The 138,962-nt window shown below is 41.2% G+C and overlaps 4 protein-coding genes, 1 long non-coding RNA gene and 1 other non-coding gene across 12 annotated transcripts in view; 4 read left to right on the top strand and 2 right to left on the bottom strand.

The window, feature by feature from the left end:
* Positions 1-894: 894 nt before the first annotated feature.
* On the bottom strand, positions 895-36,446 carry slc38a4 (solute carrier family 38 member 4). Of its 4 annotated transcripts, none has more exons than XM_035147866.2 (16): positions 36,292-36,446; positions 21,207-21,442; positions 20,077-20,173; positions 19,298-19,413; positions 17,684-17,757; positions 16,485-16,577; positions 16,155-16,236; positions 15,949-16,031; positions 15,207-15,265; positions 14,492-14,752; positions 13,487-13,566; positions 12,788-12,888; positions 12,053-12,177; positions 5,967-6,111; positions 5,124-5,221; positions 895-4,984 (listed from the first exon to the last, which is right to left on the bottom strand). In XM_035147866.2, the coding sequence occupies exons 2-16, from the start codon at positions 21,329-21,331 to the stop codon at positions 4,880-4,882; spliced, it is 1,644 nt and encodes a 547-aa protein (XP_035003757.1). In that variant the 5' UTR covers positions 21,332-21,442; positions 36,292-36,446; the 3' UTR covers positions 895-4,879. The 4 variants fall into 4 exon arrangements, with proteins under 4 accessions (XP_035003757.1, XP_035003760.1, XP_035003759.1 ...); XM_035147869.2 differs by having other exon boundaries at positions 36,296-36,429; XM_035147868.2 differs by lacking the exon at positions 36,292-36,446 and adding an exon at positions 24,835-25,155.
* A 1,997-nt stretch (positions 36,447-38,443) lies between these two features.
* Positions 38,444-63,061, top strand: LOC118101846. Its single transcript, XR_004694593.2, has 5 exons — positions 38,444-38,528; positions 39,562-39,644; positions 40,360-40,419; positions 41,347-41,390; positions 61,541-63,061. It is a non-coding gene; the product is annotated as an uncharacterized LOC118101846 (long non-coding RNA).
* Positions 63,062-63,256: 195 nt separating this feature from the next.
* Positions 63,257-68,744, top strand: LOC118101291 (amphoterin-induced protein 2-like). 2 transcript variants are annotated; one of them, XM_035146907.2, is made up of 2 exons: positions 63,257-64,026; positions 65,371-68,744. In XM_035146907.2, the coding sequence occupies exon 2, from the start codon at positions 65,467-65,469 to the stop codon at positions 66,979-66,981; it is 1,515 nt and encodes a 504-aa protein (XP_035002798.1). In that variant the 5' UTR covers positions 63,257-64,026; positions 65,371-65,466; the 3' UTR covers positions 66,982-68,744. The 2 variants fall into 2 exon arrangements, with proteins under 2 accessions (XP_035002798.1, XP_035002797.1); XM_035146906.2 differs by having other exon boundaries at positions 63,257-63,974.
* Positions 68,745-82,334: 13,590 nt separating this feature from the next.
* On the bottom strand, positions 82,335-126,625 carry LOC118101652 (anoctamin-4). 2 transcript variants are annotated; one of them, XM_047338583.1, is made up of 29 exons: positions 126,185-126,625; positions 123,576-123,650; positions 115,865-116,089; positions 106,623-106,823; positions 105,381-105,529; positions 105,078-105,227; positions 103,312-103,412; positions 102,454-102,498; positions 102,239-102,370; positions 101,906-102,012; positions 101,241-101,296; positions 100,525-100,646; positions 100,013-100,147; positions 99,359-99,455; positions 98,946-99,006; positions 93,423-93,505; positions 92,597-92,737; positions 91,569-91,733; positions 91,341-91,377; positions 89,761-89,872; positions 88,806-88,863; positions 87,099-87,196; positions 86,772-86,914; positions 85,997-86,149; positions 85,755-85,902; positions 85,554-85,673; positions 84,433-84,538; positions 83,276-83,480; positions 82,335-82,970 (listed from the first exon to the last, which is right to left on the bottom strand). In XM_047338583.1, the coding sequence occupies exons 1-28, from the start codon at positions 126,411-126,413 to the stop codon at positions 83,289-83,291; spliced, it is 3,441 nt and encodes a 1,146-aa protein (XP_047194539.1). In that variant the 5' UTR covers positions 126,414-126,625; the 3' UTR covers positions 82,335-82,970; positions 83,276-83,288. The 2 variants fall into 2 exon arrangements, with proteins under 2 accessions (XP_047194539.1, XP_035003467.2); XM_035147576.2 differs by lacking the exons at positions 115,865-116,089; positions 123,576-123,650; positions 126,185-126,625 and adding an exon at positions 113,513-114,024.
* On the top strand, positions 115,325-127,279 carry LOC118101984. Of its 2 annotated transcripts, none has more exons than XR_007032342.1 (4): positions 115,325-115,418; positions 115,882-116,128; positions 124,468-124,547; positions 126,074-127,279. It is a non-coding gene; the product is annotated as an uncharacterized LOC118101984 (transcript). The 2 variants fall into 2 exon arrangements; XR_007032343.1 differs by lacking the exon at positions 126,074-127,279 and adding an exon at positions 125,216-126,051.
* A 2,712-nt stretch (positions 127,280-129,991) lies between these two features.
* The window catches only part of LOC124851046 (eukaryotic translation initiation factor 4 gamma 3-like), a 35,571-nt gene continuing 26,600 nt past the window's right edge, over positions 129,992-138,962 (top strand). The window contains 10 exon segments of the mRNA XM_047338667.1: positions 129,992-130,087; positions 130,180-130,356; positions 131,678-131,789; positions 131,969-132,129; positions 132,770-132,868; positions 134,205-134,381; positions 134,824-134,935; positions 135,309-136,064; positions 137,012-137,782; positions 138,091-138,179. Of these exon segments, the coding sequence (XP_047194623.1) occupies positions 129,992-130,087; positions 130,180-130,356; positions 131,678-131,789; positions 131,969-132,129; positions 132,770-132,868; positions 134,205-134,381; positions 134,824-134,935; positions 135,309-136,064; positions 137,012-137,782; positions 138,091-138,179 (2,550 nt within the window).

Here is a 138,962-nt window from a genome sequence, read left to right on the forward strand (position 1 = left end):
CTGGTTTAGTTTCTGCTCTGTTAAATGATTATTATATTTTTGTAAGTGTTCTCTGGGCTATCAAAAGGTTTTCGGTGCGGGAAGAGGTTGGACATTTTATTTTATAAATCAAATTCAATGCAGATGAAAAAGCCACATGTAGGATCTACTTACACACACTCTCCCACAGCTTATCGCGTCCAGGTTGATTTTTGACCTGAAGATACCGTATGTTTTTGGAAAGTGTTGCGATGGTTACCGAATTCTTTTTTTACCCACCCCTCGTTTTTTTAATAGTCTGGGAACATTGCAAGCTGGCGTTACATGTCAGCACTGGATGCTAGCTGGACAAGAACAGGAGGATCTATTTGATTTGTAGAGGCCTAATATCATCTGAACGTTATGCCAGATGGTTTTGGTAGATGCTGGTCTAGACTGGTTATGTAAGCTCTGGTGTGACCAAAAGGGAAAATATTTTGAAAACACACATTCAAAATGGTCTTTAATACATTTAATATGTAGTACCAGTTGTGGCCAATAAGGGCGAGACCTCTGCTCCACTTCTCATGGGATTAATAAAAGACATTTCCGCATTTTATTCTACGACATAAAATGCATCAATTGCTAACAAGTGGCTAAGTGAGACATGAAAATCACTAGTCCGCCTTCACAGAATGTATTTATACTCATGCGCTTCTAAACAATTTTGACACTGAACCGTTGTATTTAGGCTACAAAAATCATAAAGGTGGTAAACATGTCACACTTGCAGAACTCCTATACTGTTGTTGTAAGTTGTACATGCACTCTATTTTGTTTGTATATCTTTAGTGAAATTTGAGTGCATTTCATGGCTGCATTTCTACTCTTGGTTAGTTTAAATGGACTTGAAAGTAAAAAAACAAGGAAGAAATATTTTTCATTTCACATTTTTTTATTGGTCATCAATAATGAAACAGCATCACTGATAAAAAACGAACACCCCCCTTGTTTGGGTAAAATTACACATCTGAATGTTCGGGCCTGATCCACAGGAAGCAGACACACAACAGCAGAAACAATGAGCCAGTGCTTGTCCACGGCTGAGGGTCCATAGAAAAATAAGGCAGGTGGTTCTGTACAACTCGTCTCGAAACGCTGTCAACATTAGCTGGGAACTTGTCTAACATTTACAAATCCACATGACAACTTCTCTTCTCGGCCCAGCTCAATATACAACAGCATTGTACGTATTGGCTCAATCATGCAAAAGAGGTGAAGAGACTTTAATCTATCCAAAAGTAAGATGAAAGAATTCATCAAGACTGAATACCTGAGATACTAAAGGGGGTAGAGGTGTAGTGCCGGGAGCATTCTGCTGAAAACATGCTGCCTCTCTTTCTTTGCAAGAGTTCCAGCCTTTTGAAAAGATGAAACCCAAACTTGAGGAAGACACACATCTCCAACACAGACTGCCGGCGAGCAGAATAAGCCACTGACAGCAGGAGGTGAATGAAGTCGCAGGCAAACATTCGTCAAATTAAATCAGAACGAGTACACTGGGCTTTCAAACTGAGTACAATCCATTGTTGAACATTCATAGCAGATACTGAAAGCGGACTTTATGATTCCGTGAAATGATTCAGTTCCGGTAACATCACAAAATATGATGTTATAAATAACACCTCACCAAGAGTGGATGTTTTTAACAGTAGTGATAAAGATTGTAAGCCACAGTAATGTAAGAACTACGACTGAGTTTCAGAGCTGGCAAAAAGAAGGTTCTTGTTAGTTCTGTTATTCCGCCCTATGATATACAGCTACACGTTAGCATCGGTGTATGACTACATATGAGCGTGCATGCTATTACGTGTCATTTGATAAATAACAGAAAAACCTTAAACTCTTCAAAATGTTGTATACAGTAAGAACCTTCCTGACGTGTGGGCAAAACATCAACACTTGTTGCTTGTGGCTTAGCTTCAAACACATTGGTGCTTAGCAGGGGCCAGTAAGCGACAGAAACTTGTTGCCATGTTTCCGAGATTTCTGAGAAAACCAAGATATTAACTGTTATGAAGCCGGCGGTTGATTGATCGATTCATCCTTATATGACAAGTTAACCTTTAAACATAACAATGGATATATTGAGAGACCAAAATTTTCTACAAATATACAAGCTTCAAAAAAGGGGGGAAAAAACTACAGTTATACAGCAAGAAAAACATCTAATACAAGTTATATATATTTATATATATACTAAAAAAAACACTGGATTGCAGAAGACTTGTAAGGCAGAATCCCCCAACAACCTACTCACAATGAGTGTAAGTGTACCATAAAATAAAGATTATTTACAGAGCATATACAATTGTCCAAAAAGACCATGTTTGTAATCCAAAAACATGCACGTAATACACTATTTCATTTGAAATATCTATTTGTTTCATGTACATAGATCCGCAAAGGATCTATAAATGTTGTCCACTTTGGCTGGATGTGTTCATGACACATAACGGCACAGGAGGAAAAGTGAAATGAACAAATCTGGGCTGTTGATGTCGCTGTCATTGATTCTACCAAAGGCCCCAGTTAAAGAAATGGATAAATAAAAAGAGAATTATCCTTTAATCTGATTAAAAGTTTTGATAAAATATGTCAGTTAATCTAAAAAATGTGTGCAACGGCAGAGTGAATACTGAAATAATGCAACTACCTGATTTTCATTCCAATGAGCTTAATGACTGAGCGTCCTTCTTGTGAACAAGACAGACAAAGTGACCTGTGTGCTCTGCTTCAAGTGCTCAAAAACATGTCTCACTTTACTGGAACAGTAACACTAACAAAAACCTTTTCCCTGATAAAGGGCAACACGACCAGTTAGAGACACAAATTTCATAATTTGTGTCCGACGTTAGAAAATAAGCATAGTTTTGAGCTTGGTTTACTGTCTTGCATACATTGGTCACATCCTCTGCATGAACAGTAGGTATCAGTACTGTAGCTAGCGCCTCCGTTACAACAAGTGTCTTGAAGTGTGTGATATCGTTGACCAAGTCACGACTCCTAGGAAGAAAACTTGGACATTGTGCGGGGGATAGAAAACTTTTTCAACTTGTTGACAAGATGTAGATAAGAAAATTTAAGTCACTCTCATGTCTGTATGTGAAATTTGGAGACAGTGAGCTAAACCTAGCATAAAGGGTGAAAGCGCGGGGAAAGCAGTCAGCCTGGATTGGTTAATCCACCAAGCATCACCTCTAGAGCTTAGACATTGAAAGATGAAATTTGAATCTAATTTGTATGAAAACCGAAATGTTAAAATTGTGGTTTTATTGGTAGTTAGACTGATATTTTCCCACACTACCGATTTCTTATGCTAAGCTAATTGCTTTGTTCGATATTTCGATTACAGAAGTGAGAGTGCTCAGTCTTCTCTTCTGACTTTGGTAAAGAAGAAAAACAAATAACTGCATTTTCCTAAATATTAAAATATTTTTAGCTTAATAGGCACATAATGACGTTACAAAAGAAAGTAAGGCCTTACATTATATTATTGAATGACATTTGTGACTAGCATGTGACTAGTATGGTATGACACAAGTTGAAATATTTCGCTTTCGCTGACAGTCTTGGCATCTTGAATTGACATGTGATTTTAAAATTAGCCTTCCAGTTTGGCTCTGCTGGTTGATTTGAATTCATTTTTTAAATCCCCAATTGTACTTATCTAAACTGCAAACTTTAAAATTGATTTTATACATATATATACTTGTACAGCACTGTCAAGTGCCTCATAAATTATTCCAGTGGGTGTGTATGTGAGTTCAAAAGGCTAATTCAACTTCATAAAACGTGAAAGGCAAAGAGCCGTATGAGGTCAAGTAAGATATTATGTACAACACTATTTTATTTCCAGTAGATAACCTAACTTATGTACATTCATACTTAGCGTGTTCAGATGTGACAGTAATAGCGACAGCCTCCTCGCGCTTTGTGTGGGCAGCCGGGATGACAACAGCTGGCGAGGAAGCTGTGGAGACGGGAAACTCTAGTGTGAGCCCGATCAACTAAAGCTGTATGTGCATGTAGACTTTGGCAAAGCTTCTGATTGTTAGCAAATTAAACCAAGATTTGCAGAATAAAAGTTCTACATGACTGAATGAAGTCACAGATTAACCGTTGCTTTGAGATTTTTTTTTTTGCATGAATAACAGCTGTAGTGTTTCAATATGTTTACATATGTGCATATGCGTGCGCAAATTGTGTGTTAGCTCTACACACGAAGTGAAGTGTAATGCTAGCGCTAAGTGCTCCTTGTTTCATGGAGGACAACACACTTCACCTTCAGGTGCACAGAGCACTGAGGGACTCGCATTGTCTTTCCAGCCATGCAAATTGCAGTTCACAGATCTGTAGGTGATTGCTACACAATGTGTGTTTGTTCTGTCTCTTCATAGCTGGAAGTAATGATGATGATGATGATGATGATGATGGTCATGATGATGAAGATGATGATTTCAGGCTTACTTAAAGATTATACCAGAGTCTGTTCCTCCCTCTCTGAGTTTTGATTCTCTTGATCGTGTCACATCCAGAACTTTACAGCAACAAAGAAAAAAAAACCTACAAGACAAAAAACAATAAACCGAGCTAAAAAAAAAAAACGTCACTCCAGTGATATTCTCTGGAGCAAAAACTGAAGATGTCTTAACCCAGTGCAGCAAATCTTTGTCTTTATGTTGAGGTTCTAAGATTGATGTTAAAGATCTGATGAATGGGAACCTCTCAAGAACCCCATCCCCAGATGTGGGAGCAGCTGAGGCTGTGGGAGAACTTGATTTGGGTTGTGGTGGTGGTGGTGGTGGTGCTGCTCGGGGCATTGCTGCACACGTGGATCTGAGGAGGGAGGAAGAGGGGCTTAGTGACCGCTGTTGGAGCCTGGGGGGTTGTGGATCCAGTCGAGGACGATGAGTGTCAAGCTGCCAATCATGAAGATGATTCCCACGATCAGGAAGACGGTCGCCTGAAGAGAGAGAGACAGGAGAGGAGGCAGAGGAGGGATTAAATGTGTGATGATGCACAGCAGGGGTCTGCAGTGAGAAAAGTGATACAGTGAGAAAGCTGCTTGGTGTGTGTGAGTGTGTGTGTTCCTGCACACTTACCCCGATCTTCTGCGGGGAGCGGAATGGCACTGATTTTACCAGGCGGATGTAAAAGGCAGCAGGTAGGATAAAGATGAGCATAGTCGCTGCAGAAGAACCTGTAACAAAAAGGTTTCAACCAATCAGATGACAGCATTTGAAACCATTTGAACATAAAATATTTATCTTGTTTCCTACACTTTCAACAGGGTAACGAATTACTGCTTGGATAGAGTGTGAGGTTGTATGTTAACTTTCAACCACAGAGTAGACCTGATAGTGATGAACCATCACCTGATTCAAGTGAAAACCTGCGCTGTGACCAGATTTGCAGTATTTCCCACGGTGTAGTGGTTTGGCTTATGTAAATAATATATCACAAATAACTGGATCAAATCTAAACATTGTAGCAAAGACATGAACCTTGCTTCAGACTTTCAGGCGTGAAAAAGGCCTTGAGAAAATTCAGCACTTAGATATTTTGTATTATCCATTTCAGTTTTCGCCTGCTGAGTTGCAGTTTCACAGACAGGCTGCAACTGAACTATTTGACTGGCCACCTCCCTAAATGTATTAGCACTTTCTGTCTTTGTGTGTGTTGTCGTCCAGATTGTGAGTGTGTGGGTCCAGTGGTCATAAACAGCTCACGCAACTGCACAGCTGACACAAGCCGGCACTTTAAGCTTCTGTATTTCCATTACTCAACAAAAGGACCCCTGAACTGAAGGTGCTAATCACATCCTGACTGCCTCGCTCCCAGTTTTATTAACTCATGTTTACACAGGTTTTTTTACATGTTTCGCATTTATATGCCCTGTAAGCCAAATCAGCAACACTATGAGTTCTGTGTTTGCCAGGACTCACCGATGAAGCCGAAGATGTCTCTGATGGTCGGGACGAAGATCACCAGCACGTTGTTGAAGGCCAGAATTGCGGCGGCGATTAGCATGTGCCGCATCCAGCTGAACTCTCGGCCGCTGAATAACAATGTGGTGATGGAGGAGCGGATCTGGGAAGAAACACAAAGTAATGGACATTACAGTCTTGGTCAAGTCGTATATTAAATTCACAAAAATAACTTTTGACAACTCTTGACCACAAAATTTGGTTAAATTCTACGAACTAATTCCACAAATGTCTGTATGTGGAATGAATATCTTATCAACCCACCATATCATTTTGACGATTTCATTATTTTTATTTCAACATATCTGACTGATACAGGCATGCACGGGAGCTGATCTCTGTCATGACAACAACATTCATTGAATCACTTCCTGATTGGTAATCAGTTGTTTTGTTGCTGTCAGGCTTTAAAGTAGGATGCATTGCAGAGGTTTTATTTTGAAAAGTTGTGACTGAAGACTGTGTGTCGATTACTACAGATAAACCAGGTGGGGGGAACACAAAGATTTCTAACTTCACTTTGCACCATAATCTGTTTATAAAAGGCTCTGTACACAATGTCCAGCACACTGTTTGAGGAGCACTCACTAAGGACAAGCAACAATCAAGTAGCTCCAGAGCACTCACAGCCAGCTCCTAATAGACATGAACGGGGACTAGTAAGTGCATAGAAGAGTTACATTCAGAGCCAGCACTGAGTCCAACTGACTTCACAGTATCATGAAACACGTGGCAGTGTTTTCTGTACACACTGTCTGTCTCTGTTGAAGAAACAAATCATTACCAGCGACAACAACAGTCTAGTCTGCGTGTCTGCCGGCCTGTGCCTGAGACTGATTCCCACACTTGGCCACTGAGTGAAGTGTGTCAAGTGCTGCAAGGCTAGAGAGTGTGTGTGTGTGTGCGTGTGCGTGTGCGTGTGCGTGTGTGTGTTTGACTGCCTGTGTGTATGTGAAAGAACCAGTAGATCCCAGCTAAGACGGCTGGTGCTGCTGAGCCACAGACTGCCTGCTCAAGCCTCAAGTGGGTGAAAGGTTGTGGGTATCAGGTGAAACCCGAGGCACCGAGAGCTGCCTGGCCACATGGGGTAGGGTTAGAAGGGGGCGGAGCTTGAGGCACCCATTCAAAAAGGCAGGGGATTATCTCCCGCAGAGCAATGGAACCATGGGATTGCATCAGCCGGTAGTGAGAGGAGGAAGGACTTGCTGGCAGGGGGGAGGTGTGTCTTTCTTCTATTGTCACTTGCACCGTCCTTTTTTTCCTCCCCTCTGCCAGCCTGTCTGCCATCTTCTCTTTTACTTACTACGTTAAGACAGATGAGGGTCACCAGTCACCATGGCGATACATTTAATTAGAGCTGTGGCAGACACTTTAAACAATCTTTTATACAAGAGTCAGAGGAGGTAACCTCTTTATTTAGTTCACCTGAAAAGGACAGGGCATGTGCAATGTTTCCCTTCTTGAGAGCCACTGCTGGTAGACCACCACATTCCTTCTTTGTATCTGACTTGACTACAAGATTTACATCCAGTTAGGGTGGTGCACAGCGGAGAAAGAAAAAAAAAATCACATTAACTGGATTTTCTGCGCTGTCCGAGTGGCCTCCATCACGATTGTTGGGAGGCACCGGGGTGACGCCTGGCCTTTAATATCAGCCGCCAAAAACTTGGGGGATAATAATAATTTTAGTGCTTCCCTCCTGAAACTATACAACCACACCGACCCCCCCCCCCACCCACAGCAGATGCATAATTAGGGCCGAAAACTGGAGCCTGGACGCGGTATTTCTCTTCAAGGCTCCAAACTATTCAACACTTGGCTGTTACCTAGCGCAAAGGCTTTGGAGTTCACTGTGTGATATTTGCACACTTCTTATACACGCACACACAAGCAGAGTATGTGGACAGACTAGTTTTAGGCAGGCCAATCTGGGATTTACGCAATGTGAGTTACAGTCCTGCAAAACAGAAACACACAGACGAATTCAAACCTCGTGCACTTGAGCCCAGTTACTGCAAACTATCGTCGTGTTTTCTTTAAGTCGAGGTGTTGTGCACACATGAAAGTGCAACTATATCTAACATTTGTGCAGAGGTGGCAGCCACACATTTGAATTTGCGCGGCTGCTGACTGCACAGCGTTTACAGTCTATGGTGTGAACTGAGGCTTCGTGCAGCACAGGAAGTCCCATTTCAAGTAAAACGAGATAAACCCAGAGAGCATACCACACTGCAAAGGCCCAACAGTCTCCTTAAACTATCAAGCTGCACCAAATTTCAGAGAGTCATAGATATCAGTTCCCTGAATGTGCATGGTTTTTCTTTCATCAAAATCAATGCATTTCTTACTGGGGAAAATGGTGAAAATGTTGAAAAACGCATTGTTAAAGATTGAAAACGTATTCCTGATCCAGATTCCCACCAAAATCGAATGGGTCTGTCCTCGATTCATACGGCATCCTTCCACCAAGTTTTGTGGAAATATGTTAAAGTGTGTTTTGTGTAATCTTGTTACACAAACAAACAAAAGCCTGTTTTCCACTGGTCAAAAAACTCCACCAACACCCATTATGTATGCAGTGGGAATGGATTTCATCAGCATTCGCTCCAGTGTCAAATGACTGTGCAGTGGACACAGGTATTATTGGGCAGTGATGGAAACATGAATGCAGTAATTTGGAAAGACAAAGAGGCAGGAGAGCGCTACAGTTGTCTGTGTGTTCGTCACATTGAACATGATCAGCAGGTGAAAAACATGCAAATTCCTGAACAATGGGAAAGGAATTAACACACTGATTTAATGTAAAAGAGCTAAAATATGCAAACCAACCAACAAATAAATGGACAGGGGTTAAAACAAAACCTCCCTGGTGGAGGTTAATACTTGCTAAGCTTCTCTTTGTTTGGTTAAATGGGTGTTAAGTTTTTACCTTGCCTAATTTACCAAAACAGAAACTCTGTTACGAGCCGTACGAGACGAGCAGCGTAGGTAGCACCACAAAACCTAAACTGGGGATTAAGACTGAAATCTGACTACATGACGGTAGCATGTAGAGGTTACGTTGGAGCCGTTATAATCAGCTCCTTTGCAGCCCCTTCTCCCATGGTTACAATCTCCAGCCCGAGCATGAGAACTGGGGGTTTGACTGCACATAAAGCCCTTTCATTATGTACTGGATCCAGCCAAAGCCCTCTGTTAGCATCTATCCTTCACGTGACTGCACGCACACACACACACACACACACACACAACCCCTACACACACTCATGTACACTTCCACACCTAAAAACGTATCTCCCTCCAAACGCACACTACACCCACACACAGTCTCTTTTGTAGCACTTCCCACCCGGAGCCAAGGACTGCCACAGACAAAGCTATAATGTTAATCTCTGGCTGAAGGTCGGCGGCATTTTCCCGCGAAATGAAGGTCGGGGAGGATTCAAGGCAAGATTCTTAAATGTCAAATGGAAACTTGGCAGAACGACGGTGGGACTAAGTATTTCTTTTCATCCGATGCCTCACATGTGTCCAAGTTCGTCAATCTTTCAAGAAAGGCCGGTTGCGATGGTCGGTTGAATGAAACATTCCCGGCTCTGCACCGAAAATCCTACACTGATCAAATCAAATTCCCCCGGACAGCACCAGCTAATTCCGCCATTTCAATCAAACTGCCGTCTCTCAGGATCCCGATCTTATCACTAAACCTGACTGATGTAAAACAGGATATGACTCACACCATCCCGTGGGTGTCCATGCAGGTAAATACAGGTCACAACCAGTTTCTAACACAACATGCATTAGCTTGACATATTTCAAAACTGAATAAAGGACCAAGAGCACAAAGGTTTGTGCTGCATTTGGATTTGAACCCCAAACTCTCCCTTGCTCTTTTCACTAAGCTGCGCTTCACTACAGCTTTTTTTTTGCTGCATCACATTTCAGGCTCGTGTTCAATCCTTTTTATCTCCTTCGTTATCAAAGTCCTCCTCCCTCTCTCTCTCTCTCTCTAACTTTCACTCCACTTACCCTCCTCTATTTCTATTATTATTAAAATGTGTTTAATGTGAGTATCATTCAAAATCAACGGGCTGCAGATAGAGTCAGTTTAAGGGTTACATATCGATTGGAGAAAAAAATGCAGGTTTGTGCCAGACAACAAAGAAGGAAAATATACACAAACACTCACACACACACACACACACATACACACACACACACACACACACGTGAATATACCGCACAGTAACTGCATGTTTGCAGTTAACCCGACCACACATGATCACAAATCACAAGGATGTCCGAGTTTGTCCTCTGGTTTTCCATAATCTGCATCATGTGAAAAAAAAACACCAGCGTCTACTGACCGATTTGGGCTTTTGGCAACCTGCTATAAGTGTGGCAGCCACCAGACTGAAATAAAATTAAAATGGAGTTGCACACCTTATCAAAAATCCTAATATATTCATGTATTCTCTCATGGCCCAGATCAGCCAATCATGAGATTCCTTCTCTCTATCTTTGATAGATCCTGATGCACATTTCTAAACATAATCTATGACTAACACAACCCGTTTAGAGGACTGTGTCCCCTGGCAGAGGTTTGTGTGTCTGTCTCCCCCTCCCTCTGTGGCAGGCTCTGCCCCTCTGTCTCCCTGAAGGTGGCAGTCAGGGTGAGGGTTTTTCCACTGTCCTCTCCGAGGCTGTAAACTTCCACTGCAGAGAGAGGGGGATCCTCTCTCACATTCCCTGCGCCAGAAAAAAAACAGCAGCGTCTGCTAAAGGATGGGGTCTCTCTCTCTCTCTCTCTCTCTCTCTCTCTCTCTCTCTCTCTCTCTCTCTCTCTCTCTCTCTCTCTCGCTTTATGTTTGAGGATGCATGAGGATGCAGGCATAAGCTGAATTGCTAATATGTGGTGATGATGTGTGCATATATGAGTCAGTGGATATATATAAATACAGATAAGGCAGTAAAATGTGTGTGTGTGTGTGTTTGTGTGTGCGCCATATCTATCGGTGTTACCATGGTGTCCAGACATTGCTGCATCATTGTCTGTCAGCATTGTCCTGTAACTAAATACCAAGACACTGCTTCTCTCTGGTGGCAGCCTACTGTAACTACAACCACTTCACACACAGCTCAAGAATTAGCAGCTGCTCGCGGTTACACATTAAACCAAGTTCGTGTGAGAGTGTGAGATGGTGTGTGCGTGTGTGTGTGGGGGGGGGCACCAGCCATTTTTGTTCCCCTGGTGTCAGATAAGGGCCATGCTAAAATTAGCCCTTGTCCATATAAGGTGTGGGAAGTGAGAAGAGTGTGTGAACGAATGTCAGTGAGAAGATTAGTTTTGGTGAATGGACACTACACACACACAGTCTAACAAAGATTTTGGCTCCATCTTGAGAGAAAACGGGGAAACAGACACAGAAAGTAAGACTGGTGTCACCGTTCAGACCTAAAGGAGTGTGTGTTGGTGTGTGTGTGTGTGTAATTAAGAGGCGCGGCCGTTTACACCCTCAGCCTGCGTGCTTTAGGATTTGAGATGACGACGAAAGGAAAGGGACAAAGTACACAGCGTGTTCTCTTTCACCAAAGCGCCAGGAAAAAAAAAAAAAAATCAGCTGCATCGAGAAAGTGACACTAAAAAGAGCTGACTCTGCAGCGAACACAAAACCCAGTCTGTGTGCAGAACGACACGCAGGGGCCGCAGTGTTCCAACGAATGAATGGACACGGTTTTACAAGCAGCTGGTTGGCGGTGTGTGAAAGGCAGCGGCCAGATAATCTAAATTACAAGGGCGGTGTGTGTTTGTGTTGACTTGAGGAACGTGTTTGCGCGCTCTGACGTAAATCCAATTATATCCGTGCTTAAATAAGATTCCATTTAATGATGCTGTAGAAAATAGACAACAGCGCCTGAATGAACATCAGCGTAAAAGATATTTAGGAAACAACTACGTGTGTCCCCTCCTTACACATGGAGGAGAGAGGGAAAAACACTGGATTCAACAGAGACAAGACTGTGTTTTTGTGTGATGTACTTACAGGGAAGAGCACGATGGGCACAGTCAGGGTGACGGCGGTGAGAACGGCCAAGCGCACCAGCAGCAACATGGTGTCGAACTTGTAAACCTTGGTGAAGGTGTGGAGCAACTCTGCCTCCACGTTCCCTGTGATGGAGGAGCAACAAAAAAAAAAACGATGAAAACGTCACTGAGGCCGACAAAGGAGAACAGACCAGGTGAAAAACTCACTAAGTACATTAACTATTGTATTGTACTCGAGTACTCAGTATTGTACTGGGTTTCTATACATGGATTCTGGGGAAAAAGCCAGTTGCACTATTAGAGCACATACTCCCTTAAATTTCAATATGGCTGCACCACATTACACACATTTACAAACAGATTTTTTAAATCAAGATTCAATAATTATTCCCTGGGAAATCAGTGAGAATGTACAAATAAAACACTCCCTGAAGCTAAATAGGTTTTTCCCTGACTCATACCGCATCCTTCAACCCAATTACTTCCTCCTTGGTGGAGGTAATCAACAAAAAACTGTTTCGTTGTGGTCCCTTGTTACGTGTCACATGTTTTTTTCAGTTCCACCAGTGAGATAATCTCCAATTTAGTTTTCAGGAGGTTTCAATTACTGAACTGTTTTAGGCTCAAATAAGATTTCCCTTCTCCTCTCACATTAATCATCTCTCCACTGCTCAGACTTTCATCTTTTGACCCTCAGGAGGGGGCTAATTAAACGATAGGCTTCGCTTCTTACCGTAGAATGTGAGGTAGCCAAACAGCGCCGATAACATGTACATGACGAGCATGGCCAAGATGGACAGGTTGGAAACGTTCTGCATCTTCTTCCGGCTGCGACTGAAGAAACAACACGTACACACAAATATTCACTTTAAGAACAGTTAGGGTCACACGCAAGTTACAGCATTTGGATAAATGAATGCAGATTGAGGTATTTCTTCTGAAACGAATGAATTTGAATGTTCCCCTCCCATCAGCCCTGGCTTTCTAAACTTGTAGCAGAACCTACAGTGGCCTTCAGGTGACATAAAAACCTAAAACCGCCTCTCTAGACCCAGTGGCCGTAAGTTCGGTTCCAACCTCCCCTTAGATCTGTCCTGTCAAATAAAAGCTTCAAGCCTAAAGAATCTTTATTATTATATAGTATTATACATCATATAGTAATGAAAACATTGTCTGCCAATATATCCCCTTAATACTGCACACTGATACTTTAATAGGCTTGGTTATGAGATTACGAAGTGAAACGTTGATTAAGAGTGAAGGGGGAACCAGCACATTGACTCTGGGAATAAACCCTGCTGCTGACCTTTTAACTGTAACTCTTCTGTAATTTGAGTAATACTACAAACTACTACGTACTGCAGCAGACCGTCTTGATAGTGAGATTTGATCTGACAGAGTTGGTCTCAGGAGCAGACATCGGTGCACTTACTCTTTCAGCTCACTGTAGATGGGCAGGACCTCAGGGTGGCACACGAAGGCGAAGGCCAGGATTGGCACGGTGTACGCCGTCTGAGGGAAACCAGGGGAACAGACGCACAAAATTCACTCACACAGAGTCACTGTGCAATTAATCGACATAAAACTCTACTAAGCCATGTAATTATGTAACGCCCGAAAAATCATTTTATTAAATTGATGTAATGTTATTCTAAAATAAAGAGACAGAAAAGCCTTTCACACTGGAGCTGAAAATGAAACGTGTTGGGACATCTTGGTCTACCATCACCCACAGGTTCAGCTCCACCACTGCTGGTTTGTTGGTTTTAGGACTGTCGTACATGTCCCAACAGACTCTGCTCTTTACTCACACTTGATTTATTTATGATTTATGGACTAGGGCGATAAAATCCTGTCTGACCTGATGTGAGATCTTCAAATATGTTAACAAATGAGGCTGAATTCAGTGTCTCAGTGTCTGCAGGTGTTACACAGTGTCGCCTTAGATGCTTCACTTTTTTCATTCACTTCGGAACCTTCAGCTAAAACTTTTCCACTTCGACCGTGTCCGGGTGTTAACACAAAGCCGCGTGTCAAATTGTTATCGCGATTCGCGACACACAAAAGCCAAAACACACCCTAAAAAACCCCACCTTCACCAAACGTGTCTTTGCACATACTCTGTATATTCTGCTCCTGTTGTGAAGTCATTCCTCTGTATAAGCCTTGTATTGTCTTGTACAAACAAAAAGAGTAAATTAATTCACATGGATGAATATTGTTTTTACAATCTTGTGAACCAATGTATGCGACACATCTCCACGAAACCCACTAGGTGATCTGCACTTTCAGGTGTTGCGCCCTTTCAACCTTCACCTGTCTGCCTTGAAACCAGGTTACGTTTACACATAATGCTGAACTTTACGAGCTTGACACACGTTTGCACACAACTGAGAGCCAATCGACTGTTCTTAAACCCCCACCAACCGCAGCGTACCTGCGAGTTGAACACAAAGTACTTGGGCGTGCACATCTCCTCGTCGTCAGGGTGGGGCTCAACGTGGACTCCGCTGGAGTGGTGGGCGTCGTGGCTGCCCAGGACCGCCGGCGACACGTCGGCTCGAGAGAAATCCATTTGAACCGAGCGGTTCGGCAGCGAGAACAGCCCCGACGCGTCCGAGGCGTTCATGCTGAGGTTGGCCGATTGCTGGTAGAAGAAAGGAAGAGGGCAGGGCAGCTGGGTCTTCTTGTAGATCATCTGGGAAATAACAACATAAAGTTATGTTCAGGACATGAAGATAACAATAAATGACATAAGGGAGCAACAAATTAGGAAATCTCACAACCAAACTCCCTGCTTGAATGACAGTTTAGCAGTTATCCAATCCTAACATTTAGCAATTTCTCTTTTTATTTTTTTGTTTCCTATATATCTGGTGTATGAGAGTGAACTGAAACAATATGCTGTGGGTTGTACCACTATGACAACAAGCTGAAAGAAGCTAATATACTCCATAGAGGTGATAACTGGGTGATAATTCCCTGGGGATTTTGTCATAGCGTCACTACAGTGCAAGAGGCAGTAACACCAAGCTAATATTGAACTAGTATTACTGATAACTGAGTTGGCTGGTGTAGCGGCTGGTGTGATTCCATCATTAAACGTATCTCTATGGTTCATAATGCAATGGTGTTATAGAGGCTGAACTTACCACGCACAGGAAGAAGACCATGCAGGTGAGCGAAAACCCACTGGTGTAGCCCAGGTATCCTAAAGAGGAGAACAAAACTCAGTAAGGACAACTGCAGCAGATGCATACGTGATGCTATATTTTTACAGTTCGAACTCTCCACCTCCGCTGCTCTGTTCTATCTCTGTAGCTGTCAAATCAGCCGTCTATTTTAGAATGGGGGGTCACGTCCCATTCTGGGTTGTCACCCGTATCCAAAAGTTAACCAGCAGACATCAGATATGACCCAAAATCGAATGCTTGTGAGCCGACTTTATTAAAGTTAAACCAGATCAGCCATACAGCCTCCATGCTATTCACTTGTATGTCCAGTCGTCTTGATGATCATATTATCTTATTGTTGGGGCCCAGCCTGTTGAAGCTCTCGGAGCGGAGACCGACCTGAGGATTCCGTTCATAAATTACATGGGAGCGACGGCGCTGACTCCAGGGTTACCGGCCGTGTTACGTTTCTGTAACTCCTATTTGTCACCGAGCTGACTCAGGGACTCGACTAGTGTTACTCGTGGCTCTGTGGAGCTGATCACAGACAGCTGCAAGGGCACGGACACACTGAGATGTTTGGCTTCACTTGGCAGGAAGTGAACCGTAGATATAAGATATACTCCCAGAGCAGGGAGTGAAATAACTGAACAATATACAGTTTGATGGTGATACCGTGTATAAATAGACGTACACACACACACATTAATTAAGTCCTTACCCAGATTTTTCAGGAGAGACAAAGGCAGAATGATTCCGATGGACACAAACACCACCAGGTAGTTTCCATTCATGTACCATTCACTGAAAATATGGCACACAGGTTAAAATCTGAGGAAATGGCAAATGTACAGTAGTGTAAGTTGAACACACACACACACACACACACACACACACACACACACACGCGCGCGCACACACACTTACCCAGATATTTCTTCTAAGCCCAAGAAGGCTCGGATCACCTCAGGCAGCTCATACTTCACGATAAAGAGGTAGCTGGACATGGCTGCAGGGGGACGACAAGGGAAATATCTCTGAGATTAGAAACACTGTGCTTTTCTACATACATTCAGACACGTACACTTTTGATAACTATTACAATTTCTTCTTCTAAAAATCTTGAATATAAATGGGTGACAACGGAAAGGAGAACCCAACGTAAAGCTTCTTAGTAAGGTGTTGTTTATGAATTCAGAATATAACTTGTATTTGTCTTTCATCTGTATTTACAGGACCAGTGATTTACTGATTTACCTCCAATGTTCTGCATGGTTATCGATATAAATGCTGCTATTTTGCCGGGCCAACCGAATGCTCTCTCCCCGAGCTTTTCATAGATGAGAGATCCTGTCCGAACAAACAAGATGATGGAGAATTAGACATGGCAAACAACCGAGGCTTCACAGCACAAGCTAAGACAAGGAATGAATCGTTAAAATGAAGGAGTTTAAAGAAAAGAAATTAACATTTCAGGTTTCTCTGCCTTTCTTATGATACCCCAAAAGATGCGTGTGAAATTAAACCAAAGGTTCAGTGTGTAAGATTTAGGTGAAGGGGATCTATTGGCAGAAATTGGGCCCTTTATATTAAAAAACGTAATATTTATATTGGGTGTGGGTCCTCTCTATGGAGGCCGGCATGTTTTTTACAAACACAAGTGAAGGCTACCACAGGTCCTCCTTCATGATTCAAAGGGGAGAGTGAGGGGTATTCAGCTGCAAAATGCAACTTCACCACTAGATGTCACTCAATTCTACACACTAAACCATTAAAGCCTTTATATGTGGACTCTTCTGAGCACCCACTTTTACATAACCTTTTATTCCTGATATATGTCTGAAGAAACTACTTCAATTGGTAACACACAATTTTTCTCACATCAAAATGGTCAATCGTGCAAGTATAACTTCTTAACTTTAATTTAAACAAACAGTATTTTTTCACTTGTTTTTAACAGTTTTCTATTTTCAGTGTATCTCTAATTTCTTCCATATTTCTCATATCAATAACCTGGTGGATGAACCTGTAAACGGTGCTGGAGCAGTGGTTCCCATCCTTTTGTTTCATGAGCGACTCTTTATTATGAAGAAACATCTTCCTCTGACCCCTTTATGGTTGAATGTCTTTGAATTGTGAGAAATTCAGCCAACAGGGCATTTTCCCTTCTTAGATGTATACATGTGAACACTATTTAGAGTTAGACGAGCTAAAAGTGGTGCCTGGTGTTTCACAAACAAGAAGCTCAGACTCGAGAAAGGGATGAAAAATAAACATGATGTTGTGCAGCCGAGTTTAGAGGTGTTGTACTGGTTTCACCTCTCATCCCAGAGGCTTCTTCAGCTCTACTTTTTCTACTTCTCTACTCAGGCGGACCACTTGTGCGGGTCCTGACCTTCAGGTCGGGAACCACAGTTTTAAATTCTACAGCTGAGCGAGAACGGTGAAATACCGACCTCCTTCTTTTGCCGTCATGAGGAGCAGGTGAACAGAATACAAGGAGAGGATGGCCACGGCGAAGAGGAGGAGTCTGCAAAGAGAAGGAAATTGAAGGTCGGTGCAAGACAGTGACACGACAAAGAGTTCTGTGTATGGGCTTCAACTTTTGTATCTTCGATCTAAGTAACGAAAGGTGAATAAGAGCAGAGGAAGGACAGGAGAGAAGGTTTAAGTCTATAAAACTGATTTATTTGCTTTGGTTTAGTCCTGGCAGGTGGGCGCTGTTTTCGTTTTTGTCCTCCTTGAACAGGTCAAACATCAAAGTAGCTGCGACATACTGCAGCTGCTCAGATGTGTTTGTTGTTTCGTTGTTCGGGTGATGTGCGGGGCAGGTCTCAGGTGACGCCGTGTGGCTTCAACATAACTTTAACATGGTTCTAGCATGACCCGCGCAGTGTAATGTCAATGCTACGTCAATAAGTCCATCTGCTGCATTCTTCAGAGGGCGTCCTGTATGTCAGCTTTACTTTAATGGCCTTCACCAGGTGGTTTTTAGAAACAGGACGGGGTAGTTTTTGGTGCGGGTGGCGTTTTAGCAGAGATGCTATCTTAACTGGCAGAAGATGACGCGAGTAAATTATTATTCCCTTCCTGCTATCAGCGGCGACACCGATATTTCCAATCTCCAATCAGACTGGGTTTCAGAGAGGAGACACCCTCCATGTTTTAGCTGTAATATTCCATGTAACGCCCACCGTGAGGCGACCACGCAGCAGGGGCATGGATAGCCAAGAGAGTGGGTAGGATTTATGGGTGTAGGGTGACAGCGGGTGTCAGATGTTGGATGTCACCCATGAATGCTGATAATGCAGATGCACGGGACAGACTGAGATGAGGATAAAAGATGGCAGAGTGGCAGAGGGTCACAGGGTACAGGAGTTTGTCTTCCAGGTCAGAATGTGACTATCAAAACCTAATCAAACCTAACAATGATTATTTCTGAATTGCGATCTACACAAAATATTATAATTTTAACAAGGTTGAAATTATTTTTGCTGCTATCACGTGCAACGAATTGTTCTTCCTCCAAGTTGAAATGTGGAAAAAAAATACTTGCTGCTAACAGATTTGTTTTTGTGGCCCCGAGCATTTAAACAACAGTAAAATATAGTTTTACCTAATTTAATATTATTAATCAATTATTTATTCTAATAAGTAACTACTCTAGGTTAACTACTATAGGTAATGTTAGCAAAAATATATATATATTCTAAATATTATTTGTTATAATTTGCAGATTAATCAATAGCTTCTAACATTTAAATGTGTCCACCATTTTTTGTATATATGACATTGACAACTCCATAAGTCACGTGTCAACATTTTCACAGACTTTGCGAAGTGTTGACTTAAGGGGCCACGTGCCAACGCAGTGCTTTAACCTGTGTGGGAACCGGTCTTTTCCGATTTTTTGAACACCACAGAAATGCTTCATTATTGTATCAGCATTTCCTCTTCAATTTAATCAAATAATAGTTTTTCTTACTGCCCATGTGACCCGTCGCACCATTTCTTGTACACACCCTTCCAAGCACGCTGTGTGTTTACTTATCTGCGGCTGCACAACTTACATAAAGAGAATGATGCCAGTGTTTGCCATGGCGAAGGACAGGCCCAGGATGCCGCTGCCCATGATGGCGTTGCTCAGGTTGAAGACGGACATCCCGAAGGAGGTGTGGCCAGGATGCTGCTCAGACACAAAAGAAAGAGAGAAGGGAAATCTTAATGAGGGAAAACAGGGGAACAGAGCTAAAAAAAACACATCAAGTCGGTCTTTGAAATGAAATAACTCTCTCTTACATATTTAAAACATAACTCAGAAGTGCAGTTGACAACAAGAATAAGGAGCGTGTGCAGAAAACCACACAAGACTTAAAAACTATGAGCACCTAAGAGATGCAATTCAACGCAAAATACACCCTTGTGTTCTATTACAATGTTATTTACCAATAATTTAGCACATTTCCTGTAGTTTTTCAGATTTACTGACTGATCCTTTTCTCCCTCACTACTAATTCAGCTCGCAGCGGCCAACATTTACCAGAACAGATAGAGCATAAAGCCGGCTTTAGATCCTGACACCAAAATCTGTCACACTCAGATTATTTACTCAAACGGAGCTGCGGCTGCTTGAATTACATGAACATGACATCACATTGCAGAGATTAGACCATTCTTCCATGTGTAAAAGAAACATACAATATATACCCAAATGGAATATGACTACAATGATAAATGTTTTTTTCAAGAGGCGCAGAAACAGTGTCAGGACTACTGTCAGTAGTCCTTCTAAAAGCAAATCATCCTTAAAGTAATTGTATTCGACTCGATGGTAGGAAACACAACTTACATATTCTTCATGGTATTCTTCATACTTCTTCTTCTTCATCAGCCCATTCGACAGGAACTTCTGGCTTTCTGCATCGTCATTGTCATCCATAAACTGACTGCAAGGACCAAGAAAAAACCATTACCAGTTTATACGAACTTTCTATGTTACAATATGTGACAAAAAACGAAAATATCCCAGCAGTTCTCTCACCATGAACTGTAATCTTTGTGTTGTTCTTGAGAAACATTGTAACAGATTATGATTGGCTGTCACCTGTCTGTGCTGGTTATTCAAGGTCAGCTGGGTGTGGTAGACCTTTAATTAATTTAGAACGTGGGGGAAACATTCCAGCTTACCACTTCAAACAGTTCAAAACTGCTGCCAGCTTCGTTTTGTACAAGCTTTAATAACTTAACTAATGACTGAGATTCTGACCTGAAGTAAACTAATTGATTAATTCATTTAAAAGCGCAATTTACAGCCACAAAAAAAACAGCAGGTTACGAGAGCCCCTTTTCCACTGGTCAAAAAACCCAATAACACCCACTGACATCTGGCTTTTGTCTGCAATGGGAATGGATTCAATCAAATGACTCTGCAGTAAACACAAGTTTTAAATCGGCTCCGAACCCTCTGTGCAGCGATGGAAAAGTTACACCCCGGGGGAACGCGCTACATTGGCAGCACAGCGAGGTGAGAGAACACCTCGGTTTTCAGTACGTTTGTGACATCGAACATGACGCACAAGAGGAAGAAAACACAGGCCGGCTCCTGTAATAGCAATTGAAAATGAGTCACTTGCCCTTTTCATCGGATTGACTTGCGTTTAACTGCTTATTTAGGTGTGAAAGAGGCGTAGTTTAGGGAAGGAGCTCAGAGAACGTGTTAATATAGTAATCTGATTACAGTTAAACCCAGGTCAGTAATTAAATTTGATGTTCAGACTTGTTGAAAAATAAACTGGATTGATTGAGTTTCCCATTAACACCAAACACAGAGATGATGTTTGTAGTTTATACAGTAAGACATGTTCAGAAGGCCTAAATGAACATGTCACTACTGGAGCTGCAGTGTCAAATAAAGCCATTTTCCAGTGTCAGCTCACTTGGAAGAAGGGAAACAGAAACCTTGACATCGTGGCTGCTCACCTGTCGATGGTGGCCTTCTCCGAGTCAATGGGCTCTGTGTAGCGGTCGTCCAGGCTGTCGGTGCTGTCGTCATCAGCCTCCGTGGAGACTTTCCTTAGCTCCATACGATCCACGACTCCTGGCATAGTGGCGCAGAGCGAGATGAGGGGGTGGAGAAATGTTCCGTTTTCAAGATCTCAGGGCTTCACAAGGGTGTGATATAGGTTTCTTCCTCAATCTCTGCTAGACTTTTATACCTATAAGGAAAAAAATAAAGAGAAGGAGGTGTCAGTGATTAAAATGTTTTTGAAGATTTCTGATTTTTGTTTAGGCAAAAAATCCACGAATTCTGGAGATATCACCACAGGAACAACAATTTGTGACTGATTACAGGCCTGCACGCAGGACTATTGTCTGCCTCAATAAAGAACTTGGGCCCCCCTACCATGCAAACCACCATCTCATTTCCTGGAAGTGAGAGGCTGTTTGTTATGTTACCTTGAGGAGGAAAGCTGCGGTATGATGCAACCATGTACAGCTTTAACAACACAGATCCCTTTAGATTCATTGCTATATCCATTAAAAAACTGCTTGATTAGAAGTATCTTGTGTTTATAATGTCAGATAAAATACATTAAAGAAAAAATACAAAGTCGTGTCTCACTGTATATCCTAACTTTAAGGAAGAAATGACAAGCCATTGCTGACGTACATGGAGATTGCTTGCTGGTGTTAAGTCAACAAACCCTGAAACCAGGTTAAAGATACAATGGGTACATGAGGCCACCATCAACAGACCGTCTTGTTCATGTATTAACCAGTTTACTCAGTATCACCCATGACCATTGAAGAAAGAGCAAACAACGTAGCCTTCATTATTACGCTACGTGAGGAATAGAACAGAGACTAGTGAGTGAATGAAGCCTGTGAGATCATGAATGCTACTGAAAGCTACATTATTTATGGTAACTCACACAAAGAGCTCAATAAAAGGGGGTTACTCACCAAACGACTGGGATTGGCAACACAACAAACAACTAACCGTGGCGACCAAAACAGAATTGCCACACGACATGTGTTACTTACGAAGAAGAACACGTGAGAAATGGGTTTCTTTGAATTCTCTTTTGTTTTTGCCGCAATAATAAGTTGGTGTCAGCTCTGCGGCACAATTTTATGGTTACGTGCAAACTCAAAGTTACAATTCCATGCTTTAGCCAACACCTAACCTGCTTTCGGACATGCATTGAACTCAGGATAATCTCCTGACATTCTCCGGAGGAGCTGCATATGAGAACAAATATATCCAAGTGAGAGGCTCCATACTTTCTCTGGCCAGTCCCCTTGGTAAGAACTCTGGATATTGTCTGAATGAGCCCGTGTGAGAACACAGCAGGAGATCGTCCACACGATTCACTGCAAGCAAATTGTGCAAATATTCTCCTTAGTTCATGTTTGAAAACAGCTTTAAGCCGTTTCCAGACATGACCTGTGGGTAAAATCCAGAGAATTGGCTGCAGAGTTTACCTGCGGTTTGCCTTTCACACATGCACAACACAGCGGGAGGTTCCCTGCACAAGACGCGTTCGCAACCACAACAAATCCTTTTTCAGATTTGTTTTTTTCATTTTTGCATCGCTTTTGGTTGGAAATAATACTGTGTTGAGAATGAACCACAACATTGGACTGAAAGACGCTAAAAATAAAAGTTACGCTTAAAAATCGTATGCTATTTCATAACAGTATATTTTGACAGGTAAGCAGCATGTTGATGTAGTAGGTAGTCATGCAATTAAATATATATTTTCTTATATCTATCATTTTGCAAACTCTTATGTATGTAAAAACAGCCAGTTAGTACTTCATACTGCTTTCACGTTTTGAGACTTAAGGTCACGATTGCACAAAGTCTCCCATAAAGGTCCAATTGCAAAATGTTTCCAAAAAGTTCCACACAGAGGCAGAGTCATTACACAAACAAGTAAAAAAGGTCCTTTCTTTCAGGAGTATTGAAAAGTACATGCATAGGTGGAGATGAATAAAGTACAAGTGCGTGTAAGTACTGTATTTGAGTAAATGCACATGGGGTCAGTACTTTAAAAATCATCTGTAACAAAGTACCTTTTGATTTTCTGTTAAGTCACTGAAAGGAAGTTGATGGGCAGCAGGATCTTTGCGTCACAAAGCATTACCCAAGCGTTTACAGCACACAGGCCACTATGCCTCCACAGAAAACTTTCCATCTTGTAAAGGACATGCTATGCAAATTACGTCATTGGTGTTCAGACTCTCCAGCATGACCCCACCTGGCTGAAACTGTTTTGACCTACGGGATTCTTCCAAATCATGCTTTTGTCCCCGCTGCGATCTTGCTCTTCGGAAGTATGCCGCTTTAAAACAGCCCATATCTGGGAGCCAACAGAGATTAAGCGGCTACATTACCGTTAACAACCGCATCACACAAGCCAGTACACCCAATCTCTCAGTGTCGCTCTCTGTTGTGTGGCGAGAGAGAAAGGGGGAACGTTTCACACTTCTTATTGCCAAAAAGGATTAACCTGTCCGACTGGGTTAACTTTGTATTTCACTATTTAATGCCACTGTTGTTACAGGTACAGCATTAAAGAATCACTTGTTTGGCCATGCGACACACTGGGGCCGTCTCTGGTGTAGTATCAGCCTCGCATAGCTGGACTGACTGCAGCCCCCCACCTCCCATTAACATAACATGTGTGAAATACATCTCGAGGAGTGACCACTTGTTGCTGGAATTTGCTGCCCTGCTTGCGCTTTCATTCGAACTGCCCAAACAGAGAAGAAACACGTTTGCACTTGGCCACACAGATGTGAAAAACAAGCGCTGATGCCATTCGCATTCTGGATAAAAAGCCTGACATGATACTAAAACAGCTGGAATCAATGGTGACAGACAGACGAGAGGAAAGATGCACGTGCTGTCTGCACAGAAACACAAACAGCAATATTGTTTTATAGCTTTTGCATGATTACTTTTCTTCATTCGTCTCACGGGAAAACTTTTAAGTTATACGGGTCAAATGTCTTGTCACTGGTTTTAAAGACGCTAACATCCGTGCAAATGCTCACATGGTGAAATTAGAAAACAAAGAAATGCAAGAAAAACCAGTAGTCAAACTTCCTGCTGATACCAGTCTCACCTAATAACATAAACCTTAAAGGGCAGCAAGCGTTGAAACAGAAAACCTCACATCCTAAAGACACCGACTCTTAAAACCTTTGCACATACTTTCAAAATAAAATAATTCTTTGCGACACATTTAGGAAGAAATAAGTGTCCACAGATGATTTAAAAACCTCAAGTCTCCACTGTGAAAACACTGCAACGATCTCACGTATCCTCCACCCAAACAAACTCTTGCATCAGCCACTAGCTCTGAGGAGGTGGCTATTGCCTCTGCAGGGTCGAGGGATACCACAGAAATCAAGAAAAAAGGGTGAAGAAAAAGAAACGTTTTTTTGCTCCAACATGCAGAAGAAACAGTTTGCAGAAGAAACTCCTTGACAACAAGTCTTGTACCATGGTGCTCGGTAAATCTATCTGATTTGTTTATATAGCCTTATTTTCATGCATAGTACAGACCAAGACTTTCAAGCAAAAATACTCACTCACTGAAAGTTTCCTTAATGAGGTTCTGAGAGTTCCTTTTCTTGTTTTTCGATAAGAAATGTGTTTTTTAAGAAGAAAGATAGACAACAGTGGATGGGTGAGGAGCAGCAGCTCTTTTGTAACTCAGGTGAAAATACAGGCTTTTAAAACGGAGGAGGGAGGGCCTCTGTCGACCAATGAGGACACACACTGTTCACACAGGCCCCGCCTTTGAGCACGGCCGTAACCCCCACAATACACACATGCACATAAACATGTCTGCCTCCTCAGAGAAAAACAAGAGGGCCACAGCAGGGGCCCCAACGAGAGATAGAGAGATAGATTTATAGATAGATAGATGGATAGATAGATAGATAGATAGATAGATAGATAGATAGATAGATAGATAGATAGATAGATAGATAGATAGATAGATAGATAGATAGATTTATAGATAGATAGATAGATAGATAGATAGATAGATAGATAGATAGATAGATAGATAGATGGAACATTGCGAGAACATCAGCCGCCATCAGACTGAAGATACTGCGGCCCACCAACGCTGTTAAATACCCACTGTCGCTTCAACCTTAAATCACATGACATATCACATGACCATGACCGTCAGTACAGTTTTATACTGGCCCACACCTTGTGTGAACTGACGACGACGACGATCGACGCTCAAAGCGACTGATGCTGTCGTCACTGCACCGCCTCTTGTGAGCACAGCGAGACAAACTGTTTGCACATGCAGCTGCACACACGCACACACACACACACACACACACACACACACACACACGCACACATGCAGTTATCCAGCTGCACTGTGGGCGATCATCGGTGGATTTTGGGGGTAGGCTGTGTTGTCGACCGGCCAATCAGGGAATCAGGAGACATCGTTGTCGGCATGTCACTGTGCCCAAGGCCATGTTTGTGTCAGGGATGGTTTTTTTATCTCTTGTCCACTTTGTTGGACAGTGTAGTTCAAATGAAGGAACAAACACACACACACACACACACACACACGTGGGGAACAAACTGCAAGATTTTCTTCGAATTAGCTGATTAAAGATTTTGTAGAGTAAGCAGTTAAAACAAAAAGTAGCACTTTTGTCACAAGGGTTCTCACTTTCACTCGCAGCTGATAACGATAATTATCATGATAAATGTCACATTTAAAGACAGATTTTTTTCTCTTGAGTGAAGGTTGTGGTTTTAAACTCTTCCTGGACAGAGAATGACAAACACTTAACTGAGGTAGATCAATTATGTGTTATACCTTCCCCATAAATACATATATTTCTATTGATTAAAACTATACTGCGATAATTATTGATATTGTTTTAGTGCCCAGCCCTATGTGACAATATTTAAGATATGGTTAGAGGTGATATTTAAATGTGAAAGATTTCTACAGAATAGCAACATGATCTTTAAAAGGCAGAACAATTAAGTTTTCAGTTTAGGAAGCTGGAAAGTTGAAATAAGCTCAGAAGTGTGTTAATTCCATGTAATTGACTCTAACAGAGAGACTTTGTAACTTTTACATCCACAATTATAAGCTAAAACCTACTGTAACATTGGCACGAATGGAGAGGAGTGAAAACACCAAGTGATGTCTATCTCTCAGTAACGTCTATTTACTCTGGGTTACACAAAATAGACAAAGACCAGAAAAAGATAAGGACGGACTGTACTGAACTGAGCGAGGGCTTCAACTTTTCATTTTCAGAGAAGAGTGTGACGTTTCATTTTCTTTAAGGCGAGGAAAAGTTAACACCTAAGCTATAACTCAAGATCAAGATCTAACTGCTGTGCGCCTAAGCCAATCAGTTAAGTGGTCATTATCTGCTTCTGTTCCTGTGTTAAAGTGTTAAATATTGTCCAGAAAAGTGTTTTTGCAGAGCGTTATGATGTCACAGTGACCTTGACCTTTAACATAAACTTATCAGTTCTCCCAAGTGAATAATAGTGGCAAATTTGTCGAAATTCCCTTGAGGCATTCCTCACATATCTCATTCAGTAGAATAGGGGACAACCCGAAAAACACGATGCTTCCAGCCACGGCTGTTGCCGGTGTGGAGGAGTAGGTTGCTCAGACTGACTTACAGCCCATCCCCCCAAAGGAGAAATGGAGCTTTTCTTTGGATTTCTTCAAACAAGCATCAGAATCTAAGGAAAATAAGTAAAAGTAAGCCCCAAATTATTTTATAAAACCTTCAGTACAAAGAACAACACAGCAACATGGAAGCTAGATCCCTAACAAAAAGTGAACTCCTCAACATGATCCACTATAGCTGCCGGGATATTCCTTAAAAGGCCCCTTGGAGTGTTTATGTTGGGGGCCTCACGCAGCCCATCACCTATGACTAGAAAGCAATCCAGGAACCAATCCTGTGACATACCAAACAGGGATGGCGTTAGCTTGGGGGTCACAAACTTCAGAGAGCAGCAGCAGCCAACTATAGAAGTGACTGAGCTCGAGAAAATCTCATACACAAACACATGAAAACACAAAGGGTCCACTGGTTTAACCCGTTAAGACCAGCGTGCGATATGCAAGGAGCACGACTGTTGCATAAGGTCTTATGTCATTGTGTGACAAAATAACCCTGATGATATCTATGCTGCGTTCTACACTGGTAGTCGTCGGTACTGTTTTGTTTTCTTCCGGGTGGTGGATCATGTGATAGGAGCTTGACGAATCAGCGAAGGCTACGTCCTGACCGAAAAATCTGCACTCGTTTGAGAGTGTCTATGGCATCGTTTCCAATTATCTCTGTTTCTGCCCGTCCAGACCACAACACAGCCCTGGAGTTTTGTAAAACTTTTAAAAGAGGCAAAACCTTGTCTTTCGGGGGGGGAAGGGAATCGGTATCAGGAAGGGAAAAATGGTACTAGAACAACTTAAGTTTTTTTAAATCTGTCTCTTTGGATTGTCCCTTTAAATTCACCTTAACTGCTTTATTGTCCCTCAGCATCTTCCCACTGAGAATACTAATCCAGAATACCAAGAGGTAATGTAAACACTGATTGCTTAATTGTCTATGTTTCATATAGACAATATTTAGGGAAAATTTAGACTGTTGAGTCCTGTGTATGAGGTATCATCCAAGTTAATGTTAGAATCAATGGTCTTGCTTCAACAAAAGACCTCACTTATTTACTGTTATACCTGTTTGGAACAAGCTGTTCCAACTTGCAGAAGTTTCGAAGGACTCTGACTCTTTTCCTCTAACTGTGCCCTCCTCCCTCTGCCACGTGCACAAACCCAACCTCCCCGTATTTTGGTAAAACTTTGCCATCTCACTGACAGTGTCCACCTACTGCAGGAGCTCGCCAAGACATTTTGACCGTTTCTATGTGACGAGGAGGTTTTGACACAGGCTTGTAAAGGGATTGCTCAAATGAGAATTGAGGTATTTCACTCGTTCACTTCACAGCTGCTGATCTTTGAAGTCGCTGGTTTCCCGGCAGAATTTTGACCTCTGCATGTATTTGATTAAACTCCAGAGCATAACACCTCATAAAAACAAATTTTTGTAGCGTGCCGGAGAATAATACACAGTGTAGACATCTGTAAACAAGAGGCCCTGGGGATGTTGCCGTCATGGATTAATGGGTCATTAACCTCCAGATTTGACCATAACATGTCTAACACGACACTATAACGTGTGCCCCTGATTGGATGAATCATTTCAGCAAACACAGACAAACACACAGACACACAGTATCCGAACCCATGCTAATGTGTACGTTTGTTGCGCAGCCCCAACAGCATACTCAGTGATCATTGCGACTCTATAAATAAAGCCTATACCTCCTTATGCCATGTGACTGCCTGCAAATACCACAGACTGCTGGTAAATCACTGGCCAGATGACGTCCAACATCTGACTAAATATCAAATGAAACACAAATTTCCCTCAGATGAGCTAACAGGGCTTTTATGTGGTGAAAGCTTAATACATGTATGTCTTTATTTGAATAATATTAAAGACACATGTAGTCAACTAATGATTTGGCCTCTTTAAGAAATTCAAAGGTCAAAGCGAGATATTTCTGTCCCCTGCGTCTACAACTATCACCTCTATGTACCCTTTTTCAAGTAGGTGACTGCTGTATAATACATGATGTAACACTGAGGTCATTATTATTACTGGAAACGTGTCAAAAAAAGGTCTAACGCTTATTTGTCCTCCATTAGAGGCCCAGCTCAGACCGGGTATAAACATCAATCCAAAGCGTGTTGGATCTAGGACCATGCACAATTCCTCATTAAGGAGCCAGTTCCTTGTTTACTGTTAGCTCTGTAGCTTTAAACAAATCCACACATCATTGAATATATTGTAAAAATGGTTCCTTGTTCAAGCACATCGTGTGCTTTGAAAAAGAAAATAACAGAAGTGTTGTATTGTTAGTGAGTAGTTCTGACAGTACAGGGGCACTTCAGGGGCCATCAGAGTCCATCTAGGGCCAAAGCCCCCGTGGCCCTGCTGGTCCTCATCTGATCACGAAGGCCACATATGATGAAACGCCGACTCAGCTGACCTCTGACCTGCCACAGTTAGTAAACCAAGTTTTTTTAATGCTTTTCAGTGTTTCACATACACTGAATCACTTGTGGCCACCACCACATTATTAACACTGTTATTATTTCATTATAAAGCTGCCAGCAGCACAATGTTTCTCACATCGAGACACACACAGGCACGCACAAACTTAAACACATTGACCCAATCTGTAAACACTGGGTACAAAAAAACGTCTTTTAGTCACAAACAGAAATGACGAATGTTTTATTTGCATATAGAGCCGGGAAGTGAGATCTCAACACAACTGATCACTGACAACACATATGGGGACACATTCTAATGCCAGATGTGAACTACTTGTGATCACATCTCTCGAGACATGTGTTAATATGAGGTCTGAACATTCTAGTTGTCTCCAAATCTATCATGGAAGAAGATTTAGACTCATGAACTTTGAAGGGTGAGTTATGTGGCTGTGAGGATCCACACTGTTACTACATCTGCCCACATCCTCCCATGGATCGCTCAGATGTTACGCACCAACTAATGCGTGAACATGTCAGCATATACACACGCCCAGGGTAGTATAAACCGAATTGCGTGTGGTCCATTGTGGGTCGTATCTGGACCTTTAGATTTATTCATTGCATTTGGTCTGACTATAATTGAATCGAATAGTTAAACATTTTGGGAAATAAGCTAATTTGATGTTCAGCTTCTTATAGCTGCTAAAAATGACTCTATAGCAAACAGCCACTTAGCTGAACAGTGTGCTAATCCTCCCTGTAGCTATATACAGTACAGTATAAAAACGAAGCACGAAAGATTACAATGCTCGCAGTGTGTGAGTGTGATAAGGCCGATGTAAGTGGTTCAACCCAACAAATCACAGCTAGTTGAGCGTGTCATGTAGGGCAGATTTACAGATGCTGGATACAGTCAGAGTAGTCTACTGTGTTGTCTCATAAAAATAAAACAACCACAACATACGGAGTTGTGTGCGACTGACATCTGCGTTGAACTGAGTTCACGCCTTCCACCCATTGTCTGAAAGAGCTTCCACGTAGGAGGAATTCATCTATCTTCCGTATGTGGCATGTTGAAACGACTCCCTGCCCCCTTCGTCCGCCTGTCACACTGCGGTCATACATTCTACATGTTGGAGACAGATGGACAGTCAGGGCAGGCTACGTCTCATTATCAACCCTTGGCTCCAAGAAAAGAGTACTCTAAACTTGATATCTAAAAACACCAGATTTGATTTTGAGAAAAGACTACCCTATCTTAAAAACAAAGATGAAAACGACCATGATAAATAGATACCAACGCTTGAACACTCGGTTATACTCTGGTCTGAGTATTGAGTTACGTCTGATTCACCAGGTGATCACTTGGCCCCGACCCCCGCACAGGTGGTGTGTGTGGAAGTGTTTCAGACAGGATCATGATTTATCACCAGACAGGTACAGGAGGCGTGTGTCGGACCAGCACCTGACCGTGCGCTCACTTTACACACATTCATGCCTTTCACTTGCCCTTCCATGGCTTTCATGGTTTACAACCGGTGCTTAACTGTAAAGAATCTGTCCTCCTCTGTGGTTGTGCGTTACCAATGTTTTACCACTGCTTTTACTGCACTTTGTGTTCTTTTTATCCTACACTCAGGCTGAGGGCTCTTTCCTTGACCTGATAGAGCGCTACCTGGTACTGTGGTGATTTCAGCAAGATACCAATATCTTATGTGTGAGAAACATAGAAGGAGCTCAACACTCCAGCACATGCCTTCTGGCTGAGCACAGACAGCTACAATTTATGGTTATATGATATATGAGCAGAAGTAACGTTCCCATGAGAAACCGCTGTGCTGGACCTGCAAGAGTTTTTTCTTGTCTCTCACATATCTGTCGTCTGACCTCTTGAAATACGCTAGTGCAAACACGGAATTTCCAGAGAAAGTGCCATCTGTCTGTTCTAAGCATTTGCTCACTATCGTAGTTGGCGCCTCCATATCAAGGGCCATGCATCAACTGAAACAGCAGAGCAGGCTGGTTTAAGTACAATAAAAAAAAGGAAGCTAAGTGCAGGCTAACAACACTAATCTTTGTTTCTCACCACTGACTGAAACTACAGTGTGTGGAAAACTGCAACGAATGTTTGCACACGGCAAAGTCTTTGTGGAATACTCAGAAACCCGGCAGAAAATCGTCTGAATTTCGAATCAATGGACACTGACAGCTCAAAGAGCGGCTGGAAAACTACGACTGACCTCGAACAAATTACACTGCCGCCAGACTGCCAAAAACAAAAAAACAAAAATGCTGACTTGTGTCGTGTCATTAAAGGTCAGTTGACCATTGGCAAACATCAGATTGACCTCTTGTGCATCAACCTGGTGCGTCACAACTTTGTTTGTGATCCACCTTTGCAAACACTCGGTCTGTTCATGTTAGCAGTTGATATCGATCTTCTAGCTGATGTGCAAATCGTGACGCTGGCATCTTGCTTTGCCACAATGTGCAACAAGCTAAAGACCTTGAGAAGGACTCTAAACAGTCTACTAGTCCGAAGAGGATTTTTTTCCTGTCGTTCCAAAAGCACTGATTTAGATAACCTCAGTTTCTGGTTGACGACGACAGAGCTAAGAGACTAAGAAAGTTAAGTGTGTGGTATTTTCCACCATTTTTCCATTACAAAAACACCCTCTAAGTGTAATTTGAGAGCGCATGAGGGCAAACATGTGTCTGAACATCTGAACTCCTTAGGTCACCTGTACAAAGATGCCATTGGCCTCCACACATTGGGAACAGACGGCTCATTCAGCAGGACACCACATCTCCAGAATAATCTGCTTATTTTCTTGTTTCTCCGGTTTGCGACATGCTGAGCCCTGACAAACCCAAACAGACCATGACAAACAGTCTGTACAGAAAATTGCACATTTTCGAGTTCATTAGTGAAGCACAAAAAGGCTAACACACCGTTTATTTTTAAGATATCAGATGACTGTCAGTAAGCCCTGTCCCCCCCAGTTCTTTTTTTAAAAATACAATGTAATGAAAGCATATATAGTTTTGAGCCTAAAGAGTTACAGAAAACTCAAACTTTGTCTCAGCAATTCATGTGCCAGGAAAAGGTGTCTTTTAACGTTGTGTAAGAGTAATTGTATAATTTACGTCAACTTGATTGTATAACATGGGTCAGACAAGGCACCTTTTCATTCTCTTTGTGGGTTCCTTGGCAGACCTCTTCCCTGGGTATGAGACTTTTCTGCTGCATCAGTAACCATGAACCTGCTGTACTCTGATTATTCAGAGGCCGGCTGTGGGACATCTGGGCTCTGGTTAGGTCTGACATGCCAACAGGTTGGAAGAGTGAAAACTACGAGACTGTAATGACAACCTCCCCCTCCCTGATCACTTGCTAGGATATCATTTCTGATTTTGCATTTTCTATTATTGGCACTGATCCACTCGTATTTCTGGTTCCGAATTTTGAGAAAATGTAATAAAAGCAAAGACGAGCTATATTTTTAGCTAATTTAGCTGTATCTCTGTAAAAAGCTGTAAAAGTAATTTGTTGGTCTTCTCATGCAAACGTTTCATGTTTCCTGTAATAAACATTTTAAGGTCAACTGGAAACACTAGCATTAGCTGTTTCTGGAGCAATGGGTCTATCCTATCCACATGGGGCATTAAAAATGCTATTTAAAGAAAAACTATCTACAATTTACCGTGAACTACAGGATAACTGTGAACGCTAAAACAAAGCATAACAGAAGCACAATGGTGAGTATACAGGCTCAATATTGGCAGGTACAGTTGTAATATCAAATGAAACACGAGGCCTTTTATTTGTAAGAGAAAGGACTTATATCTATAGACAGCACCAGTCAGTTATCCTTATGCTATAGGTTTTGTGTTTCTTCAAACCTAACACAATCATCTTGCCGCTACACTCAGGATAATACCAGGGGTGGAGCTTGTTCTTGTGGAATATTTGCACACAGGGTAAAGAGCAATAAAACAGCCAATTCACAGCAAATAAAAGAAACTTCATAAAAGACTTATATATGACTTAAACTAATAAAAAAGATTTATCATAATTTCCGCAAGCATTAAAGCCACAGAAAATTAGTTTGCTTATATTTAACCGATCCAACAACAACTATTCACTGAAAGAACAAAGCAAGCCTGTCTTACTGCACCACCCAAATCAAACCAAAACCATTTCCAGTATCTAGGTTGCTAGTTTCGGAGGTTGTTGTTGTGGTTGACAGTAGCAAAAAGGATTGTCAAAATGGTAACATGCAGATAGTGGAAGGCGAGGAGAATGTAAGTGAAATTCGTAGCTAGTAGAACTCTTTTACCCACAATCTGCATCCGGTGAGTTAGTCTAAACATATGCTACGGTTTTGTAAACGGAGTAGCTGTCCCCCTCTGCCACCAGTCTTTAGGCTAAGCTACCGGGCTGAAGAACAAAAAAAAAATATATATTTATCAAGCAGACCAGATAATAGCAATGGTGTTATTTTATGTAACTCTTGGCAAGAAAGCAAATTTCAAAAGTTGCTGCAGAAAGTGATTTATGTTAGGAAGATTTCAACTATTGAGTGATCAAGATGAATCAAACTGGCACTTCCAGTGATGTGGCGTCTTGCACATTGTAGGTTTCTGAGTTACAGATGAACTGAATTGTAATCCTGCAGGTAAAAATTAGACAGCTCTTTGCATTGTGCACCATGTTCACAGGTTTTCATTGAATGTGTTGACCGTGTTTTGGAAAAGTGCCAGATGATTCTCCGCTTTGTGGCAATACCTCGCTGTGTCTTTGTGTCGGTGATAACCACTCCTTTTGAAACTGACTCGGCGTCGGAGGTTTGAGGCTCATGTGCTCATTCATGGTACAAGTTACATCAGCCGGCTCCAGCAGTGCTGCAACCCCCCAAGTCGCAGCGTCGGGGCGTGACCTACATGTGTCATCCAGGATCCACGACCAAGCGTCACCCGGCTGACAGGTGTTCAAACCTGCACTTTTATTTCTACCCTCAACCAGCAGCACCTATAGTTCCTGAGGAGTTACTGTGATGGGTTTTGAACAAAATGTTCCAGTGTGCAACATTGATTTTAGGCCTTCTCCTCAGCCTGTGTAGACAGCTGTGTCATGTCATCTGTGGCAGTGGTGGGCTTGTACTATCTTTTACACTTTTTAAGCAGCAGGTCGGTGCCAAGCAGGACGATAGGTTTTCTCACATTTGTGCTGTGTCTTATTTCCCGTTTTTCATTCCAATTCAAACCAATTTCTTTGCAGTCTTTACTAAAACCGTAGAAGCACAGGGTATGAACCTGAAATCTTAAAAATCCCCACATCGCCCAAAAAACACTACCAGTTGCATATTATAACAACTGGAAACACTTAAAAATCCATCTGTCAAAGAGACAAGTGGGGCCCCATTAGGGGAAGAAATGACTAGATCACTTCTTCCTGTTATGTAAGTAAGGTGCACAGAGAACAGACTGGGTGTGAGAGTGAACGTGCACAATCACTGTGTGGCAACCATGTATTTTTAGCATTGAGAGGGGACAGAAACTGGACTCAGTGCTTAAACATACCTCAGCTAAAATGTTCTCGATGGGCTGAGTCTGGTCTTTGTTCCCAGTTGCCACTCTGAGGTCGTGGTGCGTCGCTGCAGATGCTTATGGCTTAAAATGCACGGACATAACATATTGGCTACAGGAGAGAAAGTGAGAATGATCACATGTCTGAAAAGGTCCCCAGAGATGGCACATCAAGGGGGAAAAAAACCTCGAGAGCTGAATGAAATTGTCAACTGCATCAGATTGCACTTACAGAATAAAAGAGAGGAAGGCCTAAATCAAACATCAGTAAATGTCAATTATTTACAAAAATGGAAAACTATATAGGATTATCTATGGTGATCCTTTGCAGTTTGCAGGGATCGGAGAATCACAACCGAGCCGTGTGGGCTTGGCTGCCAAGTTTTTGGAGATCAAATCGAGTTAAAATTAACTCTGCAATTTTGTACAATATTTTCCAGATAAGCATGACAACAGTCTGAGCCTGCGATCGCAGTCATAACATATGTATTAGTCCTCAGTGAGCCCTGCAGGCCACACTCAGCATGCTACTGTTACATAATGCCATGATCCATATTTTTTACTTTGTTCATAGCCCCTGTTTATTACACATTATTAACCCCTTCAATAATAACCATTCCAACTTATATCCATAAGATGCGAGCTTCTGGTTTGGCAGTGGAGGCTGTAAGTTACAAACTGGGAACAATAATAGTCTCCATTGTGTTTTTGTCCCGAAGTAAACGCGAAAAAAAGAAAGGGGGAGCACAGCAAACAGGCAAATTCGCAACAGCTTCTATGCAAAATGTAGCTTCAAGACCACAGGATGAACTGGTGCGTGCAGTGGCTGAAGTTTAAAAGTCTATGAAACCAAGAGTAAAAAGCGAATTCTGTTGTTGGTGTAAGAAAAAGAAAACAAAGGTTCGCGCTTCCAGTGACGCCCTGCAGGAAGCTCCACACACACACACACACACACACACACACGCACACAAACCAACACAAACTCACACACACACAGCTACTGTTGCTCTTTAACTTAAATGCACGCGTTTGATTCATAACACGGATACAAGTATACAGAACAAAACTACGAAAAGTCAGTAAAACCCATGCACCAATAATCCCTCTTTTATTTGTATACCCTCTGGCTGCAGCCGCTCCTTAGAAATAATCAGAATTAAAATGCGCGCTCCCGAGTCCCATCAAGCATGGTGGCCAAATTAACCAGCGAGCCACATGCAGGGGGGGAGGGGGATTTAAATGATAAGAGTAATAATAATAAGTGGTTGCTACTACTGCAAACAAAAGTAAAGGCTGGATGTGTAAATGTTGGGGGGTCTTACCTACTGCTCCGGCGGACAGACAGCTGCGTGCAGCCTGGAGGAGGAGGAGGAGGCGGACTGGTGGAAACGGGAGTTGGAGACCCTTCCCATTTAACAAGCGAGGAGTCCGAGTGGAATTTTCCATCTGCCATGTGATGATGGCAACTCTCGGGGCGTCGTGTTACACCGCTCTGCTGGGGGGCTCCTTCACTCCTCTCTCCAGATCCCTCCCCCCCTCCTGTCTCCTTTCTTTCCAGGTGAAAAGACCCGAGCCTCACTTATCCCCTCACTTGAGCCCACATCTCACACGGCTCCATTGTTATCTCCAGATATGACAATCAACGTGCATATTTATACTGGCTATATTTGTACTGGCTCAAGTGTGGAGCTTGCGCAAGGGTTTAGTGAGATTAAATGAAAGGTTTGTGTAATGAGTGTGGTGCGTTTACTGACGGGACACGCTTTGTTTACATCTGGTGGGAAAGCAGCGCCGCACACTCCCCATTCACTGATGATATTAAAGGGAAAGTGTCTTTTATATGTATGGTGGGTATAAGTGCTCAATATAACAGTTGATATCAAAAAATATGTTGCGTTCAATAGAAGGCTCGACAATCCCCCAGATGTTCTCATGGTAGAAATATAAAAGAAAAAGGAAGTGGTAGTTCTTATAGTAGAAATGGCCTGATAATAAAACCTAAAATATTTATTTCTCTAAAAAACAGGTAAAGAAAGTAAAAAAACCCAAATAGACACAGGTTTAAGCATGACTTCCCCTGGTGGAGGTAATTATAAAATAGATTAAAAAAACTATTTTAACAGTTGTATTATTTTACCCCAGAAAAATGGAAGCTACATCTGCATTTTCACCATAATTCAATATATTTGTCCCAAGCCCAGGCCTCATCCCTTCAACAAGTTGGGTGGAAATTTGTTAAATAGTTTTCTAAGAATTCTGCCAACAAATAAAACCAACAAACAAACAGACGAGTAAACACTCGGGTGAAAACACAACATCCATGGCAGAGGTCATTATAATTATATTTTAAAAAACAATTTAGCAGTTAAATATTATTACAACATAAAGAGGAGGCTACATGTTTACAATACAGTCATTACAGAGAGCCACTGTCGGATATGATTATGTCAATAAATGAACGTAGGTGACATTCGATCTCTCTCTCTCTCTCTCTCTCTCTGAATGAGGGAACACAAAGATCCTGTAACTGCTTCCTGTTCACTTTTCCAACCACTCATCACTCATCAGTTGATTTTTATTATAATAGATGACCATTATCACAAGCAAACTCAATGTAGAAAGACAGGGCAGCTGCTCGTGGAGGCAACCATCACGCCTGGTGCCAGGTATGAGTGATGTCATGGCGGTGCAGGAACAAAGGACTCTCAGGGAGATGTCCCGCTGCTCCCAATAGGGTCTGTCCACCACTGCCAGAGAAAAATATTCAACTGCATTGATTGTATTTTTATATTACCCAGAAACCGTGTGATGAGTTAAAAAGCTGCCATTTTCAAAGATGAATAAACTACTTTATAGTGTATTAAGTGGCAGAATTTGACTGGTTTATTAAGGAGCTACAATCAGTGGATCAAAAGAGAAGTTTTGCAAGTGTTTAAATAATCAAAGAGATATTCAAGTCGTGTTGTAGAAAAATATTTTTTTAGTGCAGCTTCTATGATTTAAAGATGGCTGCTTTGCTGTTGGTCAGACAGATGCACCCTCGCCTACGTTTTTTTTTACATTTTATTGATTCATTTATCAGCTAAATTAAAAGTAAATGACACATTGATAATAAAATAATCATTACTTGAAGTGAAAGATAACAGGCCCAGTAATTTTCCTATATGGTAATATAATACTAATATGGGGAATTTGTTTTTTACTATATTTATTTCTGTAAACTGTACTAAGACTTGGTGATGATTGCTTTAGAAACTGGCAATTATCACCACAATAACTAAAAACTAAATCCAAATTGGGTCTCTTCTAATTGTCTCTTTTACCCATCAATCAAACATGTGGGTGGTTCTTTCTTTGTCTGTTCAGTCGTCACTCCAGGGCTGCGTTTCCGTACACATGAAAGGCTATTGGTCGAGTCGGATTGATTGATGCGTCACTCAGCCAATCACAGCCGAACCCAGCTATTTGACCAGCCCACCAGGTCCGGATAAAGTAAACAGCTGCAGTTCGTTAAAGACACGTGAACACTCACCTGCTGACATGTCACTGCAGCCACACGGTATGAAACTGTCATTTAACATGTTAGTTAACATGTTAGTTATGTAGAAACATGTTTTATCACTTTGTCTTGTTGTGTGACATGTTAGCTCACATTTAGCTAGTGAACATAAAGTGAAATGAGCTAGTTAGCGAGTTAGCTAGCTTCCTCATCAACACAAGCCAATGTTAGCTGACATAAGCTACACAGCATTACCAGAGCTACATAACAGGCTTAAGTCTTATTAGGTGACCTCTTACGATTTATGATTATAATGTCCCTTTTCTCTTTTCCAATATTTGCTTGATAGATAGCAGCGTTACTCCATTTTAACTGGTTATCCTGCTAACTGGTTTATGTATTTGTTTGTTTGGTGTTTATGTATTTGTTTGCAGAAACAGATTTGACATGAAGTTTGCGGCCCTCAAAACTTGCTTCAAAATGACAGAAGCCTTCAAACATTATTGTTTGTTCCATCGTGCCATAAACTTTCATTTTACAAATAATGAACTTAAAGCAAGAATCAAATAACTGAAGCAATAACATAGGATTTGACATCTTCTTGATAAAAGAAAATTATATTATTATATAAAACAGGCCACCCTTTACGGTGAGTTAACCTGTGTGTATCCCCTGCTGTTCATTAAGCATATCTACCACAAGGGGTTACATCTGCTCCATAGTCTAAGGTTGTCTTTGAGTCGAGCCACTGTTACCTCTGTCGCTACGGGGGGCAATCATCAAATGCCTGTTGAGATTGAGTCTCTGCCTACACAATTAATTTAACAGGAAATACATAATCAGCTATAGACATGGGAGTATATATTCTCCTTCATGATTCATGATATTCAAGACATCCATCCACACAACTTGCCTTATGCCTTCCACATGTGTGTCATGTTGACCACACACCTTTCAGACAAATCATTTGTTGATTACAGGTCGTCATGGTATTGTCTGAAAATCACACCACTTGCACTACAATAACTACTGAAAAACAAATTATAAACTGAACTGTTTCCCTGATGAGCGTTTGGGCTTTCTTCATTCACAGAATACTGAGCCTCTGCTCGTCAACTGGAACGTCCACCACCACTTCCTATCATATCATGAATGCCAATTTTAACAATAAATGAGGTGAGGATGTGTGGAAGCTGAACATATCCAGTAAAAGCATCTTTGCTTACTTTACACACAATAACTCCAGGTCATGGTATATCCAAGTGCTAAAAACAGGTCAACTGAGGTTACCTGAGAGGCTGGACCCACCGTGCTGTTGGTTTCGTTGGGAGTCATTGTGGGTCGTTGACCCCCTGTGAGTCACGTGTCTTAAGGTGTGAATTGTAGTGAAACTTCCTGGGGATGGAAGTCAAGACTGTATTGTATGTGGCTGATAGTAGGATGATAGGATACTCCTCCTCTCTTCAGAGCTTATGCATCTAGTTTGACAAAGATGGCTTCCTTCACTCCTCTTTCAAACCATCTGTCTTCCCCGGCCAAAATGCGGAGGTAACCTCAACGACTCCTAACGACCCTGCAAGTTAAATACCTGCGACTCCCATCAGTCAGTTAGAACTGAAGAAGCCTCTTGGATGAGAGGTGAAACGTCTTCAATAAACTCAACCAAGTCCATTTGACCTGTGTTTAGCACTTGGATAACTCTACATGAGGTTCCACCTTGTTGATGTGGATGAGTGATGTTTCCACATGACAAGTTACACGGCACCTGAGTTTTTCTATACAATTTCTCATAAATTTTATAAGAGTGTAATGCGTTATTGCTATGTTGTTGTTCATTTACATAATTTTAAGCTGTATTTTTTGGGGGTAAAGTTTCGTTCTGCTTGTTTAGGAATGGAAATGGCTGCAGGCATCAACCTCAATCAGGGAGGATGAAGATAACCTTACACAGGTGAGCAGCATCAGAACTTTTAAAAACCTAATTGTATTTTTATAGTCTGAGAAAAGTCTGAGCCCTCAGACAAGTCTGTAGTTGTCAATACAATGAATGGTAAGTGAATGCTGATGACTGTAGTATCTTGGAATGAAGGGTGTGGTGCTGCCGTGTACATTGTGAACTCAATACTCAGTTATTTGCATATGGTGGTGAAGAAACGATAGAGATGCATGGCATGCATTATTATCTGGCATGTTATGGATTGAGTCTGGAACTTGTTTGATGCTCATGTCCCACCTTAACAACCCTCACACAATGGCTGCCTTGCCCTTGAAAACTCTGTTTGCAATACAGCGATTAATGGAGCAATTCTTCATTTTGTGCCTTACAAAAATAAAACTTCACTGTATGTCAAGCATCAAAATAATATACAGTTTTCTAATAGACTGAGACCCCTGTTTGGATCAAACCGTATACTGTATCTTTGAGTAACACAAGTAGAAACTTGAATATAAAACACAAAGAAAGATAGTTTTATATCCATACACCTTTAAACCAGCAGTTGAAACTTATTTTGCAACAATTGCAGGCTTTCTCCAGGCTTAAATATTTCATATGTAAAGAGTCAGCTTTGTCTTTATTTTTTCAGCATTTAAAAAAAGTCTATTGTTGTTTTTATCTGACAACAGAAAACACAATAATCTTTTTTTCTTCCAGACTGACATACGGTGAGTTAATACATGCCTAATAGATTCTTACTTTTTATCTCACACTCTGTGCTCCCTCCTCCCTCTGTGTCCAGGGTGGAAAGATGAAGCTTTTCACGTCTCTCAATGCCAGCAGACATTAGCCTGAGATGGAAATAATTACCTTTAGGACATGAAATTTAATGGTACTCAATGCAATGTTTAATTGCCATATATTCACCCATTATTTATGCAGGTCATGGGGAGAAGAAGCCCATCCCATCATGCACTGGGTGAGAGGTAAGGCACAGGTCAACAATCAGTCACAGGCACATTCACACCTTCTTCTGTTCACCATTCACTTCACTAAATCGACATGTTTTTTACTGTGGGACTTTTTCTTTTATTTGGTCCCAGTGTTTCTCTAATAATTAGAGTCTCGGGTGGTTGGGCCAGCTCAAAAATACTAAGTTATTTTATTATGAGTAAACATTTTTCTGGATCATTATAAAACTGGTTGGACAAATTAGACCGTGGCAGGCAGCCACAGTCTGGGTAATTGATGGGAAACACTAGTGGTCCCATGAAAGCTATTCCAGTCCCTTCAGTTTCCTAATTAATCTCACAAGGTCCCACTTAACCACCACCAGTGTCTGAAAATAACTGCTCTACCTTCATGTGGATTTTATTACTTAGTTGAAAAGACATTGTATAGAAAATCGGTTAACAGTTTGCTAAGCCCGCCCCTGTCTGTGACCGCTGCTACGCCTGTTGAAGCTTTTAGTTTTTGCTTGAAGATGTAGGTGTGTATGCTAGTAGTGGCTAATGTAGCCTCCTGCCTCCCTCAGTGGTAAAGAGCAGGCTGCAGAGTTCTTGTAAGATCACTTCTTTCTAACTCCACACTCAAAGATTTCTAACTTGTAGGCGTCAGCCCGAGCCGATTCTAACTCAAGTGAAATAACTTGAAATAACAAAATTTAACAACAAAACAGAAAACGGAAAAGGAAGGTACCCGTTGTTGATTGGACACAGTGTCTGTTGTTTTAATAGGAAGAGAATGCTTATTTCACATATTTAGATCTTAGCAGCACCTTTACTAGTAGAACCTAAATATTGTATTATGCAGTTTTGACGTTGTTTTGTTACCCTGTGTTAGAAGAATGGTATTATTTGTGTGTGTGTGCGCATGCAAAATATGTTAAAAATGCCTTAACAGATTTCCAACAAACTTGGTGAGAATATTACCTGGGAGTGTATCTCCAGATTATTGACCTTTGTGGGTGATTGTTCAAAGGTCAACAAGAATATGGTCATAAAATCAAATATTCCATGATATTTACTCAAATAGTAGCCAATCCAAATCTCTGAAAATGATTCCCAAGCATATATATATAGTGACGACATGAAGAAGTTTCAATGAAGGCAGAAATGATGACATGCATTGTTAAATAATGGATTTACATATATAGTTGTAAGCCTAAAGCTAATATTGATAAAAAATAATGAATGATCTTATTGTAGGAATAATGTCAACATTATTCCTATAAGATTAGTTACATGATCTACAGCTTGTTTAGAATAACCAATCATCTGTCATCTCATGGTATAAAAGACATCATGATGATGTCATTATGAAATGGCATTATTACAAACCAAAATGCTCATGTAGCACATTACAGGGTTGCTGTCTCTGCAGCAGCTCATGCTTTGATACTTGGTGACATGAGTTGAATCATGTTCTGAATCACAGCACAGATACTGAGTAAAGCATCTCACATGAGTCTCCTTCAGCTGACAGTCATTAAACACTCCAACGGCGACAGTAATCAGGTTTAGTTTCAATCCACAGGTACAGTAATTAGGTCTTGAGACCATTCAAGGTCATGAGAAGGTGTATCAATAATCAATAATACTGACGGGTCATCTTTTCCTACCAATTATGTTTTATGTAATGACATCAGCTGACCATGTGGCATTGTTTTCTTTTGATGTCATCAGAGGTTCAGTATGTTCAGTTCTTGTCAAGCAACAAATAAATATTGCAGACTATTATTACACGACAGCTGCTTACGCAGGAGGCAAGTCTGAGTCGGTCAGAGCATTTGTAGACTGAGATACTGAACATCTCGTCCCAACTGTGGCAAACCTGGTTCACAAAACCGGGCTGACCTATTTAACGGAAATAGAAAGTGCATTTCACTTGTGGGGTTGAAAAGAGGTGAGAGTATTTAAGTTGTGTTTGACACTGTGGTATTACACAATATGTTGCTCAGTGTCATTGCTTTTAGGATGAGCTATGGCTAAGGGGGGAAATGCTGATACTCCGCAAATAAATTGGGTAGAAAAGCTGAAGTGAATGTATTGGAAAATTCCACTGATCAATGTCTTATTACTGTTTTGACTATTTTCTGTGCACTTAGCTGATACAACATCAATGTCTTCCACCTGCTGTTGATCTATATTTGTGCAAATGTGTGCTGGATTTGATTCCTCTTTCTATAACAGTGCCAGACAGCAGACGGTTTGTGTCTGCTTTCTGTTCTGTATCCCATTCATCACATTGTATAAAAACCCTCCTTTTTAATTCTCTTGTGGTTGCACTTTGAGCCATGTTGCTGACTGTGTAAACCTCTGCGGAGCTAATAATCAAAACTCTAAAGACAACTCCGGTCTGAGAAACTCATTATTTCAAATCTCATGATAAATTTCCACGACATGAATAAGTTGAATTTTAAGTTTGAGTGTAAATTATATGATGATGACGTACTTTGGCATTTGTTTAGATGTTTAGAAATGAGATAAATGTAATACTTACGCTATGGAATCCTCTACTAATCAATGTTTTTATATTAATACACAAAATGATTGCTCAATGTGAGAGATGTTGCTCCCTGATGATGTTTACGATGGAGAGTTCTGTGCAGGTTGACTTTGACGTGTACAGCAAAATCAAACATTTAGACATTGGGGTTTAAGATTAAAAGAATATGAGACTACAACATTACCGCTCCCGTTTTTAGATGAGCAACAGTAAAGAATTGAAGGGTTTAGGTGTTAATACATTTTCATATTTGGTTTCATAACCCTTGCTTGCAATAACTGCATCACACCTCTGACCCACTGACGTCATCTTTCATCCATCCAAGTGCTGCTCTATAGGTTTTATGTCCAGTCACTCACACGGCCGAGTCCAGTGCCTTTAACCTTCCCTCCTGATGAAGTCCTGTTTGGTGTTGGCGGTGGGTTTTGGTTGATTGTTTTGCTGCATGGTGAAGTTTGGATTTATTTCTTGGTAAACTTGCAGACAAAAAATTCCTGTAGACTTCTGAATTAATTCTACTGCTGCCGGTAAATCATCAATGAAGATTACTGAGAACATTCCAGAAGTGGCCATGAAGGCCCCAACCACAACACCACCTCCTGCCTGCTTCACAGATGAGTTTGTATCCGCTGGATCACGAGCAGATCTTTTCTTTCCATAAAACTTTGTTCCAGAGTTTTTATGGCTCATGTCTGTAGTTCTTTTTGGAAATTCCACCCTGGCCCTCAGATTCTTTCTGCTGATGAGAGGTTTGCATGTTGTGGTCTGGCCTCTACATTTGTGCTCTTTAAACAGTGGATTGTGATACTTTCCCCTCTGCCCTGTGGAGGTTGGTGGTGATGTTACTGGCAGTTGTTCTGGGGTTTTTCTTCACAGTCTTCACATTGTTTCTGTCATCAACAGCTGCTGTTGTCATTGACCGACCTGTTCGATGTGTGTTGCTCAGTGCACCAGTCGGTTCTTTCTTTTTCAGCACACTCCAAATGGTTTTATTTTTTATTAAAAATAAGTCTATAGTTACATATACAGTATTTGTACTTATATTTATTGGTGTATTACAAAATTATCTGTAGAATTTTACTAATGATCAAAAGAAAGTAGTACGGATTGCGAAATATTATCAATTTTAACAAAAATTATACAGTTTGCCTTTGCACTAAAATAACCTGATGACCTAAAGGAAGTATATGACTGACCTCACGTGCATGACTGTGCATTTCTTTAAGAATCCTTGACTCTCGGAACTTTTAACCACTTGCAATAAAGATAGTGGTATCCGTCAACTCACATTAGCTCTTTACTGAAATTACATTTGACCAACGGGATAAGAGAAGCAATGGATTCCAGCCATGTGACTGTTTAATGCCTCTAGATTTGATGATCACAGTTATGGATTTGAATTGATCCTTAGTTTCATATCCGATGGTAAAGGTGAGTCACCGTCAAAGAGGAGATGAGCATGTTTTAAATTCGGCAGTTCTCAGGTGTGGGTCTTGAAAATACCTGACTGCACAAGAGTATCCCCAAAGCACATGGATCCAGAAGAGTCCACAGTCTGCTATATGCTGAGGATCCGGTTAGTTAAGCAGTAGGCCACTGAAACTGAATGTTGGGAATCTTATCCGTGTTTTTGTAGAGACGATTTTGATGCAACTTGGTAGAAAGATGGGACATGGCAAGATGTAGACATCAAGACACATTTTTTTTCACTTTCTTTAATCTTGCGAGATGATTTTTTCGTTTACATTTTCACTGCTTTTCCAGGGAATAATTCATGGATCTTTATGGCTAAATAATTTTTTGGAGTGAGATTGAATTTAAAGGGACTGTTGGGCCTTGGTGGAGGTATACTGAGTGCCATTTATTTGTGCACAATATCTATTAGGGCTGAACATGGGTCATAGTTGCGGACAATGCAATGCTGGACAGTGTGTATTTGCAGCAGTTGTGCCACACTTCTCTGTAACCTAACCTGGATGTGTCCTTGTGGGCCGATGGACTGTCTGTGCTGCGTTCTGGGACTCACAGGTCACCAACAACCAAGTTAGTTAATGTGCGTTCACATTCTAGAGTAATGCAAATGTAGCCTGCAGCAGTGAGTATAAGTGTATATAGTGTAATCAACCCCCATCTGCCTTTTCTTTCTTTAATCCCTGTAAATTTGAACAGCGGCGTGCAACTGAACCCTCAGCAGCCACCCTGTCCACTCTGTTCAAACACTGTTGAACTCAACAGTTTGAACTTGAGCATAATACTGACAAACAGACATTACATAAACCTCAGACTGGAACATACCTGTGACTCCCATTGAGCAAACCAGTCAAACAAAAGCGCTCGTTATGCAACTGGCACAGAAATGCCAAAAAACTACTAGTGTCAAAATGATGACTGGACCAACTAAACTGTACTGCATTTGAACTGTGACAAACGGGGACCAAGAGTGAAATGTAAAAGTTGCAAAGGCATTCAAACCTCTAACTCTGGCAGCGTCCTACTAATTCTCTGAGAGGAGAACATGGTGTTATCGCCCACTGTTTCCTGGATAGTATCCACATCTGTGTTTATCGCAGTTGGATGGACAAAGGCACAGAGAGGAAAATGCTCGGACCCGGTGAGCGTGTTTTTGTGAACTCCAACATCTGTCTGCCTGATTTCGTATTAAAGAAGTTCTCATCTGTAAGAGGCAAAGACCACAGACCCCGACAAAGACCCCTCACCTCGAAGAAATGGATGTTTGTCCAGATGTTATTTTGACCATGAGAGCAATAACAGTCTAAGAATAGTCTCAAGTCCCTAACACACTAATAAATGCAGGAATTTACCTCAAGACAAAATTAAGTTTAATCATTTCAATAACAAAAGCTCTAGGCACTTTATTTGTCACAAGTGGATCCAGTGAGTAGCTCCATGTGAGGCTTTGCTGTACATAAATAAAATACTTAACTCACTGTGCAGTTTACACTCTACATGTTGGCCTGTGTACTTTTGGTTAGTGAATAGTGACAGAGTGGATATTTCCTCATAATGCAGAGTTGCAAAAAATGGTAAACTGCCTTTTTAGTCATGGCAGGAGTGTCTGTGACAATGTTGGTCTATGTTTGTTTAAGACTTAAACAATTACACACTTTTTGGGTGGATCGTGCTGAAATCTTATACAGATATTCATATTTCCCAGAGGATGATATCTTAATATCTTTGGTAATTCCCTAACTTTTCCTCTTGGGCCACCATCTGGTCCAATTTTGTATGTGTCCAGTACTTTAGTTTATGACCAAATTAGTGCAAAAGTAATTGCATTCCCATCAGCCACAGCTGTATGTTATGTTAAGTATCAGAAATTCTTGCTGAAACTTGCTGTAATTTATATATTTGAATGTGCCAGCCTGTAGCATGCATTCTTTCACAAACATGATTGACATCTTTAAAACATCCTTGAAGTTTTTTTTCTGTCTTTAGTGATTTAAGTATTGAGAAGCGGGTTGTGCAACACCGTGCAGCAGATTTTATGAGGGAATTTAAGGAAGAAAATGGAGATGGAAAGCTTTGGTATATCCCTCCATGTAGGTCAGATGGTCAGGCAATTTAATCTAACGTCTATGTTGTTCCAGTAACTTTGCTTTGAAATACACAGTCATCAATTTAATTTACAAAGAAGATGAAGTTTTTACTTTTTTCTTTTGTGCTTGATCCAAAAAAATGACTCATCATTCTTGCGTTGCAAAAACTAAAGCGGGGCCAGCTCATGGGGCCAAGTTCTTTTACCTACTGGGACTGCGCTGTAGAATAGAGGGGAAGAAAGGGAGATGTTTGAAAATTGGAAACAATGATGGAGTTTCCTGTATTCACTTAGTGACTCATATCAGTCACGACTCAACTACCAACAATCAATGCAAGCCTCGCTAACACACACTGTCTGTAACCGTTCCACCTCTTCATCAGTGCAGGGAAAGAAATCCCTGCTCTCGACTTTACTATCGCTGTTCCTTGTTCATAGTATTTTCTCAATAATTTCTCTGATAAAAAAAAATAAATCAATACGCTTCCTGTCAGTGGCATGCACATACCAAGTACATGTGAATGGTCATGTGATAAACGTAACAGGTGTGTCAGTATGAATCGAGATTACTTCTGATACAAAGCCGAAACGCTCTCCTGGATGAAGTTTACTAAAATTAAATTTTGTCGATGCAGTTTCAACCATATTGTCAAGATTCTCGGGTTTGGGTTTTCTTTGTTGCCAAAGCAGCAGGCACTCCTCTTTGACTTGACCCGAAATATCAAAAATAATAAAATAACTGTTGCTGTCGCACATGAGCATGCACGTGCTGCACGACATGAAAGTGAAATTGTAGCTTCGTTATCAGTAATTATCATTTACGTCCCTCAGAGTGCAGAAATGTCATTACCCTTTAACATTGTGAAAACCAAGGCGAAGAAACTGACAGGTTCCTTCTTATCTCTAAGAAGTTTTCCTCTAGTTGAAATGTGTTTGCAAACACTAGACACAGATCTCATATCTAAAAGACCTTGTATAATGTGATTTTATGCGCTTTCCAACTACTTTATTTTTGATTTATTAACTCGGGCTGAAGTAATTTCACCTATTAGACACATTTTTTGTGATCTTTACTGCTTTATCTTAAAAAAGTACAACCTTGGAGGAAGTCAAACATTATCTTGTGACGTATATCATTAAAAAAAAATCCATTCATTTGTACACATTTGTTCAGTTCTGCATCAATGTTCTTCTCAAAAGTGTCCAGTCAGTGTGCGTGGCGTTCTCCTTTGTGAATCCTCTGAGCCCTCCTGTGTGCCCCTCATGCCAGGGCCACAACACAATACCGCAAGGCCTCAACATAATTTCCCAATTCTTCCGCTTCTCTGCTCCAGTTATTAATTTCTGAGGCTTGTTGTATAAGGTATTATGCAATGTGTTTTGCTGGCCCCTATTTGTCTGCACCCTGCTCTCTAATGGGTCTGGGGGCAGGTTTTCCGTGGCTGAGACTGCTGTTGACATTCACATGCGCATGAAAGGAGCCCCCCCTGCTCCTCTCCTGCTGTTGGGGTCCGTCTGCGACAAACCCAAACAAGCCAACGGTCGGCTGGGTTGGAGGGACCACTGCGACTATGCACACGTGTCCCTAAAGTTTTGGAGAAAACAGGGGACACGTGCAGTTTGTCAGTTACTGCACAGCTTGAACATCCTGTTTCTCAATATTATCTGCTTTGTTGTTGCGTGCATTACAAAAGGCAGAGAAAGTAATGATTCTCATGCCATCTGGTTAAACATATTTCAAATCTGGATTTGCATTGTTTGTCTGTTTTGTCTTTGAAAGATTACCTTCGTGAAACAGATCACAGCCATCTTCACAGTGTTACAGTAATCCAAGAGGAAAATTGAAACACCAAAGTTTTTATATGTTTTTATTGCTTTGATTGATTTCTAGAAACATTTAACAGAAGATGCCACAGGTATTGTAAACCTAAATTAATTGTGCTGTGACTGTATTAACAAGCAATAGCCCATTTACAAAATAAAGTTACACAGTTTTATTTTTTGACACTACTCAATATTCTCCTTTTTTACTCTGTTTTGGTCTCAACAACAACTTGATTTGCTCTTTAGCCCAATTTTGAACAGTCTCCACTAGCTAACATGATTCTGTAACTAATCTGCTGCTGTTTGCATAGTATATAGTATATATTTGCTTCACTTAAAAAACTTCCTCATTTACTCTTTGTGTTTGCTTTGGTTTGCTCTCCAACAACACCTGGGGGAAGTATCAGGTTGTTTAGCAGATAAATGCTCCTCTGTGTTCACCAGCTAGTTGCTAACTATCTGTCTGTTGTTGGAGCTGGAAGAGTCATTTGTGCTGCTGTCCTCCCTCCACACTCCTGCTGACCTGCGATGACTCTACACTTTAAAAATAAACACCAACGCTGATCGCAAGATATCAGGACCTGAACAGTCCTGAGGTTTACCTTCGCTCCAGAGTTTATGACATAAAAGCTCATGTAAATCATATCTATCTCATCCAGCTTACTGAGCTGGTTACATGTATTCTGTGCCAAATGTTTAATATTTATTCAAGGGCAATTTTTGTTAACAGAGACAAAGTCCATATTGTCTATTGTTTTGGTTGTGTGTGCTTTATTTTATTTATGGTTTCTTTATTCAGGCAATTTGAATATTTTAAATTTTAATTCAAATCTCAGACTGAATATTCTTTATAATTATGTTAGTTGCTCTTTGAAAGGGTGTACTTGCATGATTATGCTATAATATTATCATAATACTAGTGGTTTCACAATGATGAAAATAATGTCATTTATCACAATCATTTCTGGGACAAAATATTGTCCAACAAGATTTGTTATTGTGATAGTCCTACCTTAATATTTTTAGAAATGCGCAGAGTTAGAGGTTTTCTTTCACAATTTACAGCTTTATTCCTCTGAAAATGTCTTTCATATCTGAGCAATATTGGCATTCTACATGAAATATCCTTAAATTAATCAATATTGAATGAAATTGGAGATCGCATCAAATCTAGACTTTCTGAATAGGAATCAAATCGATTTTGGAAATCAGTGGCGATAGATAGATTAATACTTTATTAATCCTGAGGGAAAGGGATACCCAGTCCTTAAGAAATATTGGTGTATCATTGCGATGCCAAAAGGCACAGGGAAAAAATGTCGGTGAACCTAAATTATGTGCTGATGCACTTAAATGAAAACGTTAGATTCACCGGTACAACCAATGTAAACATTTAGTCTGGAGCTCTGTAATGTTATTACAGGCCCATCTGAATCAGTTGCAAGCTCCTGACTTGCTCATTGTTAGTTATATTGTGTCAAACCATGATGTGTATGCCGCTACATGTAGGTTTTATTGAAAATAAACATTAACCGAAGCACTTGAATTGAGCCACACTGTTGAGAGAGGCCCAGTTTGTGTTTTTAGTTGTTAGCCTAGTTACACATGTCACTGCATCTTTTCCTAAACCTCTTTTTGGGTTTGCTTTAAGGAAATTAACTTAATCTGCTGTTCCCAACCTGTGATAAATATGGCGATACCCATTATACCCCCTTCCTTTTGAGGTCAGGGCAGCTGGGGGACAACCTGAGAGGTAATCAGTGTCATGTAGCTAAAATCCCAGTGGCCGTCCATCTCACTGTCCATACAAGTTTAACCTACTGAAAATCTAAACTGCAAAATCTGTAACTTAACTCTGATCATTTCTAACCTGATACTGTTTTTTCCAATCTCAAATAGCTAATAATAACCATAATACTTTAGCACCTGCATTAACACAACCATTAGAGTACACCATCCTCAATATAACCATTCATATTTAAAAATACTATATTGCAATCCAAGTCTCGGACACAGACCCAACAAGCACACCCAAAAATAACCAGTAGCCATCTTCGTCCCCATGTGACTGACAAAGTTAGCCTATAGCTGTTTATGGTCACATGATTAGTCACCAACCATGTATATACCTGCGGTGTCTCCCCCTCTCCTGGAGTCAGAACCAACATCTTCCTCAAAGACACATAAGCAGTGTGGGTGTTTTTCTTTCATTAATGAGAGGATCTGGCAGCATAAATTCTTGCAGTATCAGTTCAGTGATTCAACGCTGCGTCTGTGTTGAAAATGACACATGTTTGGGAAGGAGACAAAGAAATGCGTCAAATCCTTTGTGTGAGAAAGTATTCAAGGCCACTCTGGCTCCAGATATGCTGTCACAATGCAGCCATTTCCTGTCCATCAAACTTGGTATGGAGAGACACTGCTGCTGAATGGAAAGGAATGTTGGTGTGAATTTGTTGTTTGTTATGCTTTAAAGATATTGTTTGAGTGTTAGGGTTTTGGGTAATGCTATGCACTTGCTTGAATGAGAAGATTATTACCATGCTTGTGTGTTAGCTTAGCGTAATGACTAGAAACAGTTGTAAACACCTAGCCTGGATCTGTTACAGTCACAAACTATATCTACTAGTGCCTCTAGATGCCCCCTACTTACCATGCTATATCTTTTTTATAATCTATACAACAAAATGTACAAATGACAATAACAGTTTTCTGACACCTTAAAAGAACAAACTGTTCTCTTTTTTAACATTCACACAAAATATAACATGTTAATCAGTGAACTTTATCGTTGCTGGTGGATTTTGTTACTTTTGGACAGAACGAGCTAGTTGTGTACCACAGTTGTTATGCGATGCCAAGCTAATCAGCTGCTGGCCCACTTCATATTGGTTGGTAAGTTGTTTCTGAAACTCTCTTCACGTCCCAATAGCCAGCAATAATTGTCTGGGAAAAATGCCGGCTCTCACAGGACTGTCAAAACACGACCAATCATTTAATTTGGTCTGAGTGAAACTATTGGTCATGTTTTTTTTTACAGTGCCTGGCATACCTGTCTGTCACTAACTAACATGCCTGCCTGCATGTGAACCGGAGAGACACACAGCACTGAAGCCGAGAACATAGTGAGAAGTAAGCGGGCGAGTCACGGAAAACTCTGCTTCTGTTGTCAGGCAGGGCACGCTCATGTGTTCTGGGAGTGTAGCTTTGACGAGAGGGCCAATGGGAGAGGGGGTGGGAAGTATCGGTTGCATTTTATTCAAAATCTACCCGGCCCTTGCTAGCTTTTACCAACCCAAACTTTAACTCTCGGCAAGAAAGTGAAATATTTCCCAAGTGCTGAACTAATCTTTCAAAGTCTCTGAAAACTTGATTTAAAAGTTAAAAACTCGAAAAATCCACTCATCTGGATTGTGTGGGTGTGGTCTGACCAGAATTCTTTGACAGTTCCACCCACCCTGCAACACTTCTACCTTTTCACAGAAGGTTGTGTGTTAGCATGTATTTCTCATCAGTTATAAATAAAATGTGATTGGGGAAAAAAACATTTCTCAAAGCACTTGAATTGTCTCTGTCACTTGTCTCTTTGCTGTAATATTTCCGTGTCCTTCCTCTCTTGTCACTACTCATGATGAGAATGTCCCCTGTGAGATTGTTTGGACAAACAGGGATCGGTCTGATGGAACGTCATGCGCCAGTTGTTTCCACAAATTGAGTTGCTCTAATTCTACACACAGGGCTGCGGCTCAGGAGGATGAGATGCAACCACACAGGCGAGCGTGTGGGTGGTGTGCCAAGCTCTGTACTTTTCCATCAGGCAGCTGAACAAATGGACAGGGCCTTCGGAAGTTTCTAAGCGCCGTGCCTTATCAAGGGTAATCTGTTTCCCCCCCTCCTCCTTCTCCTTGGGCTTTTGTCTGTGTGGTCAAGGGGGGGTTGAGGGGACCACGTGAAGTCCCTCAGTGAGAATGTTATTGTTTGCGGAGCTGCAGATGACACGCTTCTTAAAGAGTAAGGGAGGATCTGCTGGGTGTGAGGCCAACGCTTTGTCTGCCACATGCCCGCCACCCGCATGGGGCCCACCACTTTCCTGTTGCCATTATATTTTTGGATTCGACCCTTTGACATTAAAAACTGACAACAAGCGAAGGCAATCCTATTGACTGAATGGAATCGATAGGGGAAAAACCTGCAGTTCATAAAGAAACAATTTTGCAGAAAAACATCTAAAGTAAAATCTGTTAAAACAATTGAAAAAGTTTAACTTTGAATTTCTCTCAAGGACAGAAGCTCGCGTTATCAACCTGGAATGTGAATTCGCTAACCTCCAGTATGCTACTCCTTTCCCTCTTGACTGCTGGGTAAAGGCTAAAAGAGGGAAGTGTGTGTGCGTCTCTCAAGGGGGGGTTGTCCATAGGCTCACATTGTGATGATGGCATGATGTATGACATGGATCAACCATTTCACCTCCCACAGTTGTCACTGCGAGCACACGTGTGTCAACATGGTTGAGAAGGAAAATGACCCCTGAAAAACAGGCTTAAAACCCACACCTATGTATACAGAACATACAGCTACAACAACACAAAACGAGTGTAGCTACACTGAGTGAACATGGGAAGACCGATCACACATCAAGTTTTATTAAAAAAAAAAGATCTCCTCTCAGAATATTTGAAAGTAATTCAGTACACTTGTCAAACACCAGTCAAACTCTTCACTTCAATCACTTCCAGGCACAAGTGAAGTGCATGTGCTGTCACTACTGAATTACACACAAATGCATTTACTCTCTGAAGTGTTTGACTCTGACTACTGCAGTACTATTTCCTGTCAGGATATAAGATTATATCAAGCCCAGGTTTGATCTTGCTGCTGTTCTCAGAGCGATCACAGTATTTCTCTTGACTGCTGCTGCTACCTAGGACGCTTCTATTTAATTGCTGTAACACATTTTTTAAAACTCAAATGAATATATCTACTTCTGCAACACAAGTGATTTCCCTCTGATGTTTTAAATTTGTTCATGTAACAGTTATGTCTTTTAATAAACATTCCGGTTCAGGCAGGTTTGAAAGGTTTTTACTTTAAAGTAGTGAGCCAATCTCGTAAATATTCTATGTCTATGAGCCAGACAGTTATTACTCATATATGCTGATCAAACAGATAATACATGTAGATAATAGATGCTGATGTTGAGGTTAAAAAAGGTACTCAGTGCAAGGACACACGGAAAAAAAGTTTCAAACTGTTGCACAATACCAGGCAGGGTGAGCAAACATGCAGGAACACTGTGCATGTTGAAGGATTTCTCAGTATTCAAGTTTAAACAGATTTCATACATTTACTGCCACTTGAAAGCACGTTCTTTATCACGTGGCCTTGCAATAACATTAGTACACTTAATCATACTTTTTGTTTTACATTTCATCTAATGTATTAGTTTCTCCACCTTTAACAGTTATTTCACTGGTTTGTGCTAAATAATTTTGCCAAAATTGGTTAAACTAAAACTGGTTTAAAGTTTTTTACTGCTTTGTTACGTAGAATGATCACAGTGTTGAAAATGGGCCAAAAAACAAATAAAAGAACTAAAGCTTTACTCGTTTTTTATTTTAATTTGATCTTCACTGCTCAGTTATCTGAGTCAGTTGAGAATGATTGGTATCAGGCTAGCTTTAATTTCCCCCTGTTGCAAATCTTTATGCTTTATGCTAATCAGCTATCAGATGTAGCTTCATATTTATTCGTCAGACACGAGGATGGTTTTAATCTTCTAAATGAACTCTCATTAGAAAAGGAAATGAGTGGGATTTGCTAAATGTATAAATGTTTCTGTAATTTCCTAATAATTTAACAAGGCAATAATTTGATTTGGGAATTGAGGAAGTTCAGATACTCTTCTTGGAATTAAAAAGTAAACTGCTGGTTAAATTTGTATATTAAGAGAAACCACACATGAGGATATGTTTATGCAGCATGAATACACAGTAAAATGAGCTGTGACTGAGCAGTAATACCTCATGTGTCCACCTGAGAGCGCCGTTTCTCCACTATAGGAATCGTGGTGAGAGTGGTGTAGATACTGATGGCTTAACTTGCCCCACGAGATGTGTCTAGAGAGGTTCAAATTCTTTTGGGAAAAACGGAAGCAAATGTAATTGAAAATTTGATTAGTAATGAGTAAATTAATCCTTATGATCGGATATTTTTTAAAGGCTTTTCTTGTTGGTGCATAAATACAGTTTGGTACTTTAAATGGTTTCCCTCAAATTAAAGGACAGGAGGCTTTGTTTTTTTTGGGATACGCAGAAATAATCTGCTCAAAAGCACTTTAAACCTTTTCCAATCCTACTGAATAAAGCCAAAATAAACTCACATAGGAAACAAAGTCATTGTCAGCTCCTGAATTTATTTATTTTTTGTCGTTGAGGGAAAAGAACTGATTTAAATTAGACACGAGGCTTGAGTAAGAAAATTATTATTCTTAATTGGAGCTGGACTGGAGGACCCGTGCTGTGCAGTATTCCCTGGGAAATGTTACCCAGATCCGATACAGAGAAGCTGCCAAACAGACACAGCAGTAGCCAGAAGAGACTTTTATCCAAAGACATGAGCAGCACTAATGGAGGAAATATTTTTTCATCTGTAGTCATTAAGTTCTTACAAGTGCTTTCCCCACTTCATTAACCTAAAAGATCGGAGGAATATTTAGTCTCCCTGCAGTACCCTGGTGATAAGGAAATGTTATATAGCCCTCTGTAGATGAGAAAGAAAGCTGAATAGATACAATGGGAAATTTAAGACATGTGGAACGTGTGCTACCGTCTAATCCAAAGGTTTAATTTATTTACAAGGTGCTGTTTCTGTACCGTCTACGTATCAGAGATCATCTGTCAGTCACAGTGTAGGCAGTGCAGTCAGGTGCTTCTCTTTTAGTGTTCTATCGAATTTAAGTTTGTAGGTGACACTCATTGTCCAGTGAGCCGAATTAATTGAAATTCTTTTCTTTTGTCTGCTCAGTCATAGTGTCAGTGCTCATTATAATCTTCCCCCTTGCCTTGTTTAGGGGAGCCTTTTTAAAGAAAAGAGCTACAGACATTCATATTCCAATACACTACTTGAAGATAATTCAGAAGGGCTATATATGTTTCCTATTGCTACATAGCCAGTGTTACGTGAGATACATGTAAGCAATGAACTTCAGTCCCCTAAGCTGTGAATACTCTTTGGGTTTTTATAGTAAAAACTGTTGGTAAATTCCGTCTCGCAAGATATGAGAAAATCAACTGCGATGGAAAGCCAAAGCTGACGACGTAGAGGATAGTCACACATATGCAAATGCAGGGAATTGATTATTGCCAGACTCTGTGAATTACGTACTTACATTGCTTGCTGAATGTGTTCAGTGCTGCATCTGACGCACACAGAAATAGGTTGTGTGGTCCTTAATCGTAGTGGTTGTTATCGAAACACATTCCATTTACTTGCATTCGTTGTCGGTCTCCCAGCTCGCTGCCAGCCAGGCAGCCTCTCTGTTGTGGGGCAATTACAAAAAATGTCAAGTCTCACATCGCAAAGTACTGGTTGGTTCGACACAGGTAATATCCGGGTGTCCTCCACCTTGGCTCACTATTTAAAAAAAAAACACAGTTATGGCTGTGACATTGCCAGTCAAAGTTCACAGTTCAAGTCCTAAGTTGAAGTCCTGCTGCAGATTTGCTTTGCCACAAGGAGGAGGAGGAAATATCGAACAGGCAGGTACATATATGTTGTTGCCAAAGCTTGAGGAGCCTGGCCTCCATGTTCTTTATGTTGCGGCAACATAAAGTCAACAATGAGGCACTGTGTTGCCATGTCCTGGTTTCACTGCTTTGCTGCAGATAGAGAGAAAAAAGCCCTGAGTTTGGGACACATGACAATATCTCAATTGTGCCTGAAGACAGATGTCAGAAAGTCATCTGACTGAACCCAACAGCCGGTCAGGAGCATCTGATTGCTCCTGGCTTCCCCCTGTACACTGCATTACAAATGAAGCATTACAAAGCTGAAATTAAGGTCAAAAACAGGCTCAAAACTTTCAGTGAATGCCAACTTTACTAATCAAGAGCTGTCTTCAGCAGTGGAAAGCAAGACCCATGTTTACTCTTGTTTTGCTCTACAAAATTTAGCATTCGAACCAAACCTGGCCGGCAAAACTTGTTACTTTCCGATGACTTTTGCCTCACTGTAGCATCCGCTTTACCCTGAAGATGTAGAGCTGTCTTGTAAATGCAATGATAGCTTAAGCTCTTGGTGAGTGACCATCACCATGCAGGAAATCACATTTAGCAGAGAGAAAACCTAACTATACTCACACTTTTAGGTTCTTTAAAGACCTGAAAGACTTAGACCACATAAATGACAGAAAAAAAAAGCAAAATTGCAGTGTGAAGTAGTGCCAGTAGTGTTCAATGATGCATTGCACACTTGCCAATAGTGATGGTAATTCCTGCTTTGGATAATTTCCTGTTGCACAATGCAATTATCTAGGCTGTCCACTGTCAACATTAGTTGTTGATATTCATGTCCAGACCTCTTTGTCTTTGTCTCTTCTGTCAACACAGGCTCATATAGTAAATAACCCGGATGGGCATTGGATTGCATTTTTAACACATTGGTTTTAGGTTGCGCTCAAATGATGCATCTCCTTTAACCCAAAAAGGGCGAAAGGTCACATGCTTGTGTTTACCTTGCATCTGTAGAGTTTGTAGTTAACGATTCTTAGTGTTTTGATGAGTTTACTTAATAACATTATTGCCTAAAATACCTCAGTACTGCAGTCATTTTGTTATTACTTATTATTCACAGTAGCAGTCGGTGGCTTGGACACTCAAACATGAAAAAAACATTTTTAATGTCACAAGGGTCCTGCAAGGTGCTACATGCATTATTTAAACCCACACATCTCACACACACTCACAGGTGGTAGGCAGCTTTGAACTGGACAGAAATGTGTGCAGGTTGTCACTTCACTGTTTAGTGCAAAACAGAACTGTTTGAACTCAGACATAACATAAAGGCAATAGGCAGCTGTGAAAGAGTCCAAATATGCAAGGGGTACTACTGCAGGCATCGTGGTCTATACTGCGTTTGCGCTTAAGTGGTATGATAATATAGTTGTTAAAAATAGGCAATAGATGATGTGTGATTGCTTTTAAACATGAGATGATAGCAAATTTATTCTGGTGAATACATGGGCCACATATATTTCATCTCGCTCAATATATACCCGGTTCCTCGGGCCAACTCCAGCCTACATGCAGCGTGACTGTCAGATGCTACTTCCACATCAGGACCAATTCTGACGCACCCACAGAGAATCTTCTCGGCTGTCAGCCAACCCTGGAAGGTAAACGTCGGTATCAGCCCAGATGTGGAAATGTATGGGCCAGATGCCGTCAGAAGACCCAGCAGTCTGTTTCATTTAGCTATCCCTGGAGCAGCCTGTTCAATCTATAGGATATACTCATTTTTTATAACAATATATTTACAAACTTCCAAACATTTTCCCAGTTTCTACTGTATCTATTTATCCTTGGTTGTTTCTAATAGTCACATTTACTAGTCTCTCAGCCGCTTGCATCATATTGACATTTAGTATTTGCATCCCTTTCGTAATGTTGGAGGCTTTCTGCACAGCAAGTGTTTCTGTGATTCTGCTGACCTAAATTTGTTAGTCTCCATTACATCCTGGTTAAGCGATCAGACTGGCAATATCATATTTGTTAGCTAACAATGTATTAGACTGTCTTTCCATATTTTACGACTGAACAATGCCTGTCTGAGTCACTGAGAATCACCAGCATCTCCGAACAAAACAAATGCTTTGTCTGCAACAACTCCAGCCTCCCTTTGTGTTCTCATAACGGCGTTGCACAGCCCAGTAAAACTGGTTCCTAAATGAATAACTAAAACCACAACTGGATTCAGTTACCTTGAGTACATAAGCCAACTAGAAATTACAACATTTGTCCAATAAATTCGTAATCTGTAATGGCAAGTAACAAATATTATCATGTCGACGTCAGTTGGTCACTTGAAAACGTGTGTCTAACCTTATGTACCCATCAAGTCATATGCATTAAGAGAAGCCAGGTCTGAGTCAAGTTTGAGCCCTTTAGCAGAGTGACTCCAGTCTTACTCCGAATAAGTTGTTTTCTGCAAATGAATGTTTAAAATTTACCATGCAGACTTTGGTTGCTCAATCTTTTAATTACAAAAAAACAACTAACAAAGATGCATACTGCACACTGGAAAACAAAATGGCTCACTCTCCCTTCACACATGTGGACTTGTCAACCCTTACAGTAATTATCTGTACTCAATCAAGTATGGCCGCTCCTTCCATTAAAACCACTCTTGCGGGGCCTAAGCCCCGTGCGGTTTGAAGGGTTATCATTAACAGCAGCACACGGCAGCATTTTATAAAACGTAGGGACTGTTTTGAAGGGCAGTGATTCTTTAATACACTTCATGTCTGAGTTTTACATTAATTGCTCCTTTTAAGGCTTAGCAACAACTGTGCACAGTTTGCATCATTCCATATAAGCTCTCAAAGGGAAATGTTTGTAATTGGCACATGATGATCAGCTTAATGGTTTAATACTAGCATCCTCCAAGTGTTTGTATTCAGAAGGTGGATGGAGGATTTTCCTGTTCATCAGTGGGCTCATTCATTCTAATTTTTTTTAAAAGCATAGTTCAGTTTTAGATACTCAAAGTTCAATTACTTCAAATGGACACAGTTCATACTTGATAGTTCTGTCCCAGTGGAGAAACATTAGTGCCAAAATTACATTTTGATGATGCACCTTTTTAGTTTGTAACCTGACCTCTGTAACTTTATCATTTTTATGCTATAAATGTCTGTGTTTGTGTGTGGATCTATTTACTTGTGTGAGGACACTAGACAAAAAACATGAAAACCTTGGAATCTTTAATTGCTAAATACTGATGTTAAAATGTCTTTAAGAAAGACGTACAGTATTTAATTTTAAAATTCTATACCTTAAAAATAAGTAGTTTGACATGTATATTGACACACATTTATTAAGATGAGGAGCAAGACGAGGAGTTGATTCTGCTCTAATCTTATTGTAAATATGAAGCTACATCTGCAGGAGCCCACAACCTAATGTTAGAATAAAGACTGGGAGCAGCTAGCCTAGATCTTGAGTAGCTACAGGAGACTACATCCATCTACCAACAGCTCTAAAAATAACCATCAAGCACGTTACAGCTTGTTTGACACAAAGTGTGAAAATGACAAGTTTTATAATGGGTCATGTGCCAATTTCTTGGGCAGACACAGTAACTCCTTGTAGTCTCCACTAATTCTTTTTTTTATTCCAGCTGAAGATGTACTGCACTGTTTCAGTTACTTTTGGACAGAGCAAAGTAAACAGTTTCCTAATGCTTCTGCCTAAATATCTGTACCGTCATGCTAAATGGAGCAACATGAGAGTATGGTAGCAATCGTCACTGTCCTTTGAAAATAAAGCAAATAGCCATATTTAAGTGGCAAATTGGAAAGGGCTTGTCTTGACAGTAATACAATATCTGTTTTGGAAATGGAGAAACTACATCATAAGAATAGTAAATTCATTGGTTCTTTTTATGCCTGCCTTTATCTTTCAAAACATCTAATGTTGTAAACCTCCTGTCTACAGTTCAGGATGTTTTTATGTGTTCTAATTGTGATGATAGGATGGTCCTCCTCATCATTATGTAAGGAAATGAGTGGTTTGGGCCAGTGGAATGACAGTGGAAGGAATAAAAGCTGATCGTAGCAAAGTGAATGACTGAATGGACTGAGAATATCCTTTCTTTCTGTATGTGGATCATTACGGCTCTCATATTCTTATATCAAAGAACAAACAGTTATCTGAAATTGTGAAGAAATGATAAATATGTTAGTCCAACCAATCATGTGTATCAACAACCTGACCTTGTGATTGCGGAGCGAAGACGGACAGTCTGGTGAAAATTCCCCAGAGGCCATCCCCTTTGACGGTCGGCGCCATGGAAACAAACAGCGATTTGCCTGTCACGCTGTCCCGGGTGGAAAGCTCATAATTACAAGAACATTGTGATGAGACAGAAATCGGGATTATAAAACAACAGGCCTCATCCTCACTTCTCTTTCAGCTAATAGATTTGACTCATTTTCAGAAATGAGAATTTAATAGATTTTCTTTTTTCTGTCAGGTGTTGAATCGACAGGACTGAACAAAAGAGTTAAAGGGGAAGAAAAGCACTGCAGAGGGATCTCCAAGCACACAGCTTACAACCTTGACAAACTGATTAGGTGGAAGAATACTTTGATGTGGCATGAAAGACACCATCTGCTTGTTGTACTGTCACACATTCGCAGTGGTAAACAGCTTCTGGTGCACAGACAGAAAGCGTTTAAGAAAATAAAGTTTTCAATGTCACTGCTAATGGAGAACAATTTAGACCAAATGTGGCAACATAAAGTCAACAAATAAGACAGAAGACAAAATGTTGTATTCAAACACTACTCGGATAATTGCGATTATGCAGGCTAAACCCTTTGCACAATTTAATGCCATGTGAAATATTCTGCCTCAACAAGCACATTAAACTGCTGCTCTGCTTTTACAGTTTAAAAGGGGTACTTTTTTAAAGAGCTGCATCAATGCTTGTTTACCTTCCACAAGTCAATGTTTTTTTCCGGTAAATTCTTTAGACTGGTATAGATACTCAAAAAACAGGACAGTGCAACCCAGCAATGACGAAGCTGTGGCTCGGTTAGAAAAAAAATCCAAAAGACATCTTCAAGGTCACAGATGCTTAATTACAATGATGCTATCTCTAATGAACCAAATCGTCCTTGGCAAGCCACCATTAACAGCCGAGTGCCGGGGTCGTGGACATGGTTGGCAATCTCTGCGGGGGTTATGAGCCGCTTGCAAGAACAACATCTCAATCTTTTATGTGAACACAGACTGCACTGCACACATAGAAGCAGTTGGTTTCTGTCAGTGAGAAGAGGTCTTTAGGCGTTAATCAATACCACTGGAACACCATGGCAGATCTCTTAGTTCTACAGTAATATTACCTGAATTTAAGTCAGTCATTTAATGGAAGGGGTTTCTTTGTACAGACATGGCGATTCTGACCACTCCACTAAAGTTATTGTAATATTTGCTCTCCTTTTTTATCTCTGATTTCGGGTTCCACCAACTCTTGAGGGAAATATGTGGCTCTTTACCTGCAAAATGCTCCACTATGTTTACCAGCCAATCGCTGAATTCATTTGCCATTTGGTGCTGCGTGGGCAGCAGTGGCTTTAAAGCTTCTTTTTTTATTTTTTGTATGCCTGATGCTGCTGCAGTCAGGGTTAATGAGAGTAGTGGAGGTGAATCAAAACAGGAACGTTGTGGCTCATAAAGCCAAAACAATGAGCAGAGAGACACTAAAATGCTCCATATAACTCAGGTGAACTGCAGAGTGATAATACTCGGTGGGTGTTTCATTACTGGCAACCCCCTTTCACATGCCATGTTCGTATTCGAGCCATTGTTTTATTATTATTATATTATATTAATAATTAAGGTATTAAGGTATTATTTATTATGATCAGTGCAGCTTTATTCTGCTACCAGGCCATTTTTTTCCTGTCTTTTCAGGTGCAGCTTAAAAACTAAAAAACATTCACATAAATGTTTAATATGTATTCAGGGCATGTAATAGAATTTCAATGAGAAGACTAATAAAAGATGGTTCACCCCAAAATAAAATTTCACTCATTATCTACTCACCACTATGCCGATGGAGGGGTGGGGGACGTGTTTGAAACACTTTTTGAGTTTCAGGGTGTTGCAGCCAAATCCAATACAATTCAAGTCGAATTTTAATGTCGGGGCTTACGGACACTGGGATGACACCACAGGCGCAGTATTGAGCCATGTTATGTTTGAAGAAGTGTTCACCAGTTACTTCAATTGTATTGGATTTGGCTGCAACCCTGTTTACCCCTAAAAGTCCAAAGGTGTCTTGTGGACTCAGACACTTCACCCAACCCTCCATCGGCATAGTGATCAATAGATAATGGGTGAATTTTCATTTTTGGGTGAACTATCCCTTGAATACGACCATCTGACACTCAGGTGTGAGGTGTATAAGGTGTATACCTTAAACTTAAAGTCATAATTTTTCATTCAAAGAAGAATTTGAGCCTGGTGGTTAACTTGGCTCTGACTCATTTGACCCTGACTTAAAGAATCCAGCTGTGGAAGAATCATTTGAGTCTTGTGGCGCTGATGCTTCCTCCTCCTCCTCCTCCTCCTCTTCTTCCTCCTCCACCTCCCTCTCCTCCTCCGGGCAGCATCCCCTCTCTCACTATTTGCGTGTTGGCTGCTGATCAGGTCCGTATTTACTCTCAGGACGACCCCTCCCGCAGCGACACGCAACCCGACCTGCAGGTGAGCAGTTCAGCCGCGGCTTCCCTGTTTCCCCCACCCCCCCTCCCGCACACTCTCGGCGGATTATCTGCATCGGTGGAAGCGACCAAATGAGCGAAGTTGCGTTTGGGATTTTTGGGATTCACCAGCGGGACGTGGCTCCGCGTCTGGACGTGGAGACGATGCTGTGAAGAGGCAGCGGTGTGGGCGCGGAGGTGAGCTGTCGGCTGGGTCCATTGTTTGCTCTGTTTGGGTTCCACAGAAGTGGTGAGCCGCTGCCTGTTATCTCCCACTGAGCCCAGTCATGTGCAGGAAGACAACAGGAAAGGACAGAGTTTATTTCTAATAATAATGATAACAGTAATTATAGTGTTATTGAATAGTTTTCACCCACAACCAGTTTTCATTATACTCGTTTTGATTCACTTTCACTTTCATTTCTTACATTATTTTATTATGTTCTGTTAACTTCACGAGGTATGAAACAAGTCCTCAGTATTAATTCATCAGTTTAACCGTGTTTGATTAATTGTCTTAGTTCCAGATGGTCAGGAAATATTCTGAATAATTTGATCAGAGCCAAACGTGACCTCATTGAAAGTCTCTAGTCAAACATTCTACATTCAGTTTCCAATGGCATAAAAACAATAAAAAGGGTGCATTACAGTTAGCCTATTCCTTGATTGATCCACATTTATTTTCTGTTGATATATAACCAATCAATTGGTTAAATGTTGCAGCCTCTAAACAATGTTCCACAGTTATGCTCCGTGCTTGTCTACAGTTAATCTGCATGATTACTTATCACTTATTAAATCATCATTATGTTCACAGCTTTGCAGTGAAAACAGCTGCTTGTGGACAATTTGAAAATTTGAGGCATGTAACTTATAATTACTATGTTATAATTTTACAAACATTTCAGCATAGTACATATTTTGCATAATATAGCCTAATTGATCTGAATTATTAGCCTTTTATATTGAGCGGCATAATGATCTGCCAAAATTGATACTGAAGAGGGGAAGTGTCCAACAGATATTAAATATTAGAGGAATACCTTGTAAAGGGGGAAAAAGGAATGAAAAGAATAGTTTAAAAAAAACGTCTTGGCTAAAGCAAGCAGCAGACTGTAATGTGTTGGTGGGAAATAGGAGAGGAGTATGGATTACCAACATGTATGGATTAAGTTACACTTGTTCTAGCAGTTTCTAACAGTTGTCAGGTGCAGATGATGCCAGCAGCGATCACTGATGGATTTAAATGTGGATCATTATTTATTTTTAGAGTTGCATTCATATAATGCCTTTCCCTGTGTTACATTTTCACTCATATGCTGGGACTATGTGTTCCTACTGTTTATTTACATTTGATTTATAATTTTGTCTTACTATAATAATATACACTGATCATCCATATCATTAAAAACTGGTTTTAACAGTGTGGCTGACTCATTTACCTATTTGAAATGTTCCTATGATTGAGGCATATTGTAGATTCTGTTAAATAGACAGTATGGTGATATATACCATTATAATAAGTTGTGAAAGAATAAAACATAAGAAGTTTAATTTCCATGTTCTCTGTATCTCCTTTGTTTTCTCTCCTCAGTTGATAAAAGCTGTCAATTATCAGATGCCTTTAAACCTGACATGTGTACACCCAGTGAGACAGTGACCTGAGGTCCCACCCTGAGGGAAGACCAGGATGCGCCCTATTGCGTCACAGCCTTTCGCCCAGACCAATGTTGGAGGCCGCCATTGCAACCCTCCTGCTGCAGCCTTGCTGCTCCTCCTGTGTCTTGGCTTCCCTCCCTCTGTGGCTGTGTGCCCACTCGATTGCATTTGTGCCAGTGATATAATTTCCTGCAGCGGCCGCAATCTGTCCACAACGCCCTTTGATCTACCAAGTTATGCCACACGGTTGGACCTGAGCCACAATGTTATCACTACCCTGCCAACAGATTGGATTCCCCAACAATTTGCAAGACTTGCTACACTGGTTCTCAGCCGAAACGCCATAAGCCAAATTGAGGTAAATGCTTTCAATGTCACGCCACATCTCCTGCACCTGGACCTCTCATCCAACCAAATAACAGTGCTGAACTTCTCCCTCTTCACTGGGTTGAAGGAACTGAAAGAGCTCCTGCTGTATGACAACCAGATCGTCCTGATCAACCCAGGGGCTTTCAGCGATCTTCACAGCCTGCAGAGGCTCTACCTCTCAGGGAACAGACTGAAGACTTTTCCCTTTGGGCTGTATTGGGAACCTGGAGGGCCCCGTAACCTGACCTTTCTTGATCTGTCCTACAACAGGCTCTCTCAGGTGCCTGTCCAGAGTCTGCTGTCTCTCACCCAACAAGGTAGCATTTATTTGCAGGAAAACCCTTTGGTCTGTGACTGTGCTTTACTCGCCTTACTTGAGTACTGGATGTGGAAACAGTACCATCCCCTGATGGACTTCAGAGATGGATACCCATGCATGGATGTTTCTGGACCTGGGCCTATTTGTAGCCAGCAGGGAGTGTCAAATACACCACTTGAGTCACAGACTAACCAAGAAGAGCCTGGTAAATGGCTGAGAGTGCCATGTCCAGGGTTGGCATCTTCAGCCCAGGAGGGCCTTGTGGTCTTCTGGGTTACCCCAAGGACTGTATTGAATTCATCAACAAATGATCCAAGTGCCCATTTAATAGTTCTCCCCAATGGCACCCTTGAAATCCAAGGAGCACTCATAGAGGATTCTGGCACATATGGGTGTGTGGTAGCCCGCCAGCGCCACTATGACCCCTACGAGTCTGTTGAGGTAACTGTTGTGATCGGAAACTTGAGCACTGCCTCTGCGAGTGGCTTGACACATCGCAGTGGCACAGAGCATTTCAACACTGCGTTCACCACCCTTGCTTCCTGTGTGGTCAGCATCATATTGGTGCTGCTTTACCTCTACCTCACCCCCTGTAGGTGCAGAGACAGCCGGGGTGGATCGAGAGGGTGCGGCGGGCGAGCCATCATTCTCTGTTCAGACCCCAGAGAGGCAGAGTCAGGAGAGCGGCGGTCAAATGGAAAGAGGGTGGCTTTCTTAGAGCCTCAAGCAGAGGACTCTGATATTGGCGGGTCCAAAACACCAGCAATGAACTTGGGTCATGTAACTACTGAAGGAATTCTCAAGAATGGAAGTAGGACTGTCCCACTGTCCCCCATAGATCCTGCTCAAATAGCATAGCAAGAAAATTACATTTTCCACACATGCATTCCTATAGTCTGAACCCAAATGCTTTTTTTTCAAAGTCTTGGTTCAGTACAAGGTGAAAACATCCATTTGATGTAAACTAGAGTACTGTGATTCTTGTGAAGTACTTTTCCACTGTAGGGTTTGGGTTGTTGTTCTGAAGCAGACTGTACAGTCCTTGTGTATGGGCAGAATATCAATCCTGTCTCAACTGAGCTGTAAGTGGGCTGTTTTTCATTCAGTTCATATGGAAATTGTGCAGCTACCAAGAGGAAATTATCACTGCAAAGATCAGAAAGATCATTATAATGTGGGAGGATTTTTAAATTGGGCAGAGAGGAATATTCACACCTGATTTGATAAACTGCAAGAGGCATTGATGGCTCTTATAAGGTATGTGCATTGTGAATGTTGCTGTCACAGAGACCTTTGTTATTTTCAATCCGTTGGTTTCCTTCTGTGGAGCATATCATTTCAACATGGCAGCCGTATATATGTGAAATTATCTGAGCTTTGTCAGGCCAAAATTTACCTGCTAATATAACAATGTGAAAGTCAAATTTTTACACAAGTGTTTTGACAGTGACACTTTTTGTGATCGTACCTTTTACAGTATTACATTGGATTGGTGAAAGTCATGAAGATGTCATTGAATTATAGACTTTCAACTTAAATTCAAGGGATTTAACAAAAATATAGCATTAATTGCTCAGGAATTAGAGCCATGTTTATACATAGTCTTTCCGTATGCACAGTCTCACAAGTAACCAGTTTAAGGACAAGTTGTATTCTTATTGAATTCAAGCTGAAAGTCTACCCTTCATTCACATCTTTATGGATTGGTTTTAAATGCAATTGGAAATGCACTGTCCCAGTACAATACTCAAAAACACAGTAGTTGCTCATTGCACTGCTATTTGGTGGTTAGAAAGTAAGAACACAGACAGATAAACAGATTTGTTTTTAGTTTGACAAAATGCATTCAATGAACTGAATTCTCTTTAAAGTCTGGTTAACTCAAATGACAAACCCATTTCCTCGTTTTTTTTTTAAAACTAAAAATGGGTCATTTGAAAAGGGGTCATTTGGAAAACTGGGACACATGTTGCTCATGCTGTTGTGAGACCTCATAAAGTCCCAGTCCACTCCATGACATTAGGGTAGAGACAAATTAAATCTGCATGGCTAGATAACCACTTGAATTACAGTTTTTTTTCTCATAATATTTGTGGACTGTCACATTTAGTCTAATGAATAAGCATGGATCTTTTGCTTGACAAATGCCAGAATGAAGTATGAAGTACCAAATATATCAAAAAGTAATGCTTCTAATAATGTCTGTAAATATAAAGACAGCATCCTGCATGCTTGTCAACCTGTTCCCTTTTCTTGCTGTTAAAATTGGACTTCCCCCCTCAACCTCCACCTTGTGGAGTTGGGGCTCAGCCGTGAAGCCCCAGTCAGCCCAGATCAGTGACACAGAAATCAGAGGGAGGTATGCCAGCTCGCCCCAAGCCCTTCGTGACCTACATTCCTTTGTCCTCCTTGTCAGATTGTATAGGTGTGTGGAATCATTTCCAACGTGCCAAGAGTCTTGTTATAGTTTCCTTGGCTGTACATGTACACACTGTCAACTTTATATATTTGTTGTTCTGTTAGACACAGGATGCATTTTAAGTAGAAGCAGTGAAAGTATCACTTTGTCAAGACTACAATGACTGATATTTGTAGGGATGAAATAAACAGTTTCAATTTTGCAGCCTGCGTGTGTTCTTTTATCCCTACAAGCGAATATACCAGTGTTCAACTTGTTTAGTTCTTATCTTCAGCATTTTTGGCGTCTCTCTCTCTGGTCCGACCTTTTTTGGAATTACTCTGATGTGGAATGAAACGAGGCTTTTTCGGGTGAAAGATGAAAAGTAGTGTTACATCAGTAGGATTTAAGTATGACAAATAACCTCTTAGTGAGTCAACAAATCGCATTTTCAAAAATCCTCTTACAAGCCTTTCCAGTGTGCGTGGGGGAAAAAAAAAGGCAAAACCCCAACCTTTTTTTTTCCCTTGCACACTTGTTGGCCAATAGCTTTTCCAAGTGGAAAGACTATGTTGTGATGTCAAGGACACAAGGAGTGTTTCACGACTGCCTCATGCATTCATGGGCGAGAGGAAAATTTCAGGTGTTGAATGGAGGCTTCAGGTAGTGATGAATCCCATTGGGACTAATTTAAGAATCCCAACACTGTTCACCATGACAAGGTGCTTTCAAAGGTCAGCATTGTGACATTTGGAGAGAGTGCTGAGAGAGTGTGAACAAGTTTGCACTTTATTAAATTATATAATTCTAAAGAATTAACATTTGTATCTGCAGAAAATAGCAGCTCTCATGTTTGTCGTTGTATTTTGAGTATTAGAGGTTCAAGTAACTCTCTTAATTTCATTTGTAGCCTTGTCTTAATTTCTTGCCTTTCTTTCTTTAAAGAGGATTAGTCTATACAGCTTAATCATGAGAATCAAAGGATGTATTTTTTTTAGCTTGACCTCTACTAGGGTTCTTTTGGTAATTTCTGACTCCCTTTTTTAATCTAGTGCATGTTCGCTTGTCCTGTGGTAATGCCGGTTGCAGCTTTCGTTCTAAAACTGTAAAAGTGACCTTGAGCCGTGGCAAGTAAAGTCTGGCTGCGTGACTCTACAGTGGTGCAGATTCAGGGCTTCAAGAGCTGTTCACCTGTTTATTTTAAGTTTGGTGAAGCTTGACTCAGTACTTCAAACCCAAACTGGAGAATCAGTGGATTTTAGCGTTGGTGAGAATGCGCCAGATGATGTGAATGCGCTGTTCTTTACAATGTCACTTAATTTGACAAGTCCCAGCCACTGCTGCTGGTTGCCTATTTATTGTTTATTCAAACTTTGTTGATCTTAATATTTAACATATCGCTAGTCCAAATCACACCAGATTTCGACACTGCACTTCAATGGGCCAGTAACAATACACATGCCAAATGAAAAGGAGATTATAGGAATGGTTCTTGACCTATGGCTTCCGCAGACAGACAGAAAAAGATTTCTAGAAATAGTAGATAGGTCTGTCTTTTGTGAGTCCTCATATTCAGTACAATATGCAAATTCTGGAATACTCCTTTAAGAGTCTATGGACACTTTTAAACACTTAGTTTGGGCCCCTTTTGCATCAGAGACCTTGTACCCATTGGATTTGGCGTGAACACAAACATTTTTGGACTAAGGCCTCCACTTGCTATCCTTGGTTCAAGGCAAGAATGGAAAAAATTGAAAATCCTGCTGAGTTGCATCATGGGAAAAGTAGGATGTAGTTTTTTTTATCGTGAGATAAAATATACACTATAGTGCAGTTTTGTGCAGCTAGATTGCTGCATTATATACATGAACATCTTTTCATGTAGACAACTCTCTATCTGCCTGCCACCCAACAATGGTAGCATTTGCAGTGGCATGTAAAATTGTCAGAACACTGGCTAACTTGCCTCTTTCCAGCCTTGTGCACAATGCCAGAGGTAAGACTTGGCTCTTCATGATATTTCTACTTGGTGTTTGTACTTTTTGATGCAGAAAGTATAACACTGGCTTTGTGGACCTGTGTTATCAGGTGCAAATGTGCATATACTGTATTTATGAACGCGTATCACTGGTACACACTTTCTTTTTGGATTGATTTATGGCACAATAATGCACATGAGTTACAGTTAGTTAATGTACAGTTAGATTTGATGCATCATCTTCACATTGTTACAGGTCTTGTAATTTAGCAGAAGTTGCATTGACAGTAGTACTGGGAGCAGCTGAATTTGAATTAGTAGCAACAGTGGTAGTAACAGAGCAGCAGGATATAATTTCAGACAATATGAATATAAGGGTTGCGAAGGTCCTGCTGCTAGATTCACAGTTGGATTCATAGATCGTAGACTGTATCTAAAAATGTTGGACATGACTGTTTACCAAGAGGGAACGCAAAGCGCCTTGATCACCTTCTGGTGGCTGGCTACAATATAGGTCATAAATCCCAACTCCTCCATGTTAGCAAATGGGCCAGACTAAATCCTTTAATGCTATGAAAACCGGGTTTAAACATAATGATTGACAACTGAGATTGATTCAAGTAGATGTATCAGCTGGACCATGTTGCCATGGTTACATCCCCCCCCCCCATCGATGCTGCGCAGACTCTGGCTCCAAATGTGCAAGATGGCAGTGTTTGTATCCGGGATATTTTGGCTTCATTTCTGGATATTGGCAGGAATTTGAGACCTGTCGTTTGTCTTTATATAAAGTTTATGTGGTAGATTCACAATCTCGGGTCAAGGTGTTTCTTTTAGGAGTTGTTTTTGGGAGCTGAGTACAGGATTTGAATGGAAGGCTGCTCATTGGCCAAAGTGTCCAGCCACAGGAGAGAAAGGTCAAGCTAAATGTGACTTTAAAGTAAAACAGTTTAGCAAAATCCAATACATTTAAAAATGTGTATTAATCAGAGCCAGAAAGTGCAATTACAAATGTGTTGCACTGTGTCTTTCTGCAAAACAAATACTGTAACTGATGTTTTTTGTTTCTACAATCAAAGCCCCTGAGCATAAGTTAGTGAGAATAATGAAAGGGCTTGAGACCAAAGCGTTGAGAGCTTAGGCGAGAGGTGCTGCAGAATGGATGTTTCATCAACTAATGTGCTTTAGAGTAAGGACCATACCAGAGGGAGTGGAGGAGGCAGACAGAGGAGGGAATGTGATTCAGTGCTGTGAGAGTGATGTGAGCCATTTGTTGAAGGGATGAGTGTTCAGCCCACAATGAGATAGAGAGGAATTCTGATGTTATGACTGCAGATTAGAGCCAGACTAACCTGATATTGTCAACATGTAAGGCGAGCTTATTAGCAGCGATTTCATGGAGGGGAGTTGGGACTAGGTGGCATGATTATGAGCTTATGACGCTCTTCATTAAAACGTGCAAAAACAAAAGCAAAAACAAGTTTTACAGCGCGCATTTAATGCCATTTTGATGCTGAGTGTTGCGAGGACTGTTAGATAATTCTGTTGGATTCACAGCATAACCATTGCACATTATCTGTGGAAAATTACAGTGAAATTTCTCCTAAAACGGCACGAAGGGGTGACATCTGTGCGGCTTAAAGGTTCAGTGGGTCAGAGTTATTGGCATGTAGTGGTAAAGTTGCATATTGCAATCACAATCTCCGCAAAAGTGAAGCAAACGCGTGTTGATCGCCACCGGGTGGCTGGATGCAGTATAGGTCATAAATCATGCCTGCTTTATGTCAGTGGATGGCACATGGACCAAAGAGTCAAAGTACAAGTCAAATACATTTTTCCCAAAGATGGTTTCGGTCTTTTTTGGTAGTTCTTATTCTGATATCCAATTTCTGTCAATAGGTGCCTTAGTTAGGAAGAAAAAGGCGTCTTTGGTGCAGTGCTGGATCATGCACGATCTAGAAGGTCAGTGTTTTCCGATTACCTGGTTCCTTCAGTCCGCATGCCATAGTGTCCTTGCCCCTGATGGTTGTTACGTCGGAATGTGAATGATGTGGGATTGAAAAGTGCCCACGCGTAGAAGCACTGTATGATTGTGTGCATGACTGAATATAATTCCTTGTAGGTAATGTAGTGTAAAGCGCTTTGAGCAGTCAATAAGACAAAAAATGTGCAATATAAATATAGCCCATCTACCATTTACCATGGACATTCTTTATAATAAGCTTTTTTCTTTCATTCCCCACCGAAAGAGCAGGAATTGATTTTTAAAGAGGACATTTCATCGATAAATTTGTGATCTCATGCAGTGCTTGAGCCCGGTCCAATGAGGAGTGTGTGTTTTACAATAATCACGGTAATATTACACAACCATGAAATTAAGAAAAAAGAAGAGAAGGTCATGTACTGGTGTTAATGACTGCCATGAATAGAGCAAGATAATGTGCAATCATACGCTAATGACAGAGGAAGCCTGCAAGGACACAATTAATATAAGGTCATCTCACCTCAGGCTTCCTGGTTACAATCACATGCAGTTCAGTGTTGCTGGTCGAGTGAGAGACGGTGTCATCTTCAGATTTTTTGCAAAAACATTGTCAAGGTCAAGCAGAGGCATTGAATCTGTGCTGTTGCCAAAAATGTCCACAGTGAAAGGAAATGAAAACTGGCCACTCCAAGCTGTCAAGATCCAAACCTCTCAGTTTGGGTTTTTATCAGTGGGCTTTTACGTCAGCTTTGAAGCTTTGAATGCAGCTTTCGTTTCCATTCAAACTGTGGAGATGTTTGGAAACTGACACGTCTTGTTCTGGAGCAAGTTTCATATTCTGTGTTTTTACAATCTGTGTTTGCAAGTTTTGTTTTCAGTATCACATTTAAAACACCGTATATATTTCAAGTTAATTTAAAGTAATGCATCACATTATGTCTCGTTAACGTGGACTGAGGAACATTTTTCAAAGACTTAACCTAACTTTAAATTACAATTTACTACAGAATATAAATTGTTTGTAGGGGTGTCATTTACTTATTCTTTTCTCTTTTGGTTGTTGTATTGATGATCTTGAGTAGCTCTCTATTTGTTTTGTATCTGTTTCTTGTACTGCTGTAACAGGAATTTTATTTACATTGTTGGTAAGGTAAGGAAAACAATACAGAATGACGACAAGAGGTTAATAATTAATCATTTTTTAGAGTAAAGTTGAACATTTTCAAGAAAAAATTGTTAAAAGTCAAAATTTAACAACGAGTTTAATCACAAATACTAATCAATCAATCAATAAAATCAAATATCACAAACCCGACCAATAAAAAGTACTTGACATTTTAACCTTGAGTTGGTAGTGGGTTACCATGAGCATCTGAGGTAAACCAGTGTATTAGTTTGATCAGGAGGCTGTTTCTTCTTTTCCTAAAATAGCCTCCCTCTGCCATCGAGAAACTGGGTCAAGGTGTTGATGCTTAATGCTTCATGGCAACGCTGGACACCGAATGGCGGCTGTATAGACAGAAAGAAATTAAGTGTGCGTGTGTGTGTGTGTGTGTGTGTGTGTGTGTGTGTGTGTGTGTGTGCTTTTTATATACGTGTGAGTTTATAAACATAAATACTGCTATAAGCTATTAGAGTGTATGTAAAGCCTTCGTTAGAAGGTGTTGAAAAACCAGTTGACAATGTGAGTTACATGCACAAGCTTTATTCATCCACAGTAACAATTAAACATCAGAGGTAGATCAGTGCATGTCAGGGATGTATATAAATCAAAATTAAGTTGTGTGGCATGAATGATGCATCCCATATCTGACTTGCCTACACACACACACACACAAACAGACACACACTCACACACACACACACACACACACACACACACACACACACACACACACACACACACACACACACACACACACACACACACACCTAATTAGGTTCAGATTCCATTGATGACATGGTGATTCTGGGCTTACGTGTATACGAGTATTTTCTTATTTGCTAAATTAGATTTTAAAGCATAGCCTATAAGGTAATTCTTCTTCTTGTTAAATGTATTAAGAGCTAAACAGAGTGTGTCTCTTGCTGTATCTCTTTAGTTACAGTGGTTATAATGGTTGACTTAAAGGGAGAGTTCACCGAAAAATGAAAATTCACCCTTTATCCACTCACCACTATGCCGATGGAGCGGTGGCTGAAGTGTTTGAGTCCACAAAACACTTCAGGAGTCTCAGGGGTAAACAGCGTTTCAGCCAAAGTGACCTCCTCTTCAGACGTGTTAAAACAACAGAAAAAAACACCTCCATACTGCTCGTGTGGTGTCATTCCAAGTGTCCGCGAGCCCCGACACATATTCGACTCGAACCATGTTTTTAGCCCAAATGTCCACTGGCTAAAAACATGGAGTTTTATTACGTCTGAAGAAGAAGTCACAATTTACTTCAATTGTATTGGATTCGGCTGCAATGCTGTTTACCCCCCGAAGATCCAGAAGTGTTTTGTGGACTCAAAAACTTCACCTACCCTTCATCGGTGTCGTGCTGAGTAGATAATGAGGAATTTTCATTTTTCGGTGAACTATCCCTTTAAACCAGGTTATTCTGAACTACGTTATTCGCCTCACTTCCTGTACTCTTGAGGCGTTTCATAGAACCACCAAATTGCATATGATTATAACAGCACAAAAGGCAGAGAGGAGAATGGCTAAATCCCTGTTGAGTTAAGTAGGTCAGCATGAGAGTGTATTTACTGTATATTAAAATGTAAATGATACAAATTTACATAGTGGTTCCAGCCCTGCTCTCAGTGGTTTTTCTCAGGTAGAAGTACGTGTATGAAAGCCGCAGCAGCCCTAACTTATTTCCATTCAGCAGACAATTACAGCCACTCTAAGACAGCCAGGTGTAAAGTGCAGCATCCAGCCCCTCCTCCCTCCCTGCGGTTAGACAGTAGGTGATGTTAAGCCTTGGTACTGAAGGGACAGATGTGAGAAAGAAGCCGTGCACGGATACTGCAGCTGAAGCTGACCCAGATTCCACAAGTAGGGAGGTGAAAGGAGCGTCTTATGTACAGAGTAATTTCCTTTGTCTCTGGGGCGGGCGATGACAGCTTTGCCCTTTGAATTGTTTGATCCAATATACCCGAGCGGATGTAAGGTCACAGTCTGGGGGATATGAGCTTCCACTCGTATCTTCAACACATTATTTGGCCTTATCATCTATCCCCGTTTATACTCAGGGAATGTGTGTGCGAGGGGATTTTCACTTTCAATTCTAAGTGAGGACATTTTTAAGTTTTGGATGACGGTGAAGGACAGTTTAAGGTTAGGATTCGGGTCAAAAGCCTAGACACGATTTAAGTGTAATTTTAGGCGTCTCTTGGGAATACGCTACAGTACCTGGCACCAAGCAGAATGAAAAGCTACCCAGAGACTAAAGATAGAGCTAAGAGGACAGTGAATATTCATAGGGAAAAAATAAAAACAAAGTGCTGCTAATAGCTGCACTGCATGAATGTGTGGGTGAATGGGTTAATGGCAGAACTGTACAGGGCGGCTGTGGCTGAGGGGTAGAGTGGTCGGTCGTCCTCCAACCTGAAGGTCGGCAGTTCGATCCCCAGTCTTCCCCATCTGCATGCCGAAGTGTCCTTGGGCAAGATGCTGAACCTTCAATTGCCCCTCATAGAACAACAAAAGTGCTGCTAATAGATGCACTGTATGAATGTGTGTGTGAATGGGTGAATGTAAAACTGTACTGTAAAGAGCTTTGAGTGGTCATCAAGACTAGAAAAGCGCTATATAAATACAAAACCATTTACCATTTACAGTAAAGTGCTTTGAGTGGTCATTAAGACTAGAAAAGCGCTATATAAATACAGATCATTTTAAACCATTAACTCTGACGTCTGTATGAATGGTGGGATAGAATAAGCACTGCGTATAGAAGTGCTGTATACATGTGTGCGTGAATGTGACTTGTGCTGTAAAGCATTTAGGGATCGATAAGACAGCAAAAGTGCTCTGTAAATACTGTCCATTTTTCAAAAGAGGAAAAACATGTTTTTCGACATATTTATAGAAATTGTGTTAAAGCCTCAAGTGTGTTAGAGACATTGTAAAATTGTCTGGTGCACTACTGACTACACTCATATACTACATGCAGTATATCCCACAGATGTATTCAGACTGAGAACAAAGCAAGATTTTGTTTCATGACATTTGTTGAAAGTATACTTCAGGAGCATTTGTACATAATGTCGGTGTTTATTCGCCTCAAACATGCACTGATTGTACAGACATTAGTCGTAAGCGAGGGCTTCAACTGTTCTTTCTATCATTTCCCTGCAGTTTCTCTCTTTTCTCCTCTTGTCTCACACAGTCCTGAGATAGGCACGATATTTTCACCCTAGTTGATACATTGCCAACGCATGCACGTTGCAATCCTCACCTCCAATCGTGGAGGCTAAAACGTGTCCCCTTGTGTTTTTCAAAAATTTGCGGAGCATTTTGAAGCGCATGGAAAGAATGTTTACTGCATGTCATTGCCTGTGGTGTGGCAGATTGCAGAGTCCATCTGAGCTGACCTCTGTATCCATTTTCATTAGTCATCAGATGTACACTGTGGGTATGAGCAGAAGCCGTCTATGGGGAACACGTTCATTGTTCAGTTAAGGATTAGCAACTGATTGCGACAGGACCCTTCACCTCAATGGCACTCCAAGTCAAAGGAAAGGGAATGAGGTGGAATTTCCATCTAACAGAGGACCAGGGGGATCATTGTGTGTGACAGCCAAATGTGAATCTGGTCACTGTCGCAGCTGCTAGCTTGCCATGGTCTTGGCTTTAATAACTAAATTCCATGCTCACACAGAAACGGGGTCTGGTGACTTCTAAATGGCAAATATCATAAAGTGTCTTGTGCAAACTCAGAAAAACTAAAAAGCATCAAGAAAAACTGCGTAAGATGAAGAAACATTTAGAAGAGGCTTGCAAACAAAAATAAGAAATGCAAATCAATATAAAAGAAGCTGTGATTTTTAAATGCAAATCCCATTTCTCTGCATTTCACATAGCTTGGCTGCTTTTCAATCCCACATTTCTTTTCATTTTAAAACACAGACCAAATGAAGCCCATATTGGATAAAAAATGTTTATGCTCTCACACATATTACACTCATTAAATTACTAACACTGTCTAAACTGAAGGTATACATCCCCTGGAGAGGAGCTGCTGCCACTGCAGTAAAATAAATACAATTAAATGTGTTCGTTTTGGTAATTGTAAGTCTGAGACATACAAATCAAAACAAACACCGAGGGCTTGTGTAACGATTTCTTTAAGAAAAATAAACTGTCTTAGCTTGACTTTAAAGGGACGTCAAACAGTGACTGCAGCAAGTGATTGACTGTGAGTAAAGTGGATCAGTAAACAAGAAGAAATAGCCAAATAAATGAGAAACTGTTTGAGACAGACAGACAGAGAAACACCAGGAGAAAGAGGAAAACAGACATGGACATGTCAGCTCTGTTGCCCTGGCAACTGCAGCCAGGAAACAGCAGGAGTGTTTTATTTTCATGTTTTTCTTTGTTTTCCTGCTGTTTGCAGGGATGATCCAGGATGTGACATCAGGGCCTCGCTGTTTAATGTCTGTGTGTGCAAACAGTCTGCCATGCAGCTTACAAGCAGCACTCATTATCTATAATACCTAACAAAGCAGCTCGAGCCTTGACATTTAAAGAAGGCGTGTTTGGTGATCCATCTGTACGGCGTGCAGGTTACGAGGGGCAGGAAGCATGTGTTGGACGCATGGCTTTCTGTCTGTTGTGTTTCAGCCTCTGAGGGATGCAAATATTCCATAAGAGGAAGGATTTGTGGGGAAAAAACCAACCTGAATAAAAGCACCTGAGCTAGAGGGAAGTACACTATGTACGTTTGCTTTGAAGCTGGAGTGAACCACTTCACACGCTGCATGGGGCTTCGGATGCTTATACTTTTACGAAACAGAATTTAATGCATTTTATTATATGAGACGAAACACAAGCAACAAACAATTAAACAATGAATTGTGGGACACAAAAAAACAACACATGTTGGGAAAGTGCAAATAAAGGTTCAAATCGATTTAAAAGTGAAGAGGGGTGGGTGAAGAGTCCACAAAACTGTGTAACACAGGGGGAAAACAACAGGAAAAAACATAACATGCCTCCATACTGCTTGTATTTACTTCAATTATATTGGAATTGGCTGCAACAAAGTTTAGCCCTGAGAATCCAGAAGTGTTTTGTGGACTCAAACACTTCACCCACCCCTCCATCGGCATAGTGGTGAGTAGATAAAGAGTGAATTTGCATTATTCGGGCATTGAGGAAGAACATTAAATACAATAAATACTTTACGGTCCATACTTACACTGACACAGTGTAAAGCCCAGTGCACCAACTGATAACAATAAGCGGGGACGCCAACAACAACCAAACAATGTGCCGCAGGATCCCTCCTCCTTGTTGCCGGCAGAGTTTGAATATTTTTTTCATTTGAATATTGAATCTGAAAACTGCCAAAGGTGAAATGAAATTGTTATTAAAAGAGTTCCTATGGCAGCACTCCCCTCATCCAGAAAGTCACACAAAGCTACAGGATATGATGAATGAATTTTGTTCTCATAGATGAGTGCTTATTTATATAAACACTAGAGGGAACAGAGATCCCCGGATTGAGTGCCTGTAGAGTTCAGTCGTGCGTGGCACAATAAAAATGATGATTATGATGACGATAATAGTTGGATGGTTGGATCAGCAGCTTGTAGAACTGAGAGGTTCAGTGTTCAGGTTGACTCACACGTGTGTTGGGCTGTGCAGAGAGTAATAAATAATACCACTTTGAAACCGACTGATAAATGCACCAAAGGCCTCTTTATTGGGCAGCCGCTTCTGTAAGTTGATCAGGTAACACAGGCCAAATACACAAATATGAACAAAAAGTCACAGGATACTGCAGTGGTAATAAAACCAGTTCATCAAAGTAAGACTCAATGAAATTTGCATTCATGTTTTGGGCCAATTCGTGAGTTTCACCAACAATTTATGGGTTAACTCCTGACCATAATCGTTCTGCCACCAAGTTTTGTGATTATCTGTTGAACCATTTTTGCATAATCCTGCTAACTAACAAACAAACAAACAAACAAACAAACAAATGCAGACGAGAACATTACATCTTCAGGTAATTAAAGTCAAACTTACTGGAAACATAAACACTTGAACACTGATGGTGTGATAAGAACTACCTAAAATTACAGAAACCATCTTTCAGATAAAAATGTATTGGACGTGTATTTGGACTTTTGTATTTATGTCCTTGTCTTATCAACTGATGTGGGGACGGCAGGTTTCCTGTCCACACTGCAGCCAGCCACCAGTGGTGATCAATGCTTTGCGTTGGCTTCACTTTTGGGGAGCTCTCCTGTTCTCTATCCTTATAAATCTATGGTAAAACAGTCTATGGTTAAAAAACAAAAATGAAACAGCCAAATGTCAACGTGCAGTGTCACAGAGATGGGGAAAGATACTGATGAGTCGAGTTTGTTTTAAGTGGCACCAGGCAAGTTCTCTGCTTGGTCGCACAGTGTAATGACTAACAAATGAATACACCATCTGTGTTTACATTGGTTCCCTGTGAGTGTTGTTTCACTAATTCTTTCTGCCACCAGGCATGAAATTTAGCTGAAGGCTTGATATATGGCACACAGGAAGTGCGTCTGCCAGTGCGCTACCAAAACAGATGATGGTGCTTTTGTTTGCCCTGGTACCTCAAAGTAGATTTCCCCCAGGTAGTGGAACTGGTGAATGGTGGAGAAACTACCTGGCAGTGGAAATAGAGCCCAATTGTCAGAGGAGGTGTTGAGGAAAAAGACAGACAAACGGTGAGAGCTCTGGGACCTCAGAGACAAACATTCACTTGCGTTTTTTTCTACCAGATCAGTAAATAATCAAACCTGCCTGCTTCCTAATACCACTGGGTGTTTCACTCTGCCGTCATCATAGCTCTGAGAACATGAGTTGGAGCCTGAATCGAGATTTTTACGGTTGTGTCTCGCTTTGGACACTAGCCATGTTGTGGTCCTATCCTCTGATGGAGGCACCAACAGTAATCCCACTGCTCAGTTTCCACTAAATTTGATTGCTTTACAATTTAGATGTTACCACTTGTGTTGTTTCCGCTCTTCAACCGGCCAGAAAACGAAACCAGGATAGAGTGAGCGTTCTGTCCTCTCCACATACAGAACACCATCCCTCTTTCTGTTCCTCTGCACGCTCACTGCTCTACCACACCTCTGTTGAACCACACTGATTACACAGAGTGCTGTGCTTCCAAAGTGCGGGGATATATGAGGAAATGTCAGATATTATCCTCTGACAGCCTTATGTAACTCTTGGGCGTGTGTCGGGGATAATCCTCTTAGAGAGGAGCAGAGTCGCCTTGATAGGAAACAAAACACCATTTGTCTGCTCTGCCCCCTGCTTTTAATAATCAAAATGGAGTTTGAATGGAGGCCACATCGGCAGAGTAATCCACGCTGAAGGACAAGCCTCTACACTCAACCTGTGATTAGTGTCATGTTCAAAATGACCAGTCAGTTGTAGGCGTCAGATAAACAGATGTGTTTGGGTAATAAAAAACTTTAACACAATGCTGTTGTGACTGATGTGGTGTTGGACATGCATGCAGATGCTTTGTCCAAAATAAAAAAATGTCTGTGAGGTTTTACAAGGTTATGTAAATATATATTTATACACTAAATGTGAAATATAGAGTTGATTTTCCAATTTACCAGTGAACAAGCTCATAAAAGTGTCTTGAAGGCAGAGTTATGTTTCATCATAAATCACAGGTCAGTGAGGATGATTGTAAAAACCCACTTCTGCACTGAGAGGGAGAACAAGCTGCCCAGCCACTGAGACCAGCTTCATGGGCCACAAAGTTTTAAAACGACGTGTGAATGTTAAAGAGGACGCACAGTCAGATCGTCACATTTCAATTCAACAATATCACATCATAGCATTAGCATCCTTAAAGGGAGTCTTATAAAAGCACATTTTCTGACCCAAAATGGGTTTATTAAACCTTCCTGTTTGTGTTATTTTTGGTTTGACCTGCCCTAAATAATGATGTTACAATGTCAAGTAGATGAAGACATCTGCTTCTTCAGTGCAACTTAGCTCTCTGACTCCCCCTGATGCTGGCAAAGATACATTTAGTTTGTGTGTGTGTGTGTGTGTGTGTGTGTGTGTGTGTGTTTTACATTCAGCAATGAAAAAGTCCTATATAGACTCTATTTTTCTCAGACTCTTTGTTTAAGTTGGACCACATTTAGTTGGTGGTGTTTTAGTGTAGAGGCTTTCTGCTGCTTTTGTCAATGCATTGGAGCAAAACTTTATTTTTTATCCGGCTTTAATTTTGGGGAAAACTTAGGAAAACAGATCCGCTCCTTAATTTTGGGGAAAACTTAGGAAAACAGATCCGCTCCTTTTCTTGTTCAAATTAAGTTTTTTCCCCCCCAATGATGTCACTAATATGTTGTTGGATATAAAACCATCAAATAATTTTAACTTGTTTAACTTCATCACAGGAATAAGAGTAAAGTACTGAAAACGAAAGTATAATTTCAAGTAAATATGCAATAATTATCGATTAAACTTGATTATTCATATTTGTTGAGTTGTCTTGCTTATATCCATATTTCACATCTTTATCTGATCTAATGTGCACTGACCAAGTGACTGTTTGTGTTACTGTACACTATGGTTAAAACACACACACACACACACACACAACCAATTCAAAGTCAAATTTCTTTACAATAAATAATGTTTATTACTGCATTTATCAATCTAAATTCAAATACATTTGCAATGTAAGCAAACTGTGGACAGAGCCACTTCTTGAGTAGAATAACTTCTTAAATTATTTTTAATTTTGTATTGCACTACACTATAGCAGAGCAGAGCGCCTGACATTCATTTAAATATCTTTATTTACAATAAAGCAAAATGTGAACTCCTTAAACAAGGAGCAATGTAAACAGGGTTTGTCATTCAGTAAGCTCCGCAGAGTGTTTTTCTCACATCTGAAAGAAGAAATCGGTAAAAGCTGAGCCTTGCTTGAAACCTACATTCAGGATCTGAAGACATACACTGTTGACAGTCCAAAGTGGTCGAAACCCATCCGCATAAAAACTTTATTTGTCTATTTTTTAGCAAAACCCGTTGCCAAATGTTCAAGGGAACATCTCTCATGGTGCAGACTCAGGGGAGCTCCTGGATCGCTGTGACCCTGCTGGGCGCAGTTCGTCAACTGTCCACTTGGAGGTGCTGGTCTGACGTGGCAGGAGCAGGCTGAGAGTGCAAGGGTCTAGTATCATGCAGGAAACCCAGCACTCATCACTTTCCTTCACTCTGCATTGAAAATCAAACACCAGCTGATGACCTGGAAATGAGAGATACTCTATGGTGAGTCCAAACAAGTGAACACTGAAAATTAAATGTTGTATTCTACACTTCTATGTATCTTTCCTTTGATGTACTTTAACTTAATCTTTAATTATAACTGTAAAGAGTTCAGGGACCTCAATTTTTTGCCTTAGAGCAAATCCCAGATAGAAAAACATTGGTGAATATCATAATCTTTGCAAAATCTGCGTAAGTGGGTTTCAAGAAGAAATTTCTTCTTAATAACGGTTGGCGAATGAGGCCCAATAAATGAATAAATTGTTTAAGAATGTGTGGTTCTACCAGTGTGGTGCGTTCAGGGCCATTCCTTGTGGTGGGCCCTGACTTTCCTCTTCTTCTCGTTCTTCTCCTTCTGCAGTCTCTCCAGCTCGGCCTCATACATCATCTCCTGGATCAGGTATTTCTCCCTGCGCATACGGTCCCGCAGGTCCTTCGGAAGGTCTGGGATCAGGTACGCGATCAGGGTCTTGATGGCAAAGACCATGTGCTGCAAACAGTTATCACAAATATCAGAGGATACCCCCCCAAAACAAACGGAATACTTAAAATATTCGGAACTATATTAGTTCGATGGATACTTTGGGGGGAAAACTAACTCTGGGACTTTGACGCCCACCGTGAGATAGAGATAGTTGAATAATGGTGACTTAGTTACTGTAAATTCTTTAAAAGGGAAACTTTGAGTTCACAAACCTATGTCCAAAATAAAATACAAGGTCTATAAAACTGAAGTAGATTGAAATGGCTAAACCTTCCTTTATAGATTACCTCTATAAAGTTTATATAGCAGACAGGGAACGACATCAACATTCATTTGTGTTTCTGTGCTGACTCAAAGTACAATGTTCACTTTCTCTTTTAGCTCTGTTGTTGTGTTTTAGCTGCTAAGAGCTTTGCTAAGGGATTTGCAAACAAATGTTTCGTAGGGCTGAGTGGACCAGCTGATTTAGGAGATTATTATCTCCACCAACAGGGTTATATTTTCATTGCTGCTTGTCTTTGCTGTATGTTAGCAGGATCAAGCAAAAACTGCTAAACTTATTTTCTATACACTTGTTGGAAGGATGCCGTATGGACCAACAAAGAACCCATCAACTTTCGGAGCAGACCTGACTAAGGGATTTTTTTCACTTCATCTAACTTCTATCAATGATTGAGCTGTACTCTCCATTTGTCTGGCTAGTAGTGCTGATTGATATCCACTAACGGTCTTAATTAAGTGTCTCCTCAAACAGACAGACATGAATTGTATGGTTAACCTGGCAACGCAAAGGCTAAATTGAATCCTGCAGTAAGTCCTGCTTTAAGGCCTTTTCAAAAAAAAGTCCAAGAGAGCCAGTTTGAGTTAATCTGGTTAAATCTATCATCGATTAAAACAATATAACAGAATCCAGTTGTGAGCTCAGCCTGCTGTCTGGAGTCATTAATCACAGACTGACCTCAAAAACGATAATGAACGCCAGTCGAGCTGCCAGGACGTGCCAGAACTGCAGAGTGTACGAGTAGGGATCATCAGAATCTGGAGGCTCCCTGTAGTCACGATACCTGGTGGATCACAACGTGTAGGTCAAAGTTCATGGCATAAGTAGAACTGATGACACAAAAGTCAACAAATTAAACAAAAGTAAAATTCACTGGTGTTCAGCTCAGGCTACTGACAATATCTGTATAGATACAAGCAAGACATTATTATTAAATGTCATATTAAGCCTCAAAATAACATTTGTATGCATAACATGTTTTTAGCTTCTACCTGGCTACATGGTTATATCTACAGTATTTTCACCTTTGAACTATTTATTTTGTGATTCTTATTTGGTTAAACCAACATTACGCAACATTGTTACCATAAAATAGAAGCTTCAAAATGTGTTTGATGGTTCACTGACTTGGAATAGAGAATTGTGCTACTGTCATTCCCACTCATCACCCTGAAAGTCTGTTCTTGCTCAATGTAACTTTGGTGAGCAGGTACATTAAAATCTCCAGTGATAGACGCAGCTTAAATGGCCAGAATCAGGTCCAGCAAGTTCAGGAGTAATGCTGAACTGAAGATCAGTTCAAAAGACGTAGAAGTCATTAAAAAACCAGCGTCAATTTCCAATATTCAGCCAGTAAACATTTAAAATATAAAAATATAAAGAACAGAGTTTGGTGTATTTGTTACAGCAGCAGCTGTTTTGGTTCAGGAAGCCGAGGATCATGGGTAATATCCCCTGTTCAGTTCAGTGAGTTGGACGGCACAGTCCGAGCTCTGGTTTTGTTTTTCTCTATGTGAAAACCACTTGGACATGGAGCCCAACAGAATTAATCACCACATTTAGCTGCAGAGGGCGCTGTTGCTCAGTAAAATTTACATAGTGTTGATTTAATAAGGATCATTAATGAAGTGATGGATGAACATACACAAAATAGGTCATGTAATCTGTCTTGGTGTTACACAAACGCCTGCAGCCAAATCTAGTTAAAAATGAACACGTTTCCATTTCCAACAGATGTTTCTGTTTTTTGGAAACTGTACTGGAGGCTCGGCCACCGACACCTAACAGTAACCTTATACCTGCAGTACTTCACAGCCTCTCCAAAGAGCTCGGAGCCATTTGTCCCGTACTGCGATCTCCTCTCAAAGTCAGACACCCGGAACACGGAGAGACTGGCGTTGACGTAGCCCCTCATACATCTGAGGATCACACGAGAAATGAGTTTATGCAGCGCTTCCCGTGTCGAAATGAAAGAAATGACTTGTGTGACTCTCACTCACCCCTCCCCTGCTCGACCCTGACCAGCACAAGGTCCATACTTGTAGGCGTAAACAAGGCGCGGGATGAAGTCCGAGGTAACGGCGATGACGAAGGCATTGGTGATGACAGACAGGATGCCGATGCCTTCCAGAATGCCATACCAGATCCCTGCCACAAACACACACAAATTCACTTTCACACCATATTCCTATTAACGGGATAGAGATAAATGGACCGTTTTTAACTAAATTTATTTATTTACCAATGTCTTTGGCTTGTGATGGCAGAGGTCGGCGCCACTGTGTGACAAACTTGTAGGCGTCTAAACGGATCTCGATGACATTGTTGAGCAGTGCTAAGAGAGGCGCCAGAGGGAAAGCTGCCACAAAGATGGTGGTGAAGCCGAACTGCAGAACTGAAACACAGAACACGCATCGATGGCCTTTAGATCCACAGGCGTGTCCATCATGGGTAACATGTTAGACAACAGTTGCATCATCACACATCCGGCAGATACGGTGAGATACAATACAACAACGACCTGAAGCTTATACTGATGGGAAAATTCCTCCCACAGTCCAAAGACATGCAGATTGGGGTTAGGGTAATTGGAGACTATAAGTTGACTGTAGGTGTGACTGTGGGTGTGTGCTTGGCACTATTACAGTATTAAATATTCAGCCTGTGTATACTTTGCATTATACCATCATTTACCTCCCTTGTTTACTTAAAAGTATTGAATAAGATGAAATATAATATTAATATGTATTGAAATTGTAATAGACGGTGGAGAGCAGGTGAAGAATTGCCTCGATACAATCCACAGCAGATCACTGTCACAATTACGTAACACTGACTGAAGCTGCTTGGCCACCAAATGAAAATGTTCAAAAATTGTGTTGCGGAAGATTAAATTGCTGAGTACATTTGGGATAATCTTATAAATACAAACCCATTATTAAAGGTTGTGGTTCTAACATGGGTACGTTTTTTTTTTAGCACTAAAAAATGTGTTCTGCGCTTGAGATGCTACTTACTCATCTCTAGGTATTCATCGAAGAGTCCGTAGGCATTCATTGGCTGCAGGTTGTAATCCCTCTCCCACTGTGGGAAGCCGGCCTTGGCGTTCGGCCCGTGCTCTCTCCTCAGCCGCCGCCGCGTCCACCAGTTCTGGATCAGCCTAGACAAACAGCAGCAGTGGAAACATGCAGCAGGAAATGTCAGAAACCAATGATCCCGCATGGAGACATTACTGTATTATCCGTTATCATTCCGCGATCAAGAACACGGTACGGTGATGCCACATCTGGCTGAAAAGTCATTCAGTTGCAATGAAGATTAAAAGGCAAAACCTTGGAACTCACGGGTAGCCAAGCTCCATAAAGTTATTCCAGGTCTGTTTAAGCACCATGATGATCCCCATCTGCATACACAGGTCAATGAGACAACCACTGGGGTGACACTGCAGAGACGAGGGTAGAGAGAAGGATGTAGGGTCAACTTCAACTGTCAAACAGCTAGCAATGGCAATTTTAAAATGTAAGCAGAAATGGAGTATTTTCATTCTTTTTTCATATGGATGGTTGTGTGTCTGTTTGTTGGTTCTGTGATACACTGGCGACCGGTCCAGGGTGAACCATGCCACTCGCCCAATGTCCGCTTCCCACCGTGACCCTCACAGGATAAGCGGATGGCTGGATGGACTTTGTATTATCTGACCCCTTTAGTGACATTTTTCAAAAACGTGCCTAGTGGCAAATCTGGGGACTTTTTGGACAAACTACTAGAATGGAAATAGGAGTATTGCAATGTATTGATGATAGTCGTACTATTTACACATTTCTACCCTATGTGCAGGACACAGCTCTCTCTCACTCTCTCTCTCTGTCTCTTGAGTGTTGTAGAAAAGAGAGAGCAAACTGGAAAAAAATGGGTTAGTGTGTAAAGTAAAGAAAAAGCTGACAGTTAAGTGTGCTGTGTACACTGTTGAGCGAGGAAATGGAAAAGTAGAACACAGAGCAGCCCAAAGTTGGCCTCCAGCTACAGAGAGAAAAAACGTTTGTCGTACTGTTTTTGTGAAGTTTTTTTGGCAATAATTTACAAGCTTTAGAAAGCTGACATCAAATATAAGTTCTAGTTTGTTGATTTGTGGTATATTAACATACACTTCAGTGATGAGTAGCCTTTATATTACACAATGAATACAGTGGGTATGTAAAATAATATTGGCTCTTGATGCTCGTGAAGCGTTTTCTGGCTGTGAGCCGCTCCACCTTCACGCTTCATTTCCTTTTTGCACTGTATTGTGGGATAGTAGCGTAGAAAAAAAAGTGTTTTGGTATGCATACTAAACTGAATAAACTTACCCAGTGTGAAAACACACTACCGTTGACTTTTATATACCCAAAGGCTCGTTAGAATTAGTATGTGGTAAGACTGTGGGAGACGCTTTCTCTGCAGAACTCACATTTGCATCTTTCTAAATTCCAAAGCATTTTATTATGTATCTTGCATTTAATTTGCTCAAAATGTTTTACAATGTGCTTTTTGCATCTGAAGAGCCTCTTCAATGCACAGGCACTTTTGTAAGCAAGCTAATTTACATTGAAGATGCAGCACAGGCCTCTAATGTTACACACATTTATATTCCGGGTGTTCCTCTTAGACATTTCCCTGGAGCTTTTAGCAGATTTGCAAATTCTCATTCAAGGCACTAAACCCTCCAAGCACAATCATGACTCTGCAGAACTACAAATGGCTGACTGGGGCTACACTTGTGCTGCACATGTCACATTTACAGAGATTTTTCCATTTCCATTTCTGCAGCCAGGGGAACAAGTGGGAGCACATTAGCTCAGCACGTAAAAGCACCACCTCAGGCTCCTCTGTCCCCTTGGACCACTTCAGTGTTTGTTCTTTCCCCACATGTTCCCATAAGCAAGCAACACTTCCTGCTGATGGCGGTTGAATGCCTGATGGCGGGGCAGAGTGTATTAGCTAAACGTCTAAACGAGAAATACTTGGATCCATAATACTTTGCTGTTATTGTCCCACGGGGATGCACTACTCACTTCTTCCAGTTTCCAGCGATTGATGAGGCGTAGATATGCACCAGGCCGCCCTGTGAACCTGCCAACCAGGGGAAAAAATAAAAAATTGTTAGAGTAAAGTCTGTGTCAGGTGGCAGAAGGACAATCAATCTGAATTTTATTTTTAAGTTTATTGAGAAACCAAAAGCCCCATAAGCCACAGTGTCACTTACAATGGAAGAAAAGAAAACAACATAGCATTGACATTCCTCTGCCTTAAGCGGTAAATGTATCAGTATGGATGTGATGCTTAAAGCTACAAATGCCTCGCGCATGGATTCCATAAAACATCTATTCTACATATAAAAAACCTTCATATTGAGTTATTAAAACCTTGGGTTGAGTTTTCATGAGTGTGAGCTGAGCCCTAAGGGTAATATTTACTCTATCTTCCTTGGGGAAATTCTATAAAATGAGTAAATATTCAAAACGCTATGTTTGTTGTTTATCTTAAATATATCGTATATGCCTCCGAGTTTGTTTTTGAAGCAAACAGCTTTTTTGTTTGCATCTCAACAGTGACAGGATCCCCAGCAAAGCAAAATAATGTTTTCATTATTTACTCTATACGTATTTCCACTCTGCAGTAAAGTCTCTCTTTCAACATTGATTTCTCAGAGAATAATTCATGGATCTTGATGGAAAAAGCCAGACATGTTTAGGGGACTCAGTTTTGTGTGGAATTTGGTCCAAAAATGATGGATCTAGTGAATTTAAATGTGGTTTCACAACAGGACTGATGGGCATTGGCGGAGGTTTACAGTCTGAGTGCCATCCTGGTTTGACCTTTGTTTAAAACCTGTAAAATATTATTTGTCATCTCTCCTATTTAATGATTTCATCACCTGTCATATATTTTTCATCTTTTTACTGACTAAACAAAAATGTACAACATAATCAGTCCACTTCTGCAGTACCACCTATGTGCCTTTCTCACCTCCCCAAAAAGAAGGCGATGTAGAAAGTGGAACTGTTGAGGTTGACAAACTGAAAAAGGAACATCTTGAGAGTAAAGCTGTTCTCCCACTCGGACTCCGTCCTTGGCTGCTCTGTGGAGGTTAAGAGAGAGAAACAAGCAACAGTGACAGGAACAGATAAAATGAGATGTAAATATGGAGATATTTCAAAATCTTTTCGCAAAATTAACGCTAGAACCAATGGATTTTGGGGACTGATGCCCATAGCGATATCAGGGAGTGAAGACTTTGAGATTCCTAAGATGTTGTTATAAAACCTTTGTGACAAAGAAATGTCATCCAGGCTTAATATTTTAAAGTTTAATCATACATTTGATTAAATAACAACAAATAAAAAGAAAACACAAATACAACCAAATTTATCAAACTTGAATTAGAAAAATAAACATTTTGTAAATGTAAACATAAATGCAAATAAATGCTTTGTTTTTTTAGTGAAATAAAAGGCACATATCATGAACGTAACTGCCAAAGCTGATATGTCTGTGAAAGGCTCATATTTACCGGCTGATAAATCGGTCGGGCTCTAATTCACACATGCACAGAGACCTTATATCCTTTCAGTGAATTTACCAAGGAGACAAATGACCACATATTCTAATGAGATAGCTGGATAAAAAAGTCTGGCATCAAATATTTAGCTTAAACGATACTCAATCTGCTGGTGTAGTTAATGTTAGGATTTTAATAATATAATTAGACACTATAGCCCCGAAAAGGATCGATTTTACGCGCACCATGTTCGTACCTTAACAGAAAGAATTAATGTTTTGTTATGTGTTAGGACTGTAATCCGTGGCATACAATAACACTGTACTTAAACTTGTTCTCATACATAAACCTTTATATATATTACAGTATTCCTTTAGCTTTATTCAACACCACACATACATGAATGCACTGTGCTCATTAAGACACTGTGACCTATGCCTTAGAAAGAAATCAAGCAGCCGCCTCAGCTTCTGAAGGCCAGATAGGAAAGGCGTTGTCTTGTCTGATGAATACGCATGCTTACGCACACAGAACATACAGCCGATAAAGCAGAAACACAATGTTTCTCACTCCAATGAACAACACCGTATCTGCAAAACTACTGAAGACCCACAAGGCTTTAGCCGGGTCAAAGATTGTTTTTAAAACACAAAAAACAAACACTGTCAGAATGTGAAGATTTGCCCAGCTACTATCAAAGGAGGGACGAACCTGGGAGCGGCTCCTCATCATTGGTGGATTCCAGTTCCAAGATGCTGGGACCACGCCTGTGCACCAGCAAGGGAGAGCCAGGGCCAGGGTGACTCCCCCTCGTTACTGACCAATGAAGTTCTACCTACTATTATAAATATTGCACCTGTCGTCCGTTCGGGGCGACTCTTGACTACCCCGTGCTACTGACTTAGCCGAGGCTGTGTATTGAGTGCCCATAGCTATGTGCCCATAGCTATGCTGTACCTTTTCATTGCTTCTGAATAAATACTTGTTGAACCAAACCGAGACCGGCTCTTCTCATATCTCGGGACAAAAGAACACAACATTAACTTACCTAAGTTGGTGAGAAGAAGAGCAACTTTTTCATAGAGCTAGGGGAAAAAATACGGTACAATTGTTATAAATTCATTGCTGCTTAACATTCAGGTGTTTTGTAGTTTTGTGTCTTTGGTTCTCGGCTGTGATGGGTTACAATTATCTCAGCTAACAATTTAATAGTTTTTTTGACCTTTTCTCTCAGCAGAGAGAACAGTAACGATGTCGGTGGACGGCAGAAACTCACCACGTTGAGGAGCATGATGATGCAGAAGTTGATGCAGACTGCCGTGCCCGTGGTCGCCACCTGAGAGTTGTTCCTGATGAGAGCCCAGCCGAAGGCGGCAAAGGTGCTGACGGTGATCACACGGTAAATGACGATGCCAAACACTGCGGCAATCACCACCAGTATCTGTGACATCAGAGTGTTATGCAAAAGGTATTACAACAACAAATACAGCAAATTCACACTGCATTTACACGAAAAATATACACACAGATGCAACAATAGAGAATACTGTAGGTAGTTAACAAGAGACATCCTTTTAGTTTAATTGAGATTTCATTTTCAGGAGTAAAATAGCCAAGAGCAGCATAAACATTGTTACATCACTAAACACAAACAATAGAGAAGGACATTCAACTGTCACACACAACACACAAGTAAAGGCAATATCCAGTTACAAGGTCAATGACAAAGATCCAGTTATGATGGATAAGTACAATTTTCTAAAGGAAATTTCAGGAGCACTCATGTTGACCAGGAATAATATTTCCTCTTTAAAATACACCTAAACTCCGCCCATAGTAATCAGCTCTGTCAATTCCAGGTCCTCTTTTGGTTTTTACACGTGTACGGGTATGTAAATTCACACATAAAAAGGAACCAGCTCAAGGAGAGATTTATATTTAAAAAGCCTGCCAATGCAAAAGTCTGCAGACATTGGGATGGCGACTTGGAATCAGCAGTGTTGTATGAGATTTCTACTATACCATGGAAGGGTATGAGCAATAGATAACTGTATCAACTGCATAAACATGGAACCTAGAATTTGATAAAATATCACAAAGAGAACAACCGTGATCCCAATATGGAACCCTGGGGCACACCCCTCTAAGTTTGTTTATACAGAATTTATTCAAAAATAGACAAAAGATAAAAACAATGTAGTAACAAGACTTTCTATTAAAATAAGTATGGCTGTAAGACACAATTATTACAAAGATGAGAGTTACACACAGGCTAATTGACATTTATTCACCACTGACACTCACCATGAAGAAGATTCCGGATGCTGAGACAACAAGACGACTGTATTTGTCGGTGAAGGCTTGGTAAGGCTCAGGCTTTCCAGAAATGGGGTTCATCCTCTCCTTCTTTGAGTATTTGGCCTCAAACTGAGGACGTATTTCATCCTGAAAGACAAAGGACAAGGACAACAGGGAGTTAATTTTATGCCGCTAGAAAAATCTAGCGGAAGTGTTGTTTCATAGGGACGTAGTTTTTTTTCAGCAGCTGTATGGTAACAAATAAAGCTAGAAACCTGTGACTACCACCAATGTGTAGCTATGAGGCTTGTTTTGGTTTAAGTGGACTGTTGGGCCTTGACAGAAGTATGCGCTCTACTGAGTGCAATTCTAGTTGTTTCTGTGTTACTTTGCAGCAGGTCCTTGTGGGTTTTGCGGCATTGTTCTAACAAAGGCTACCTGTTGAACTAATGTTAGAGAGACAGGGTTTGGCTGAAAGGTGAGTGGGCCTGGTGACAACGGTCACAGCGATGTTGTCACCAGTGACATCATGACCCTGGCCACCAAGTCCCCATTCAGACCTAAGGTTGTGAAAGCCTTCATTTTACAAGTTTTAAAATTCAAAATTTTCTGTGTAATCCACCACAATCGCACCTTTTTAAAAATATATGCCTGCAGACTCACCTAAAAAAGACAAAGAACAAATATTCCTCAAGGCCAAAACTGCTCTTGAGGCAGAAATACTGTTGTTGTTTGGGTTTTTAATCAAAGAGAAGCCTCAAAGACTCAAAAGAGCAACGAGTTATCTACATTAAACTGCAAAAAAAAACTGGGTAGAGATGAACTACATCACCTCCTCTTCCTCCCAGTCGATCAGATCCCAGTCATAAGCAAGGACGGCTCTGCGTCTTTTCCAGAACTCTAGAAAGACTGTTGCTGAAACACATCAATAAAACAGCATTAGGACCATCTGTGTCATAGCTGAACATAAGTACTCCTCAATATTCCATCCTCCAAAATTCAGGGTTAAACTCCCTGAGTTAGTGTATCTTCTTCGCTTCTTCGCTTTGACGAATTTCCGTCAATTGGATTCCAGAGGGCGCCGTGTGAGATCAGTGAAGACGTGACAGGGGAGGGGGATGTGTGATATTGTGAGCCTGAGGGCTGTTCGAAGGGCAAATAGGCCTAATGCAAATTTTCATGTTGGCTTAGAAAGAGTGCACACATTTTACTCAGCTAACAGTTCTTTTTACATGAAAACCTGTGCTGGGAAAAAACAAGAAGCACGTGTCAAAGAGTGTCTCGATGAGAGAAGCAGAACTTCTTGTCCCTCTCTTCACAAGAAGAGAAACACAATTAGAGTGAATATCAGGAGCAGCTGTCAGGTAAACTTGTCTTCTTTACTCTCCAAGTTTGATGTAGCATAAGGCTGTTCTGTGACTTTGTGACAAAGGTGAGAGTGAAATATCACTATTTACTAAGTTTGAGTAATGCCAATAGGCAATCATGTTTACAAACTGCAGCTAAGAAAAGAAATCTGAATTCTGCATGAAGTTAAAATCACACTTTTCAACAGCCACCCCTGTGGGGACCAGTTCAGATGATATATGGGAGTGATGAACCTCAAAGACAAGACAGGGATTATCTCGTCTCTCAGTTAAGGTTTAGTCACAACGGAAAGTTATGGAACAACATTGACTGAAATACTGAATTTTGATTAACTAGATATATTGGCCAACATGGATTCATATCTTTCAGTAAATCAAGTATTCAGCCGAGCCGCGGTATAAATAGCATTTTGGTATTTGAAAATGTTTAAAAGGAATCCTGGGGGAACCAATTTGAATGGGCCCGAGGCAGCTAATAAAATTTATAATATTATTGTTATTTATAATTAAATTCTAGGTGATATGCTTAAGTTTGTCTGTGGATGAGATGCAGAATCTCATCCAGGAGGAATCAACAGGCAGCAGTGCTGAACAAAGTCCTGTGGATAGCTTACTTATTGCACGTGTTTACCTGCCATTGCTTCTGCAGGGACTTTGCTCTGAACCTCGGTATTTCATGCACTAGCTTTCCGTGGATTTTCTCCATCGCCGTTGAACGTGCAGCAGAGCAAAAATGTTTTTTTGAATGTGTCCAGTGAAGGCAGTGTATCTCATGTGGAGCCAGCAGGGGTGCCCACTTCTGAGGAACCCTAATGAAGGGATTTGAGCTGTTTCTTCCCTGCAGTTGAACCTGAAACATATTCATTTGGACAGCGGCAGCCGCAGCAACTTCCAATACAGAAGTGGTGACTGTAAGGTCAGTACACCAGCAAGTTTTCTTTTGATTTAACTTGATAAAAATGTAAAACTGGAAGTAAATCATTCGCAGACATCAGAGCGGCCTCTGCATGTGTGTGCAGCTGTGAAAACGACTCCAGTCCTCTACGTTGCTCTCATGATAATCATCATGTGTACTTATACTGAAGTTTAATTCAAGTTTGGCATGTTTTTCTTATTTGTACGCTCATTTCTACAGTTTTGCTCTGCTGATCTTTTATTGCAACTGTACAATTTGTTGTTTTATCAAATTTCAAACCATCATCCTGAGAAACTTGATACATTCTTTTAAAAATCCTTTTTTTTATAGTGAGTGACAAATAGTAACTTGTTAGTTAGTTAATAGTAACACATTTCAATAGGCTGCAGGACTTTACTGCTGGCACTGTTTAAAGTTGTGGAACTGGTTTTTAAGAGTTGTCGGAGTTAGTTTGTGATCGAGATGGAAGTTACAGATAACTCATAATTATTTTAATAAAAGTTAGGATTTGCCATTTCTTCTCAAGAATAAACACGACAACAGATCTAACCCTCCATGTGTCCTTTTCTCTCAGCATTGGTTTTTGATGATAATCATTCATTTGAATTCAGTTTTGTCAGTTAATGAGATAACATATCACCAGCTAGTTTACTCACAGTTAGGTTCATGTCTATTGCAAGGTGCCCTCCCTGCTGTGGTTTTTGTAATTTGTTTGCTCACCCTGTGATGTTGGTTCTGCGGTGAACTGCATTTCACTACAGCACTTTTAGTGATTTCTGGTTTACCATGTATCTTTGTGGCTCTGCCTGTGTGTAGTGTACCTGGGCAGGTGACACACGTGGAATTTTATTTCTCCTGTTTCTTTTACATCACACAACCCTTCATGCCCTTTTACATGGACATTTTTATGGCGACACTCATATGTACAACATTTGCAAATACCTCCAAAAGGCTTTCAACAAAATGATCAGCTCATTTTGATGTTGCAGCTGATCACTTTAATCTTTGCCATATAAATGAATAGAAGCTGATAACTCTACCTGATTACACAGGGACTCCCCTGAGGGAGCGAGACATTTGAATCATGGGATTCCTGCAGAGCCCGAACCTGACTCTGAGCCTCACCCAGCCAGAGGTCGCCCGCTGGGAGTCAACATCAGAGGTGTCATCATCAGGTACTCTATTAATGTCAATGTTTCATAAATTCAATATTGGGAATCACATTATCCCCAAGAAAGGAAAGGATAGAACAGATACATGATATTGACCAATCACTAGTCTACAAACTACGACACCATCATGGCAAAAAGGATGGAAATGGAGAATCCTCATAAAGGACAGTGTTACCTATTATGGAGCAGATTAAATAGTTAGTAGTTAGCAGATTAAGTAGTAGTTTAAAAACTGAAAAAGCTTTCAACTCTGTTGGGTGGAAAATTCATTAGGTATCTGGGTGTGTAACACTGGCTCCAGAGGAAAACAGCCCCATTAAAGGACATTTTGTTCATATTGTTAAACATTTTCATATTCTAGAAGAAAGGACTTGTGACTTTTGACTTATGAGAAAGGAATTGGAGTAAATATTGTGGAAAGGATGCTGTGTTTATTTAGCCAATAGGCACTCATTCATAATTATTTTATGTAGATGTGTTTTATTCTGTTTAAAAAATGTGAAAACGATTTAAGGTTCAACCCATATTTGTTTGCTTCTTCTCTTTATTTGTTTCTTTGCTTACTGTATTGAAAATGTGAAAAATGTTTAAAAGTACTACCTCCAAAATGTAATAATACACAATGCACTTTTTTTTGACCTCCTCTTGACTGAAACTTAGTTCCACTTTTTCTGCAAATCACTATAAAACATTGATAAGTGTGAAACAGATGGAGTTTCCACTGGCACCAGGACAATGTCTGAGTGTCTGAATTATTAACACACACTAATGCAGCAGGGCGTGCACTGCTTTCATTAGTGGGTGTACAGTGGAGTGAGAGATGCATCACTTTACTGTCCGTGATAGTAAGTGTTCGGCTGCCACATTTATTCTCCTCAAACAGGTTTGACAGAGTCCGATGACACTGGCACTCACCAGAACTACACTTTTTATTAGTTTCAATTCAAATGTCCTGACAGTGTTTGTGTCACACACCAAGCTACGGAACCATCTAGTAATTCCTTCTCTCCTCTTACCCCTCAACAGTTAATAACATCCTCATCATCCTGGGCGTGCTGACCTTTGCCTTTCAGCTGTGTTTACTTCTGGGCTTCTTGCTGAGATTCAGGAGATTCGACAACAAAGTAGCAGAGGCCCTAAAACACTCAGACACCCCCGACAAACTCGTTGGTGAGCATTCAGTTTGCTGTGTTTTTTGGATACAGGAGGTGTTCGGTTGTTTTTGAGATATTATTCACAGATTCAATCTTTGTTCATTTTTTTAATATTCTTTAGTAAAAACAGATTACTACTCACGTCATATGGAATCAGTATAAACTGACTGGCCCATGAGAAAGAAAAGGTTCACGAGCAATTAAATAGTAATAAAAGACATTGTCTGCACGTGTTTCTTTTAATTGCAATGCAAATACAAATCATGTATTTTATGTCTCCGGTTTTTATTCTTCATCAACTTTGTTTCCATAGTAGCCAGATTACATATATGATAAGATGATATGAGATCTATTTAATGTGTGGCATTAAAGCTAGGGTCTCGTCAAGACTAAGCCCCCAAAACACATAAACATGCACTGCCAGTACACCAGCCAATCATTTCTTTAGGTCCAAATGAAACAATTGGTTTGGTTTGTTACAGTCCTGTGAAGCCACCCGGACAACTTTAGCTATTTAAGGCTATCGGGACGCATAGAGGATTTGAACAAATAAGATAAAAAGTGTTTCAGAAACAAATTAACAACCCTACTGTTAAATTGTATTGTGCCATACAACAATATAAAAAAGAGAATGTTCAAACATCTTGTAGCTGTAAATTATTTTCTACCCCGCTGTGACGTATGGTTAATTGATTTCTTCTTTTCTTTTCCTCCAGTCCCCTTCAACGTCTATCCAGACAGTTACAAAGAAGCCAGCTATCATCCATTTGACTATGACACTGCTGCTGTGTCATTGCCTGTGGTGTCTTCAAGTGATGACACCTATGAACATTATGAAACCTCTGGAAGATCTCTGTTTGCACCTTTAATTCCCTGGGACATTGTTCAGAAATGACAGGCTCCCTGCCCCTCTGGCAATTACCATAAGTAAATGAAAAATGTGGACATTCGAGGTTAGAGCTCAATGACAAACATGTTGGAGTTAATGCAGTCTTTTAAAACAATGTACAGCCAGTTTTAAAAGTAGTAATAATAGTTGTTTTTTGAGAAGCCTCTGATGTGTGAAAGTTGTCCAGGATACTGCAATTTTATAATGTTAAAGCTGAATTTATCTTTTAATCTATCTAGTAATTCCAGACATCTGTCTGTTTGTATGTGCAATAAATATCTGGAGAACTGTTCATCTTATCGGCTTCACATTTGCCATGTGTATTGTTAAGGGCCCAATGAAGTGTTGAATTTTGTGCCATTTGAACATGCAATACTTTCAATATTAAGAAACTTTATATAAAGAGATGACCAGTGCTCTGTAGCAGTGGCGGCTGGGACTCATCAACGTCGATAGCAGCGCGTTCACCACAATGGGCGTTTATGACAACAACTGATTCTCCAGTTTGGGGCTGTGCATACGGAGTCGAGCTTCACTCAACTTTGAAGGCAGGTTCAGAACAGGCACTGCTCTAGTATTTACAATGGGTCAAATGAGTGTGTGTGTGACATGTGTGAATCGCCACCCAACTCTGCAGTTCCCCTCAGCTCAACACGGCATTTTAGCCACTTTCAGCTCTTTGTTTTGGTTTTATGGCTCCACATGTTTGGTTCACTCTCACCACTCTGCTCAGTGTCTTTCTTGGCAGCAGAAAGCAGCTGCTATCAGATTCAAAGCTCAGAGAAACCAGATTTATTTGACCTGTCCTCTCACCAAACAGCTGGTGAACATATTGGAGCACGAGATGTAAAACTTACCCCAGACAGCCATGAATACGGCAAAGAAAACAGTGGCCCCGTTGTCGAAAAGATGGGTGACCTGAGAATGAAGAAAGGAAGTTCTTAACATGATGCTGAGGAGATATAACACTTTTGTTGTTTTTCCATAAAGAAGAGTTTAAAACAACAACCTTCACTCAAGAGCAAAAATAATATATTTAATTATTATAAATATTTATCAAGTACTGATAACATATTTATCTTGATATCATTTTGAGCCATATCACCCAGTCCTAGTTCGTAGTGGATATTTATAGATTGTCATTGGGCTTCCTCATTTTGAGCAAAAGTCACATTGACAGACTTAGTTGGCACGTAGCACATTTTCCTACGAGAACAATAACAAGCACAGCTGTTAGGAACATTGTGTCCTGCTGCTGCTGCGACAGTACCTTGGCATAGATGCAGCTGTCAGACAGTCTCAGGTAGGGGCAGTACTGGTCACAGATGGGACACATGATGATGTCAGTGGCCTGGCAGATTTCTTTACTGGAGAAGAACAAACGGCATTAAGCTCATCAGAAATCAGATTCCGGTAAGCCTGGTATTACAGTGACCAGCGACAACCAACAGAAGAGTCCATAGTCAGTGTGAACAGAGGCAAGCTTTGTGTGTGTGTGTGTTTGTGTGTGTGTCCATTCAGGCTTTTAAGTTGATAAAATGATGATGTTCTAAAAAAAGTACAGAAATTGTCAACACATTCTTATTGTGCAGCACTGCAGCATTTCAGACACGGTCTTATAACTGATGATAGAGCACATTCACATTCACCCTTTTAAATGAACCTGAGAATCCTGAGTTAGTTAGCTACAAGGGACAATTTCACACTCCATTGACTTTCCTGTAACACCAAATTAGTTTTGTGTGGAGAACAATCGCTTGACTTTATCGTTAAATAACTTGACTCAGATCTGTGCTTACCACTGAGCAGCATGTAAAAGAACAAACAACAATATGAAGCAGATCAAGTCCTGATTTATTCTACAAAGTACTTCCAGTACAGACACGCACTTTTATCAGAGAACAGAGAGGGGGGGTGTGTTTACCTGACCTGGCAGTGGTCCAGAGTGAAGAGGCCGTACAGAAACACCAGGAGGCCGACCAGAGCGGCAGGAAACAGCATCCCCGTGTACCAGCCGAGCCAGGCGAAGTACAGGCCGATCTTCTCCCCAAAATACCTCCTGAAATGGCAGACAGACAAACTCTTGACATTTAAATTTTAAAAACATTCATTCAACATTTTACTGCATGCTCTAAAACAGCAGATTGGCATCCTGAGATGTGTCTAATATTCAGTGACAGCACGGTCACTGGATTTTGATTTTTAAAACATTCTACTATAAGGTAACAGAGTATTTATTCTCCTACTGAGATAGTATTTTATTAGTTCCACTATTTTTTATTAGTCCCACTGTGTACTGTGTTACAGCAGTAAAAAGAGATAGGTGAAATACACACTTACAATAAACACAAGGAACTATAAGAAACAAAGATTTGTACAATGTAAACAAAAATATATACAGTGATAAAATGTATAAACTGCTTGAATGTGAGTTACCTGATCAGGTCCAGGGGTTGGTACTTGTACCAAACCCCCCACCAGGCCCAGCACTCGTACAGCAGGTGTCGATGGTTCTCTGCTCCGTGCGTTCTGATGGAGTTTTTGCTGTGGTAGCTCCCCTGTTAACGTACAAACACACACATATATAGACATAGACATAGATAATCTATGTACAGTCCTAGTGTAATACACAGACTGTATATAAAGATGGATGACATGACAGCTCCGAAAGAGTGAAGCCAAAACATCTGCACCCTGGTGGCTGGCAGCAGTATAGGTCACGAACCCTGCCTCCTCCATGTTAAAGGATGGGACATGGACAAAAAAATTGAGACAAAATAAAACATTAAATTTTTTTGCTGTTTCTTATCATACTGATATATACGCAAATATTTGATGCTATAAAAACAGGGGGAAATGTCACGATTGAGACTGACTCGCGATTGGTCGAGTGCAGGTATCAGCTGGACCTCAATACTGTGGCTCCCCTCCATGATCACGAGATGGCAGCACTACATTTTTGGCTTCATGTTTGTACAGTGGGGGGAAGTGGTGATGTGTCGCCCATCTTTATACAGTCGTTGGTGTAGTGAATGTGAATGATCAGCGAATGGGGGTGCGCCTTTTCACACATCAGCAACCACATCCGTGTCAGAGCCAGCAGTGACAGAACTGATTGAATGAATAGTTATTATGGAAATCAGCCAAATTACCTCATGAAGAGGGAAAGCTGCTTCGTATGAGCTGTTGCTCAAAAGACGATTAAGCCCTGGAATGAAAAAGAGAGCAGCATGAAAGAGGAGAAACGGATGTCTGATGCAGTGTAGCCGATAAGTTCCATCCAAACCATCTGTGTCAATTAAATCATGTTAAGTGCATAAACTGAACAGGTCCATTCTTTTACAGCAGCAGGAAACGTCCATAACATGCAGTGCTTGTCCGATCCATTGAACGTCCTGTGGCCGTAGCTGCCATCAGACATGCACTGAACTCCAGATAATCTCCTGACATTATCCAGAGGGGCTGTATGCGAGAACATAAAAGGTTTCGAGTTTCTCTGCCCGGCCCCCTCAGAACAACTGTGTATAATGTCCGAAGGAGCCATTGTGGGAACACAGCAGGAGATCCTCCACAGAATTCACCGCAACATGGGGTTGTTGATGGCCAAATTCTTTAGGTAGATCAGGATGAGAGAACCCAGCTCAGAATTTTTATACTTATATAATATATAATTAATCATATTTTAAAAATGTATATGAGATCATTCAAACAGGTTTTTACTGTGACAGCTCCTGCTCTCCATTGTATGCACACACTGATAGTTCCCCCTCAAGCATCCTTTTTTTCCTCAATTATCTCTGTCCATAGAAAAACTCACCCATCTTATTTTTTCCCTCCTCATATTTGACTCGCTGGAGGATGTGGTGGACGATGCGACTTCTGGTGGCGTTGTTGAAAAAAGTGTCTTTGTTGTGGATGATGAAACTGCAGTGAAACAAAGCGGTTATTACAAATCTGTTAGCTGAGAATGCTCTGTGTGGGTGTGTGTGGGTGTGTGTGTGCCAATTAAAATCATAGAGGAAACAGACAGAATTCCAATGGCAAAAGTACAAAAGAGGAAAAGTAAAATGTACCAGGCAGCAATGTATGATTAAGTTAAAATCATCTTCTATGGGACGCAGCTTCGAAAGGGCACTTCTGTGAAACTCACTGATGTATCCTCGATCGACTGAAGGGGGCGGTAAAGCTCTCGTTCTCCTCCAGGTCAGGCAGAGTGTTGTTGTCAAACTTCATGGGCTTTTGGGGAAGCCAGCCACGGAATTTGTTCATGCGCTTCTCCATCCTGCAAGTAAAGTTTGTGTTAAAGCTGCCAGAGTCTGACTTTATCAGCTAGCCTTAATGTTGCCTCTATGACGGAACACTCACCTGCTCATGAACTTCTGCCGTCGGTGCAGGTAAAAGATTTTCCTCCTGGAAAATGGAAGGTTGAGGATAATTAACTTAACCACAGGATGACAATTCAGTAATGAGGACAATGATAATGAATGGTGCAACTACGACTGCTATGACCATTAATATTCCTGATGTTGCTGTGGCTCCAAGTAGAAGTTCCACTACTCCTACAACAACTACTACTGCTGCTTATAATGATAATACTACTGTTAATGCTAACATTAAACGTAACCTTTTTGGACTATTGGAGCAATGTTTTGGGTTCCTTTTTGCAGGTGTGAGTAAAATGTGAGTATAGAGCGTGACAGTGTATAACTGCAACATGTTAGAAAGGGAACTCGTGGTTGCTCTGTTCTGGTTGTAGTAAACATTTCCATGGCAACAGTGATCTCTGCTAATCAGAGACTTGACTCACTATTACACATTAGGAATCTGGGTAGTATGGTATCATGAATAAAACATGTTTTTCTTCATATCAAGTTTCACAATCTCAATCAAATAGCTTGTGGGGAGTCTACCTTGGATGGCTACAATACTCTGACATACAATCAGCATCTTTGTTCAGAAAATAAATGGGATTTTTTACTTTTGGAACCACAGTGTTGAGCTCTGCAGCAAAGCACAAACAAAGGCAGTGCAGAGGATAACTGTAGGCAAGCAAACATGGATGTAAACGATGCAGGATTTCAATTGTTCTAAATGCTGTTTTGGAATATTAAGAATTTGACGGCAACATGATGCCAACATGACTTTTCTTTGTTAACCTGTAAATTCCACAGGGTACATTGAAGTTTATTTTTCAACCAGAAGACAGTTTTAGGAGTGTCTCACCTAAAAGGCATGCGTATGTTCATGAGCTCTGCGTAGCGACAGAGGACATCCCATGGTGCGTGGACCTTCAGAAAGATTACGTCGCTATTGGTCAGGGAAGCCTGAGGAAGCCAAACACACAAAGTTTAACGTCAGAAACAAAGAGGACTTAAACAGGGAGAACAACGCAACTCAAGTTCAGCTTTTGCTTCAATGCTTTTTTTCACTGGCTGTGCAGCTAAGACGTAGTTTTACAATAACTGTGTAGACACTTGTTCAACAGAAATATGTTTCCAGAGATCTGCTGTTTTCTTCACCTGTCTGTTACTGACTGACTGAGTAGGAGTCAGAGTAAAGGTTCATGAATCAGGAGCTGAAAGAAAAAGAGACCTAAAAATAATAAAATGACTCAACACAAGAAGCACACACAAGTGGCCTGCTGAAGGAGACGAGCACCATTATCTTCCTCTGCATATCCTAGATCCCAATGACCTTGATGTTAGTGCATTGGCAGATAGAGCTGCAGTCAACACACACACGCACACAACATCCACATTTTCCACTCTGTCACTCAAGTGGCACTTTTACTTAATAAGAAGCAGTAGGGGAGAATTTCCCATCAGCAAATTTGTTTTGCCGTTATCAGTGGTGACTCACCGACGAACGCCACACCATCCCTCAGCTGTATATGACAACTTGACCAATTAGATGACATGAAATATAGGACTGAGCAAGGCATTGAACTACAGCCTAGTTCATCACTGTTTTGGGTCCCCTTGAAACATTTCCGTTGTCATTTTTGCAATTTGCAGCGCGTTTCTGTATTTGCATGTGCTGTGACTTTTTTGCAGTGCATGTGTTTTCTTAATTTGCAGTGTTTAGAGCTCTCTCAACCACTGTGCATTTGTTTGTGGTTTCAACTTTTATATGAAAACTTTTTTAATTTCTGAGAAAAAAACTTCTGAGCAGTTTAAGAGGCCATTTTGTATTTGGAACCCCCTGGTTGTATCTCCTACCCAACTGAACTCTGATTCTGGCCTGAGCAGTAAAACATATGTATTAATAGATTATTAATAACTCTTTTTATTCATTTAATTCATTATTGTACTAAACATCACATTTAATGGTTGCACCATATCAAATATGAATATTTTCTTGGTCTCCTACATTACATGAAGCGATAAATTGAACCGTTTTCAACCGGATAAAATATCAGATTTTAAAGCTGCTCCAGGTCTTCTTTATTTATTCATTTATTTGAACAGTGGAGTAAATTGTATAGTAATGAGCCCACTGAGAATTTAGACCTAACTATGAAGTTCTGTGAGGTTGTGGGGAAGTTTGAGCATCATTTAGCACATTACTTTGGTTTTTAAAGTCTGCAGCTTTACTGTTTTGGTCTCACCACCTCTCATCAATGTTTTCTTCTTGTTATGTTCAGCTAAGTAAACCCAGTGTACTCTGCCTGACCAGCATCAAACACCAGATAGACAAAGTTAGCAGCTAGCTGGTGAACATTGTGGGGAATTTGGCTGCAACACTGCCACATATTTCCCTCAGGAGTTGGCGGAAACCAAAACAGAGCTAAAAGGGGAGTGAATACATTTATCAGGTGGACACAAACACAATGTTAAATTGGAATGGCACTCAGAGCAGGAAAAACATTTACAGAGGTCCGTAGATATCAAATTTGTTTCATCAAGAGCCATTAATTATTCGCTGGGACTGACATGGTAATTTAGCTGACCCCTCGTCAGCTTAAAGTCACTAGTGTAACTGTTCTTTACCTCTTTTTCCATCTGTAAGCCCTCAGCACGGATATTCCGCTCAAATACCTCCCTCTTCTCTGACAGCGAGCTGGACTTCCTGTACACCAGGATGTAGTCAATGCGACTTTTTCCATCACTGAAGCAAAGGCCGCTGGACTTACTCCTCCCCTAAGGATAGACAGACAAAAGAGAGACAACCAGGAGAGAGTGATACTGGGGGAAGAGAGATGTTATGATGGACAAATGGATGGGTGGGTATTTAGCTGGCTAGCTTTGTAAGGCGGGCATTGGGGAGCCCAGAGATTGAGTTTCCTGACTAACCTCTGTGGGACTCGAATCAGACTTTGTGTTGTCGTCAAGGATGCTGCTGTGTGTGGCCGGGTTCAGCAGTGTGGAGTCGTCGTCTCTGGACGGGCTGCTGGTGCCCTGTGACCCTTCCCTCTGGAGCAGCACCTTAACATCCCTCACAGCTGCGGGGAGGAATGTATAAAATGGTTTAACACTATATGATAACACTGAACACTTGCTACATGGTTACCAGGCTATTGAATGAGCCACTTTACAAAACCAAGGGGCAACCATGAGTTTCCATTTGTGGTTGAGTGGTGAGAGAGAATCAGAAGTTGCTGCCCATAAAACCAAAACAATTAGCTGAAAGACGCAAAATGCCGATTGATATTTCTCTGTGGGATCGCCATTAAGAGCTAAATATTTGTCAAAATTCTAAGGAGGCGCTTTAAAGCCAGAAGTGGTCATTTAGTCTCTAAATCATTTTATTGTGACACAGTTTGGTCTCTTAACTGTTGAGTTTGTGCATTGGAAGGAAACTAGTTTCTCAGGTGATGAACAGGGAACACGTCACAAAACACAAGGCACAGTGGAGACATCCACGCTGGACACTCCGAACAGCACAAAGCTTGTGATGTTTACTTACTGATGGATCTTGAGTGGGAATGTAATTTTTATAAGCCGAGCACATCACAGAATATGGTTGTAAATTGCTCTCACTGAATTCAGATTCTCAGGCAAGGAACCAATGGAACAAGCGCAGGTTTACTGGTAGTACTTACTCTTAAACAACTCTTACACAGTAAATTAGATTGGTGATTTGAACTTAGTATCATTTTACATTTACTATTATATATTGCAACCATCTGTTTGGACTACTTAGTCTTTTACTCTGGAACAGGATTATTTAAAGGTGACTATGGAATACAACATTTTCCTTTGAGTCAACTGAAGAAAGAGCGTGTGATCTAGGTATTGCTCATGTTGTGGGGACCTAAATCTATTTACTCGGTCACATTATGTGGACATGTTTTCCTTATTATTGGGGACAAAAAGCAAATAAAAACCTAAAGTAAGTCATTACATTTAGGTTAGGTTTAAGTTTAGGTTAAGGCCAGAGTAAAGGTTAGGTTAAGATTTAGGGTTAGGAAGTGGTAGTTATGGTAGCAGGAGAAAGTTTCTAGGACATGATGATAATCACAACTGACACCACATCAAGAATAACTCAGCACCACCACACTGACTTCTCTAACTTCTCTAAGTGGCGGCTCTCACCGAGGGGAGGCACATTGTCTTGCGTGCTGGAGTCCGGAGTTTCAGCCGAGGATTCCTCCATGATGTCTGAGTTTCCACAGGAGGGGAAGACGAGAGGTCTGTCTGCTGCGAGGTAGCCAGAGGCCGAGGGCTGCAGCGGGACTCTGCGTCGGTGGAGGCTCTGTCGCTGGGGCTCAGACCCATGTAGAGATAAACTCACACCTGCAGTTTTCGGACACAGAGAATAAGATTTAACTTAGTATCTGAATATCCGCTTGAGTCAAATGACCCACTGGCACCTCTCGTTCTCCCTTTTGTTTTTTATTAGTTGCTCTCAAAGTATAGACACAACAAGAACAAGTGAATTGCTTAGAATTACTTAAAAGGACATGATGTGGGTGACAGTACAGAAGAGCCAACAGTGAGTTCTGAAAGCCGGATGCATTAGCAACTGGCCAAGTATTGACTGAGTGATTGGTATTGATCAGCTAATCTATCAGCAAGGATATTTTATGGTCACAAACAGTTACGGGTGCACTATGACTGAGCAGTAAAAAATTGTATGGTTAGACCCCTCAACACAAACTCACTGTCAGCTTTTATAAGGTTATTGGCATGAATAATTACTGGGTTGCCCCAGCCTTCATGTAGGACCTGTACGCGCCCCATGACTATGGGTTCTAAGTTAAGGGCCCACAAAAGTACAATTTACCCACAAACGTAGAGAGAGACCAAGTGTCAGCGGATTATGTTCACAAAAATACTGTACAATAACACTGGTCATCAGACTTATGATGGTTTTATTATTCCTTAAGTCTAATTACATTGATTTTTTTAACCACCTGGATGCAGCACGACAAGATGTACGAAACACTGTCATAATATCACATTTAAGTGTTGCTATGTAGAACACAAACATCTTGCAGACAAGGAGGAACATTACATTAATTTGCAGTTATGCTCGTGAGTTATGCAAGTTCAATATTCATTCTTCTTTTAGCTCCGTTTTGCTCTCAACCAACTCCTGAGGGGAATATCTTGCTATTAGCTGCTAAATGTTCCACTATGTTCACCGGTGTGTGCGGTTTAGTTCTGTGCAGGTGATGTGCAACAATGAGACCTAGCCAGAAAGTTGAGGGCCAAAAAGCAGATACAATGCTAAAATTCCTTATATATTTAAGAGCTGTAACGTCAGATAACAGTTTTCTGTAAAAACTACATCTAACTAAGGCTAAGCATAGTGTAGCTAGAGCTTGGGCAGCCATGATTTTTAGTTTATAAAAGTCTCAAGTACACCAGAGTTAACCTTGCTGAATGAATTCTGTTGAGGTCAAGACTGAACTAAAGCTTTATGCAACAGATGAACTGATGAACAGTCTGATTCTTTTCTAGCCACGGTCAAAGTCCAATTTAGCAATAAAAACCATTACAAGTTTCGAGAACCTGGTTATATAACCACTTACACTAGTATAAACTTTTTCTTTTTGCTGTTGCCATAGTGTAAAAGCAATATCCTCAAAGATGGAAAGAAAAAAACATAGAAGCAGGAATATAGGGGATAGAGAGAAGAGCTCTCTTGCATAACCCTCCCTTAAACACCTTGAAAAAGACTTGCACATTCCCTGGGAACACACAAACTAATTGGGTCTATTTGTCAACCAGATGTCGTCCTTTTGGGGGGGAAGAAATGATTCAAAGATTAGCAAAACAGTTTAAATCAATTGCGTCTAAATAGTTGTATCTATTACTTTCAGTCTCTGGAGAGCAGGAAGACTTCAGTGGAGGGGGGTGGCTGTCTCTGAGGTCTGTATGCTGAATTTTCGTTGGAGACAGCAAAGGTGACTCAGCTACATTTTTCTGCTGAGCAGTCGTAGCGGGGACAGAGATAGAAATGGGGAAGCATTTTTGCTCTTAATCAGCCACTGATGCTTTAGAACTCTGGAGCCGATGGATGTAGCTAATAGAAATGTGATGAATTTTCTTACTTGTGAAAAAGAATCAGTGCTCAGCCCCCTCTTGGTTTACTAACAGCAACAGTGAACATTTCACTCGACGACGTCTAGCTATCCAAAGAAGAGCTGCTACAATCAGAGAGGCCGGCAGGAGAAAACTTTGTGTTCCCACAATGCTCCAGCACTTGTCCATTATTAGCAAATTAAACTAGCCTTACTTTTACTGTAGGCATGATCACTCAATCATGATTGGACCAAAGTAGTGACATTGCACTTACAGCTTGCCCTAAATGTCCTTCTTTACAAGTATTAAAATGTTAAATGTGCACCAAGTTACTTCGGCCACTAGGGGTCTCTCAACCAAAACGATAACAAAAGACCTAGTTTGAAGATCTTGTGAAGCCGTGTGGGATCATGGGAGTTGTTGTTTTCACCAGTATTACCAATCTACGCAAATCAGACGCAAATCATGTTCACACAGTTGAATCCACGTTACGGCAATGAATAATCGTAATCCATAATGAGTGACCGATACAAACAGTGGAAGAAAAACAACAGCAAAATGAAACGTTCAATTAAATAAAATTGGGGATTTCTCTGGGTTTGAGCATTGTCCGAAAAACTTTGGATAATGTTAGTACACAAGTCAACCAAATATATAACATAGGTGTATTTGTTTTTAGAAATTTTAATCAAGAACTGTTGCATATTATATCGTATAATCATGAAATGAAAACATACTAAATGTACTGGGTGCTCAACAGGCGGCAGGTGCTGCTGTGGTTAGCGGGTTGGAGCGACGGCTTTCCCTTTTCAGGATACGAAATTGTGGACATTTTGTATCGTGGTTGCGGTCTTGGTTTGAGAACTGCTACAAAACGATTGAGAACAGGTTTCACAACTTGAACGAACCCTTGTAGTTTAATGTACTGTACGCAACACACAAAATGACTGTGGGGGATCAGCAGCATCGGCTTGTTAACTTCCCCTGCCCCTATTCAAGACGCTCGCCGACCCCGTTTCCTCAGCACCCACAGCTCTCCAACGCTGGTCTCATTAGAGGGGGAGAGAATTGCTTACTATAAATATTGGCTCTCAGAAGCCTAACACACCACATATTAGCCTATATAATGCTGCTATGCTGAGACAGCGGCCAGTCAAACAATGTATCCATCAAACTTTAATGGGCCTATGGTGCGTCTGTAACCCAAGCCACAACCGAGGTCCCACGGTGCTGAATCTTTGGCAGCAAACAGGCAGAGGAGCAGTGGACTGTTCTCTTCACAGTAAATACAAAATATAGTGTTTCATGAGCAATTTGTGAGGGGATTGTTTCTTTTTTGCCATCCCCTGTCCCCCGTAGTGATAAGTGGAAACTACAAATCCAGGAAACATACACTCAAGTTACAAGCTGTACATTAGCAGTCCATCAAGCTGGCAGCTAACTAACAGCTAATAATAGCTACATAAATAACAGCAACGCTGACTTTCCCAGTCCAGACATGCTGACCTTTGAGCACTTCATAATGTCAGACGGACCATGTGCCAGCACATAATCAAACATTCACTAACTCTGCATCAATACAGGGAGTATTATTACGCAATAGATTATTTCCCTGTATTCATCATGATAAGTAGGTTTATGGGATGTTGAGATTCATGCTCCTGATGTCCTCCATGTACACAGACAGTACATCCTATAATGTCCCACAGTGGGAACAAGTGTAATGCATGCATGCTGCTCTGGACTGAAACAAAAAACGGACAATATACAAAAGCACATATCAAAGATGCTTCAGTAGAGTTTTTAAGGGTTTTTCTCTAGCAGAAGGTAAATAAATATAAATACTAGTTACTGAGTAGTTTGAACACAATTATTTACAGACATCAGACAGGCAACAACATCAGCATTCATTTAAAGAATAAACAAAGTTAATAATCACGTTCAGTTGTTCTATTGGTGTTGTGGTGAGTGTAAAATGACCCAGGTCATCCCAGTCTCTCAGTTTCAGATTCTCGTTCCGTGTACAGTACATATCCCATCAATAATTTAAACTCAACAACCCACTAGTTTTGAATCAGGACCTTCAGTATTTGGAGCAAGATGCTCATGAATATTCCTGTGTGTGGAAGTGAGTAGGCTACGCGCCTGCTTTCAACGTGTCAGATACATATTTAATTAACATTTCATATCTTGTGCCGTTCGTCTCATTGCCAGGTTGTGAACAGTAGTTAGGTCACTACTTACTACAGCTGCTTTCAGACATGCACGTTACTCTGGATATCCTCTGCACCTTCTCCAGAGGAGGTGTATGTATGAATGCAAATGTCCATATAAAGTCCGCAGAGAGTCCGGACGAGATCCTTTGCAATACTCACCACAACAAGTGGGGGTTGATGACCTTTCTAACATGCAACAGATGAAACGATTAAACAAACTAAAAGAAAACAAATATCTCAGGATGAAATAGAAGCGCCGTAAGCTTAGAAGACACAGACGAAGACGTCAAACGACTTTGTGGTTATAAGAGCCGATGCCAGTGTCTATGTGCTGTAAACAAAAACACGCAATTTCTGCAGCAGAATGAATATGTTACATCTCTCCTCCGCCTGCTGAACCACTCCTCGCCCGAATCCTCCGAGGATTTCTGTGTTGTTGTGAACGCTTCTGGGCAGAGAATCTCCTGCCGCTTTGTTAATGTGCGAAAGACAAACTTCAGTTCATGTCTAAGAACGGTTCAAGTAAGATAGTCTTATGTAATATGATAGTGATACATCTAAATCAGTTGCTGGATTTGAAAGGATCTGGATTTGATGAATGGATCCACACTGGATTTTAATTGGATAAAAACAGTTGTATCATGTCTTCTGTGGCTCTAAAGGCTGCTTTCTAGAGTATGAATGTGTCGATGCCGCAATGTCCATGGTCCTGTTCTAGTCAAGGACCATGTCATAAATCTCTCTCTCACCCTTTATTGTTTGTCAAATTATGAGAAAGAACGATGTAATTAAATGCAAACTGGCCTGGGCGGTGCAAAGATGTGGCCTTGCGGGTTCAGTTGATCCAACTTGAGCGAGACATATGTACTCATTCATACAGGGATGAAAGAAGGAGACAATAAAAAACGCTGAGTTACGACTCCACTCAGAGTCTGAGCTGAACAGAAAAGACATACACAGGGAAACTTGTTGCGTCCACTCTGCTATACAGCGTACAAATAAAGACGAGAAGAGAAGAGAGTAAAATGGTGCAAATAGCATGGACGGCACAAACAATCCTACAGACAGATTTGTGCAAACGACAGACAAATAAAATTTGCTTTGTCTTTTTGTCTGTAGTAGTGACAGTAATAGTGAAGATCACAAAATCCCTTTTCAGACCCAATTTTGTGGTAAATTTCCAGAGACCTTACAGATGAAGAACACAACAGAAAATAGTCTGGGTCAGAAGCATTCACAACAACAGGACAATATCTGGAACATTCAGTTGAAGGATGGCGTCTGGGTGGGGCATGCAGTAGGCGGATATAATGTATAATTTCCAATCACATGTTTTTGTCTCGCTGTCTTTCCAAGATGAAATCTTCGTCTGCGTCAGCTACATGAGTGTTTCCTCTTTTACATCCTGTGGAAATGAGGATCCATACGCCCGCGTGAGTTAGAAACGTCATTAGCACGCCCACTCGCTTGCTATGAATTTTCCAGTCCAGACATTTTACTGGGGAGCTGGAGGCAAAAGTTCTGGAAAATGGGGCGTGTATAGCTCACCTGGTAGAGCTGCCCCCGGGTTCGATTCTGACTTGAGGCCCTTTGCTGCGTCTCAACCCAATGTCCTGAGTTCAGTGCATGTCTGAAAGCAGCTAAAGTAACTCGTACCTCAGATTGTTGACAAAAATGAAGAATGGGACGTCTAGCATTGAGGGAAATGTAGGCTCCTGCGTTGCTGGAGCTAAGGATCAATATCAATGATTTAATGTCATGATGTTTTTCCTTTCTGCTTCAAGAAAAGTGTGATGCTACATGCCTCATTAAAATACAATTATTTGACTCTTAATTACTCATTCAATTACCCTGCAGTGCCCCAGCATCAGCACCAGGACATATGAGTACGATTTAAATACACATAGAATTAGGTTTTGTAAAAAGCTACTTGATTGTGGGTTTCTACTTATGTCAACATATTTTCATTCGATAAATGAGGACATTTACTTTTTTTGTGTGCCGAGTTGGTATGACAGACAAAAACAAAACAAATATTCCAGGCTAACAATATGGTTTCTTTCGTAACACAACCCAGCCTGGAGATGCTCACTCTGATTGACAATAAAAGATTGGAGGGGGGGACATGAAGAAGAATGGGATGGTGTGGGGGTGTGTGATGTGTTGCCAAGGGGATTGGGTGTCAGTCACTTGTGAGGAGGGATTGTTCGTTCCATCTGGATGCACCCATCATGCCCTGGGGGTGGATTGGGTTGGGGGTTATATTTTTCCTGATGGCAAGCAGTGGAGATTTGGTGCCTGCTGACCTGCTGCTGGTGACACAGTTGCAGCGCACACACACACATGCTCACACACACACACACACACACACACACACACACACACACACACACACACACACACACACTCCTCACAGTGGCATGACCCATTGCTGCGTCTTACAAGTCCTACATCACGGAGGGTAAAGAGTGTGAGACACGCTTACAATCAGGAGAATGGGGGACACCCTGCAGAGCAAATGAGACAGTGTGGGTTTGTGTCAAGGTCAAATGCCTGTATGGTCACAGGGAACTGCGAAAAAAAGAGATGAAGCGGCGCAAAGAGGAGAGTGAGTAGGACACAGCAACAAATGAGAGAGAGAGCGAAAGGGAGAGAGAGAGAGAGAGAGCACTGCAGCAAAAACACATCCACTCCGGAGAACAAGCTGCGTTTGCTTCAAGACAACTTGACGACACTCACCGTGTGAAGGTGGAGAGAGGAAGGGAGGCAGCTTCACACCTCAGAGGGGGAGAATAAAAGGTGAGGGGGGGAGGGCTTCCCAGCCGAGCCAGCAGACGCCAAAACAGCCAGAAGACTCTTCCCCATTCGCACACTCACGCACACACACACACACATATACACACACACACGCACACACACACACACACACAGCGGTCACCCCTCTCCCCCCCCCCAGCCCCAACGCGCAAATGACCTCTCTAAGGGAAACAAACAAGCGCAACGTCCCACGAGGGAAACCAGCATCCCCACTTTTTACTCCTCACTCCTCATCAGTGCTTCGGCCGATCCATCATCCCTGCACACACACACACAGACACACACTCACACAAACGGACGTGACATAGTGAGGATGCTGACACCAGGCAGCAGAAAAGCTCCCAAAAAAAAAAATACAAGCTGTCAAATCTTCTCTGAGGGAAAAAAACACACAAGCATGAGCATGATGTTTACAGTGACAGAGAGAGAGAGGGAGAGAGAGAGAGAGAGGGGGAGAGAGAGAGAGAGAGAGAGAGAGAGAGAGAGAGAGGCTGAGAGAGAGACAGAGAGAAGGTGAGAGAGAGACAGAGAGAGAGGGTGAGAGAGAGACAGAGAGAGAGGGAGAGGGGAGGCGCATGCTGCTCCGTGGCATTCCTAATCAGTTTTTCACTGGCAGCCAATCCGAGGTCAAGCTGCTCTGACAGCGGCCAATGAGAAAAAAGGGCTGGCTGTGTCAGTGTTGTCGTCGCCCAAAACAATGACAGTTGGCACTGATCACAGTATCAGTGTGTACCTCTGATGGAGGCTCAAGGGCAACACACATGTAGACACACACACACACACACACACACACACACACACACACACACACACACACACACACACACACCATCACGCACACAGATTTACTTATAAGTACATTTTATGGCAGCAAACATTTTACTGCAGATTTATTAATATGAAATATTGTTATGTGGTTGATGTGCTCTGTTACACGTGACATCTATTGAACTTGTGTCTGTCCTGGGAGAGAGATCGCTCACACGTGGCTCTCTCTCTCCCTGAGGTTTCTATGTTTGTCATGCTTTAGTCGAGGGAGGGAAGGACAGAGGATGTCGCAACTTGTGAAGCCCTACAAGGCAAATTGTGATTGATGAATATGGGCTATGCAAATAAAATTTGATTTGATTTAAATTGTATAACTATTTATTATAATTTATTACTGACATGCCTATATGTCAGTTAAAATATGTATTGGTCAGTGTAGTCATTCCTCATGTCGCTGCTGGGTCTGAGGAGAAGCCTTTATAAACCAGATTCAATGGAAGTGATGGGACACAAAAGCCATAGTTGTAAAAAAAACATTTCTTAGTTATGGCTGATATGAAGCTTCAGCAGTTTCGCGTGAAACAAATTCATCTCCCAGTGTTCAAGTCTTTAACTTAACTCTACTGCAGCTCAGTAAAGATACACAATCTACAACAAGTGTTCCCCACTGAAAGGGATAGCTCACCGAAGAAAATTCTAAGTCACTCATTATCTACTCACCACTATGCTGATGGAGGGGGTCTGGTCATCTGGACCAGTGCGGACATGAGAATGACTCGTGAGTATTGTTTTCACGTAAAATACTCTATTGATTCGTTTCAGAGTAACTGTTTTTTGAGAATATTAACTCTGCCTAAGGCTTATTGTCGAGGCAAAATGACGAACTTTGCCTAAGAAAAACTTCAAGTCCCATAATGCACCACCAGCAGGCCAGTGCAGGCTGCTCATTAGGACTTGAGTTGGAACACCTGTGGATGAGGACCCTCAGCAAACGTCTCAGCAGAGAGAGAGAGAAGCAGGAGAGAGGATTCAGATCATGGTACAACCAAAGAAGCCACTGGTACTGTGACAAGATTTTTATTTTGATGATTTAATATTGGAAGCGCTGCTATCGTCATGAATGTTAGGATGTCTTGTTTGACGAATTGTGAAATAAGAACCAGCAGCACACAGCACACAGGCACAGCATACAGGCTGCAGGCATACAAGTTTGGCTTTTTGTTTAGGTGTACTTAGTTATTTGTTCAATTTATATAGGTGTTTGAATACTGTTTACATTCATTCATTCATTCATTCAGAGTTGTCCCGTGCGTCCTTTGGGGGTAATGTACCAGGCCATTGCAAGTTGGGCAGGAGTTGAAGGAAAAAAACCTAGGAACTTGACACTTATTGGAAAATATGCATTTCAATCACTCCGAGCTGATCTGGGTTTTACAAATGGAAACATTAGTCTGCTGCTCCTGATGCCTCTCGTTTAAAAAATGTATTTCACTAAACTTCACGTACTTGTGCTGCTGTCGCAGAGCGTCTCCTGGCTCGCACTGAAGGTGGGCAGGGGGGTGATGGACAGTGACGCCGGGCAGGACACTGGCTCGGGATGCTCGCCGATGGGCGGGATGGCGGTGGCCTCGGAGTGAACGCAGTCCGGACTGGGAAGATTGGGACCACTCGGTGGGAAAGGACTCTTCCAGTGGGAGAACCCGATAGCCACTTGACCGCCGAGCTCAAACCCTGCAAACGCACCGCAATCAGAGCAAAGGAATGTGTGAGGTATGTTAGAAAACGAACACACATTTTTCAAGTGTCAAAAGAGTAATAACATTAACATGTATGACACACTAAAGCATCAAATATTTTCATTTGTGAAACTGAGCTATACATATGTTGGTATTTTTGCAAAAAACAAGAACAAACACCATTAATCAATTGTCAAAATTGTTAAAAAATAATCAATTAGATTAATTATTTTAGCTCTAAAGGGAAACATAACACCAACAACTACGTCTTCTCTATTGTACTTGATAGGGTTAAATATGGGATTTTTCTTGTATTTACAAACACAACTCTGTCTCTTTATGATGCTGGGAGACAAGAAACAGTCAAAAGTATGACTGTAAAGTATTTACCAATGTTGCCCTCTAGTGGTAAAGGCTGTCAACAGCATAAAGAAATCCAACTGAAGGTAAGGTGAGGTCATTGCCCAATATTTTATTGATCGTACACACAGAACAGGATTTGCTTAACAACACAACAAATGTTATGTAACTCATGAAACACAAACAAACTCATCTCATCTCATATTTAGCAGGAAGAAATATACAAGCTGTCGAGAGAAAAGCATATATTTTAAACTAAATTACAGCTTTTAATCCCATGTTTTTGTTTCAGTATGAAGGAATAAAACAGTAAATCTGAAATGATTGATAGAGTAAGTGAAAGAGAATCTCGACAGATATTTAATATCCTTCTTTATTCAAACCGTCATTGATACGGAGAGACAAGACATTTTTAAATTTTACTTTGTTAATAGTATTCAATTTTCAGGAGGGGTTTTGTGTTGAGACCGGTCAGATACATCCGATGGCTGACTTAAGAAGCCTTGTGTTTCCCCATTTCAGCTGCCAGAATATTACGTTTATATTTGTTTCGTTACTGCAAGTTTCTGGTCTTCGTTCCCGTGTTCTGCCTGAGTTACCTGTGTTTCTACATTATGAGAGTGTTGGACTTCTGCCTGTTCTCCTCTGGATTAGTTTGCTTCCCTGGTTTTATTTGCCCGAACGCTCCATTAGACTTTGTTCATTTTTTTGTCGGTTCTTCTTAAAGGCAGTTGACTTTGTTGATTGCAGGTTTTCTCTTGGTTCTCTATAGGATTCTGTCACATCATAAGCATTTAACCTTCTAAAAAATGCTGTGCGAGTGAAATAGTTTGGAATCCTTTAAATCGTAGGTGACGTAAATCATCTACAATTATACTGAGTGGGTCTAAGGAAAACACCCCACCCTCCCATCCACCCACACACACACCTCCTGGTTTCCCGTGAAACACAAAGCCCAGCAGATTTCGGAGGCACATCAGCAAAGAACAAACACGGCCCAATCAATAGCAGAGTAGAGGAACGTCTGGCTGTCTCTGAGCCTCACACCACACATTCAGCTGAGGAAGATGAGGGACGAGCTTCATCTGAGCTTCACATCTCATCTCTGCTGTTTTACTGCCTTCAATTCCCTAAAAAGAATAAAGGGGTTTTCACACCGCGGGGGTGCAGGCGCGTTAGGCTGGGCGTCCCCTGGAATAATGTTAGTGCTCAAGTCAGCACTTGCAAAAACTGGAGCAGTGAGATCTTTATTGTCCCAGAGGGGAATTTGTCTAGTACAACACTTTTTAACAAGATAAATCTTCTCTCTCTCTCTCTCTCTCTCTCTCTTTCTCTCTTTCAAGTGTGTGAAAGTTTGCAAACAAAAACAGTCAAGGAGTAAATTCCATACAAAATTCTCAGTTTTTACTCCTTTACAAAATAGAGACCTCTCCAATTTACAAAAATATCTGTGCATAAACATTAATGAAGATTTGACAGATTTGAAGTGTCCTTTAGGCGTGCTCCGTCTCCAGCGGTATAGCGAAGGAAATTTTATTCAAATGTTGCTAAACGATGACTGGTGCTCAGAAACGTGTCGCATTGCAATTTCCCAAATGACTCACTTCAACCAACTGTTTCATCTTTGGCAAGGAACGTTGTGTTAATGTAGGACTCTATCAAGCTGATTGAGGAAAAAAGGTTCTCATTAAACTGATTGGTCGGCAGCCCATAAAATTATAACAAACATTCATTCTTGATGGACGCTTACAAGGCTGGAGGATTTTAGACTTCCAGAAAAGATCAAATGAAACAAGGCCTATTTGGTTAAGAGTCATTTTGTAACTCTGAAGTCAGTGGTTTGTACTGAAACTCTGTCCAGGTAGGTAGAGTATGAAACAATTCAAAAAAGACATTAAATAACTTAGCCACATTCAATCAATTTCAATTCAATTTTATTTGTATAGCCCAAAATATACATTATCTCAAGGCACTTTACATAGAAGTTCAAGACCTTACATTGAGCCAACAATCCCCAACCTCCAATGAAAGTGACCTGAAATGGCAGGTTGGGGGGGGGGTGGAGGTGGTAATCAACACCTGGCATCCATCCGGACGACCTCCAAAACTCACGGTGTGCAGCCGTTCAGGACGTAGTGTGTTCTAAGCGATATCTGTGTCGCAGTCATCAGAAAAATGTGCCCACGTGGCTCTCTGAGGAGAGCGAGGCCCAGATATGTCGCACCTTCACTTCCCCGCGCCTTCGGAGGTAAGAAAACAAACGCAGGTGCAGGTATCTGGGCCACACGTGTGACGAGTCTGAGGGGAGTTTCAAGAGTAATCACACAGGGAGACCGGTGGAAGACCTTCATGTGCAGGGAAGGATGGCATTATGGGAAAATAAACTGAGTGTTAAAGGGGACATAGCATGCAAATTCCACTTTTAGTGCTTCTACACGTTAATGTGGGTATCTGGCATGTCTACCAACCCAAAAACACTTGCGCGTTTTGTTATGGTTCCTCTAAGTCAGAAACGTCATGCTTGAGCGACTCGATTGAGCTTCCTGGGTTTTGTGTCGTAACAAGGCACTGGAATCTCCCTACATGGTCCACCCCCCACCTCATCCTCCCCCGTCCCCCCATACTCGTTATGCCAGGTTTACACCGGAGGCTGCGAGGCAGCGCAGCGCCGTTCCCAAGCGCGCAGCCGGGCTGTTCACACGGGACGAGCATTTATCCGCGCTGGTAAGCCCGCAATTCACTCACATGTGGCATTTGTCTGGATCGTTGGGACTGGGAGGCTGCAGCAGCTGCTCGCGCGCGTCCGCTCGCAACCGCTCGCTCTCCCATGCGTGAGCTGGAATTTGTGTCAACGCCACACAGCCAGCAGTGTGGAAGACTTCCGCAGTGTTCAGCACTACTGTAACACCGGCACAAAGACACCGAGCCCCCCCACTCGTTACGCCGGGTTACACCGGACGCGGAAGCGCCGCTGCGAGGCAGCGCAGCGGCGTTCTCAAGCGCGCAGCCGCCTGGCTGTTCACACGGGACGTGCATTTCTCCGCTGGTCAGCCCCATAGACTGTATATATAAGGTCGATTCTGCTTTCTCCGCTTGTTGTTGTACCCGTTGAATGTCGGGGTTCGGGGGTAAATGATGGTCTTCATAGCCCCCCCCACCCTCTCTTTCTCTCTCGGTCTGTCTGCTTGTGTGCTTGTAGTGGATCGGCAGAGGGGGACATTTATTTATGTGATTGAGAAAATTAAAACTCCAGGACAACAGAAGGGGAATACAAAGTATGGGATGCATATTTGATAATTTATATCATATAAAATATGTAATTTATATCGTTTAAAATCATGAGGGGGGAGGGGGGAGCTGGCTCACTAGCATTTAAAGGAACAGGCACTCAAAACAGGTCACTCTGTGGAGGGCTGTTTTATACAGGGTAAAAAGGGTGCTGTTTTATATGATCCTTGTGGTATTTTGACCAAAGTATGTTACAGACATTTCATTAAGACCCCAAGGAACCATATCAACTTGTGGTAAAATGGGCATGCTATGTCCCCTTTAAATGTTTCCACCGGGTTTATAAGTCTGAGTGTGTTTGAAACAATGAATGTGATCCAGGCATTCTGTGCTGCTGTAGCGTCCCTGCAGTGAAATACTACACTTAGCGATTAGATGTGCTTCAAAAGATGGTGTTACTCTTCAAGGTCATGAGAGAATAAATACCTCAAACTAATACAGTTATCACGTTTTATGACCTTTGTGTCTCCAGAGACAATAATGAATGTGTATCCCACTTTTTTATGCAGCCTTTTATGAGCATGAGCTGACATTGTCATGCCTGCAGTCGCACTATGGTACAGAAGGAGGGTGCTGATCTCCTAAAGCTTAAAGCAAGAATTGGTGATCCTGGAAAAGTTATAGCAAGAGGAGGCTACATTTTGAAAATATGCAATGGATACATCCCACCCTCTCCCATCGTCCTCTCGTCAAGGCCACGCCCCCCAAAGCACATGAACATGCCAGAAGCCGATGCGCTCGCTAACTTCGTCTTTGCTGCAGTGGTGTATTTCTCTCTGGCTTGTAAAGACTCCTTCATGGGCAGGCAGGCAGATCGATTAGTGACAGAGAGGCATGACGACCATTCGTTTCATTCATTCAGAACGGTCGTGTTAATTACAGTCCTTCAGGGGACCGGCTTTTTTTTTTTCTTTTTTCACACAGCTTTATTTATAAATGTCTATCAGGGCGAGAAGAGGATTTCAACAAATAAGATGTTTCAGAAACAAATTACCAACCAGAGCTTCAAGTAATCATAGTGTCTGGTTTCTGTAAATGGACGATGAAGTGAAAGCTTTATAGAAAAACAATCATGCATTGTGCTCGCCAGCATTCTGAATGGGGGCTTGATTTGGATTTAAAAAACACGTGATATTAATAACTGCTGACAAATCAGTCCTCTGCAATGATGAACTGGTCCATATCAGCAGATGTGAAGAAAAACAGTAGGTTGTTGGCTGAGAAAATGAAGTCGTCACAGAAAGACTCTTGGTCAGAACCCCTTGGTGTCACTTTTTAATAAACTGGATAAGCATCTGTATGAGATGTGTCGGGAGTGAGATATCGCTTCTGCTGGCAGCGTTAGGTCTCTTTGGTTCCTGGGTCTCATTTAGTCATCTCAATTATTTATTCCCTCTTGCAAAATGACATTCTTCACAGGACTGTATTTACTGTAGCAACAAAGTTACCATCATTTACAAGAGAAATGTGCAGGAGTGATTTCAGCGGTGTAGGTGCTGCAGTGCAGTGTGACACATTAAGACAGAGAGAGCTAGTAGGTGATTTTTTTTTCTTTGAGGGAAACTAAGACGTCTATAAAAGTTGACGATAAATGTCTGTTTTATATAAAGTCCAAAGCTCCCTTGATATTCTTTTGTAATTCAGACAATAAATCTGATAAATCAAGAAGCACAATATCAGCACAACCCTAATAAGTTTTCCTGAAACATGAATTTAATCATTTCCAAAAATACAGAAACAGAACAATTAAGCATATGTCTCCTGACAATGTATCTTGACTTATTATAAAATAAGAGAATTCAGAGTAAAAACAGGCCTATAGATTGAGCTCAGATGTATGAATGTGCAGCAGTTATCTGTCAGTGCTGCACACATTTGGGTGCATCTGATAGTTTTCCATGTCATCCTTCACATTAATCCCTGCCACGGGATGGAGATTAGCTCCGTCCATCAGCTGCACAGCTGCAGTAAATTCCGACTACATTGAGAGACGGTGGAATTAATGGACGATTATAATCGATTAGGACTTTTAAGAACCTACAGTGATGCTGACTAGTATTTTCCTCTAAAACAAAGGCCGGGGCTTTTAAAGCACACGAGGCCCACTAAGTCTGCTTGATCTCAAGGTGCAGGGCAACACTATAGATTGTTTCTCTTTGTAAAACCAAGAGGGTGAATCTCAACGGTCCAAAACTCTCCCTCAGCACTTCATTAGTTTTATTTATTTATTTATTAAGCACAGCGAGAGGAGAGGAACACCTGCATGCAGCATGCAGCAGCAGCATAGTGGCCTGAGCTGAACCCAAACTCTTCACTGTCACAGCCTCCAGCCTCCCTCACTAACCCGGCTCCGCTGGGATATTCATCGAAAACATTTCACAGGGCGACATCTGAATACTGCAAATGGCAGGAGGCTGCAGTTTTGTGACAGACAGTAAAGTTATTTCAGACAGCTGCGTCAACAATGCATTATTTGCTGTCTGAAACCCCTGATATACAAATAAAGTTTGATGTCAGGGGAAATCTTTAATTTCCTTACTGCTTAGCAAATCTTAGCTTGTAGTCCCCCTCCTGGCCTGCTGTTGGAAAGCTTATCATTCATACAGCAGCAAACTACTCAGCAGGAAGATCTCTACAATGTTACACACACACACACACACACACACACACAACTTAGTGGAAGGATAACATTGCTAGATAGGGTGTTTTTAAACATTCTCACCTTTTCCCCAGGGAATTATTCATGCATCTTGATAAATCGAGCACTTTTAGGGAACTGGTTTCTATGAGTGTGTAGAATGTGCTCTACTGAGTGGCATCCTTATCAAACCCTGGCAGCCACATTACCACAACTTGACTGCCAACAGTTTGGTCAGCAATTCAGGTGTGCTACATTAGCTGCTACATTAGCTCGTGTTGTAACCTGGAGCCTCAAGCAGAAATGAGGACAGACCACAGACATCTGGTAATAAGCTCAGTTCTTTTCAGATCTGCACATCTAGATTTTGTTTTATTTTATAACCTGAAGTCTTCTGTCCCAAACGACACTGTCTAAAGCTGCTCGAGACGATTTGTCAGACTTTGAGCAGTTTCTTCTGCAGCCGCAAAGGGCTTTACTTCTGTCGCTCAGGCAGAGAACACTCTGGTGCTCCCCCCCAACACAGACTGTGGAGTGTAAAGTTGGAGGAGGTCCTCTTAAGAGCTGCCCTGTGGATATTTTTGTTGGCATGCAGGGGTAATATCCTGTAGTTCTTGATGCCTTGTTTGCATCCTCGAGGTTTAACAAATCGCTCAAAGGATTTTCCACCGATAAAACATTTGCAAAGAATAAATATAAAGTACTACAAATTGTTAGTTTACTGTCTTGCTCTTCCCTGCAGTTGCATCCTATGTTTCTTGGCACTTTACTGAAATCTTATTTCGGTGGATGCTTTTATGCAAATTGACTCACAAGTGATTGTAAACACTCTTCAGTGCAGTGAGAGACCACTAGTTATGATCAATAAAACAAAGTGCAGAAGATCATATAAGTGGTTGTTGGACATAGAGGTGTTAGAGGTGTTGGCTGCTCTCATGAGTCTTCAAGAGGTTCTTACATTTAGAGAGAGATGCTCCTGCTCTGATTGGATTTGTTGGCACATTCCATCATCGGGAAAATGTAAACTGAGATTGTCTTGTGTGTAGGGATGGCAACGCCAAATCATGCTGGATGGGATTTTCAAAGTATTAGCTACAAAATGATATTGTCCACATATTAGAAAATATTAAAACATGCAAAGCATTTTTCTTCTTTAACAGAGAAGCGTATTAGTTATGCAACAAAGTACACTTACCAATGGTGATCTGACTGACACAGCTGTAGAAGGTTCCAGAAGAGACATTGTAGCTGCTGCTGCTGGGCTCACGGTCTGTGAGAGGAACAGAGATCACACGTAGTTTAGTCTTCCATCCAAAGCATTGTTTTTTTTTAACATGGGTGACCAGTAAAACACTACACAACCATTGCTTTTATAGTAGATGAATATGGAAACAACTTTATCCCACAGTGGCATGTATTCTATAGTTCTGAGTGTGTTCACTGAACCACTGAGCCTTGCTCTGTTCCTGAGAGCTTGAGTAAAAGTACGACCCTGCAGCATTACAAGAGTGAAACTCCTAATCCTGCAATGTCAGTGGCCTGCTCCACACATTGAACTACACAGGGAGAAAACCCTTGACCTTGGCAGAGCTAGGGGAGTAAAATCCATGACTCTGGCAGCTTTAGTTCCTTAGTCTACCAATTTATATGGAGAGGGAACAGAGTCATCCACTGTGGTAGGACACTATGAATGAAATTCATGACACTTGAAGTGGGATTGGAATTAGCCTATAAGCCTGGAAGATTTGCAGGAAGAAAACCATCATTAACCCTGATAAAGATGAGATTATGCACTTAAACCTATATGAGTTTCTCGGCAAGTTAATAGTGTGGCCTCCTCTTAGACTGCAGCTCTGATGACTGTTTACCTACCTATGATGGTTAACTTTACTGCTGCAGACACTATAAAATAGCACTGGTATACCTGTACACCTGCAGTCGCCTACTTATAAAGCAGACACAAAGCATTTTAGCTCTGTTTTGGCCTCCACCTGCACTATTCCTCAAGGGATGAATCTGACTTTGTAGCTGCTAAATAGACAACTATGTTCACCAGCTAGTTGCTAACTTTGTCATTTGGTGTTTAGCAGGTACCAGCTTTGTCAGCGCTGTTTTGCTGCTTTGACTGAAAACTGTGCAGCTTTAAGATATCTACTTCTGACCTGAGGTAAGGTCTGAGTTTATAGCATCTGCAATTCAAATTAAAAGGTCGGGGTGTAGGATTTAGTAGCATCTATTGGTGAGGTAGCAGATTGCAGACAACTGGATTACCCCTTCCCCTCCAAAAATGAAGGAGAGCCTCTGGTATCCCCCCTAAATATGTGAAAGGCCTTTTCTAGAGGGTCTCATTCTAATAAAAACACAACGATTCTTAGTTTCAGGTGATTATGCACTATGAAAACATAATTCTGAATATTATATTCCATTTAATTTCTGTCAAAAGAATCCCTTTTAAATTCGATACACTGGTAATTTAATGTCGCACATCACTTTATTTGACAGGATCAAGCTATAACTAGAGTTAAAAAGTATTGAAGTACAAGAATTACTTGATGAGGAACATTGGTTTGTATGTTCCATGGTCAATTAATAAAATAACCTTGACACTGGAAGTTAAAGGCCTAATTTAGAACTCATAGTTATCTGGGGATTTGGAGGTTAAATCATTTTTCCTCTGTCAGCAGAGGAAAAGACTCTGTGGCACTGCAGCCAGGTACCACCTCACATTACTTTATCTCACTGAGAAGTGAATACAAACGTTTCTGCTTGTTTAGCCATTTGAGAAACTCGTATATAGAAAACTCATTTCCTTATTCTCCAATCTAACACCTACAGCTGCAGCAGGGAAGAGCAACGGCAGCAGCACAGACATTCATCACTGACTGGGAGTCTTTTCAGCTCAGGCGCTTGTATTCGCTTACATGTTTGGAGATAAAGCTGCGGGAGGTATCATTTATTACCAAAGCTGTGGGAAGTCAGCACGGGGACTTAACAAATCGTATCTGCCACAGAGCTGCTTCCAGTGACATTCATAATTCATCATCAGATGGTGCTTTACATTGAGCTACACATTTTGTTAGGCTGTTGTACGAGTATCATATTGACGTCAATATCTACTTTGTGAACTATAGCAGCTTTTTTTTAAACTATCATCCAGTAGTGAAACAGTCTTAAAGGAGTGTAACTTCCCAGGCTGATGGATTAACTACTGTTATTGTGAGCATCAGATAAGACATACAGTTCTGTACTCTAATTAAGACTTGTGAGTGCAAGTGTGTGTGTGTGTGTGTGTCCTAAACACAGACTGAGATCATGCAATTAAGAGTGTTAAACTTAATAATCTATTGTTTTATTCTACTCTATAATATATTATGAGACTGTTGTCTTGGAGCAAGTTGGCACGTTAATTAACTTCTGGATTAATGAAGACTTATCACATCTTACAATGTACAGATTCTAACAACAACAGTTATTACAATACTAATAGGACCATTGTGACTGTTCAAGTGGCTCACACTCCTATAAGAAAATTAACAATTACTGACATAAATGTATCACCTTAATGCTTGGGTATCTAATGTTCCCTGCACTCCTTATCAAAAGCTCAGACTCAAATGTTTGTGTAAATGTGCTATAAAAGTCTTGGAGGGAATGTGATGTTCCACTAATTATTTATGTGACTTTGTTGTTCAGTGGAGCACCACACCCTCGCTTTACACTGACCGTGAGGGGAATTGATCGGATAAATCGATTAAACACGAGGAATATGTGCATTTTGCTGGTTCGATGCTGTGATGCCTTTACCTGCGGATCCGGAGGAGAGGCGCGTGGCGATGGCGCTTCGAGGACTCCGCGGACTCCCGGGACAAGCCCGCACCAGCTCGTCCTGACACTGCACACAGATCACCTGGCTCTCCTGGGTCTCCCCGACCTTGCTGCTGCAGCCTATGTGCTCGGCCCCGGCCTGGATCCTCATCCCTGCGCTGATCTGACGGACCAGTCGCATGTCAGCTCCCGCCTCATGCTCCAGCATCCTCCTCACGGGCGGCCACACGCATTACGCACGACCCCGGCGTGCGGAGGCAACAACAACTTCTCCTGGCACCTGGCTGCAGCTTCAGTAACTCCACCCACCGATCTCTCACATCCCAAACAGTCTATGCTCCCACCCAGCGCTGTGTGTTCAGACCTGACTCACATCTGCTCCCCACAGCTGCTCTGCTCCATCGTGTCCGCCTCTCTGGGCTAGTGGAGCCGGTGATGTCGCAGTCTTTTACGCGCGACTGCAGGAGTGGCTGCTCCACTTGCTTCCTGCGATCTCAGTGTTTAGTTCCCGTGGGAAATATTCGTGCTACCAGAAGAAATCATTAAATTAAATCTCTGTTAAGTAAAAAACATAATTGTTTATAGTCCCAAAGGGATTATTTCTGAGATACCAATTTAATGAGAACACTACGAAGTAGCGTTGAGTAGTGGGCCATGAAGACCACATAAATAACATGAAGGACTATACTATAATCTTTGGCTTCAGTTTTTGATAGTGGGAGGAAGTGGAGACGTGTCTTCCATCTTCATATACAGTCGATGTCACTGACTGTACATTGTGGCCAGTGTTTTTCACACACATGGGATACCTTTGACTTAATTCAGTGGGTAAAATATTAATTGTTAGTTATTTTGACAATTCTCCGATAACAAGAACGATACATTCAGATAAATCCATGTCTCAGCTCAGCAATATGACTGGAACTGCCTGGACACTGAGGTCAGGTTCAGGTCAAGATTTATAAAAGCTTAGATCATGAGCAAAGACTCTTAATGTTTAATGTAACATAACGTTTGTGTTTTATAATATGACATCAATTATAATACATGATGATACTGCAAAAAAGGGTAAGAGGCACCATTTACTCGAGATTAAAGAGGCTACAAGTTTTTCTTGTTTCTACTTAGCTAACATTAGTTTTGTACTGATTTCTGATTACGTAAGTACAACATCTGAACCAAATCAGAGCAAGGAAAAGCTAAACTACTGACTCAATATGTACATAATCTGTGGCTTCCAGCCTTCGCAGTACAGAAAACTTGGAGGGAGAAAACTCTCTAGTTGAGGAAAGGCCCTATGTCACAAGGGAAATAGCCCAGATTTGTCGGTTAATAACTCAGCTACTGCAGAAATACTTTATACGGCTCTACATTCTCAAGCAGAGTGTGGACCAGACTCAGCTGACGAAGCCCAATCTATCTCTCAACTTACATGTGTTTAGCTTTATAGGACTTTCCCGAAGTCTAACACTAGACATTTCAAACAAGGACGAGTCTTCAAGGAGTTTTTCTCCGAGGCAGATTCTCCCCTCCAGGATGCCCTTGTTATGTAGTGGACAGATGAAGACAAACACAGCCAGTAAAAGAAAGATGGCACTGTACTGCAGAGGGCAAATGCTGACCTCCCTTCTTTTACAAGCTCTGATCACCAACATGATGGGTGATCAGTCTTCATCTCGTCTCTGGCTGCAGCACAGCACTCTGACCAGTTCAGCAGTGTGTACACTCATGTATCCCTGGCCACACTGAGTTGACACTTGACAGTATTCTGCAGGTTACAGGTTAGCTCCATGAGTCGGTTGAAAATCCAATAGAGCAGGACAGCTCATAATGTTAGCCTACAGTACTTTTTTTTTAAATAAACTGAAAAATAATAAAGTATGAAATGCTCCTTGGCCTGGATGTAACCCTGGATTACTACTCTAGGTATAAGGTTGTTAGCCAGGCATGCTAACATGTACAGATTATACTGTATTAGAAAAGCTAAACTGTTTAATTATTTTTTCTCTTGTGTCTTTAACTTTGGTAAGGCTTAAGAAAACTGACCAACTCCCAAACCAACTGTTTTAACATGATTGGACAGCTGTTGTTCAGGGAAGTCAATCAAACATATGTGAATCTGGAAAGCTGTACTCATTTTCAAATCTATGCTGAAACTAAACCTCTAAATCACCACATCGTCTTTCATTCAGAGATGTCCCCCATCCTCTCCTGTCCCTCGGCTGTCTCACACACACAGTTTAGTTTTAAATTACTGTCAACTCAACATCTTTGTGTTTTTGACAGCTTCTCAGATTACTAAGAAATCAACCAGTTCTCTGAAGCTCAACAATTAGATGGTTTATTGATTATTCAATTGATACAAATTTACTTTTTTTATTATAAATGATTAAAAACTATAATTTGATCTTTTATTTAATCAAAAGATGTAAAAACTAAAAACACTGAACTCAGCTTCTTGAATGTGAAGATTTCCAATGTTCTTATTTTCAACAATTTGTCATTATTGATTATTGATTGTCAGCATTTTAAATTGATTAATCAATTCAGATATTTCTTTGGACTATTTGTTAAACTGCACAGTCGAGCGTCAGATGCATTAACGTTTAGGAGCAGTCAAAATCCATATTGAATTTGAGTTTATTACCACTGATGCACACAGTTAACAAGTGAATACAATCAGAATTTACATGATACAAATATGGACCCTGTCTTGTCCTGTGGAGCTGAGTGATTGATTGATTGATTGATTGAACTGATGAAATCAATCACTGAATAAGTTGCAGCCCTAAAAACAAAGTCCCCCGACTATACACTTACTGCTTTTTCAAGACAGCAACCAAATAAGCACATCAACAATTCTTCAACTGAAAACACAAATAAAGACTTAAAGCCACTTTAAAGAAGCAGACAATGAAAACAGATGCTCATGTCGGGGATTTTCTTTATTAAAAGTGCAGTTACATATTTCACCTTTTCAGCTCAGGAGGTGGAGAAGAAAACAAAGATAGAAAACTGAAACAATGCAGTAATTTTAACACACAGCATGAAAAAGATATTCCACAAAACATACTATAGATGTTTTCACATGGGCAAGTGTACGGGACATGCACCCACACATCATTCTGAAAAACCCAAGAAGAGCTGAAGTTTTGGATTTCATGCCACGTGTTATAAAGGATTTATTTGGATAACCTCTGCAGCGTGGCTAAAGGTAAAGAAAGATGTTAGAATGTTTTATAGAGCCAGGCTGTGACAGAGTCCAGCCTGACAGATGAAAGTTGTATGCACAACACATACCACAGGGTGTGGCGCCCTCTTGTGGTTGTGCATCAGTTTACAGATTGCACTTGTTCTGCAAGGACAAATGTGAAAGCTTCACCCAAGCTTCTGAAGCTTAAAGCAACGAGCGAGTGAGATGCAATATGGGTCCAGCTCAACAAACTTAAACATCAACACAACGACCAATGAGAGGACGTCATAGTGCCGCCTGTCATGAATGACATCAAAGGAATCTAACACCACTGACACTGTGACATTAAAGGAAAATAATTATTTGTCAGTTTGCTTTAATGTCAGTGTCAGTGTCACTAATAGATTCTATTAGTGATAGCAGCACCTACTGCCAAAAGCAGGTAAGCCTCGTTTTAAAACTCGTTTTAATTCAAATATTACATCCACATTTCTGTAAAGTTTAGTGAAGTAATTCAGGGTAATTATGAGTTGTTTATTGAAGTTGTTTATAGGAAGTTTATCCCTCAGAGTGGTTGAAATGTGATGGTCTGAATGGTCTGCAGCAATGATGAGAGTTCAGAGAAATCTGTGGTGCTGGTCCTTTTGTTTAGTTATTTTTCGCTGCTGATTAAACACCGGGGGCTCACCGTGAGAGATGTGTTGGCCAAATGGTGAAGTCGTCTGAAAAACTGAACTTGTGTCTTAATGTCTTCTGTGTTTCTCTCCCTTCTTACCTACAGTTTTTCCAGAGGTTTCTGATACAGACTACGAGGCGTACCATCCTGACAAACACGCCCTCCATACAGCCTGGCTCACAGACTCCTACAGCCGTCTACCCCACTAATCAGCCAATCATGAGGGCCATGGCACCCATGCTTGTCCCTTTCCTGCAGGCTGCACAGTACTACATCCCACAGGTGAAAGAAACACACTGACCTGGTTTCAGTTGATGTTGTTTGCTCTCATTCAGGGGTAGGGGAACCTTTTTTCCTATCAAGGGCCATTTCAATATTTATAACATCCTTCAAGTGCCATTCTAAATTATTGATCACATATCACACTAGCCTTTCTAATGTAATGGCTGGCACTGCCTGCTCTGATGTCAGGTGATGGTGATGGCGACGCTACTTGCAGCTAGTTTTCCAGGTTCGTGTGAGTTTGTTGAGAGGAACTATGTCTTTGCGATAGTCAGTTTTTAAAAGAGCAGCTCACATTAGTAGGCTGGCTCAAACAGAAACACTAACTTCAGTGTATGTCTCCTCAGAATAAGAAAATCCTCAGGCGGAACATATAATTCATCGAGCTTGGGCGGAGGGAGGTTGTTTTACCTATTTTGGAGCTCGTCAATGTTTTGCACCTGAGTTTATGTTGTCAGACTCATGAGCTGGTTCCACATTCAACAGCTTAAGAAATATTCTCCTGAAGGACTTTTTCACACTCTCCAGCATATTTACATGTCATAGCAGACTCTTCCTCTTGCAGGGTAGGAATTTGCAGTATTTGCACACAATGAACAATTTTACACAATGCTCTGCAGTGGCAACAAGGCACTCCCCTATTCTCCTTCTGAATGACAGTGTTTTCTGTTTCATGTTGCATTATGAGGTATTGAGTGTGGACTGATGAGGATTTTAGGTGCAACAACACAAAATGTGAAATGGTGTGAATACAGTGTAATTACACACATAGTCAGAATGTAACATACATGTTAACTGTAGGATTTAAAACTATTTATATGCTTGACTAAAAAGGCACTCAGAGACCTCATACGTCCGCCACGGCTGATTGGCCATTTTCATTCACAAAATCTGGATCAGTATCTGGATCCACACTAGATTTCACCTGTTTATCGATATTACCACTCTACACGTGCATCATTTTTCTATAAAGATCCTTTGAAAGGGAAACCGTTACAGTAAAACAGTGAAAACATAACCTCCTTTGTGGAGGAACTAATCAGCCATCTGGAAAAGTTGGGTGTGGAAAGTACGGAAATTTGAAACTGAAAATGTTTGGGACATCTGCAATTCCTTTATCATTATTTTTATGTATATATCCTTGTTAATAGTTGAATGTGTGGGAAATGTGCTCAAATTAAATCTGTAAAATAAAACTGGAATGTTAAAAGATAAAATCATACCACTGATTGTAAAGGTGCACCATTTTTGTACAATGTTTGTATTTCCCTCGCTGATTATTTTTTGATAATAGGTTTCTCCTTGTCCTCTTTACTTGCAGTATCACCACAGTCAACCCTATGTGGGACCTCCACAGCAGTATTCTGTTCAGCCCCCAGGGTCTGGCACCTTCTATACTGGTCCTGAGCAAGGGGAGTACCCTGCCCCATATCGTGAGTCATTAATCCAACACAGATACACATCCTGCACTATTCCCACATCACATTTTAAAAAATAGTTCACCACACAGTAGCAGAAATACACACTACCTGTCAGCCATATGTGCCACCAGAGCAGAGAGCCTGTCTGTGTTTTACTATAATATCTTTTCTCTTCTCTGAAACTCATTCAGATCCCCTCAGGTACAACCCACTTGTCTCGCCCTTTGTCCCTGCTCCCGTTCCCACAGCTAGCCCACCTTACTACCCAGGACAGACTGTGTACCCCCCATCACCCCCCATCATAGTGCCTACACCACAGCAACCTCCACCAGCCAAGCATGAGAAGAACACAGTGAGTATCTTAGGAGTTCCTGTTGGCCGCTCCAGGAACTACATCCCTGAGTTCAGTTCAGTTCAGTTGTTGACTCGAGTCGAGTTCAGTTGAGTCGAGTTGAATAGATTCGAATTTTCGTCAGTTGAGTCAAGTGGTTCAGTTGAGTTCAATGGTTTATTTCAGTTGAGTTCAGTTGTTTAGTCGAATAGATTTAGTTTCAGTTTAGTTGAACTTTAAGATTTAATTGCTACAATATGTAATGATTATAATGCACAAACTACATTTTCTTACACAAAGCCATAGAATGATTTATTGTTTTGCTTATAATGTCGGCTGATAAGAGCCTTTCATAGACGTATCAGTGTATGATTGTGAAAAGTTTTATTTTACAGAATGAAATATGTAGAAAAGATAATCCATGTTTATATTTTATAGTTTATATTTTTCTTCAAGTTCTATATATTTTCTTGTATTTATGTCTTCTTTTAATTTATAGTTCGTATCCATGTTAAATGGATTTGATGCATCATGCCCCCGTATCAGTTTGTAGCAGTGTGTAACACAGCTGACGGCTCACACACACTTGTGGCAGACTACCTGTCTTTCAAAGACGTGGGTGCTTTAGTGAGGTTTGTTTTTTGTGTCATTGTCCTCCCAGATCCGTATCCGGCACCCCAATCAGGGTGGCAGGGACATCACAGAGGAGATCATGGCAGGGGGTTCAGGTCAACCATCCTCTACCCTCACCCCACCAAAGGTGAGGCTCTCTCTCTCTCTCTCTCTCTCTCTCTCTCTCTCTCTCTCTCTCTCTCTCTCTCTCTCTCTCTCTCTCTCTTTTGGGACGTGTAGGTTGAGGCCATGACTTGTGAAAAAACACTTTTCACTTTATTTTCCATATAGCTGTATGTTAAATTCAATGTACTGTCTTTCATTTTATACTTTCATCCTTCCTGTCACTGTTTCTTATCACTCGCTGTCTCTTACAGTAGATTACCTATGTACTGTGTGTATGCTCCTTCTACAGAATCCACTCAGGTCCGCCATTCCCATTCACTTCTCTCCTTTAAACCTGCAGTGTGGCTCTTTTGTCTCCCCCTGGCAGTGAGAGTAATTACACAAACACTGGCAACATGTGCTGACGACATATGCTTCGTATGTCTCCTTGCCACCAATTGATTTATTTCTTAGACTGCCGCCAGGTTTCTTTAGTTTTATTTATTTTTTGCCCAACAATCACAAAGCTCGCCATTAAACTTAATTAAACATTAGAGTCTCAACTGATTGAAATATGTTCTATAGAAGCCATTGTAGCTGCAGTCTTTACAGCAGCTACAGTTTTATCTTCTACATCGTGAGTGCTCTGTGATCCACGAGAAAAGGCCACATTGCTGCTTGATGAACACAGCCGTGTCACGTGTCACACTTTTAGTACAACTGAAAGGTTGGCTGAGCAGCTCGGGCACAAAAAGAGGTTTTTGCAGCCATTCAGCAGCTTTTATTTTTTAACAGCTGTGGAGTCTGGTGCAGCATTTGTTGAGCTTATCAGAAAATCATCGGAGTTACTCTGAATTAAACGCTGAAACATCAATGGCCATAAAAACCAAAGCACCAAAGTATCTGAACAGGGTTGTGCTCCCTACTTTGTAGATGGTATTTATCTAATTCATGTTTTTTAAATTCAAATATTACATCCACATATCTGTAAAGTTTAGTGAAGTAATTCAGAGTAATTATGAGTTGTTTATTGAAGCATAAAAGGACATTTAAAGGGCTGCATATCTGCCTGAAAATCATTAGGCAGTTTATCCCTCAGAGTGGTTGAAATGTGATGGTCTGAATGGTCTGCAGCAATGATGAGAGTTCAGAGAAATCTGTGGTGCTGGTCCTTTTGTTTAGTTCTTTTTTGCTGCTGATTATACACCGGGGCGGGGGGGGGCTCACTGTGAGAGATGTGTTGGCCAAATGGTGAAGTCGTCTGAAAAACTGAACTTGTTTGTACTTTGGATTAAAGCATGGCAGCCTGCAGAAATGAGTCGGCTGCCTCTGGGATCGTACTTAATGTCGTCTGTGTTTCTCTCCCTTCTTACCTACAGTTTTTCCAGAGGTTTCTGATGAAGACTAAGAGGCGTACCATCCTGACAAACACGCCCTCCATACAGCCTGGCTCACAGACTCCTACAGCCGTCAACCCCACTAATCAGCCAATCATGAGGACCATGGCACCCGTGCCTTTCCCTTCCCCGCAGGCTGCACAGTACTACATCCCACAGGTGAAAGAAACACACTGACCTGGTTTCAGTTGATGTTGTTTGCTCTCATTCAGGGGTAGGGGAACCTTTTTTCCTATCAAGGGCCATTTCAATATTTATAACATCCTTCAAGGGCCATGCTAAATTATTGATCACAAATCACACTAGCCTTTCTAATGTAATGGCTGGCACTGCCTGCTCTGATGTCAGGTGATGGTGATGGCGACGCTACTTGCAGCTAGTTTTCATTCATTCATTTATCATTATTTTTATGTATATATCCTTGTTAATAGTTGAATGTGTGGGAAATGTGCTAAAATTAAATCTGTAAAATAAAACTGGAATGTTAAAAGATAAAATCATACCACTGATTGTAAAGGTGCACCATTTTTGTACAATGTTTGTATTTCCCTCGCTGATTATTTTTTGATAATAGGTTTCTCCTTGTCCTCTTTACTTGCAGTATCACCACAGTCAACCCTATGTGGGACCTCCTCAGCAGTATTCTGTTCAGTCCCCAGGGTCTGGCACCTTCTATACTGGTCCTGGGCAAGGGGAGTACCCTGCCCCATATCGTGAGTCATTATACACACTAATACACACTACCTATCAGCCACATGTGCCACCAGATGGTCCGCCATTCCCATTCACTTCTCTCCTTTAAACCTGCAGTGTGGCTCTTTTGTCTCCCCCTGGCAGTGAGAGTAATTACACAAACACTCGCAACCTCCACAAAAATGTTGACGTAAAACATTTTTTCCCCCTGTCTGGCTTGTTGAGCTTGAAGCTGTCACAGTCACAAAATGTCACAGATTTTTAACAGATTTATATTTTTTATTACATTACATATATGTGAAGAACTATTGAGTATAGTTTGTGATACAAATATTACCTTTTGCTGATTGAATTCTGAAGACATGTATTCATCTGTACTTTTCCTTCTTCCAGATGATGCGCCAAAACTGCAGCCAGTTGTCCAGAAGTCTTCCTCACCTGGGCTTGTGCAGCCTGAAGCCCCCGTGGAGACACCGGAGGCCAACACACCTGAAACTGAGCCCACTCCTCCTGCAAGTGAACCGGAGCTTCCCCTCCCCGCCTCGCTCAGCACCCCTGTCAATCTCCCACTTAAAGCGGCCAACTCGAGTGAAGGGTCAGCCTCTTCTCACTTGTCCTCAGTCGGGGAGCAGAAACCCTCTTTGGCGCCACCTCAGCCTCCCAACACAGACAAGCCTCTCTTAGACGCCCCAAGAACTCTGGCTGCCTTGTCTGTAGCAGCCCCCAAGGGTTTGAACGGCCTTGCTGAGTCCGGGACTGAGCTGGAGACAGCGGCCCATGAGCCTTCTCTTATGCCCCCTGCTGCACTCCAGCCCCAGGCCTCTAGTCCTGCTTACCGAGAAGCCTCCTCTGAAACTTTGCCTTCTGACATGAGGCCACAGATTCCCATTGCTGCTGTGCTGGCCCCTATGGCTCCTGTGGCTGTGGTGCCAGTTACCCTGAGCTCGAGCCCTGCCCCAGCTTTGCCCGTCATGCTTCCCCCTGGCCTTCTGCCTCTAGTGCAGGCCACGACAGAGGCTGACGAGCCGAGCAAATCCATAGACACTAAAGACCTTGTACCCATAGCAGGGACGGAGGCACAAGGTGGCATTACTGACAGCAAGACAGAGTCCCAGCATCAAGCACTCATCAGGAATAGCCCCACAACAGGTACCTTAATTTGCTGCATTTCAGGAACTGTAAAATTCACACATAACACTCAGTTATCAATAAATGTATTCTGCTCTTTGGGATTTTTTTTGGTGACAGGGCAGTCGGCATGAGAGATAATTTTATGAGTCTGCTACTTTCATAATTTTATTTTCCAGACACAAACATACGCTATGTTCAGAACAAATGCTTTGTTTACTTGTCGTAAAAATACTCCACCAAGTTGTGAGTGACTGAAAGTACTTGGGGTCACAGTAGGAAGTTGGTTAGCTCAGATTCTGCTGCAGAGAAATAAGAAGGAATGCAACTCTTAACAATCTAACCAAGGCAGTTTTAATCCCAGAGCTTTTAACATGATATGAGAAACATTTCTCATATTAAAGGAGATATGACCAGTCAAAGTCAGAGTAACCCCCCGAAAAAGTTAACTTGGTTTGCCCATATCTCCATTAATTAGGATCTGTGACATGTCAAATTTCAAATTTAGAAATGTAACGTTAGACCCTCTAGAATGGGTTGAATATTATTTTACTGCTGTGTCATTGCCTCCAATCGCAGACAATGTCATCTTTGGAGCAGCAAAGTTTTTCCCAGAACTCGCTGCACACTGAACACTTTCACTTTCGGTTCACTTACAAAGTGTGATGTCAGCAGGGCTCTCTGAACTTAGGTTGAACCTTTCTAGTACGTTATGTTATCTGTCTTCCTGCTGCGGTTTCACACTCGCAACCTCCTCAAAAATGTTGACGTAAATGTTTTTCCCCTGTCTGGCTTGTTGAACTTGAAGCTGTCACAGTCACAAAATGTCACAGATTTTAAACAGATTGTCTTTTTTATTACATTACATATATGTGAAGAACTATTGAGTATAGTTTGTGATACAAACATTACCTTTTGCTGATTGTATTCTGAAGACATGTATTCATCTGTACTTTTCCTTCTTCCAGATGATGCGCCAAAACTGCAGCCAGTTGTCCAGGAGTCTTCCTCACCTGGGCTTGTGCAGCCTGAAGCCCCCGTGGAGACACCGGAGGCCAACACACCTGAAACTGAGCCCACTCCTCCCGCAAGTGAACCGGAGCTTCCCCTCCCCGCCTCGCTCAGCACCCCTGTCAATCTCCCACTTACAGCGGCCAACTCGAGTGAACGTCCCTCAGCCAGGGAGTCAGCCTCTTCTCACTTGTCCTCAGTCGGGGAGCAGAAACCCTCTTTGGCGCCACCTCAGCCTCCCAACACAGACAGGCCTCTCTTAGACGCCCCAAGAACTCTGGCTGCCTTGTCTGTAGCAGCCCCCAAGGCTTTGAACGGCCTTGCCGAGTCCGGGACTGAACTGGAGACAGCGGCCCATGAGCCTTCTCTTATGCCCCCTGCTGCACTCCAGCCCCAGGCCTCTAGTCCTGCTTACCGAGAAGCCTCCTCTGAAACTTTGCCTTCTGACATAAGGCCACAGGTTCCCATTGCTGCTGCGCTGGCCCCTATGGCTCCTGTGGCTGTGGTGCCAGTTACCCTGAGCTCAAGCCCTGCCCCAGCTTTGCCCATCATGCTTCCCCCTGGCCTTCCGCCTCTAGTGCAGGCCACGACAGAGGCTGACGAGCCGAGCAAATCCATAGACACTGAAGACCTTGTACCCAAAGCAGGGAGGGAGGCACAAGGTGGCATTACTGACAGCAAGACAGAGTCCCAGCATCAAGCACTCATCAGGAATAGCACCACAACAGGTATTTTAATTTGTTGAATTTCAGGAACTGTAAAAGTCACACATAACTCGCGCTTGTGCTTATAGCTGTTTGTTTTACGTTGGTCTGAGATGAAAGAGTTTTAAATCATCAAGGCAATGAAGACATAACAACGTAACCATAAAGCATTTTATATCTGTTTTATGTGTAGAACCGGATGTAAGGTTTCATTATACAGACATTTTTCTTTTCATCGCTGCCTTTTTGGACACAAATTTCACTTCTAAATCCATTGTGGTTCTGCTGTTTACTGACTAACTGCATGTTCCTGCTTCTGTGTTGTCCTGCAGTAAATCAGACGGCTTCTGCGATACCAAAGACCTGGAGGAAACCAAATGAAGGGATCTCTGCTGGAGACGCACCTCAAAAGGAGGATGAGGTAAAAATAAAGACTGGATGAAAAGAGGGGAAGAGGCTTGTAGCTGTGGGAGAATTTTCATACTGACAAATAGGAGGTTTTACAGGCTGTTACATGGCTTCTTGTCTACACAGAACAAACACTATAAAGTTAGTGTACCTAGAGCTGAGCTGCCAAGATGGTTATGTTTTTGTCTGCGTTTGTTTGTTCGATGGTTTGCAGGATTACACTAAATTGCAAAAATATATTTTAGAGAGGTGGGGAATGAACCATGAGAAAAAAAATCCTGGATCTGTCCTCTGATCTGCACCACAATGATGAATTCTTCCATTTTCTTTGATTTTCTTAGAGAATAATTCATGGATCTTATGAAAAACTAAATCGGGCATGTTTAGGCGACTGATATTTACGAGTGTGTGCAATTTTGTGTAGATCCAAATACAAATGCGGATCTAGTGTTTTCATAAGGGGACTGTTGGACCTAATTTCATAGATAACATTTCACAGATAATAGACAAGACCAGACAAACAGTTACTAAGAAAATAATTAACAGGTTATAGTCTATAATGAAAATAATGGTTTAATGTTAGACTAAACTAAACTTAAAATAGCCCTCCACATTGTAGAGAGAAAAACATTTAAGTCCATACACGAAAACAGACTTACCTTTGGATACCTGACAGGGATTACTGTAAAATAGTTGTCTTTGCACTTTAAATCCCCCTCAAGACATAGTACTATATGACAGCAGCCGTTGAGCTGTTGGGAATTCATTATCTTGCGAATTGATTGAAAAAAAAAAG

This window comes from Hippoglossus stenolepis, chromosome 22 (assembly GCF_022539355.2).
Source record: "Hippoglossus stenolepis isolate QCI-W04-F060 chromosome 22, HSTE1.2, whole genome shotgun sequence".
Classification (NCBI taxonomy): Eukaryota; Metazoa; Chordata; class Actinopteri; order Pleuronectiformes; family Pleuronectidae; genus Hippoglossus; species Hippoglossus stenolepis.

What these genes read in the sequence shown, in the direction of transcription:
- LOC118101652 (XM_047338583.1), bottom strand. Translation starts at nt 126,413, where the DNA reads ATGCTGGAGCATGAGGCGGGAGCTGACATGCGACTGGTCCGTCAGATC. An exon ending in CAGCTTTCCCTCTTCATGAG is followed by an intron (nt 100,647 to 101,240) that starts GTAATTTGGCTG and finishes GTACGTTAACAG; the next exon opens with GGGAGCTACCACAGCAAAAA. An exon ending in CGATGAATACCTAGAGATGA is followed by an intron (nt 86,150 to 86,771) that starts GTAAGTAGCATC and finishes TCTGTGTTTCAG; the next exon opens with TTCTGCAGTTCGGCTTCACC.
- LOC118101291 (XM_035146907.2), top strand. Translation starts at nt 65,467, where the DNA reads ATGCGCCCTATTGCGTCACAGCCTTTCGCCCAGACCAATGTTGGAGGC.
- slc38a4 (XM_035147866.2), bottom strand. Translation starts at nt 21,331, where the DNA reads ATGCCAGGAGTCGTGGATCGTATGGAGCTAAGGAAAGTCTCCACGGAG. An exon ending in TGGCTACCTCACATTCTACG is followed by an intron (nt 12,178 to 12,787) that starts GTAAGAAGCGAA and finishes CCTCCATCACAG; the next exon opens with GGAACGTGGAGGCAGAGTTG. An exon ending in GCTCCCCGCAGAAGATCGGG is followed by an intron (nt 4,985 to 5,123) that starts GTAAGTGTGCAG and finishes CTCTCTCTTCAG; the next exon opens with GCGACCGTCTTCCTGATCGT.